Source organism: Arvicola amphibius, chromosome 7 (assembly GCF_903992535.2).
Source record: "Arvicola amphibius chromosome 7, mArvAmp1.2, whole genome shotgun sequence".
NCBI classification, from domain to species: domain Eukaryota; kingdom Metazoa; phylum Chordata; class Mammalia; order Rodentia; family Cricetidae; genus Arvicola; species Arvicola amphibius.
In genome coordinates, this window is record NC_052053.1 from 84,574,823 (window position 1) to 84,719,001 (window position 144,179).

Genomic DNA, 144,179 nt, shown 5'->3' on the forward strand with positions numbered 1-144,179 from the left:
TTCTTTTATCCATCCACAACAGACACTTGCCCTACACACCAGTAGTGTTGACGGCTACTTGCTTACAGGTTTCATGTAAAGTGATAAACAATTTCGCTTTGCTTCATTCAAAGGAGTGAGTGTTAGGTAAATTTTGCTTGTTTTTGCTCACCTGTTTGTTTATAGCATTATGGGAGTGCATTCTTGAAATTACAGTCATCAGAGAAAGGTGCAATACTCACCATACAACACAGGTTTACTATATACAGCTTTTACTATATGCTGCAAAATGTAGGCTTCCGGTGCTATCATTCAGTTATCACCGTTATCATTGAAATTCACAGAGCAAGAACAACCAGGAGAGGTTACAGCATGAAGTGCAATTTTATTTCACTTTTTGCAATAAAATAGGCAGTCCTTTGAGCTCAGGCATTCATCTTTATATAGCTGGCGGCTCTATCTCTGATTAGGTTAAGGACAGTTTTTGCAAAATCTTAATTGGCATGGCAGTTTGCATTCTCTGGGAAGCTGACTCAAGCCAAAATAAGCAGGCATGGTCATACCAGGCTGATCTTTTGAGACAGACACCATTCAAAGGCATGGTAAAGAGACAGGACTGCTTAGAGGAAGAAGTAATATCATGATGACATTTAAATGGAAGTCTGAGATAAGCCTGCCTCCCATCCAGAAATGCAGGGCACATTGGAGTTATTCTATTTAGAGGAAGATGCCCAGGTCCCCCTTCTCTACTTTCTTTCTGCAAGAGGATCTAACCTCTGTGAAATCTCTCTTCAGCTTGGAAGAGATCAATGGGAGCTGACAAAAGGAGGTTTTAAACTAATAATTCAATAAAAAAAAAGTATAGGGAAACCAAGCACACTTGCTTTCCTCGCCGCTCCTAAACTGAAGTCTTCCCTGGTGTCTGTCTATTCAAATGGGCTGTGTTCAAATTTCTTCCATTTGCCTTCATACAATCTCAGTTGTCTTATCTCACCGTGTTTCAGTTAACTGTTGTTAAGTTTTTGTGGGTTTTGGTGGTTTTTAAATAAAATCATGAAGAAGTTTTCTTCTCAGGGACTTGTAGAGAAGAGAAATTCATGGAAAAAGGATGGTCCCAGGTGAGCAGCAGGAAGCCAGGGCAGACACACTGAAGGATAGAGATGTAGGGCATGTGATCCTAGAGACGACTTATAATGCCTAGAAACAGTGTGGATCCTGGTTCATTGCTGGGGAGTGCCATTAGCCTGGTTTTTCATCACTGAGGTAGCAGAGGCTTCAGTAGTATTATAATTAAGACATTTATTTCCTGGCTCTGAAATTCTTCTTCTTATCCTTACAAATCATTGAGATTAGAGGGCGCTTCATACTCTAGCTTTTCCCTACAGAATACTTGTGAATCGGGATCCCCAGCAAGTCCTTGGAAGTCACATTGAAGTCTGGTGTGTGCAGTAGCCAGGGCAAAAGTGGCTCGAACTTTAGGGAGGTCAGAAGGAGCAGAACAGGAACAACCCTGGGAAGCACAGTCCTATGGCAGCATCTCAGATTGCAGTGAGAGAATGCACTCTTGGTGAGGGTCCCAAAGTGGCTATTCAAAGTATGACAGCAACTGACCAGCAAGACTGTCCGGTGGGTGTTAGTGCAGAATGTAGTCATAAAAAACGAAGTTTGCTAGGGCCTGGATGATTAGATGAGAGAAAGAGGTCCCGTGACACATTAGAGTAGTTTGGAAAAGAAGTGAAAAGAAAAGGGTCCAACGTCAGTCATTCTTCCAAGACTCAAGCAATGCAACACTGGCTTATTTCCACCACCATCCTGTTCCCTTTCAGGGAGTTATCCATAGCCCCATTTGGCCACCCTTGTATATGCATGTGTTGGGAGGATTTGGTGGGTCTTCACAGGCAGAGAGCTTCTTCAGTCACCCAAAGTAAGCTAGAAAGACTTTGAGGTTGAGAAACAATCCTTCTGAAGAGCTTGTTTCAAATATACAGTGCAAGTTAGTGATAGTATTAAGCATCTAATCCACAAATGCATATGTGTGATTTTTTTTCCTACCAATGATGGCTACTTTGCAAGGATATCTGAATTCACGAATTCAGAGAAATTTCTTTGAGTTCTGGATTCAGTTTCTTGATGTCTGCTCTGTAGTGGATTCTGGCCAGATGGTTCAAGATGACCAGCACCTCAATCACCAAAATTGCCAAAGTATACACACACACACACACACACACACACACACACACACATACAAAGAAAAAACCCTACCTTTTGTCCCCTCCTCAGAAAGGTTGTGCTGTGGCAATATAGAGCCAGATGATGTTGCTCTGGGTCACCTTATGAAACTCATATATTAAGAGGGAATTTAGCTTCTCATCCAGTCACTGACTTCTGCCAGAGTGTCTTCCATGACATATTCCTTCTCTTCATGTTCTATGTATTACATGAATAGGTAAGGAGTATGAGACTTCCAGAAATGTCCCATGGCACTGGGTTCTTGTGCCAGCATATTTAGCTGATGCCATAGTTTTTGTCTCCTAGTCTCAGTGGTCTTGAGCAGTGGGTGCTGATTTTATCCTGGTGCCTTGTAAAATCTAGATATGAATGGGCTGATGTGGCTCTCAAAATCTGGCCTTTCCCGAGTCATTCTACTCATTCCCTGACATTTTCAAATCCAGAAACTAAATTCCTAAATTAAGCTGGGAAAGAGACTAGACTATGTTTAAGCATCTGACTGATGGTGATTTAACTCAACAGTATAAAGATTATGACAGGTTGTTAAATCAAATGGAGGATTCCAGAGCAAAGAACAAGAATGGAAATTCAAGCTTTTTTACTGACATGCTATAGGTACATATAATTAGATCTTCTGTGATACCGGTATGAGATAAAAATGTGAAAAGTCTGGAGAAGCCTTTCTACAGGTGTACATATACATGTGCAAAGAGAATCAATTGTCATTTAAATATTATTTCAAGTCAAATGACAGACCCGCATTTAAGGTTATAACATTGCTGCTCATATGGGAGGACAGGGGATGGTGGAATATCAATAATAGTAGTCAGTTTTTTAGTTTTGGAAGTGAAGTATTTATAACAGCTTGTTGGCCCTTTTGGTAACTTCCTTGTCTAAATATGATTTTCCGTTGTTTTTTTTTAATTAGACTGATTTATATGTATACCAAAATCACAAGTGTTTTCTGGTTAATAAATGTTGATTCATCCTCAGGCTATATTGATTTTTTTATTTTTAGTGCCACAATTGATTTACATGTATTCTTGTTTTACTATGTCTTGTGAGAATGTGACCAATTTCATATGGCTACTTTATTTTTAAATTGACTACTTCCTTATATTAATTTGATGCATAATTTTGGAGGAAAACTGGCATCTGGAAACAGACTTTATAGTAATGAGTTGATTAATAACAACTATACTTAACAAAACAAATTCTTCCAAAAGTGTATTTCTTCAAAATGTAATTGTCACTGTAAAAAAATTAGGTGAGCTTAATAAGAATGTGGAATCTTTATACCCTTGTGATTTCACCTCTGATTTTCTGTTGTTAGGTAACAGTATTAATGTTTCTAAACTGCCAGACAAAATTTTAGCCTTTGCAATAAAAGTATTAATAAATACTTTTATTAAATCTCATTTATTAAATTCCTTTAAGAATATAATTTGATCCTACTTAAAGGAAGCATAATATTTAAGCACTTTGAAAAATGTTATTTTAATAATTTGGTTATCTTTTATCAAATTACCTTATAAAAGTAATGAAAGTTTTAAAATTTCATAACAAAGAGCTAGCTTATTAGAAATATGAATAACAGCTTATAAAAGAATAAGTAATGATACTTAAAAATTTTTGTCATTAGACAATTATAAATTATTGGAAAGTCTACACACTACATATCCTTATTAAAACAATGTTTAATTACTGTTCCAGGTGTGATGTGATCCAAAAATGTCTGTTTGTAGACAACTATTATAAAGTCTAAACTCTTTCAAATTAGCATCTCATTGTTATGTGTTCAACAGTAGTTTTTATCAATATACTGAAGATGCTGGAAGAATTACCTAATTATTCTGAGAAGTTGTTCTATGATTGTTTTTTTTTTTAAATGTATTGTTTCCAGATTTGGAGGATGGAGTGGGAGAGTTGATGAAAAACTCTGTTCTGTTTATTCTAAACTACATGCTTGTGATTGAATATTATCTTTTGTGTTATTCTCATAATTTTATGTCTCTAAATATGAAGTAATTTCCAGACTCAGACATCAAAGACTTTCAGAAATAGAAGACAAATTCGTCATTTCAAGGAACTCAAATGAGGTTTTAATTCAATGTACTTTATAAATTAGTCTCCTTAGTTATATAATTTTTAGTTGGAACTTCAAACAATGTTTTCGATTGCTTTTCTCCCTATTGATTTGCAGTGTTTCGGCTGCAATGCCTGGCATTGACCTTTTCACATCACTGACCCTATTAAACTTTCTGAAGTATTAGTATCTTATCTCACATGTGTGAATACCAAGTATTTAGGGTCCTGAAGAATCTCACGTGGATTCAAAGTCACAGTTATTTGAGATTGTATCACTCCTATTGATTGTGAATATGTATGTCATTCCACTAGCCTGCCTATTTTAAAGTTAGTCTTTATTTTTACATTTTATTTTATATGTATGTACATTTACCACTTGTATGTGGGTGCCCATGGAAGCCAGAAGAGGGAAACCAATTCCCTGGAAGCACAGTTCCAGATGGTTGTGAACCTCCTGATGTGAGTACTGAGAAATGTATCTGGGTTCTCTTTAAGAGCAGTAAGTACTCAATTGCTTAGGCACTGCTCTAGGATCACTGACAATGCATAACATGTCAGACATTATAATAAAATCAATGGAACAGACTGCATGGATATTCTCTGTACATATCCTTTATGGAACATTAGTGATTGCTGATGATTTTTCCAATGAAAGGCATGAGCACAGGACTTCTGAGACCACAACAAACTCTGGTTTTTGAGAGCAGGCATCCAACAAGAAAATACGTGACCATACCCATGGTCCAGTAAATAGTTGGCTTATGTTGAATAAATTCTGAAAACCAATTCCACATATTTTACAGTGGCTGGTATGATTATGTATTTGGTACACTCAGGCATTGTGCTGTGCTGTTATTGTTGAAGAGGGCAATTTAATTCCCCAATCCAGTTGAGAAAAGCAATGTATAAATGTGCTTTTGAATCACATTAGTATAAGCTGTGGCAGTGATCTGAATCTAGTTCTAGAGAGTCTTCAGCCAGAAATTAAAGATATCTGTCATGTTTGAATAGGTCAGCTTTCTGTGTGGTAGTCTGTGTGTCTTTAGATTCGTGCTCTCATTCTCATGGGAGTGAACTCCACTACAAAGCAATTCACTTCAGCTTCTCCTTATCTCAGAAAGACCAGGGAAATTGACAGTTATCCTAATAGCAGGGGCCAGTAAACAACAAAATACAAAGAACCAAGGGACAGCCAATCAACAAAGAGAGTAGAGATTGGTTCTATTGCAGTATATAATGCTATTTCCTTGGACAGGTGGCAAATGATTTTATTGTAATCAATTTTACAACAAAATTAAGGGTGGGAAGAAAAATGAATAATATCTGGCTTTCTAATTTTTTTGAAGAAAGAAAGAGAAAATATTGGGGAAAGGAATGTTGTTGCATACCGCAATGAGAAATTTATGTTCATATATATATATATATATATATATATATATATATATAAACTATAAAACAACATACAAATGAAAGACTAAAATGTTTTAAAAACTATATTAAAGCAGAAAGAATTGCATAACTATAAATTTCTACCAGAATGGAAAAGTAAGCATCTCAGTGATTGCAAAAAGTAACTGGCAAGTGGTAAAAATAGCACCTGCATTGCACAGCCATAAAAAGACTCTCTTTGGGTTGCTGACTTACTGGTCATTGCAATACAAGGGTAGATTTACATGTTATGGTGCCAGCATGGTAGCATAAATTACCATCAGGTCATATCAGAGTACAGCTTAATCGAAGGCCTTAGGTTTCATCCTAAGCATGGCAAATAAAAAATAAAAACCAAACTTACAGATTTTAAGACATGCATTTTAAATCATGTCATATTTCTTATTTATTTTTGTTGTTTTCCTAGTGCCTTCTGAGTGCCCCATTCAGGGATGCATGTTGTCTACATATGTTGAACCGACTTTCCAAAACTACCACACTTATTCACATTCTGCATGATGGATGTAATGGGCTATATTTACAAAGCAGTGTGTTCTCACTGCACTCAACAGTTGTTCAATGGTCCTCCTTACCAAGAAAGAAAGAGCCTGCTATTTCTGTGTGCTAGTCTGAGTCCAGTCAGTTCTTTCAATACAAATGCAATAAAAATAAAAGATAATAGAACAATGGAAAACTGTCTAACTGTGATACTGATAGTTGTACACAACTAAATTTTATTTGGAAAGCAGCTACTTTAAAAGTGATTAGATCTATGTAGAATTCTTTTAATTATTCTAACATTTATTTTTCATCAGAGAAAAATGGCTATGGATCATCTTGTATTGAAAAACAAAAAAATCCACAAAATATAGGGCTGAATGTCATTCACTTGGTGTTTCCTCAGAAGCAAATACTATGCCAGCTGATTCGTAAGTTGACACTTGCATGAAATAGCATTATCCACACTTACACAAATGGAAAGAAATAACTTCAAATGCAAAGCTATTGGTTAGGTGAGTTGGCTGGCTAGTAGTAGAGTCAACTTTCTCAAATTAATCAGACTGATTTCAAGTCTGACCTTTTAATTATCACTGACTGTATCTTTTCACAGGGAGAAAGGATTATATATATTCCCAATAGATGGAAATGAGACAATACAATGTGACCCTATTGGTGATATGTGTGTGTTTTCTTCTGGGCTGTGACAATGAATAACGAACAATGGTCTGTTATAATTTTACTGCTAAAAATGAAAGTAACATCTACCTATGCTTTTCAAAACTGATTTAAACACCCAAAACTGACAGAATGTTTGATTTAATGTGGACTGGTGCTTTGTGGACTTTTCGTATCTGTGCCATTGAATTGCAAGATAATAATTTTAAAAGATATTCTTTTATAGGCCTTTATTCCCCCAAACTACTTCAGAGTTTTAAATTTGCCTCTAACTTAAAAGGAAGTTCTTCAATTTGTGTAACTTGTTCACTCAGCTCACCCATGGGGCATAACATGATTCTATAGAAAAATTTCAAATCAAATACATGGCCACAAGTTTTTCCTATAAAATATATATTATTGGGTAGTCAAAATTTTTTTGAGGGTGATCATTTTTCTTCTACATATAAAGCAAATTTTCAGCTATATGAGCAAGGCTACCCCACATGTTTCAAGCCTCTATTTGTAGAAGGCATTATTGATTTAAGGCTTCACTCAGCAATGGACAGAATGAAGGAATTGATAGAACGTGTTCAACGTTTCCAGGAGCATAAGAATGAAACAACTCTGAAAATTTAAGGTGACAATAGCTAAAAAGTTGACTCAGTATGTAAAAGCATTTACAGCTATGCCTGGCAAACTGAGTTAGATCCCCAGGATCCAGATGTTAAAAAGAGAGATCGGATTTCAAATAATTGTTTTTAACCTCTACTTCACACGTGATCTCAATAGATTTTCAAAGAAAGACCACATCATATTCAGGCATTGTACACACACAGTTTCTCTGCAGTGCTTAGGAAAGACTGAAGACAGCCAGAGGACAGAAAGGAGGAACACAAATCAGAAGAGCTCCTGCAAATGCTGGAATAAGCAGCATCCATGAATGGTAAATTAAACATAAATATCAGAATCCTTGAAGGATGTGGAAACATGAGGAATCTGGGCCATGTGTCAAGTACTTGCTGTTTCTGGGAGAGAGTTTGACATATCATATAAATTCCCCTGGAATATTGTACTATTCAACACCCAAACTTTCAGCAAATATTCAATGGTAATAAAAAAGAAACAATAATGGCTGATATTGCCAATCCAAGGAGTTCAACAGAATCCAAGGCTGTGTTATATATCATTAAGGAAACATTACCCCAATATAGAGAATTATAAATCACTGAAATAATAAGAACCATCTTTCCCTGGAAAATATCAATATGCACATCTCTACACATGAATTAGTATTGGTGTCCACTGAAAGTCAGCAATAACTCTGTCATCAAAACATTTTAAAGACTGAATAATATTTTATCTTGCACATCAGCCTTCAGGTTAGTCAATTTACTGAAGATTCTATGTAATCCTACAAGAAGCTACATTCTATATAACACTTGGGGTTATGAACCAAACACTGAGATTCTCTTGAAGTTCAGATGTAAAATCTGAAAAAGTGGAGATGAAGGAAGGGAGTGAGAAGGGAGGGAGCAAGAGCACATTTATCTCCATGTGTTCTTTTCACTTCTCAGGTACGTTTATTACATTTGAATGATTCATTTTCTGGTTCTTAATAGAAATTTCATAGGTTGCATATGTAATTTGCAAATACAACTTCAATTTCTTGCTGTGAATTTGAAACTCTAACTCCAACCAAGCCCCTACTTGTCAATCTGCTATCACTTTGTGACAGTTTATGATATTTAATGAAAAATGCATCATCTCACTGCCTCACTGGTAGATGTACCTATTTTATTCCTGGGGGGGGTATACTGTTACTATAGAGAAATGATGTAGAGTACATCAGAATGTCTTTTTAAAAAGTATTGGGAAGTGATCTTTGAGATTCTAAATAGCAAGTTCATTTTTGTCTGAAAGTAACAGAAGAGACTGTAACATAGCCACGTAAAACGTAGATTAGGAGTAAATATTTTGGGTACACAGATTTTCAGTAGACTAGAAAATATAGGTGGTTTTTCTAAGATTTCATTGTCCTCCTCTAAAATCTCCGATGTCACTCTATTGCCCAGACAGACAATGAAGATCTTAATAAATTCTACTAAATGAATGGCTCTTGTTGGCTGAGAGCACAGTTACAGTAACCTCTATAACTTGTCAAATATAAACACGTAGCAATCAGTATTGTATGTAAAAGCTTCTCAATGTGATAAGGATCAACTACTAACTCCAGCTTTCATAGTTCATTACCCAGTTGAAATCCTACAACTAGAAATGCTAGTTAACTGAAAAGTCAACACTTTATTTCTGATTCATTAAGCCCATGCCAAATTCATCAGTGGTGAAATGGTCAAATATTAGAGAAAGGGGTTGGGGTTCTGTAAAATCATTTGAGACTTAATCTAGAATCAAATCTGAGTTATATGGGTAGATGCACTACCTGGAGCATCCATCGGAAAGTACAGATGAACAGTGAGCAATTCTTAAAAAAAGGGCGGGGGGGGGGGACAAGAATTCTCCAAGTTAACAATCAAAATCAATAGTGTGTATTGTGAAAATGAAAGACTTCTGTAATTGTGTACATACTATACGTATCGGTTTGTGTTTCTCAAACAGAGAAGGCTGTGCCTTCTGCTGTGGTGCACACATAAAACTATCTTCTGAAAACCTTTCAGTGGGGAAAAAAGGGAGGAACCACCACATTATCCTTTTACACAGAGAAATCACTGTCTTTAAAAATAGATGTTGCTTTTACAGTAGCAGGGTATGAACGCTTTCCAGTCTGCTTCATTTCTGCCGTCTTTGTTGTATATGAAGAATTTCTCATGTTTATCATTTACATTCCAGCAGAAGTACTGGTTACATTCCAGTGAATTTACTCAGATGAACACAATGGGTTTTCTTTTAAAATAAGCCTTTACTGAATATATCAACAAGGTACTGTATAGTGTAGAGTGAAGTTTGTAGTTAACAAAGTGTGCAACATGGTAGGTCTCAGAGGATGCATGACACAGAATCTTCCAGCCCCTTGAAGTCCCTTGTCAGAGAAACACACTAAACACAAACCAGAATCAAATCAACATATGCTTCAAATAGTAACAGATCATCAAACTTAACATTCAGTAAATATTATCCCATGAGGGCACACAATGGTGATGCCTCATTTTGTTGGAGCTGGCTACAAATCTCACATCCCACAGACACCTTTACAAACAGCCCATGTATTATGTATGCATTGAATTGTATGTTTTATGTTAATTTTAAAATGCCTGTCGCAATGGCCTTGGTTTGTGCTCTTCTGGCGGATGTGCAGCTATAAAACGAAATGCTGAAACAGAACAACCTGGTTTGCTAAAACAGCATCATACTGTGTACAAAATGTGTTCTCCACAATCAGTGAAAAGCATTGCAGTTGCCAACAATTGCTCCAATCCTGCTGAAGAAACTGGAGAAGGGTGTAGATACAGCTTCCTACCATTATTTACTTTAACTAAAAAAGAAGAAGCTAAGTTTGACAAGATTAAGAATTGAGACGTGTTGTTTTTCTTTTTTGTGTGTACTGTTTCCCTGTTGTTCACTCTTCCTTTTTGCTTTCCCATTTAGTTGGAGAAGCAAGTTTTGATTTTATGTGTTATTCTCAAGTTCTAAAGCAACATCTACTATCCCCTTTTGATAGGTCAGACATAAACCCTAGAAAAAAGACATTGATGAAAATTAATCACCTCACTGTCAAAAGCTGCAGGGATGCTGCAGCTGAAATTTGCTGATCCAGTGTAGCACCTGCCTCTGAAGAAAACAATGGTGCCTTGTATTTGAAATGGATGCTCTCCTCACATGAAGAGTTACGCTTTCTCCAGGGAAGAAGGATGTTCTGGCTGTGTGGCATGACTAAGACCATTATGACCTCCACTATTTAAAAAAACAGAGGTGTAATATCAGTTACACCGTTAATACACTTTTTTTTCCCAAAAAGATCACATTATAGTTTTTTCTTTTTTCTATTTTGCCCTTGAGAGAAAATGATTAATATTGTATCAACGAACATCTGGAAAATTAGAAATAGCATTATTTCTCACAAGGGAGGATTATTCCACTTATATTATTAATAAATAGGTAACACCCTTCTCATGTCTGTCTGTGATTGTCACAAGTGTTGTACTGCCTAGCCAAGGCATGTGACTGTGATTAAGTGAAACCCAGGGTTGCTCCAGGGTCATATGCATCTCTATAAACAAGGAGGTACTGGTGATTACCTTCTGTTTAACCACTGATAACATCTGCGTGATCTTGATTTACTTTTTTCTTTTGCAATGTCCTCTAGTAGTTACAGTTATTGTACTGACAGGGGGGTGAAACTATCTGAGATAACTCAACTTTGACTCTTAACTAATCACCTCAAAAGAAATAATGATAAGGCTAAGAGAGGACCAAACACAGAGGAGATATAACTGCAGGACAGTCTCCTAATTAAAGATGCCAGTCAAAATATCATCCAGTAAGGACTGGAGCTCATCTGCATTTGTAAAAGTGTCATAAGCTAGTACAGATTACATGATGTGATTTTGACTCTGATGTAGGAGTCCCTAAAAGCATACTACTACAGATGGTAGTCTGATTTTCATGGCAGATGTCTTTGCTATGCTGCTCAAAAGATCAAAATAAAGATCTTGTGTGGTTTTATTTGTTTGTTTGTCTGTTTTGAAACACCTCTACCAGAGCAGTTTTGCAAGCAACTTAACCATTGTACATGACTGGGTCTCTTCAGTTCCACTTCAACTCTTGACAGTGTTGTGGATACCAGACAACATTGTGGGAACCTTGCCATCTTTCTCCTGGGACAAAGAAAAGACATTTCCATAGTCCCAAATCCCACTGGAAGTTAAACATACAGTACGAACAGACAATATTGATTATCTTGTTTATAACAAAATAAAAATCTTGAAAAATCAAAGTACCATTATAGCTTTTCAGCACACAGTTTTATCTACAGTGAGATGCAAGAGGACAGTGAACGGAAACACTCAGCTAATACCCGGAGCCCCAGATCACTGTCCTGATTTTAGATGATGTAACGCTCCACTGATCACCATCCCAGATGGTCTTATTCCTTCCCTGTGTGAACCTACTTTTACAGGAACCAACAGCCCAAACCCTCTAGCTAATAGACGAAAGAGGAAACCCGAGTCACTTTAGAATTAATTAAATTAATTCATAACTATGTTCAGCTCTACTGACTGCACATTTCAATGCTTGTGTCTATAACATTATCGCTGCAGTTATATTTTCTGCTTATTCTGAGGGATGGGGGCGATTAAAACATATAAGCCAGGGTATATTATTAAAGAAAATAAAGCTCTTGCTATAAAGAAAAGCTTGCATAGCATTTTATACCTAAAATTTTACAAGAAGACACATCACAGTTTTATTTTGCTTTAGAGAGAAAGAGAAAGCAAGAAGAGGGTGACATTTACTTCATGAGTCTCTAAAGGGATGGATGGTTGTAAAGGAATACAGAATGAAATACCTAAAGGTGGCTTTGAGAAGAATTCCCCAAGGGTAAATTTCTTTAAACAATGTATGTGGTCTATAGCCCTTCTACACCTAAGGGATGACAAGAATTAGGGTAAATTATGCACGTTTTCTGAAAAGGAACTTGCTTCAAAAATATCTAGCATCAACAGTGGACATCCCTCGCTTCCCTATACCCTCTGCCACGACGAGAGAAATATTGCATTCTCTGACTTACTCGTTTACACTGATGGTCTTTTAGCATAAAGTTAATTATCACCCTCAGATGAACAAACTAGAGGGACATCCACAATCGAAGGGAACAAGTGGGAATTTCGAATGTGGAAAAGGATCAAAGCTAATTCCTAATGGAAACATAGTATTGCTTTTTAACAATACGCATTATTTTGGCCAGTTTGGTGTCTCCACAGAATCATTGGCAATGAATATTAATATGGATTTTAATACATAGAAATACACAGGGATTATTTGTGCAACCAAGATTCGCATCCACAATTTCTTTGAAATACTAAGCAGAGGTGGCGGAGGGGAAACAAAGGGGGAATATACAACTTAATTACAAAAAAATATATGCAAGATGATTGGAAGACAAGAATTTGAGAGGGGATATAGGTATTAACTCAAGCTATTTCAACATGATACTAACAAAGTCAGCTGATACAGTGTAAGAGAATCACTGATTTTTTTTCCTAAGTGGTATTAGTACTTTTTAAACAAACACATTACTGTTAATATATTCCAAACACTGTTCTTTGTTGGTCTACACACCATGTTGATATAGCCTCAGTGAATCTACCCAAATAATTTTCATTATCAAAAATAATTCCATTCAATATAATTCTTCCCATTATTTTTATTAGCCTCTTCTAAAAAATTATTCTAGAATATAACTCTATTGGATATACTTCCACCTGACATGTTATTTGAATAGTGACAGTTTTGAGGGGAATTTTCTTGCTAGAACTGATCATATTGGTCCCTGAAGATGACTAGAATCAGACTCAGGTTTCCAACTCTGTTATCACATAAGGCCAGGGAAGCATGAAGAGTGATTTTGAAGTTCACAGTCAGAAAGCCAACCCTGGGGTTTTAAGGACATTTCAAACCTCTCAGTTTCTTTGATTTGGTCAAGTAGGCCTAACTTATCTCATGGGAACTGGATTCCTCATGACGTTCCATTTCTTGTACTGGGTCAAATTGGAATAACTACCTCTATTATTATATTATGGATTTTTCAAACAGCGTTTCTTTCAGGCCAAGAGGTATAGAAAACAGAAATAACTAGGTCATTCTTTCTTTACTCAAACTATCCCTCTTACCCTGATGATGAGCCCATCTGAATCTATCCTTTCCTATGCCTATCAGCTATAGAGAAGGAATTTATTCTGACAGCTTCAACAGCAAAGTGGTTAATATGCATCTTAAGTATGAATCACTCATTCTTCCGCCTTGGCATTGGGTCCTCATTGTACAACCCAGTACAGTACTTCAGCAACATATTTTTTTTTTTAATTTTAAAAAGCAAAGAGTTACAAAACTGTTTGTAATTAACTTGAAATAGAAAAGATAGCACTTTTTTTTAAATCCCATTATATAGTACACCGTATAAATTACAGAGTATTCAAATGCACAAACGCATCTGGGTAACATTTATCAAATGTAATTTGCGTGTCTTTATGTGCACACTCATGTGTGTTCTTGAGAGTTTGGTTGTCCACTTCTCTGACGTTGGACCTCTGGCTGTTACGTATGGCAATGCTCCAGATCCGGCACACTGCTGTTGCAGTATCGCATGTTGTTGGGGATGTGGCAGTCTGTGTAATTAATGCCCCCATTTGGGGTATAGATGGGCTGCAGTCTGAAATCTCCTTTAAGGAGCTGATCGTTATTTAAGGAGACAATCTGAAAACTGGTTTCCGTCATCTCCAGGATGGAGTTGTCCTTTTTGGTGCCTGCTTCACAATAGTCATCTTTCCGTCGGCCCCTGTTGTATTTCCACTTCTGGGAGGTGTAGCGTCCCTTTTTGTGCATGTGCCAGCAAAACACGCTGAGCAAAACCACGAGCACAAAAATCACTGCACCCCCAATCAAGCCCGCCAGCAGAAAAGGGGAGCCCATGCTGTGGGAAGTGGTCTGCTCGTGGCTAGAAGCAGTATTACTGCCATTGTTCAAATAAGAGGCATGGGTAGTGGCCTCGGAACAGATGGTATCCTCCACCGTGCGGTAGTTGAATGCATCCAATGGCACTAAACAAATCCGATAGGTGGATCTGGGCTCCAAGTTAACCAGATTCAGGTGTTGCTTCTCACCACTGACAATCCGTTCCTGAACAATGCCCCCTACAAGGCTGTGGCCCATTTTCACCCACGTCAGTTTGTACGCCATCACAGTAAAGAGAGACAGCCAGCTGACTTGAATCGAAGTATCGTTAACAAAGTGGATGGAAAGTTGGATCCTTTCAGAAACAGGTGGGGTCACTCTGTCTCTGCCATCCCAGTCAGGGATGGTGGGGAGTTTCGAGGGGGTAGGAGCTAGAGGCACAGAGCCTTTGCTGGGACTTGGAACAGACGGAGTAGGAGACTGAGTTGTTGGAGAGACTGTAGTTGGAGCTGGGGTGAAGACAGGCAGTCCAGGGGTGGTGGTGGGACAAGATAAAAGATTCATATTCAGCTCCCTGACAGCCATTCCCCGCACTTGCTCAGGACCTTGGCACATGAAACCACGCACGTTAAGAGAAGAAGGGATGTATTTGAGCCATTCGGTGACCCATTTAATACTGCAGTCACAAAACCAAGGGTTATTACGAGCAGTGAGTTGTTTCAGGTTGGAGAGATGATCGAAGACGCCTTGAGTTAGCATTCGTAGCTGATTGTTGGATATATCTAGCCGTTCCAGCTTACGGAGGTTTGAGAAGGCTGTCAATGGGATGTGGTTTATCTGGTTATCCTGCAGGTAGAGCCTAATCAGGTGCGTACCTGGGAGGTCAGGAGGTGGGTGGGAGAGCGAGTTACGGACTATGGAAAATTCCTTGAGCTTGGTGAGATGGCTGAAGGTGCCCTCGGCAATGCCCTTATTGGTCAGGAGGTTCCCATCCACAATCAGACGCTCCAAGCTCGTGAGGTTCTGAAAGGCCATGTCTGATATGACTGCAATTCGGTTTTCATCCACTCTCAGCTCTTGCAAGTCTACAGGAAGCCCAACAGGCACGCTGCTCAGGTGATTCTTCGATAAGAACAACAGTCTGAGGCTAATGGCCTCTCGGAAAGCTCCGTCCTCCACCCCCACCGTAGAGATGGAGTTGTCATCCAGGTGCAGTTCCTCCAGCTTCAGGAGCTGAGCGAGGGCAGCACGCGAGATGGTCTGGATGTTGTTCTCCTGCAGGTGGAGGACTCTGACGTTCTTGGGAAGGTTCATGGGGAATTCATCCAGTTGGTTGCCGTACAGGTAGACCGTGTGCACTGACTGTACGTTGTGCAGCTCTGCAGGAAATCCAGCATTATTAATTTGGTTATTGTGGAGGTAGAGTACGGTCACGCCCTCCGGGATCCCAAGAGGCACTGAGGTCAAGCTTCGCTCATTACAGTAGACAAAGTTCCTGTCACAGCGGCATACACTAGGGCAGGCCAGGAGTTTTGACACTTGTGAGGAGAGCCCCAGGGAAATGATAAGCCAAAGTTTTAGAAAAAAAGCCCTATGGCTGGGCCACTTTGTAGTCTGCAAGCCCATTGCTGAAGGACAGAAATAAAATACAAAGTGATGGGGGGGATACTAAAAACAAAGGCAATGGCAAATAATAGTTTAAAAAAACGGAAAGCAAAATCAAAATGACTGAAGCAGATTCTGTCAAAGTCTAGAGCTTCTGTTCCAGGAAATGGCCTGAAGGCAGATGGTACAACTATCTTCCTGATGTGTTTAGTCTCATCTGTCTATGTGCCCCTGCCGTCCTCCATGGGCAAAACAACTCAACAGGAAGGATTCCCCGCACAAGAGACGATTGATGCCAAGTGGTAGGTACTGTCAACAGAAGTCCAGCCTGTCAGGCAAGTCTTGCTTCTTCTATAGGAAGTCACGCCAGTGCAGAGCAGCCTAGGAATTTCTTGGTTAAACAGAGTCTGCAACCTGTTGTAGAAAAGAAGACATGAGAGTCAGTTAAGTATAATACTGAAATAGGTAGTGCGACTAATCACTCCTGGAACACAATTCTGACCTGGGCTGTGTGCTGGGACTCAGGCTGGTGGCATCTTAAATGATAATAGTTCATTTCAAATGATGGTTAATTGAAATAAATGACTGAAGTATGTAATCTTCAAAAGGAGATGGGACTATTACAGTTTATTAACCTCAACCAGTACTTTTTCTTAAACATCCGTTTGCATATCCTGATAGGCAAGTGCAACTGACACCCTGTTGGATTTTTGGTGTCTTTTAATGAAGATTAGTTAAAAGCTCTGTTATTTTAAGATGGAGATGGGGAAATTCTAAGAGATATGACATGAAGTCCTATAGATCTATCAACTGTAAAAATGCAACGGAGGAACTAAGCCAATTGAAAAAGCATCCATCCTTCTTCAGATTTACTCCCCAAATGTGCTGCATTCCTAAACATAGACGACATATAATATTCTCAATATACTAAAAATAACCTGAAAATCTCTAAGTTCCCATTGCCTGCAAAATAATTTTTTTAATTCTAGTACAAAAATCTTGTTTGTGCTTACGGGAGAACCCTAGAGAATGCACTATAAAGGACAGGGGCAAAAGGTAATGAGAGAAGAAGGGAATCCTGAGACAAGTATTTACATACTTCCTCTTTTTGCTGTGAAAACACACACACACACACACACACACACACCAAAAGTGGAATAATTATTTACCATTGTGCTAGTTAACAGTACATCATGATTATAACCAGTATCATTAAAAATACCACAGATATTTTTCCTCTGATACCATAATGCAACATAATTCAAGTATGAAGTCAAAGATTTCTCTTTTCCACCTCTCTCTCTCTCTCTCCTTTCCTTACTGTAGAATAGCATAGACTCACTACCAAGGACACTGACCAAGCAACAATGCAATGCATGGCACATTTACACTTAACCCCTCTATTGAGGCCTCTAGGTATAACTGAAATAGTCCATTATGATCGCCCTAAGTGTTGTCAACTTCAAATTGAAATACAGTTTGTTTCAAGAGGATCATCTTTCAGTGTGAGAGAACGTTCTTGCCTTTACAGGATGACTTTTAGCAAGGTTTGGAAAGACAGAAGCCACAATTAAAGGCAGTCAAGGAAATCCAAGGATAGCACTCATGCCGTCTTGCTCCGCAATGTGTTCCATCTGCTTGAGATGGAGAGTGAAAGAAGTTAATTGAAAGGTGCCAGATTTGATTTCCTTACAAAATAAGCTAACATGACAGGACATGGCTGACTGCAAGCTCCTCAATTCTCACCAATAGGGAGACTGGAACAACTTGTACCCAAAGTAGATAGACTACGCTTGAAATTATTTCCTTAGCTATCTTTAGACTTACAGTTTGAAATTGAAAAAGGAGTACTGCAAATGTTATCGAAGTGTCAAAACCAGTATACATTTATTCTGTAATTTGAAGGTTAAAAAAAAGATCAATAAAGCTTTATTCCAATCAGTGCCATACTTAGCTTAACTTGCTAACGGTCCTCACGTTTTCTAATACCTTGCTACTCAAGTGCGGTGGTTATCTCTGCAGCATGAGTCTGACGTAAGCTATTGGTATGGACACGGAAACTCAGGACGAGATGGGCATGTGAGCAACAGCCTGAAGAAAAAAGTGTAACAACCAGCCTTACTTGTCTTCAATTCCCCATATAATAAGCTTTTAGAAACTAAGTTAATGCATAGCTTTTATCTGAAGTCATGTATTCCTCAATGCTCCTGCCCAGAAAAAAAAATGCATATGTATCGTTTGCTGAAAGCAACAAATACAGAGGTTGAAAGCAATTTTCTAAAATGAATAACTGTCACAAATATTGAATATAACATTTATGGGTAATGGTTGATAAATAATGATATTTATAGTGTCGTTTGTTGTCTGGGTCACTTGAGACCAGTTGCATCTAATGAGTCAATCTCTTATAAAAGTCCGTCAAAGGTATTTTGTAAAGTATCTTATTCCTTCCACACATGATGCGCTCCATGATGTTCAATAAAGACAGAGCAAAGCCCTTTATTTGGAACAGACACACATAGCCACAAAGTCACGCGGCAGACAGACACAAAAGGACAGATAGATACAGAGACAGGGACAGATTCACTAGACAGTTTTCAGGCATGCACATATTTAGATTCATATAACAGATAGATAGACAGACAGACAAATAGATAGACAGATAGACAGGACACAGGCAGGGAGCACGAAGTAAAAAAAAATTAAATCTGGTTAAATAACTCCAAAAGGAAGTACTTACATTTCCTTTCAACACCTATGAATTATTAGCAACTTCGAGTTAGTAACTAGTGTCCCTGATTCACACAGAAGAGACCATGTGATTTATGGCCTAGTGGGGCTTAGAAGTTTAGTGAGGGGAAAGAATATTTAAGCAGGGAGTTGGAAAACTATTTCAAGAGCTGTGAGGGTATAACACCCAGAGATCTGGCACTATGTTATGGTCTTTGAAACCCAACCCGTGACATATCAGAAAAAAAAAGGAACAAACAAAAAAACGCTAGAGATTGGAGTCATTGGAAACAAAGAGGGCTCAAAGCCCATCTGGAACTTTTGTTATGAATACAGTCCGCCTACAATCTGAATCAAGACATACAACACAGCTCAACTTAGAGGACTAAAATTTCTACTGCAGAACACTTTCTGCAACCCTTTATGGTCCTTTTAAAATGCAATAAACATTTTAAAATCATTCTATAGTCCATTTACAATTGTTTAAAAGTTGGTAATAAAAGCTTTATAAGATGAATTCAATATAAAGAGAGCAAACTTCTTTTTTTTTTCATTTTTTTTTCTGTACTCATATGGATACTATGTGGAATATGGCCCTTGCCCAACCCAGATTACAAAGAACGGCTAAATAGAGAACTTTCTGGATAAAAATGGAGAGTTGCACTGAGAGTGGAAACTGACAGCACCAAAGCCAAAATGTACAAATGCTGTGTGGAGACAGTAAGAATCCGGTCCATCCAATCTACCAAAGATGGCAGTGACAAGAGCAGTTATTCTAGGCTACTGGAAGCTAATTTAACCCTTTCCCCAGGAACTAAGACTCAAAGCACATAGATGGCGTGAAAGTTTTCTGCACATTCCTATGTCTAAGAAGTGTGCCTTTTTAATTAATTCCAGAAGGCAGAGTTCCAGGAGCACTTAATAAACTCCGACTATAAAAATCACAGAACAGAAAATAACATTTGTCAATAAGCACTGCCAACTGCATCACATAATGACAGCAGGATAAACCTAATAAAATCTTCATGGTTCCAGAGCTAGCTACAGTACCTGAACTGTAGCAGAACAACACTGAGTATGATGGGATGCCCGTAAGAAAGAAGGCCTGGGGATGCAGCTCAGTTGGGAGTGCGTACACACATGCACAAACATCTGGGTTCCATACCCATCACCATGTAAACTGACATGCTGGTGTACACCTCTGATTCTAGTAACCAGATCAGAAATTCAAGGTCTTCCTTGGATACACAGTGAATTCAAAGCCAACCTACTATACAAGAAACAATTGTGAGAGGGAGGGAGGAATGGTATAAGGGGGAGAGGGAGGAAGAGAGAGAGCGAGAGATATGAATAAGGAAAAGTTTTCTAGGATTGTGTTCTACTCAGACCATTTTTGGAGTGGAGCAATCCGAGTTTAAAACTGGACCCTTACAGGTGTGTTGTCCATACAGGCAGCGAGCCCGGAAATGACTTCCTTGCAATATAGAAACACCAAAGATATTTAGAGATCTTGCACACAGCTCTTATTCCTAAGCTCAAGCTATAGGTATTGTGATATAACAATGAACATGTCTTGTTAGATGACCAAGATGTGGGATTAGAAAGGGAATTTAAAAGACCAGAATAGCCTCTTCCCTATCTTAAATCACTCTGAGGCAGAAAAGTACATGAAGGGATGTCCGGGAGCAGAGAAAGATGAAGGGAAAAAAGAAGATAGTCTAAGCAGTGAACAGTTCCTGGTTCCAGTAATTCTAGATCTGAAAACATTAAAAGTAAAAATAAAACCTACTCTAGTCAAGCATAGACTCTAGGGGTTTAAAAAGTTTTTCTCAAATGGTTTCCAATTAGTTTGAATAGTAGACATAAACTTGAACTAAACAGCTACCATGGCAGAGTCAGACACTAAATAAACAGACAGACAAACAAACAAACAAACAAATCTGAATACATATTCACTACTGCCACGTGTCTGGCTCATTTACTGGGAGTTCGGAGTGATTGTTATGTGATTCCTGCAGTATAGGAGCTTCCAGACACGGACCACTTTCCACATTAAACTCCCTAAAAGTTAGTTTGAGCCAGCACTTAGCGTGACCGGTTGGTTGTCTTGATAGATGCCCCTAAAACAATTCCTGATGACCGCCGTCAGAGCTGTGGAATAGTAGCCATGCAAACTCAATTGCAGGAGGAAATGAAGAAAGAACAAAAAGCAGAAGTGCATGGTGCATCAAGGATGATCGTTGTAAAGCTTTTACCTATAAACATTTTAGTCCATTTCTTAAGGTGGCTAGGCTTTCATACTGTAGTGATGTTTCCTGGGTAACTGACTGATGGTCTATCGAGTTATTCTCATTAAGAACTGCTTTCATGGCATCTGAACAATATGTCCTTCTTTCTCCCGCAACAGCCACATAGCGGTTGGTTTGCCATTCTGAAAGATCAGTGGGTTTGGGGTCTATCCAAATTGGTTTTGTTTTCAGGTCAGCCACTTACTGAATAAGTGCAGGGTGGTTGTGTCCGGTTCCACTCTGGATCAGCTGTGTTTACAGGACATTGCAAAAATTAGATATCAAAGGATAACCAGGGAACAGCAGCAATTAAGCATAAAGTACATTGGTTTAAGAGAGATAGAGCATGGGAGTGTAGTGAGCAAGGGGTGGGCTCAGAGGACATATAACCTCAAACAACATCTATGTATTCTCAGGGTTAACTTGAGCAACTGGATTCACCTCAAACCACCTAGATAATCCAGGTAAAGTTGGAGGAAAGAGTACCACCATCTCTTAACATGAACATACAGAAAACGATGTGCACTTCGCTGATCTTCCCTACCGTTAGACAGCAATACTTCCTGCACCCAGGAACATCTGTTCCTCATTTGGTAGAGGTCCTTTTCTCAAACCCAGACAACTTCACTTTCCTTCTTCTATTCACTGATTACAGATATTAATAATGCCACTGGTGTTAGGCACATGCCTCTTTCCAGCCGCCAGCACTGTAAATGTATGGACACATGTAATGGCTGATCCATGAATAGGAGGCATGGTTGGAACCTGAGTCCAGACATGAGCTGCAGGGCCTTGTTCCTCCATGCAGTCTCCCTGAAGGCAGAAGCTTCTCAAGCTTTTGATCTGGACTATTGCCACAGAATGTACACCTGCACGTTGTAAGCATTTATGAATTTTTTATAAAACAAATGAATGAATCAAAGAAAGACCTCAAGATATTGATCTGTTTGAAGAGGCAATCTGTAAACCTCTTTCAGGTCTTCAATCTGAGATTCTATAATATAGATAATATAGATAATACAGATAATATTTTAAAATGGCTTTTAAAATTTTAGCTACCCCAACCTATGCTGAACTATGGAGTGATAGAGAGATGGATGAATAGTCTGGAACATTAAGAGACTAGGTGACCTAAGAGAGAGTTATAGAGCATGCATCTGGAAAAGAATTGCAAATTCCCGTAGCACTGTATTTGCTAAATTCTATGTCTTATTAACCTATACTTAGGGTCAGAGTGAAATTTTATTGAAAAGTAGGTTCTGTAAGAAGCATGCTTCAGTTCTATGAGATGAACCAGGAGCTAGAATCAAGAAACTTTTTCTAGTGTACTATAGAACACGTCTCTCTGATCACATAATATAAATATCTTCTAAATATTTACAGAAATTCATTGGGACGGTTCAAGTGACCTTTAATCACATAGCATTTTATCCTTCTACACAGTCAGTATCAATTAAAAAAAATAGGCCAGTATCATCAAGACCTAGAAAAAAGCCAATGGGAAAAAATAAACTGAATCCAAAAATATAAACATGGCCTACTTCTTCACCAAAATATTTTACCACACATAACATACATATCAGAACAGAAAATCTTGTGTCTCCTTCACAAGGAGAATGCAGATTTCAGTGGGTTATGCAATACTGATTATGCAAATGAAATGAAATTACATACTGTGTTGTTCCAGGTGAGTTATCTGGTTTTGAGTTTAAAAAATGAAAAATTCATCACATAAGTCCATTTTGGAATCCTAGGCATGCTTCTGAATGGAAATGGTGTAAGATTTTGTTCTGAATAAGTAGGCTTTACAATGCACATTCTCATCCCTCAAGAAATTGGTCACACTGAGGTGTCAAGGCTACATTCTGGAGGATGTTTCTGGATTTGTGAAATGAAAAGGGGAAAAATGCTCAACCCTTTCTGAATCTCTCAAGGACATTCTACCCCTCGAACATGATGGGATACAGGTTAGGATCAAGCCATTCTCATGCTTAAAATAAAACTGTAGATAAGTATAAACAGTATCATATCCAGGGTGGTTGTACAACACACAGAATAAAATATTAAAAGGAAAATACATTTTAAAAACAGCAGATTATAGAAGCCTCCATGTATGGGGATGAGAAAGAAAATGGAACAGACAGATTTTGGTGATTGTTTAAGAAATCACATAGATATGTAAACATACAAGCAGGTCCTTGTCCAGGTTATACACAGTCAGAACCCTGCTCTTGTACTTTATCCCAAATGTAAAAAGATTATTCACTCTGCACTCATATATACTGTCAATTGACTTAAGCTATTTAATTCTAGGAAAAGGGGGAAGGAGGAGAGAGGAGAGGAGGGAAGTAAGAGATAAGAGACCCTATATATCTTCCCACAGAAGTAAAAGAGAAGAGACCATATATCCTCCCACAAAATAAAGAAGGTATATCCTTATTTCTCTGCCTAAAACTCAGGCTGCATTTGGATTCAGTACACGTCCTCAGGCCTATGTGAACAATATTACCATCACAGAGGTAAAATCGGCCAAAGGTACCCAAATTACACACACATACACACACACACACACACACACACAAACACACAGACGCATGCATGCACGCACACACACTTAATTAATAGAAAAGATAGTTAAGATTCATCTTTCAATCTTTGTTTTAATCAGTTAATTCTTGGGCAGAACACCAGCCGTCTACACTGCTGAATATAAAGTAAAACAAAATGTAAGAGCGCAGTGGGAAGTGAGAGTGATAAAGTAGATTTGAAACAGACGGGTATGAGGGCATCATTAAATGTGTACATGAGAGTGGACTGCCCAGGCCTCCTTTAGACTGGCTGAAACACAGGCCCTGGTTCTGAAGGGTATTGGAATAAGTCCACAAAATAAAGATCGTTTAGTAAGTTACCTTGGGAACATGACTTCACCATTCTGCATCTCTTGTTGCTCATGTAAAGCACAGGAAATATCAATCTTTCCCGATCGCCTAAACATCAGAAACCAAATTTTCAGCCTGCTGGACCTGCTTGGCTTTAAACAGCAAAATCAACTCAAGCCCTAGCACTAAGCCCCTCATGTGATGGAACTGCTTCTGCTGATACATTCAATTTCACTTCCTTTCTTCCACCTCCGGGAGCTGTTTGATAGAGAGCTTTGGAAAAATGAGTGGAGATGTGGCCACCACAAATGGCCTTTTACAGAATGGAGCTCCACTGGGAACTTGATGAGAATGACATCCACAAGCAAATCTTGACTCAAAAATGATGACAGAGCGCAAGTCAAGGAGAAAGAGACACGCAGCAGGAGAAGGACTTATGACCTAGTGCTGTCATTTCCCAGTGGACTTTCTTCACTTTCTTAAGCACTGTTCATGCCAGCTCCCTGGTATCCACACTGACTCATTACTATCCAATCAAGTTAGACGACAATGCTCCCTCCAATACTCTTCTACTCCTGGTCCTCAACATTCAAAAAATGGGTTAATATAAAGCAATTAATTTGGACTAGAATGCTACTTTCTCTACAAGTGCACATTAACGGCAGGCAGTTTCAATCAAGAATCAAGTGGGGTGTTGCAGAAATTTGAGAGTGTGTGATTCCATGTGTGTCTAGAGACACGGGTGTCCTTTGATTATGGCTATGGGTAGAGTCGTGTGTGAATGGAACACACATGTGAAAGTTGGAAGACAACCTTGGGTATCATCTCAGGTGCCTTCCACATTTTTGTTTGAGACAGGATGTCTCACTCAGCTGGAATTTTGCCAAGTAGGCTAGAATTGCTGGCCAGTGAATATGGCACATTATTCTGTCTCTACCTCCCATCTTGCTGTCACTGAGCTTATAGGCATATGGCACTATGCCCAGTTATTTATATATATTCTAATGATCCAAACTCCATATTTGTGAAGCCAGTGCTTATACTTGCTGAGTCAAATTCCTAGGTCTAGGTCTTTGCTTAAAGCTGATGTTTCTGACTTACTCATGTTGATTGTTCAGTTTTCTTTTTCCCTCTGTACCTTCTTGACCATTTTTTTCAAAAAAAATCAAAGTATAGAAGTAATTTCAAAACTAGTAACAGTTCCAGAAGAAGTTCCAACTTCGCAGATCACCACCCTTAGGCAAGTGGTGCCCCGATTTTCAGAGCCTGGGATGCATAAAGTCACAGTGACATACCTTGATAAAGTCTATGCCCTACCAAGATAACATCCTAGGTACACAGATTCCATAACATCCTGTGTGAATCCTTTCTGGGCCTGGGTAACTCAGGTTATGTCCCTAGGCTTGTATATACATTGTAGGAGGAAGGAGGAGCCGGCTCAGCTGGCCCTGGAGTGCATGCAAAGCCAGCTGGAAGAATAAAAGCCCAGTCCTCCTTGCATTTCCAGCTTTCCAAGCAGAATTTGCTAGATTTTGAGAATGCTAAAGCATAAATTATTTCCCCTTCCAGGACATTGTAAGATACAGGTCAGCCACAGTACATAAACCACATACACATCAAAGTAAAGTGGCTAACAAGGTTCATAACATTTTTAATAATTACACCTATGGCATACTTCTCTATGCATCATTCATGAGAGCTTTGCAAATGTCTCAGAAAGGCTTTCTGATGGCAAAATCTCCTTACAAGATGTGATGGCTCTTTACCTTCTTAAATGAAGAGAAATTGTGCTCGGTTACTGAATAAATAGAAACATCACTGAGGAATTTATTTCTGAAGCATATTGGCAGGGTGAGCAAAGCAAAATCTTTAGAAAGAGGCATCTTAGTTAACTGTTAGAATTTCTAACTCCTAATGCATACTAAAATTAAATAAAAACCCATTATCCACTCATGCATGCAAATTCATTTGTTGAAGTCTTAATTTCCTATATTTTAGTAAAAGGCTATATTTAGAAATGGAGGCTAACATCTCTGTGTCTTATTAAAAAACAGGAGACTAGGACATATAGTCATACTGAAGATAGATCATGTCAAGGAACACAGGAAAAATGTGGTCTCATAAAATCAAAGAAATGATGCCTCATAAGAATCCAACTCTGTCCGTAGTTTTACTCTGAAATTTTAGTCAACAGAATGAGAGAAAATAATCTCTCAGTGCCCTAGGTACATAATAGGTGGTGCTCTATCAAGGCAGGGTAGCTAATGCAGAGAGCCACACTTACTTTCACAATACAGCAACATGTACATAAACATCACCATCAGAGGGGATGCTTAAGAAACAGCCAGTTTGAGCCAGGGATGGAGCTCAACGGCAGAGTTCTAACATGTGAAAGGCCATCCCGTTCTTCAACCCCCTGCCCTGCCATAAACAGAAACAACCCACTTGATCTAACTCCCATAGTAGGTCTGATACATATGTTCAACTAGAGGACAGCTTCTTCTATATGATGCCCGTTTTGAAACTAATTTTGGCTGCCAGGCATCCCCCAGAGTACTTCCTATTCTAGGAGCTGAAAACTATCATTTCCAAGGTGCTGTGGTCTTAGCAGTTCTAAGAATCCACCCAGCTCCTCCTGCCCAGCACAATGAGTTATGACTTCATATCTTCAATGATGATCCATTAACAAAAATGAAAACTGCTGCTAAGTGTTCATTAAGATAAGTGATATCACCTAACTCTAATTGCATTCTCAGACTATGGAAATCGCTGATGTACTTGGATATTTTACTCACCCTCTGCACCAGTAGCTTTCAAAACTAAATGCCTATCTCAGGAGCGAAATATGCCAGAAAGAAGGGAGCAGGACTTTCAAGCTGACATTTGATCAGCCCCCAATTCACATCATTCCCATGCTAATTTGGCTCCCTAATGCTTGATCTGTAGAAAGCACAATACTGGAATCAGACCTTTATGTCCTTAATGAATCCAGTAAGCACCAGAGGAGAAAAATTGGTTCTCGCTAAAAGGAGAAAAATCACGTAGCCAGGTTGTAGTGTTTGTATTCCTCCAACCACATGAAGTAAACAGAAAAAAAATGTGAGCCACCTTTTGAGATAACAGTAATGAAAAAATCTGAATGACAAGGTCGCAGACAACTAATCATGGAAGTAATTAACATTAGAGAGAAGCCAGCATCAAGTGAAGAGTAGTCTAACACATGACTGTGAGATCTGTCAACTGATTTCAGCTTCCAGGCCAGGCTGTGAAATAGCATTACTATGTTATCGTTTCTGTGATGTAATACTGAAGTCACTTTTCTAAGGTTATATAACAGAGCTCCCTGCTAGGATACATGCTTTGGAAATTTCCCTGCCAATACTGCACTGTACTCTGTTTATATGTTGGTTTTGAACTAGTGAAACTCATTATGCAGAGCAGGCTGATCTTAAGCATCAATCCTCCTGCTTCAGCCTCCTTGGTGCTAGGATTGCAAGTATCCAGGCCATCTATGGCTACTCTCAACAGCTGAGCACAAGAGTGCAAGACTATGTACCATCATCAATACTTCTTTTATTGTTCACTGTAATTATATAATTGAAATGCAATAATATATGGATACACAAAAGAGGTACTCATGAGTTATAATGTAGCTATTAGCTAAAAAAAATAAATAAAAAAACAAAACAAAAACAATACCAAAGAAAACTTCCCACATTTTCTTGTCCCAATCTTTTGTTGTTGATTTGAAGGGTGAGGCGGGGGTGGCAAAAGGGAGGGTTGGGAGAACAGGGAGAAATGTGGTGAACATAGAATGGAATTTGCATGAAACTTAAAAACAAAATAATAGGAAGAAATGTAATAATAAACAACAGCAATATTTTCAAAACCATTGATGATACACGGTTAAAAGTACTGGTGAATTGAGGTTGAAGGGAGACAAGGTGGAAAGAATCTTAAAAGTCTCATTTCAGTGGAAGAGAGAAAATGAGAAAGGAGAGATGACCCCGAGTGGAGAAAGCAAAGCTGCCTTAGTCAGTAGCTCTGCGAAAAGACTGAAACCTGGGCTCCACCACCTGGTGAGTTCATGTCAAACTACGTATGGTTTACCTCTATGCTGGCATTTAATGTTTGCTTCATTTTAATAAAGTAGCTACCAATTTTGTCTAATATTGGGTAACTTTATTACAGTGGCAATGTTCAAATGCACAGAATGCTACAGTGAGCCTTAAATATCAGCTTACTGAGGCAAAACACCCCAAGCATATGAGAGAGAGAGAGAGAGAGAGAGAGAGAGAGAGAGAGAGAGAGAGAGAGAGAGAGAGAGAGAGAGAGCGCAAAAGAAATTAACCTCAAAATGTCCATCTGTGAGTTACTGTAAGAAACGTAAATCTGAGCGCAACCTAAACTCCTGGTGCCTTTAGACCAGAGCAAGTGTTGGAAGGACACGAGTTTTAATGGAGTCAAACAGAAAGATGTGAGATAGTGATGTTAAGGGAGAAGAGGGCAATGCTGATTTCCAGGCCCATCTTCATTAGCAACCAGATTCACTGCAGTCATTCCCCCAAAGGGCTAGGATTAGCTAGGGGCACTTACTGTGCAACCCGGGAGAACCCTGTACTCTGCACAGAAGAGTCCTGTCTTGGTAACAGGACTGAGGACCAAGCACCTCTGGAAAGTACAGCCCAGTGTCCCCTTTTGTTCCCTAAAGTCTGCATCTCAGATCTTAACACACACCCAGGAAGGGAAGGCCAGTCCAGACCCTCACTCTGCAGTAAGTCCTTTTTGAAAATAGCTCCAAATTGCAGCTATTTAGAGAAATTCCATTTATCTGTACCTATTTATTGACTCTATAATTAGTCTAATTAAAACAATAATAAAATATATTGTTGAAAACATCCATAAGCTTCCTTTTATAACTTTTATGTGGGAATTTTCAAACAATCTCTCAATTTCTCCACTCGTATCAATTGGCAAAAATAAATGCAACCCACAGTAAAAATTCATCCTTGGTACGACCTACCAAAAATTGTATTGTCAAAGACATGGGATAGATAGTAATCATCTGTCCTTAAAGTGTGACCTACCAGGAATGATAACGTCCATGATGCGGGCTAGGTATAGTTAGAAGCCAAAAGACGTCAAATATAATATTTTTGAAATATTTTTTAAAGTCCTTGGAAAATGTAGTCTCAGTTGGTAAACAGAATCAGCGCAACAGAGATGATTCAAACATTTAGAAAACACAGGAAAAATATTAAAAGTAATTCAAGCTCTGGAGAAAAGTCGGAAGTTCGACTTTGAGTTCTGACTATTATAGGAATGTAAATGTGTCGCTCTGCTTTCATTGCCACTGCTCAGGGCGCCCTCACAGAAGTGGAGCCATCCGTTTGCCATCTTTGAAATGTGTGACAGTCTTCCAGCGCCTCCATATAACCAACTACACAACATTCCACAACAACAATTCTTAAACCTATTACACAAGTAAAATGGCTTCTTGAGATTATTTATCTCATCAAAATACTATAAAAAGCAATAGAAATAAACATTGAAAGACATATAGCTTAATACAATCAAAATATCCCCAAATTACAACACAAGAAAAGATATTTTGTTACTTAGAAATCTGTACTATTTCTACAATATTCCAAAGTATCTTATCTGTTCTTTTCACATCATCATAAGAAAGCTTCTATTGACAGTGAGCAATAATTTAGCAGCCTTCTGATGTGATTATCAGTTACCCGGCAAATCCTAGTGTTCTAGAAAGCACACATACACAGTCTACCCTGCCACTATACAAAACAATGCCCAGGACTTCAACTTGCCTTTTCCTTACAGCACAAAGGAACCTCCCTCTCCTCTCCTCTTCCATTGACTCCAGAAGAATATCTGTATTAGTTCATAAGAGAGCTTGTAAGTGGACAGTGCATACCAACCAGCTTCCAGGAACTCAGAAAACAAAACACTCCAATGTTCCACCTGCATTATTTACCAGAGAGAAAAACAGGGATGAACTAATAGATGACTCTTGGCAGAACATCAAAACAAGAGGCCTCAACAACGTTGTGCCCCGCTCATAAGAAAGAGAGGCTATTTGATTTGGGAAACCTGAAAAACTGGAGAGAAAGTTGCATGAGAGATAATATATGTTTGCCTATTTCTATATTCCAGTGAGCTGTAAGAAAACTATCTTCAGGCGTCCTCTCCCCCAAAACACAACCCAAGAACATCATTCATCCAGAATTAGGGCAGATTGTTCTGCCTTGTATCTTCCAATTGATTATTAGTCTCATTCTCCACAGCAATAAAAGATCCCCACACAGAATCCCATGCCCGAAAAGAATCATCATTTATCTCGGGCATTATAAACAACTTTTTCCCAGTAAGTTGCCATACCGTTGATGTGACAAAAGCCACTAATGTGAGAGTTCACTTGCTAAAGTATAATTGCTCTCTTTCCAATTCATTCATCGAAAATAATCAGAATGTTGGTCAAATTATACTTCTCTGCCCCGAGTGTAGGACATCATTCTATGACTCTCACTTTGAAGACATCAAAGTCTTGGATGAACTCTGATGCAGACAAAGGGAACAGAGAATGTAATCAGTCCTGATTTCTCCGATTTGTTCTTTAAGCTACAGGGTGCTTCTATGAGATCCGAAGTGCCATCTTCCATTTCAAATGACAAAAAGAAAAATTAGGGCAGGAGGTGGAGCCAGCGATACAGTAAAACCCCTTCCACAAAGAGAAATCTAATTACAGCAAAAGGATTGTCCCAAGGTTATATTAGCAACACTGTGACTCTGAGAAACTGGACCAATATTTGAGAAACACCTTGATCAGGCAAAAAACACAGAAAATCATCAAATATACATATCTGAGAAAAATTCATGCATACTTATCTTCATTTACAGTGTTTATTTATAACAACCATATATCTGAAGAGATAGAATATGACTATATACTATCGATGAATATTTAATGATACATTTTGTTCATATTTATACATGGTTCAAAAGGATTGATCTATAATGACTAAGAAGTATTGTTGCTTGAGACAAGGAACCCATCCCCCAGTCTCCAAAGATCACTTGCTTAGTGTTAAGTGTCTTCTGTGGTATTAAAGGAAAACTTTCTCATTCATGAGTATTCTTGTCTGGTACAGGGAAGTACTCTCCATAGTCATCCCAACCTCGGAAGTTTAACAATAATGATGATGATTAGTAAAGATCTAATATTTGTATTCAACTCATCCATTAAACAATATTCTGATATACCTCATTGAATATATCTCAGTATCTTGAAAGCAGTATCATCACAGATCTTCCTTTATAAATGACAAATCAGAACCTTGCCAAGGATTTGCTTAGTCTGTTCTAGGCAATAGGCACTAGAGCTTTGAGTCAAGCCATTGTATTCTGTTCTTTCTTTTGGGTTGGCAGGATCTTCAAGGTTTAGTTTTTGGGCCACTCATCTCTGGTACCTTGCCATTAACCACAACTGAACCATGATGGATCCTATTAATGAGAGAATGCCAGGTTTCACAGCTGATGAGTGATAATGGGTATAATTTTATGCATACAAGTCTGACTATATTTCAGAACCCTTTTATGAAGTTCTGCCCTCATTTAAAATTGAATGTGACGTTAAAGTGACTTTGTCTGGCAACAGTGAAATATCTTCCTCCTGAGTTGAGCTACAGCAAGTTCATTTGGTCCTGATGGTATGGAAAGCTCTTCACTGCCCCTCAGATGACAGATTCTGTTACAGGTTTCTTTCACAAAGTGCTTCCCCTGGATGTTACTTGCACATTGTGCATTCTATAACTCCTTCAGCACTGTCATGTATCCCCTATCAACCCAAACGTATTATGCTTAGTTCCTTTCTTTATGAACTTAACTGTGTCCCTCATACACCATCCTTTCTCACCTCCCTGTCTATACTAGGATCCTGCTGCCATTTGTGCCTTTGTATTCAAGCCTCAACAACACCTTCAGAATATAAAATGTGAAGAATATGAGCCATTCTATCTTGACAAAAGGCTAAAATTGTCACCTAAAACACATCCACTAAGAATTTACACCAGACAAGACACTGCAACATGAAGAATAAGCCAAAGAGGGGGCCTCAGGCTAAGTCAATCTCAAGGATAAAGGTGGTCAGGTTTCCACTGTTCCAAATCTCTTTCTAGCACTAGAAACTTACCAACTTCCCACCTGATCTTGCCTTTGTTTTCACGTAAATTGTAATGCCTTTACTTCTTATTTTGTAGTTACACATAGTTTAGCTCAGATCAACTGAATTAGCTATGGATATGCAGAGTCTCATGGTCTAATTAAGTCTGTGTTTTCATGGACTCCTACTCATGATCATCTCTCCTTTCCCTGTCCTTACCTACCTATAAGCTTCTTCTATCTTTCAATTTTTTTTGCATCTGTCTACTTCCCAACCCCTGAATGCACCACCATCAAAGGAAAAGAAGACACACACACACACAAAGGAAAGAAGACACACACACGCAAAAACATACACAAACACACAGAGAAAACTATTAGATCAACTTAATATCTATTCATCCAGTCTAATATGTTACAAGAGCAAACAAACATGTTTTAAGGTAAAGGGAGTAGTATTCTATTCCTAAACATTTTTAATAGGTGTGTGCTACTGAGAAGAAACTGAAGTTTACAATGTTTTTTTTCTCTCTCAATATAAGGTAATAACAATACCTAACTCCTGGAATTACTTTGTCAGTTGAGAATACCAATATGTTTTACTTTTGGTCACTACCCACCCCACTATCTTTGCTAAGTACTGTGTGTGTGTGTGTGTGTGTGTGTGTGTGTGTGTGTGTGTAAGTGCATTTGTATAGCTTATATTCTTTTAAGACAAGTCTCATTGTATCTGGAACCTTAGATTTATGTTTTGGGGGAAATAGGCTGATATTCAAGAAGCCGTGTCTCTGCTTCCTTCAGTACTAGGGTTATGCATATGGTCATGTCCAGCTTTTGAGCAAAATGCTGGAGCTTTTCAGCTCCATTCCTCATGGTTGGTAAGAAAGTACTTTTAGTCTCAGAGCCATTTCCCCAGCCCTAATAAAACATTTCTTGAAACTTGTTTAAGGAACATACCCATGGGTAGCAACAAAAAAGACTGTTTCTGAATCTGGGCAAAATGTTTAGTCTCTTAATTCAAAAAGGTCACCTGAATTCCAACTGCCACCTTAATATAAAGAATAACTGTATCCCTCTTATTCCAGCCCAAGGCATAGGTGCACTGAAAAGATTGGACATGGTTAAGTCAATTATACAGCATGTATAATAGAAAGAGGAGACCCTGGGTTCTAGGCTTTAAAACTTTATTTTGAATCTGTCATTAACTAAATATCTTAGTTGTTTGGAATTGTGTATTTTGAAACTGCATCAGGAAGGAGTCTTCATAATAAGTAAGGTCTCATTCAATTTGAGATCCAGAGTTCATTGATGGATGGACGGCTCAGTATACCATCAAGTCCGACTGATAAGAAGCCCTAGGACCTAGAGAATGTCTCAGAGCATCTGAATGTCACCAGCAGAAGCCAGAGATTATGGTGAATTCACTGATCATGAAGCATTTATGAAGATGACAAAAAAGGCAATTCCTTGCACATCTTTTGAGATTCTGGGATTCCTTATGAATTGTGCCCAAGACTTAACTTGAAAATCTAAGAGAGTTTTAAGATTCCAGAGTAATCTGTTTACTCAGCTAAGAAGCCTACTTAATACCAGGATGATTGAACATAGTCAGTCAGATTGTAGATCCAAACACTGCTCTGCCATTAATGAGCTGAGAGCAAATATTTAACAAGTCATTTAACATCTGTAATGCAACATTTCCTTGCAGCATAGTCTTAGAGATTAAATGAACAAAGTTTTTACTGAGTAAATAGCCTAAATGGAGTAAGTGTTCAATAAAAGACAACTATTATTTTTATAATAATACATAGGTTATGTCTCTATGGAGTGACCATCTTAACACTTTTGAGTGGAGCACCTTAATTAAAATAATGCTAAATGTACACAAGGCATCAGAGACAGGTTGACAATGGGTCAAACAAAAATGAACATATATATTGTAACTGTAAGTATAGAAATGTTGCTGGTATAAAATCAGTATGAACAATATCTAACTTCTCTCCAGTTCCACTCAGCTATAACATCTAATATTGTATAATTTTAAGCCAAATATTACTAAATAAAACTCAGTATCTATATTTATTTGCAAGAGTAGAAATCACTGAAAAGAAATGCATAACAGCTCGATGAGCAGATTGAGATTCTTTTGTTTGTTCTAACCCATTAAATATAAAGACAGCTGCACGCTGATATTTCTTGAATTAACCTTTCAAATGAGAAAAGAGAATTTTTTTAAATTAACTTAGAGACTTTTGCTATCTTACTGAGATTACCACCAACAGAATTTAGAAAACAAATAAAGAAATTAAAGTTCTAGTGACATTTATGCATAATATCTCTCTCCATAATTCAGCCAAACAACTCCAAATGACTGCATTTCAGATAAATTCAGGTCTGGTGTGTGAGTTCTGGTGCCTTGAGACTTAAGAAAGAGGAAATTGTTCTAGAATTCCAAAATTTATAGAACATTTCAAAACTAAACTTTATCTTCATAGAACTTGGCATCAAGACAGGCAGAATTTAGCTGCCCCAAGCAAGCTGAAGGAACTCATATTGCATTACAGTACATATGGATTATGGCTAGCTATACTGTTCCTGAGCTTTCTCTCATTCATGGTCTAATGTCCTGGAAAATAGTCAGGCCATCGGATGATGGTACATAATTCTTGGGTATCTGATTTAGTGACTTTGCTTGTCCTATAGCGCTTGTGATGTATACTAAAATCATTTGTCAAGCAAGATAGTAGCTATGACCAAGAAGCCTCTCGTTCTGACAAATTCCATCCTTACAATCTTATTTTAACACAACCACAAATTTCTCTAGATTGGGAGAAGAATGTATTGAACAATATGTATAATATCCTTATAATAAAGTTTCCTTCTTACATTTTAATTTACATTTGCATATTAAATTTTATTTGATGATTTTTGATTTCAAAAACCCTGAGGTAGTCATGTTATTATAGTGGCGTTTTATGTCATATCTGATTTGACGTCAGCTTGGATAGCTAGTTCTGGTTTTCCTAATTATATTTTCATAACAGCAGAATGAGCCATTTCTAAAAATAAGGAAGGAGAAAATCACTTCTGCCATTAAAACATCCTGACTTCACCTTGATTTTCGCTATCAGGAAAGACTATCATTTTTAAATGTTTGCTTGCATTCTGAGAAACAAATCATTAAAGCCATATGCTGTATCCCTACTCAACATTCTCATTACCATTTAAAGTGTGCTTAAAATCAACTGAAAGTCAACACATCATATAATAAGGTACAACTAGCACGTTTGGATCCGTGCAATTTCGAGGAAACACCCAAATTCTCCTAGGGATCATGATGACAGGCAGAAAGAACTAAAATGGGAAAAAAAAGTCCAAAAACATAATCAATTCTCAGGAAAGATGATGGGTAATTGTACAAAAATTTCTAAACTTGAAGTTCTTTTATCTGCTCATTGAACAAATCTAGAAAATATCCTTTCCCCTAACATTTTCACATTAAAAATTACTTCCCAGGCTGAAGAAATCAGGTAGTAGAACTAGTACTTGCTGTAACAAGCAAAAGTACCTGAGTTCTGATTTCCAGGACTCATATAAAAAGCTGGGCACTGCAGCAGTGCCCATAATGCTAGGTACTGGGCAACAGAGACAGGTAGACCCCAGAGTTCTCTCATGGGCCATTCTGTCTTCATCCATCAGCTAGTTCAGTGGGTGACCTTATCTCAAAAACCAAAGTGGAGACTGGTTGAGGAAGACCCCTAGGATCAGTCAGGTCTAGACACATATAATCATACAAACCCACATCTATAATGTATACATGCATGCCTTTGACACACACAAACACACTACTTCAAAATCAGTTTATCTTATGCTACTGTCTAATTCTGGCTTCATCGACAATTCCAAAAAGCAAAGATGACAAATCGTTGAAAAATATGCTTCAGCTTCAAAAATTAAAAAAAAAAGAAACAAAAGAAAGGACAAACACACATAGAATGTGTGTGTTTAGCTGTGTTAGATTTATATGATTCATTTTAATTTTTGTGTATGTGTGTGTGTGGAGATAAGAGTAGTCAGTTATCTTTCTGACTCCACCCAAACCTGCAAGTACAGTTTCTGCATCCGGCTCCAGATCTGCAAGAAGTAATAACCAGTGAAAACAGAGACAGCAGTTCAGACGTGCCTGCTTCCTGCACCCTGGGTGAGAGGCAGCTCCCTGCCTTGTACAGCGAGATGCTGTTTGTCTTAGGGGCAGCAACATTTTTAAAAAGACTCTTCCTGACGATGGAAAAAATGTTAATTTCCTGAGACATGTAGTCACAGGTCTTTCCTAATATGACTGAACATAAGTCTAATGCCAACTGCAGAATCCTCAGAGGTATTGACCTTCCCCTCCCCAGGGATTTGTACAGACACCCTAAAGGCATACCAAAGAACAAAATCATCACACGCCAATCAAATGACGATCTCAAATTTTCATGAAACCAGGAAAACATGTAAATTCATAGGTAAAGTCAAGAAAACATAATTGACTAAAAATAGCTGAGATTTCCTACTGTAAGTGATTCTTATATATTCCCTTATAGGAATAACTATAGATTTTACTTCTAGGCTCTTCTGTATTAGGACTTCAAAGAAAATTTTAATATTAATCCTATTGGTAGATACCCTTTGAACATGGCCTGCATTTAGAACTTGGATAAAAGCAGAGTATTAATTTCTGAGCTCTTTTCATAGACTTCAAAAGGCTCTTTATTTTTTGCCATTGAAAGAAATCCATAATTTCTTAGGGTCATGTCCAAATACATACACATAAATAAATAAATATTAAGACATCCTTGAAATGTGTTCACATCAACTTCTGAGAACATTCCCCACATCAGGCATCTTGTTGAGCATTTTTTATTATTACATTTTCTTAAGAATCTTCAGAAATATTCCTGGAAGTCCTGATTACTCATGCATTTATGGGGCTTTTAAGACAAAAGAAAATTAAAAGTCATTCAACATGATGGAATTTATTTGAAAAATCAGCACTTGGTTTTATGCATACGAGACTCCCAAAACCAGGTTCATAATAACAATTTATAACACTCATTTAATGTGAGCTAATTACTAGGAACATTCATAGAACTGCTAAGAAAACTTTAGCTCTTAACAGGATTGTAGGAAAAAATCAATGTGATGTCTGAGATTCAAAGGTTTTTAAAACATAATTGTATATGTGAAATGTGAATCAACTTCAAATGAGCAAGACAGAGACAATCCCAAAGGCTCTGCTTCTTGCAGAGTTTAGGAAGATATTTCCCATGTGTTTTCTACAAATAAACATAGGTTAAAGAAGTTTAAGATGTGTAGTAACAGGGTGTGTGGGGATAATTTTACACAGTTTTGGTCAAGTTAAACCACACCAGGGATGTTTAACATAAGGGACCTGGGTCAAAGATGTCTGTGGGAATCTCTGCCAGTTCACACACACCTACAGGCAAAGACACACGTGCATATGCATTCTACACTATACACGTGCAAGGTTTCTTAGCTCTCAGAATCACGACCCATATTTCTCCTTGTCTCCCTTCGCTAAGAGCAAACTTGGAAAGCAATCAGAACCCGAGCAAAATCCTTGTGCTCTGCTAGTAACCATATTCTATAATTTCCAACTTTCTGCTTCTTTTGACAAGCTTTTAGCCCAGGACTTAACTTGAACCGTGTCTGTAAAATTTCTTCTGTTACTGCTTTGTGGACCCATCTTGACTTAGCTGCCTGGTTGCATCTCCCTTTTCTTTCCTCAGACATCTTTCACAGTCATATATCTGTCCTCCATTAGTAGCATTCATTACTAGACCTGTTACGGTGATAAAACACGCGCGCACATGCGCGCACGCACACACACACATAAGCAACTTAAAGAAGGAATTTTTCACTCCCCAATCAAAAGTACAATCTGAGAAACCACAGCAGCAGGAGCTTGTCAAAGCTGGTCTAATTGCATCTGTAGTCAGGACCCACAGAGATAAGAGTCCTATCTCTCTCAGTTCACTATCTCATTTTATTCCATCCAGGACCCAGGCTCATTGACTGGTGTCACCAATGTTCTAGGCATCAGTCAATCTAATCTAGATAATTCCTCACAGGCACGCCCAGATGTGTATCCTAGGTGATTCTCCAGACTGTCATACTGAAAATCAATATTAACCACCACACCAGACATGACATCCCAAAGACTGCCTACAGTCTTTATGAGTTACTTTTAGTCTATTTTTGGGTGAAAAAAAAAAAAAAACCCAGAGCATTTCCAAGGAAGCTGATCTTGTTGTTGAGTAAGATACACCTGGGCAAAGGTTTGAGGCAGCCAGCCAGACTCATGTACCTCTGAGTACAGCATGGTGTCAGAATCCTCCTCCCACACAGGTCATATCATGTCCTCAATCAGAGAAAGGCACATATTTTGGTCCTGTCTTCATTCTCATTGTAAGTAAATTGCATGTGTCTACCAACTCAATGCTTATTTGAATTTCTTGCAGAAACTTGATTCTGAAGCCGAAATCAGCTCCTGGAAAAACTATAACATGAGCAGACTTAAGAAACCCAGACAATGATGAGGACCCTAAGAGAGATATACATAGATCTAATCTATATGGGAAGTAGAAAAAGACAAGATATCCTGAGTAAATTGGGGGCATGGGGACCTTGGGAGAGGGTTGAAGGGGAGGAGAGAGGTAGGGAGGGGAGCAAAGAAAAATGTACAGCTCAATAAAAAAATAAAGAAACTCATATATACATACATACATATATATAAATTTTAGCTTAGGTAAAAGCTAATTACTTACTATGAAAATCTCACTAGTTGATTTATCTGAGATTGTTTAAATAATCCTATTTCAATCCTTATGTACACCATGTATGTGTTCAGTAGTAATTTTAATATAATTTATATTATATATTTATATTATATATATAATTATATATAATTATAATACCTGAATATTCTTAGAAAAACAGAAAGTTGATGAGATCATAGTCTAAGGTGACTAGTGACTTAGATACCTAACTTTCTGGGTATTAATAAAAATATTATTTATTATTTTCATAGAACTCTCCCACAAACATTTTTTTGCCAACAATATTTCTTTTTTTCCCTTTTTTATTTTAAATTTAACTTATTTTTAAATTTTATTTTATATTCCATCCACAGTTCTCCCCTCCACCCTTCCTACTGCTCTGCCCCAACCTCCATCACATCTCATCCCCCACCTACTCCTCCCAATCGGTAAAGACTCCCAAGGGAAGTCAACAAAGTCTGACACATTAAGTTGGGAAATAACTTTATAAGAAACAGGTAGTAACTATCTTTAGTATTCGGAGCCAGATGCAAAATTATTTCAAGAAAAGGGAGAAATACGTAGGCAATTAAGAATCATCTAAACATTGCTAAACAACCAAAAGAAATAGTTGAGAGTTGATAATGTTGTAGAATTGTTGACAGGCTACAAAATGTTACTCATTAGCTTTCAGAAATACAAAATACTAGACGATACTTCATGGTACTGACCCTTAGAAACCACACACGACCCAAGTAATATCCTACTAGCATGGGCTAATTTTTGCTCCACATTTTCCATCTTATAAAGGTACCCAACTTTAGGGCTAAAAGAGGGACCTTATGAAAAATATGGCAAGACTTAGACTAACTCTAACGCCTAATGGTCAAAAGATGTGGAATGGAAGAGAGGTTGGACATAGATGAAAGAGGGGATAAGTGGCTCGCTCCATGGACTTTCCAAAGCAACACGAGTGCATATTAACTAGGAATACATGTAATGCAAAACCAAAATTTAAAAAATTAGAGGGTGAAAAACAAACTGATTAATCATCAAAAGTCATATGTGCAAAAGGAAACAAAAAACAAAACAAAATAATTAAATATTGTATAAGCAACACTATGTAGACGCCTTCTAAAATACCACTTACAGCTTTTCTTATGCACCTAACCACAACATTCTCAAAGAAACATAATATAACCCACTGTCAATCATCTATCTGAGAAAAGAAGAAAATATTACCTATATCCAGATCAGAAATGAAACAGCAGATAGTAAGGGAAAGAATATTTTCTGTATTCCCATCCATTCACTGATCTGAAAATTATGAATAAAATATTTAGGTAATTTGGGCATATATTATATTTACTCTAAAATCCCCGGTGTTCATGAGACTAACATGGTAGCTTATTTTTTACACGTAAATTCCCTAGAACAGCATATAATATCCCACATGAACCAAGGCAGAATTCACAGACATAATTTTTGATGGATCAGATATCTCCACATTATGAGTATATTTATTCTTACAGAAAATCCTATAATTTACTACAGACAGGAAGAAAGGCGGATCCCTTCATTTATAGGCTGCTTCACTATTTGCAGATAGATTGCTACTAGACTTGGAGGTAAAAAAAAAAAAAAAACCCTGGATGTATGTGTTAAACAAACTGTGGGGCACTAAAGGGGAGTGTTTGTTTTTCTCTGTACTCACTTTTATACCTTGCTGTTTTACTTATTCCTATAATATATACTGATGAGTATTAAGATATTAGAATGGAAATTTTTAAATATAAAAATAAACCATATATAAAAAAAGATATTAGAATGTCATCTTTATCCTGTTGCCCCCACCCCCAAATAGTCTAACAACAAAATGTTTCTATTGGATAAGCAGTTGGTGTGTGCTTTCCTGGTAAAGACTATTTCTCCCACTCTCAGTATTCCTTAGTTGCCTGTAGGGTTCTTTTGGGGGAAGGGGTATGCCTGTGTTTTCCCTCATCTACACCAGCATGACTATCTTTGTTGTCCTTGTTTGGCCCATGATTAGGAGTCATGTTGGTGAGACTTCACGGGTGTAACTTCTGATATTCTTAGAAGACACAATCTTAGAGCAAATCCCTGCTCTTCTGGCTCATAAAATACCCCCTTCCCCTCTTTTGCAATGGTCTCTCATCCCTGGAAACATACATATAATGTATCATTATGCAGACAGAGCATGTTTTACTTACGTCTTTGTGAAAAATATGTATATTATAACATTTAATGGGTAAAAGAGGGCATGAATTTGAAAAAGAGCAAGGAAGGACATATGGGACAATTTAAAGGTAACAAACTGAATGTGATAAGGATACAAATATAGTTTTTAAAAATTAAAAAAAATATTTAAAAACAATAAAAACATCAATAATATTGTTGTCTTACAATGCTGATATTTTGGAATATTATGTTAAATAAAACTTATTCCTCATTTCAAAACATATTTCATATTGTCACATTTATTTTAATGACCAATTTCAAGTACTGCCAAATCTATTATTGTGATGTAAAGAAATTGTTCATTTGACAATTCTTAAATCACTTGGTAATTTACTTTGTGATTTTTCAATTAGTGTAATAAATTATTCATTTCTTGACTGTTATGAATGATTTAAACAATAAGATGAATGTGCCCTAAAATTATATAACAGTCTGTGTGAGGATAAGGTCCTCCTATCCTACATGTCTGTAAGAGACAAGGTTTACCTGGCAAAATATTTATTAAACAATGAGAGTACAATACATTCACCAGTCAAAGCAATGTCTGAATTATAAATTAGGAGCCATACTCACCTGTCTGTCAATAAATCAAAGATAATTGAGGAGAAAAATGTAGTTGCCTATAACCCTAGATGTATAATGATTTATCTTATTCTCCGATAGCATGTTGTATTAATTGGCCAAAGCAACTTGATAGTTATTTTGTAGGCTATAAGTAATGGCTCTCTCCACCTCCCAAGTGGTCCCCTAAATTTCAAGTGCATAATAAGAAACTGTTCTGACAGGTGTCAAACAAGGGACAGTGAATGCTGTGTTGTATGCTTAGCCTGTTTATCTTCAGAATACAAATTCCTACACACTGCAGACTTTCTAGTCAGGAGAAGACTTTACTTCAGCTCAGTGCATTTCCAACACACCTACACTGCATGGAGTCTTGTTAACTTCTGTGACCATCAGCTGGCTCTAACACCAAGTCACCACCTTCTAGCAGTTTTCCTTATGGTTGTATTCTTATTGTTCAAGATTGGCTTGTTGATTTCAGTTTACTTATGAAAAGTTTGAATGATAGTCTTTCAAATATGCAGTGGTGAATGTGGATTCAAGGAATGGAAATAATTCCAAATGGTCATTAGTAAAAAATGCATGGGAATGAGAGAAATAGCAGGATATGCTTGGGCTGGTATGTCAGTGGAGCTGCTGGGCTATGCTTGGAGTGTGAGGAGTATGTGTGTGGGCCTGGCCCTTATGTACTTACTGGTAAGGACAGCATAAATGCTGTCGTATAGAGGCTAGGCATGAGAGTTGAGGATGGCACACACAGGCAAATTTCTAAGCAGTCAACAGGCTGGGACAGTTCAAATGTAAGATCCAGACTAAGCCTAGAGATATGAAATGGTTTTGTTAGAGTCACAACAGGCTAGAGTCAGGAAGGCTCTGCAGCTTGGTATGTCACAAGGATGCTAATCATGGAGGGTGGGAACGGAATAAGAGTTCTATGGTCCACAGCACTCACTAGACTCAACAGGCACAGAGAAAGTGTTACCTGGGTGAGGTCTAGAGGTCAGTCTTCAAGGATTCCAACTCCTAAGAAAATGTCTACACTGAGAAAACAGATGCCAAATGGTAGCTTGCAAGTCTTTGAAACTTCCCTTTTCTAAAAAAGATGACTCTTTCACACCAAGATTTAAAGTCAAAACATTTGATGCTTTCTTTCTCAAGCATGATATTAACTGACTTGGAATTTCTTTCAAACTACCTTGCTGTTAGCCCTTTGCAACTTACACAAAGACAAAGGTAAAAGAAATATATAAAAAACAAAATTCATTTCCTCTACATAAAAAAAGAAGGAAATGCAAGCAATTCAGTGACCTACTCAACGCCGCTCGGCATTCAGAAGAAACAGTGATTTAACGTCTGACTCAGCGAGCTTATAACAGCCACAAATGCCAAGAGCACTCTCGGTGTGAATAATCATTTGGCACTTCACACATGCCTCTTCATATGACAGTACCTGTAGATGCCATGACCTTCAGGTACCCAAACCTCTATACTATTTTTAACTGAATATATTGACAAAGACATGAGGGGAAGTGAGTTTATCCATGTGCTGAACCTATCACCTTGATGAACAAGTTGATACTAGTGATTTGGTTTATTTATTTATTTATTATTTATTTATTTTTAATTAAAAATTTCCACCTTCTCCCATCCTCCCATTTTCCTCCCCCTCCCCCCATTCCTCTTCTCCCTCCCTTTCTAATCCAAAGAGCAGTCAGGGTTCCCTGCCCTGTAAGAAGTCCAAGGTCCTCCTCCCTCCCTCCAGGTCTAGGAAGGTGAGCATCCAAACAGACTAGGCTCCCACAAAGCCAGTACATGCAGTAGGATCAAAACCCAGTGCCATTGTCCTTGGCTTCTCAGTCATCCCTCCTTGTCAGCGACGTTCAAGTTCAGAGAGACTGGTTTGATCACATGATCCATCGGTAGAGCATGAGACTCTTAATCTCAGGGTCGTGGGTTCGAGCCCCACGTTGGGCGCCAAAATGATGTGGGAGATTTGAAATAACCAAAAATAGTCCTTTTAGAATAAATCAGTTTTAATAAAAGGAGAAAGAGGGACACTTACAAAGCCAAGGCTCCAGCGAAGCAGAGGGTCAAGCAGAGAAAAAACAGGGCGTCTCTCCCCAACCCGGTTCCTTTTAAAGGTACCTCTCTCCCCTGGGGCAGCCATGCCCCTGAACACAGGGATTGGGCCAGCTGCCCCAACACAGCTGGCCTTGGTGAGCTCCCATTAAATCAGAAAAGCAATATACAGCAAGCCGACAGCTAACATTAAATTAAACGGAGAGAAACTCAAAGCCATCCCACTGAAACCAGGAACAAGACAAGGCTGTATACTCTCTCCATACCTCTTCAATATAGTGCTTGAAGTTCTAGCAATAGCAATAAGATAGCATAAGGAGATCAAGGGGATTTGAAATGGAAAGGAAGAAGTCAAACTTTTGTTATTTGCAGATGATATGATAGTGTACATATGCGACCCCAAAAACTCTACCAAAGAACTCCTACAGCTGATAAACACCTTTAGTAACATGGCAGGATACAAGATCAACTCTAAACAATCAGTTGCCCTTCTATACACAAAGGATAAAGAAGCAGAGAGGGAAATCAGAGAAGCATCACCTTTCATGATAGCCACAAATAGCATAAAATATCTTGGGGTATCTCTAACAAAGAAAGTGAAAGATCCATTTGACAAGAACTTTAAGTCTTTGAAGAAAGAAATTGAAGAGGATACCAGAAAATGGAAGGATTTCCCTTGCTCTTTGATTGGGAAGATCAACATAGTAAAAATGGCAATTCTACCAAAAGCAATATAGATTCAATGCAATCCCCATCAAAATCCCAACAAAATTCTTCACAGACCTTGAAAGAACAACTTTATATGGAAAAACAAAAAACCTAGGATAGTGATTTGGTTTTTAGAGGATAAAATGTCATGCTTAGAATTCAAAATTAAAAAAAGCAAAAAGCAAGGGGGGGGGGGTGAGAAGACACAAGCTGGTACTATTATTACCCACGAATTAAAGAGAGAAGCAATTTTACTCATGAATTAAGAAAAAAAAATAAATTAGTCTACAACGTTACCCAGGCTCTACCACATAACATAACTATCATAATCGCTGTCTGTTAAAACTATTTTACCTCTCAGCCTCCACTCTCTGAGCCTGGGCCCAGGGGAGGAACTTTTGACAGTCACAGCCTTGGGTATGATTAGCATTGGGTGGGCAGAGAAAGAAGAGATGGCTAACTCTCCTACAATGCTCAGCACAGCATGACATTTTGAAACAAAGATGTCAATGTTTGGGAGTGTCACCTTGGAGGAGTACTGAACTGAGGTCAGGAATTGGACTAGGTTATTTATTTTCTGGAACCTTTGTATTTCCATCTACATAATATTACTAATACAACAGCAGATTTGACCATGAATGCTACATGTTGGTGTGGCTAGAAAAAAACCCAATCCAAATACTTCATTCAATTACTCAAATCTCCTAAAAAATTTAACACTAATACTACTGAAAATGTTAAAACATATATAAAAAAAAGAGAAGAAAATCTAACTCCACAAAAATAAACACTAGTCTTAAATTCATAACACTGAGAAAAATGTCAAGTATTGAAAAAAAAATACTTGATATGTTTTAGAAGACCTTTGTCTAATTCAATCACCACCAATAAGAAAGGATGCTAAAACAAACAACCCTAGAATAGTCCCTCAATAATTTCTCATGCCACAATTCTGAGTATTTTGCTGAATGTAAATGGTAATTAAAAATTATGGCCAGAATTTAAGCTGGCAACATTCACACCAAAAAAGGATGCAAAAATTGTAATTATATTTGTATCATCTTTGAAACACGAGTTCCTCTGCCAAGGCTAAAATTTTTATTTAGTCTTCAGGGATCCGATATGGTTTGTTTGAACTGTCAACGGTGACCACATCTGAAGAGGCAGTTTTCATTTGTCTATTGAACTTGTGGTGAGTTTTGAATAACAGGGATGTCTTCACTTGGGCATCAGGGGAGATGGGGGGTGGGCTTCCTCCATGGTCAAGTTATTTAATTTGTTGAAACAGTTGGCACTTGAAAAGCAAGTTCCTATTAAAATGACCTGAAAACCCAATATGTTTTTCCACTTTAAGAGGTGTAGAGAGCCATCAACCACAAGATTATACAGTCAACGAACAAACAAAACAAGTCAAGAGGACCCGAACAGCAGAAGGAGCTCATCAGCAGAAATTCACTGAAACTATTAGCGCATTGGTGTTTGCTGTCAATGCCAATTAGAGGGTCCAAGACGATCTCTGCTATTAAATTTTCTTTCATTCCTCAGCCAGTACAAACTAGATGACAAAGCATTTGCAGTGCAAAAACGCACTTGTGCCCACTTCCTGAAATGCAGAAAGCCTGTGTGTGAGCCAGCATCCATGTGCATAAGCATCGCTTTTGGAAACAAGGCTAAAATGAGCTTCCTCCTTCGATGGTAAGAGACAATCATAACACCTTTGTCCACAATACTTTAAAGTTGCAAATGCCGTGTGAGACGCTGATTATAAAAAAACAGCTCAGGTTTTGCTGCAGTTAAAGGGGAGACTATTGATCTGGAAAGGAAAATCAGTGAAAATAAACACATAAACATAGCAAGCATTTTCAAGCTCCCTGAGAACTTCCTTCTCCCACCAAAACTCCTTAACAACCCTTCTGTGTGTGTCAAACATTTCGTTGTGGATTTCTTTCTTATTACTTTGAGGCCACATTGGACAAGATGCTAAGTTCATATCCAAACTGAATATTTCTATATTGACCATTACCAAGAAAATGTGCATTTTATATATAAAAGTTATTCACCTATTTCCATGCATTGTATGTATTACATATGCTTATATATGCTATATTTGAAGATTTATTTTACTTTGAAATTTATGTGTTTGGTTGTTTTCTTTTATGCGTATAGGTTACAAATGTTTATGAGCAGCCATGTTGGTGCTGGGAATCAGGCTAGAGTCCTCTGCAAGACCAAGAAGTGCTCTTAACCACTGAGCAATCTCTCCAGCTCCACTAAATACCATATTTTAAAAAAACTGCACAGCTTAAATTATTACATAAACATTGGTTTTAACACCACTCCTCATTTTAGAAATTTTACTGTACTATAGCAATCACATCTAACATGTTATCTACCCACTTATCAAACTTTTAACTGTTCAGTATGGCATTTTAACTACAGGGCAAAGCTGTACTGTAGACTTCTATAGTTTGTTCTTGTTTCATCCCTGAACTTTATGATTGCTGATGGAAGATGATAATTTGCACCGACTGGCCAACTGAGATTAGAGAAAAGCTCGGGATCTACCAGTACAAGTACAGTACCTCACACTAACTGTGTGACTTAGGGAAAAGTTATTTAAGTTCATGGTGACTTATTTCCATCATTTGACAAACAGAGATGAAATACTTATAACACAGTTATTTAAAGAATTATCCTGGGCTAAAGATATACATTAGTAGCAAAGCACTTGGCTAGGATGTACAAGGTCTTAGCTTCAATTCTTAGTAAGATTTAATACTATATTGAATATTTAATGCATACATAAATACATGCATAACATATATATGTCTATACATTATGTAAAAGTTGATTACATTAAATACATGTTAGTTGTAGAAAGTATTTAATGAAAACATTCATTTACTCATTAAAAGCACGTAGAACTGATGCCAAGGAGGAAAATATATCAAAATATTTACTGCAATTGTCAGCAAAACTAAAGCACTTTTGCTCTTCTACAGCATCAGAAAAGGACACAGAGCCACTCATCTCTGGTCTGACATCCTCTAGACCTAATAGCAAGTTTCAGGAAGAAATACAAGGGACCTTGTGGATTTATTTCTCTTTGACTTCGATTTAGGTAATGGGGGAAAAATCTACCCTCCTTGCCTGAAGCCTAAACAATACACTAAGAAATACAATACCTAATAGATTATTCTATATCTACAATGGCATGTAGATATAAAAATAAACACACATATACACACCTAAGCACGCACACAATGATTCTTTCTGCATGCTAAGTTTACAGTTGCTGCCTAGTTTACTCTTTAGCTTCGTATTTGGAAAAGACATCAATCATACAGTTCTGTTTAACATCTAAAATTAAGAGGCTTCCATTTTTGAAATGTGGATGGATTTAGTGTTTCCATTACACTGAACACTAAGCTTCCCTTTGAATGGGGAAGTCAGGGTAAGTCTAGTAGAATTTATATCCTGTCCTGAAAAATGACAGTCAGGAATCACACAATCCTGAAAGAGATTAGGAGGGGAAATTGAATGTCTCAGCAAACAACTTCTCTTTCTCAACTCAGAGGTAGACAGTCAACTCAGTAAAACCTGATCAGAGATGGTTTGCAAAGGGCAGGGCTCCCAGAGAGCTGATGAGAGAAAAGGCGGCCTGCATTACCTCCCTTAATCACAGCCCTTGTAGGTATCACTAGAGTACTTCATGAGGAAGGCAATCAGAGCTCAAAAACACACAATGGGTCACAAGAAGACTTTTAAATGCCTCCATATTCCTTGGAAGTAAGTCAAACAGCCATTCACTATGTCACAGAGACCTAGGCTGTCTCTCGTCTTTTTCTGGTCCATCTATATCTGTATTTATTCCTTTGCCAACCTCCCAACTCATTCTCTCCAAACTTTTTGGATGTTCGCCCTTTTCAATGAAAAGTAAGCAAGTATACCAAACCCTCCGCTGGCTCCCACACAGAAGGCCTGCCTAAGGTGGGGCCAGTGACGCCTGGACCCACGAGCGTCCTCACAGAATTGCAGCTGCAGACAGGCACACCCACTCTGCACGGCTCAGAAGGCAGCTCTCAGCAGTACTTAGCACCCCGTGTGAGTGTGCATCTGCAACAGCAGCCAGCCACTGCACAGTGAGGTATTCTCTGCCAAAGCCAGGCAGGCCTGCGTGTTAGCAGAGCAAGGGGCCCGGGAGGCAGAGAAGGACGTCCATTCTCTGTGGTTCTGGAGGCTGTACTGTCACATCCTGAAAGACAGGGAGGGGAAAGCCTGCCAAAGGCTGTCCATGGACGAACCTCAGCTCCACTGTGGCTCCCAGCCTAGGCACTCACTATCTGATGCTTTACAGATACACAGAATGAAGATGCGGAGTAAGAAAGCTTTCTGCAGCTTGCATCGGCCCCTCCATTTTTCTCACTTATAACTTTCTGTGGTTTGGTCACGAAATATCTTTCCTAATTATTTAAACAAGGAAATAAGTATCATGTCCTGAATCAATATTCTACAACCTGGGAAGCGCACAACCCACTCAGAACAGACACCTCAAGTCTTATGCAAACATTAATCAACTCACTCATTCATGTTATGAGGTAAGTAGCTCAGAAGCCCTAGTTCAGCAGTGCTTAGAAAGGTTAAGACAACAGAGCAATTTAATTGAAGAGCCTTCCAGAGCCTTCGAGCTGACTACCAAAGGAACGCGGCTGTCCACATTCCCGGAAAAACAAATAAATCTGACTGCAATGCTAAAGACAGTTCATACCGTAGAGCTCAGTCGATAACAAGAAACCAATGCCAGTCACGAGCTGTTCTTATGCCATTCTTAAGCTCATGGTCAGATTCTGATTAGTTTAAGAAAGGTCCCTGTTCTCCTAACTGATCCCTAGGAGGCTCTTGCTCTCTGTTTCTTACATTATGGCAGACAACTTTCTGCACTCCCTGACAATAAACCGAACCGTATTTCCTTCTTTTAACAATGCCTTGAGGCAACCTTCCTAAATGGTGCCAGGGGGTGTGGTTCTGCCTTTACTATCTAGGAGTTCAGGAATAGGCTCCAAGGAACTCTCAGAGGCATCAAGGGCTGATTCTGGAAGTACTTGCGGCTTTAAGCACCTGCTGCCAAAATAGAACTAAACTCCTAAAATTCGTTGTACGAACCCACATTTGAATTCTGCTCAGGAAGGAGGGCCCATCCATTGCTCAATGGATTAACTCCTTAATAACTACTATCTGAAAAAATGTGGCTCCCAGCACCAAGAAACTGGGAGGGTTTAAGAATATGCGCAAAAATAAAAGACACACACTGACATTTTTTAATTTCCACATTTCTGAAAATGTTATGATACACTTCACAAAAGTAAGACAGACACCATAAATGGATACATATCTCTAAATATTGTTGGTAGAAGTCCTAGGGGAAACAGTCTGATCCTCAAAGGGGAACCTTGCCTGCTATGTTCATTACACACAGAGATTATCTTCCATTGACATTTCTTCACACAGATCTTAGAATCCTTGACGTCAACTAGAAATTCCATTCCTCAAAAAAAGGGAATTTTTTCTAGGTTCTTTCCGATTTTAAATCTTATTATTATTTTATTGTCCATGTGTGCCTCTACTTAACAAGTTATCAAAATGAGGGGGTTTCCTACTGAATTGATAATAAAAAGCCTGAATTTACTGGACACTTCTTTAAGTTGAAAGGGTCTCTCCATGAATTTCTCATGCTGTCCCCTGAATGGCCACTTGAGATCAGCCTAATTACCATTGCTTTTATACGCTCACAGTAGCGACTACATTAGTAAGATCTGAGGGAACTTAGCTGGATCTAAATGAATGTGCCTTCATTGAGCTCATGCAATAGTACTGAAGTTGGTTCTTCAGTTGTTTCCAATGTACAACTCAGAAAGTGACATCACAGAACATAAATGACTCCGTGCCTCTGGAAATATGTGCCAGGATTTTAACTCACAGTGCCTGGATCCTAGAATTCATAACCTTTGTGCAATGCTACCTCAAAGAAATGCTAGGTACAAATGAAACTTAGTGAGTAGAATTCAAAAGGATGTCTAAATTTATTGAGTAAATAATTGCCCAGGCTTCTATTTTGAACTTTTTGGCTATTTCCATTATTCTTAAATCATAATAAACCATAGCTACATTTCACTCAGAGAAAAACATTCATGCAAATCAATGAATGCTAGAATATTTCTTATAACAAAAATAATGCTCATATATTATAGCCAAATTCCACTTGTTTTACCTTACTGCAAGCCTGTAGTATCTAATAGCAGGACCTGCACATGCATTTTAGTCTGTATATCACAAAGGCTATAGATTAGGAGTCATTGTTAAAGACAGATTTCTCAATACCAGAGGTACCTTACATGTCTCTAATAGCATGTTTATATTGAATAACATTTGCATTTGCCTGTACATGTGCCTATCATAGCCAAGATTGCATCCTTTCAAAGGCCATAATCTTGGTAGAATATAAATGACACACAATTTTGTGTATGATACTTCCAATATGTGAGCAGAATAAAATGAAGGAACAAAGGAAGGAAGGAAAGAAGGAAGGAAGAAAAGAAGGAAAAAAGGAAGGAAAGAAGGAAGGAAGGAAGGAAGGAAGGAAAGAAAGAAAGAAAGAAAGAAGGAAGGAAAAAAACAATGTAAAAATAGGTTTTAAAATTTTTATCACATTTTTCTTTAAATGAAATATGGAAAATAAATATTGGCTTAGCATTCTCATAAGTTCTGTAAACATGTGCACTGTTTTCTTAAAACCAAGCAATATAATTTCATCATTTAAAATTCACTGCTATAAATTAAAACATAAAAGTGTCTAAAAAGCAAACCTTTAGGAATTTTTGCAATGTCACGTCACCATTTTCTAGAGAGAATTTTTCCTCTCGTTTCTCTTTTCATTCCAGCAGAAAATGAACACCTGCATCCTGGACTAAACCTTTAATGCTAAGATTACTGTAAAGACAAGCACGCATGCCTAGGAAGACCGGGGTTGTGAACTCTGAGGAAGGAAACAAGTTCTACCACCACCACCACAGGCTTCCAAGAAGTTGAGAAGTGGTAGAGTTCCCTGAACAGTTGCAACCAGAACTCCGTGACACTACCCAGCTACTGTTTTCTTTCTTGACCACTAAAGCAGGCCTTTTCTGAGCAGAGCGGCTTTCTTCAATGAGCCACCAAGACCACAGGCATCCCATTCAACACACGGTTTGTTCTCTTCTGGAATGCGGGATACTGGCTGCCCTTGCTGCCGCCTCCAGACCATCACTGAACAAATAAGAAACGAATTTGCATCGGTTTCATTTCCATTGTATTCTGCTTTTTGTCCACATCTAGATCAGGATGGTTAGAAACACCCCAATGTAGAGGTCACGATATTCAAGGGTATACGGGGTGAGTAACTAAAAGGAAAAGGTTCAAGAACTACTGGAAGCTAATAGCAGAACAGAAAGGAAGCCTATCGCAAGAAAGGAATAAAAAGACCCAGGTGACAGGGAAACATGTCAAAATGGAAGAAACTGGAATTACTCTATGCTGTCCTATTTCTGATTAGGCAGCATTTATAGAGTGTTTATGAGGTATCCCAGGTACTTCATTTCCATTTCTGCACTTAATATGCAAAAGGGTCTAGAATTATGAGGATATGCAAAATACTGTAAGAGAAGAAATAAGATACAAATGCAGTAATGATTGAATTTAGACCCATTTTCTTAACTCGCAGTCACGGTTTCTGATCAGTCATTTTTTTAAGAATCCTTTCCCGTGATAGGAATTGTGTTGCTATATGCAACTAAGCCCTTCAGCAAATCACTCAGTTTTCCAGTGATCTGCTACCATGAATATTAACTAGCACTGAACTATGACTTTAAATTAAATCCTACTAAGGTTATGTGTAATAAGCGGGTCAAAGCCATAGTAAAGGTACATTGATAGTAGCATATGCATACATGAATAGATATTATCCGTGTAAACATACTCATCAGGGGCAAAAAAACACATTTCCTCTGAAAGTCTGTAAAAGTCCAGCAATACCAACAGCACCTCCCCTGGATCATTAATTCTGACCCCATTTGTTATTGTCAGAAAAGCAGTCACACTGTCCAGTCAGACACACAACTGCTATTAGGCAGAATGTGCCTGCCATCTTGACATTCTATTGATTCTCGTCCAAAGCTTATTCAAAAGAGGGGGGGGGGGGGGACAGCTCATAGTTAAAAAGGAATCTCATCAACAAATACTTTGGAGGAAATCCAAGCAACTAAAATCAGGAAGAAGAGAGAGAGAGAGAGAGAGAGAGAGAGAGAGAGAGAGAGGAAGAAAGAAAGAAAGAAAGAAAGAAAGAAAGAAAGAAAGAAAAAAGAAAATATGCAAATCTGAGTTACAGAACTGAAGCAAGTCAAAACAGACTAGTGCATGTTCAAGGGCAAAAATGCAAAGATGCAGACATCTACTTCTGGCAACCACACATTCAGCAAACTCCAGCACTGTACATATGGGATGGCCGCCCTCGGCCATCCCATCTGCAGTATTGTTTGCATATTCACTAGAAAGTGTTCTCATTGACCCCAGTGGCATTGCCTTAAACCCTTTCACATCTTGCTATTTCAGCCTCTGTGCATATCCAGTAGCACCTGCCTTGCCATGAACACAGCCCTGCTTACGACAAATGATTGAAGTCATTGAGCAGTTAGAATAAATGAGAAATTATATAAAGTGCCTCAGCACATCACAACTTTTAGTCCTCAAAACTACAGTAGGAGCAATAGGGTTTTTGTTTGTTTGTATGTTTCTTTCTGTTTTACAGATAAAGAAAACTGAGTTGGGGGTAATTTGATCCATATGTAAATTAATGAGGAAATAGCAAGGAGAGGGAAATAGAGCCTTTTATGTGTTTTTGTGACACTTTCCTATCTCTCCCATTCTCAATAACCTACGTCCAAGTTCCAAATCCTGGCACCAGTGGCTTTAGATAGGGGTGCTCATCACATCCAACTCTTCACAATCAAACTAAATACCAAGGGTTACTGAAATCCTGATGTCTTTTTCTTTTATGTTAGCAAAGAGAAATTACACATTTCACATCAAAGATAAACAACTGAAAAGGGGGAAGAGGAGGAAGCTGCAGTTCCATGGAGCAATATGGACTTCTGCTGGCTCTTATTTTACTTTTCAGTGTTTTACTTCCCCCAGCCCACTAAACAACTCCCACTGCCTTCCAAACCAGCCCCTGGGGAAAAAGAAAAAAGAGCAGTGAGGTCTAGCAGGGTCAGTGGGAGGAGGCGCTGATCTGGAAGGAAGGCAGGGAGAAACAGAGATTCATTGCAGATGCCAGTCACCTCAAATCGTGCGTTCAAAGAATCCTCCCAGTGCTGATTTCTATCAGGGATCTGGGTTGGCTCAAAAAGTAAGAGTTTCCATCTGGGAGGGATGTGCTTCTGCTGTGCAGATACTTCCCAGGTTTCTAAGACCGTTCCAGGTTCCTGTGGGCCAGTCTGAATTTGACGAAGAAGGAAAGGCATCCATATGTCAATTGGTCTTAATTTACCCCTACCATGACAAGGCAGCCTTAACTGTGCTTCCCACAGAGCTGACCTGTCTCTATTTGCACATTTCTGTAATTTCAAGAAATCCTATTTTTTTCATAGAGGGAAAAATTGACACTAGATTGAGCTAATACATAAAAGAAACTTGTGATATCACTAGAACACTACTTACAAGAGGTTTCCTGTGTTTCCAAGCTCCAGCCTCTCTACATTGCCTGGGTTTCTGTTTCTTCTGCTGTATCAGGGATTGGAGTTTGCCTGGAAGTCACATCAATGCCTCCCTCCCTCCACTCTGCCACTGATTTACAAGCTGACTTCTTTGAAACAGCCGAGTAGGCTTTTATTCTTATTTTATCATCATTGTTACTTTTGCGTCATTATTCAAAATCATTACAGACTTAAAATGATGTGCGTTCTGATAATAATGTTTGCAATAAGCTTCCTCGGTGCTTAGCTAATACAGCATGCCATTAATTTCTGTTCTGCCACAAAAGGGTTTCCTGTTCGGCAGCTTTCTGCATGGTTACATGGAGAGTTGAGGGGAACAAAGAAAACAACTCCATGGCCTCTTTGAAAAAAATAGAATGAGTGACCTTTCATGTAGCGATGTCAAGAAAAAGGAATACAGATTCCCAACACTAAAATCCACTGGCCCATTTGTTCTCAACTCACTTTTTGAGAAACTCTCCAAGGATGTTGATGCCATCTGCTGAATGAAGGCCCAAGTCAGTCTTTCACCTTCTCATACATGTTCTACTGAGAGTCCAGGAAGTAAAACACATTCTGGAGGGAAGGTATGCTCCTCAGAGTCTAATAAACACACCAAAAGACAGTATACCGCCTAGAAAGTAAACGTGGATAGAGCGTGGCTGCAGGGAATTAGTAAAAAACCCATGCATCTCCTTTGAATCGTAGCAGCAGTGAGCTTGTGACTAGACTCCTGTCTATAAATGCACTCCCTTCCAATGACAACAGGAGGTTTGTTACAGCACTGTAGAGAGAAATGGATTCATACGTCATTCACAATGATTCATTTTGCTTCCTCGGCTGCATTTTTATACATATTGACAAAATATAAAAATACATTCTTAAAAAAATCAATTTTGTGTTATAGTAGCCTCCTGAAACATTGAAAGTAGCCCTGAGAATGAAAAGGCTTGACGGCCTGTGGGGTGACCCGCAATGGAATCCCACGGGCCTGAGACAACCAGCTCACAAAGAAAAGTGCCGGTGCTTAAGCAATGCAGATTGCTCTTGATTTATTTTGAGATTTGAATTTCCATTTTATTTTTAACAAGAGCTTTACAGTTCGCTGACAAATGTCCTGCACTATATTTAGAGGAATAATAATGTTTAAGATCGGGAGCGCACACTGACAGAGCTGGCTTCCCATTTTTCCTCCGCAGACAGAGAAAGCAAAGGCACCGAGCAAAAACATTCACGTCCGCACTACACATCTTCCCGCAGAATTGTCAGTTCGACTCTGACCTCTGTAGTAAATTGCCTTGTAGGTGTGTCGAGGATGCTTTCAGAGTTCCTCTATGGTGTCTTTTCCCCTATGGACCAAAAATTTCCCACCATTAAACAGGCAATTACTTTTATCCAAGGAGAGCTGCAAAGCTGACAGTGAGTTTGAAAACAAAAATAAAAAGGACAAATAGCTTGTTAACCTAGCCCTAAATAACATAAACAGGGTGTACTGCCTTTGCGTTTAAAGTTAGATTTTTCAGCAAAAGGAAAAACACTGTTTTTGGCTTTCCTTGAAAGAAAGCTAGAGGCAAGCAATATGCTGATTAGTCTTCAAAGAAGAAAGGGTGTTGAAAGCTTCTAATAACATGCAAAAATCTCAAGTTTGCCAGCCACACACAGCAAAGGACGATAATGTTTTATCACATTATAAATGTAAGTCACTCTGTCTACTGTTTGGAGACTGCACATACTTTCAAACAAACGAGAATGCCTTTACTTCTATGCTCAAACGGGAGCAAACAGTCAGACACTTTGAGGTATTCAAAGATAACTGTCATGATAAAAGTATATAATATTCATCCTAAAGAAGACATAATAAAGACACCCTAATAAAAAGAACACCGAATAAAAACAAAACTGAATAACAAAGATTGGTCATAAGTTTCTGGGGCTCCTTCTGTCAGTCAGAGTTTCAAGTATAGCACAGATTGTCATTGTTTTCCTCGGGACGGTCCCTGTGAGTTCCACAGTACACCATTAATTGGAGGAAATACAGCACATAAATAAATAGGCCCATGGGTTCATGCACCAAGCATCCACTCCAAGTCTAGAATGTGCTCTTCCAAGTAGCAAGAAAGCATTATGATTTCCTGAATCCTTAAGGGCTATAGCCCTGTCCGGTAATGTGCTATGCTCTGAACTGATACTATTTCCTTTAATTGTTCCCATGGCTCAGCTTAGTAAGAGAAGACACCGTTTCTCTTGTTATGAACACTAAACACTCAGAAGTGAAGGCTCTCTGTGCCTGTGCTCCACTAGTAAGAAGGTGAATAAAAGGTTCTTTACCTTCCCTCCTAAGCATCTTCAGTATGTAGGTCCTCCATTGACCCTTGGAACTGTGAAGAAAGTTCTTCCTCTACTAATCCCCTGTACCCATGGGAAGGAGCACAGAAGGAAGAATTTTCTACACAGACCATAAAACATGCTAGTGTGGGGCATGAGAGATTCTACTTTTCAGTTTGTTTATATGGTGGATTGCATTGACAGAGTCTCATATGCTGAACCATCCCTGCATCTCTGGGATGAAGCCAACTTGATCATGTGGATGATGGTTCTGATGTGTTCTTGGATTTGGTTTGCCAGTATTTTATTTAGTATTTTTGCATCAATGTTCCTGAGCGAGATTGGTCTGTAATTTTCTTTCTTAGTAAAGTCTTTATGTGGTTTGGGTATCACAATAACTGTAGTCTCATAAAAAGAGTATGGCAATATTCCTTCTGTTTCTATTGTGTGAAACAATTTGAGGAGTATTAGTATTAGTTCTTCTTTGAAAATCTTGTAGAATTCTAAGCTGAAACTATCTGAAGATTCTAACTGTTCATCTCCCACTGCTCCATGGAGCTCTGGTAAGCATGGGTTGATATGCCATGCCAAAAGCAGAAACATATTTTCTTTCCCTACTTCCAACCTAACTTATCATTCCTAAAAAGGTAAAGTCAGTTAATGCTTGGAGATTCCAAGTTCCTTGATTTTTTTTTTCTTTTAATAAAACTACTTTTAAGGTGATAATATATATGTCGATGCATTAGAGTTGAAAGAAACATTTCAATAAAAAATGATCAAACTATTAATCTTTGAAAGAGGACATAGGGTTTGCTTCTACTTGTCTCTGCATCTATAATACATCCTCAAGAAGCCAAATGCAACAGATACATGCACTCAAAGTTTTTCTGCAATATAACACAATTCGTGCTTTAGATATAATATTGGTGTGCAGGTTCATCTGGTTCTGAGTTTCTCTGTCTCGGATTGCAAATGTTTGAGGACAAGCACTGGAGATAAACAAAGATGATGGTAAGTCTGAGTCTGGCTAGAACAACTGTTTTCCCTGGCCATCCTAACTAGCCATTCCAAGTTCAATATTAGAATCTGATACAAGCACAAGGCAGGTATACTCATAGATGAGTATAGAAAACCACATGTGATCATGTATTGAAGGCCACAGAGAAAGCATTTACTTATCCAGGTCACAGGACTTTTCTGTTGGGTGAACCTGTAACATGTGTGGGTGGTACCCAGAGTTCTGAGTGGAAATGAATCCTGGTATTGTTGCTATTGACCTAGTTTACTCTTGAAAGGTGGCCAAAGTCTTTGTTTTGTGCATTGCCTAAAAATCATCTGGATACTTTTTTTTTCCTCAAAGGGAGACTGAAAAAGCATAGATCAATTACTGTGAAAAATATTCCATTTGAAATAATGACTTGAGAAGACAAATCAGTCTATAGGGGCATTGTGAACTCCTCATAAACCTCTGACCAAAATAAAGTCCTGCAGTTTATAACGGATTGCACCGAAATGAGAAAACCTGGGGCAAACTACCATGCGCAGTGAGGACTTAGTAAGAGCCATGGGGCTAGGCACCTTTGTACTCAGTAAGACAACCTTCAGTTTATTTAAGGAACAAAAGTATATGTGAAATTGCCACTGAGTGGTAAAATCAGAGGAAAAGGAATGAAATATAAATAAGATATCTCTAAATTTCTAATATAATGATTCTATAAAAGTTATCTTGACAAGAGTCCATTACAGGACCAATGCCTTTACAATGCCCTTGCCCTATCCTCTGCAATCTTTCTGCATTACCATTTGAGAAAAAATGGAAATTTTCTTGACTTTATATCTCACAAAGAGCAAGCATAATAAACAAGCTATAGTTCTCACACGAGACATATGGGTACAAAACACACTCACTGCCAGAAATTCCAATGTAATCTAGTGTAACAAAATTTACTTATTAACACCAATATTGTATTAACAGGAAAACCTGGCAGTCATGAGTCAAATACTAACGGGTGTGTTCTAGGTTAGGGATAGAAGCCAGAGGTCCTTATCTAAGAGAGCACTTCCCAGTTTCCTGGGACATATTTTGAAAACACCCGCTGTTGGGATCAGGATTCTTGTGAATCAAGCACCATTATGTTTATATGATGTTTATAGTCCCTCTGCACATTCATCCAGGAATGAATGTTATAATCCAGACCAATAAAAAGAAAAAAAAAATAAAGAAGAAAAAATACACTAAGGTCCTACAGTGGCTCGGATTGCTTCACCAGGAATATAGAATTACTTTAGAAGTCCCAAGCCTTCCGACAGCATCACCCTGGGAATGATTAAAGAGAACGAGCCAATGCAAATGACAGTCTGCTTCTTTAGCTCCCAGATGAGGACACTACAGACAGTCAGCCTCACCTAAAGTAGGAAGCCAGAAGCACCAGAATAGAAGCCGTGGGACCTGACGTCGGAGCTTCCACATGCTGTCCCTGCTGAACAAGCCCCTCTCGTGTCCTGTTTCTGCAACAGCTGAAAGAACTGGCACGCCCAGGAGGAGTGGAGGCATTTTTCTCTGCTTAGGTAATGTGCGAACTCCTTCATCGCACGGTGACTGTCCGGTCATAATACGGCATAACAAAATCCACATTGGAATTAGGAATTATCTCAACAGATGTAAACTGTTTCTTCATTTTATCAGCAAAGGGGCATGCAGCACTAAAAGTGAGGACAGCAAAATATAATTGCAATTCAATAAAAAGAAAACAAATCCTTTTCTGCTATGGACATGTATTGTATTTGTCCATGTGTGGAAAGAGATGCGTTGTGGTGTAGCAGGGTAGAGAAGGGAATAGCCTTTCTTTGTTTCTCTTCATAATATCATTTTGCGACTAACATCATTAACTTTTTACATTTATTTTACTTTTAAATTAAGTATAATTACATCATGCTCCCATCTCCTATCCTTTCTCCAATACTTCCCAGGCCCTGCCTCAAATTCCTGGTCTCTTTGCCATTAACAATTATTGTTACATATGTGTGCCCATATTGACGAGTAAATATATAAATACAACTTGCTGGATCCATTTACTGTTGCTCATATGTGTATGTTTTCCAGGCTGATCACCTACTATTTGATAGCCATTTAAATTGCTCATCTCTGGGGAACACTGATTCTCTCCCTCTCAGAACACATTAGCTGCCTGTAGCTCTTCATCTAAGGGTGGAGTCCCGTGAGATTTCTCTCATCTGTGTTGGCATGTCAGCTGGTGTCATCGAGCAGGTCTTGTTTAGGCAGCCATACTGTTGAGATTACATGGGTGTAGCTTCCCTATCATATCTAGAAGACACAATGTCAGACTCACCCTTTTGATATGGTCTCCAAGCCATGGGTAAAGGATTCCAATATAAATGAAATGTATCAACTGGATCTGAGCAACTCACTGCCCATTGTTTATCTCTGCATTTGTACCAGCTGTGGCTTCCTGCAACTATCTGCCGCTGCTACAAAAATAAGCTATTTTGAAGAGGAGTGAAAGCTACAACTAGCATCTTTGTGATTAACATACTAGGCTTTTAGCACAGCCCATTATATACATGGTCCTTTATAATTGATGGGAACTTTCCTGTGTAAGGGTATGGATGACAATTCTGTTGTGCTGGGAATTCCAAACTTTTAAAATGACGACTCAGCCAGTGAAAGCTATGTAAAGGAAATTCCTTGCAAATCAAGGCAAAGAGTGGCCAAGGGCTGGAAAGCTAAAGCTGAAGTGTAGATGCCCATGAATTCAAAACTGCATACAAAAAGCAGTGAGTCACACAAGTTTCCTCTTGAAAGTTATGCAGACCCATCCTACAAATCAAGTTCCCCCTTCCCTGGCTAATATACAGAATATTCAAACCCAAACCCTCTAAGCATCTTAGCCATCAATGAAGAGTAAATAATTTGATATATGCTAAGTACCCACTGCACAGAATAACATGTGTCAGTAAATGATCTCTAAATGACAAGAATGGAAAGCAACAGAGTATATTTCTGTGCATCCAAAGGATTTTCCAAATACTATACATTTACCAATCCTCAGGCACAAATTTACTTAGTGCTTAGCTATGAATGTAAGATTGTTCCTAGCTATTAACAGGACAAAGGAGCAACAGGATAGAATCAAAATCTATCACTTCTCTTGCCCATCACTGTCTTATAACCAAGCAAATCAATGCATGCTTAAAACAAACCCATGCCATGATCTTGGCATAGGAGTATTCAGATAGTACACACATCTTAAGACTGTTTCGCTGAACCTCCATATCATGCATGAGAAAATAATGTATGACTGGCTTGAAACATTAACGGGAATAATTAAAATAACAAGTACAAAAAAAAAAAGAGTAGCCACTTAGCATTAGCCAAAATCAGTACAATTAGATATAACAAAAAGTTATGAGCTCAGAGGAGAAAGGAGCTACCTTCACTGAGAGAAGTCTGGGAATTCTTCATGGAAGATAAGCCACTGAAGGCAGGCTTGGCAAGAGAAGTAGAGTTCAGATACGCAGAGAAGAGGAAATCCTTTCCTTATGACAAAAGTGAAGCCACAGAAATGAGAAAATACAGAGTCAAAGGATGGCGGGGAGACACTGCAACCCATGATGGATGTTGTTCTTATCTTCAAAAGCAAATGCCAGTGCTGAGCCACTGATGTTTACGGGCTTCCAAGAGTTTGGTGTCTCCCCAATATATTGCTATTATATAATAGTCTCCGTATTGTCCATTTTCAAACTAAATGAAAAAGCCAATGAATTAGAATTATATCCTCTCAACAATTTAAGCATTCACTCATGCTCTTGTTCTATGGAATGCAAAGTACAAGAGTTTCTGGACACATGGCTTACATCACCACCCTGGGAAACAGGAGCCACTGGATGCTTTGACAAGGCATATCATAAAACACTCGATAAAGAAAGAAGGTGCTGATGTTGCTCTTCAGGCATCACTTACACAAGAAGTCAGGCAAACACAACTTTCTACAGCTCTTCCCCCATCATCCTAAGCAATTCCATTTGCTAGAATTGCTGCCTCAGAACCACTGTGACAACATCATAGAAATAATACCAGATGAATATTGGTTATCCTACCTATTTTAAGGAACTAATTATTGATATAGCCCTGGGACATGTCAATCAGTGAAAGGAGAGATCTCAGAAATGAGATGAGCAATTTTTTCCCTACTCCTTTACCAAGCTCTATCAACAGGACTGGATTGTATTTATACATTGTCAACTTTTGTAGGGCATAGGGATGTCATAACGCACAGTATTCAGACATCTGATAGTTCACTATTCCCCCTACCCTCTACAACTTTTGGTTAATAGATTTTGAGCATTTCTGAAGTGTGTGTGTGTGTGTGTGTGTATAAAAATGTAGTCATTTTAATTTTGAAAAACATGCTAGAGGGTTTATATTCTATAGACAAGATAGCTGACCCCACGTTAACATCACGGTACTCTTAAAGTGACATGTTTACCTACAGAGACACATCAGTCTTCTGTGTAGAAGGAAAGCTTTGCTTTTTAAAACCATTTCAACCCTGCTAAAAATATATGAAGCAAAGCACGGCTCCAAATCTTTAGCATGTGGCCAGGACCAAAGATCCACTGTTAGTAATTTACGTCACTCTAATAAAGACTGAGAAACTTAAACAGGCATCGTGTGAAGAGAGGTTCTTGGCAGTGGCTAATAGAAGCAACAAGTTTGATGTCTGAACTCCTGCTGTAGCACAGATTTGAGAGAAAAGCCTAATGAGTCTATTTTATAGAGTATTCCTGTTTCCAAGAAATAATGAAAATTGAAGGGAATATACAAAATGTGTTTCAAAACCCTGAACACTGACACCATGGTATTGCATGACTATTATTTGGCATTTGGTAGGTAGAGGAAGGAATATCAAGAGCTCAAGGCCTATCCAGAACACATAGGAAGTTGGAATCTTGCCTAGGATACGTGAGACCTTGCCTCAATAAGACATAACATAACAAACCAATAAGAACAAGAATAGAAAAGCATGTACTTCATTCTTTGCTTCCTCATTTAATTGTGTAAATTAAAGCATGCCAATCCAAACTTTTAAATAAGCAATGAATCCCTAAATGTGAAGTCATTTAGCTGCTTACAATACCATGCTCACATTGAGATGAGAAGGCACAGCCAAGGATTCTAATGTCTAAAACAAACAAACAAAAAGCTGAATTACCACTCTTTCAGTTCCCATATGTGTTTTGAATTATTTACACTATCCTCACACAGACTCTAATCTGAAGTTGAGTTTCGAAACCTATAAAAACCAAGGTCTTTCATCTTTAGTGCTCAATGGAAACTTGACACAGAAGTCAGAAAACATCTTTGAAAGGGCAGCGATATTACTCTTGTGTTAAAATGACGATTCTGCACTCCTGGGTGATGGCCATCAGTACCAGAAGCCAGAGAGAATGGTAGAAACGCCTATCTTACTTGGTGTGAAAGCTTGTCACTTTCAGCTCTTGATTTTCTCTAAGGTTGAAAGATGATATGCCCATTTGGAGAAAGACAGCTTAAAGAGTGTGGCAGTAAACAAAATGAGCATAGCAACAACTTATAAATACCACCGAGACTCACTGTCACATTTAATTAACCTGATACCAAAGGTCAATCTTCCAAAAATATTTAAAAGAAAACAGCCTGGTCACCACAACTCCGGTGATGTTTTTCAGTATTAATGCAAATACCCTCTAAAAGCACAGGGAGAAAGAATAAAGCCTTAATAACATTATCCCAGGATTGGCATCCTGTCGTTGGCTCACCACGCTTCACCAAGATACATATATATTTTTAGTATATGTAATGAAATCCTAACAAGCCATAGTTACAGACAACCAGGGACAAAATAAACCTCACCTGGAAGTCTCCAAATCATTCCTTACCATGACTGTCTACAGTCTTATACTAGGACTCTCCAGTACACTTAACGCTATCCTGGCCCTGAATGGTCCCTTGCTGTAAACTTTTGCCTGCACAGCTGAAATGAATGCATCCAGTGAGGGTTCATGCAACATGAAATGACATCTTGTCCCTGTTGTCCTTGCCCTGCTCTGGCCCCACCGTCCCAGGATAGAAGATTCCATTTCTGACTCTGCCCTCCTCCTTATTTCGAATGCCATTTCCTGGTCAGCCAAGGGAACCAGAGGAGATCAAATTTCCCCTTCGCTCCAGGTCAGGCTGGAAAAAGAAAACCTGCATTGACAATGGTAGCCTTGACGGTAGCTCTTCAGCTGCCAAGGATGTGGGGGAAACGGCAGAGCTGCTCTGGGCAGACACATTTTCTTCTTTCTTTCTAGGAGAAACCCAAGAGTGGCACTCAAAGACAAAATGGTGGGCACCTGTGGCTGTTTCAGTGCCCTTATTTCCTTCCCACGGGTCCCTCACAGCTGTGCCACATGCCTGCCTATGCAACACACCAGTTGAAATCTACACCACTGTGTGGACCTTCCTGCTAGCAAGAAGCTGCAGTTGCTAGGAAATTGCAATTAAACTGTCGTATCATGAAAGAAATTGCTGATCAAACTTATACTATTTCTAAAATGACAAATCCATTGACCTGTATATCATTTAAGAGAACATAGTATCAAAATCAAGCAAAAACGTGGTTAATAAAAGTCAGGGATAAGGAGTAAAAAAAAAAAAATTGAGGCAGACATTATGCTGAACACTTTAAAACACACTTGGCTTTCAACATCTGAGGGTTACTGGTGTCAAGACATCATTCTCCCCTGGGAAGGGGAAATAGACAATATCTCCTGACAAAATTTGGAGCATGAGGGTGGGGGGGGGGGGACAGGGAAGAAGGGAGGGTGGAAACAGAAGGAGGAGGGGAAAATGGAAATGGAGTGGAAAACTTAAAAGGACAGGATCGTAGAGATGGAGCAAGGACAGAGATGAGAACAAGGAAAGAGATATTTAGATTGAGGGAGCCACTATGGGGGTAGCAAGAAACCTGACACTAAAGAAATTCCCAGGAATCCACAAGGATGACCCCAGCTAAGACCCTAAGCGAAAGTGGAGAGGGTGCGCAAACTGCCTAGCCCTGTAGTCAGATGGACGACTATCTTAAAAGTCACTATAGAACCTTCATCCAGCAACTGATGGAGATGGGGCAGAGACCCGCAGTGGAGCACAGGGCTGAACACCCAGAGTCCAGTTGAAGAGTGGGAGGACTGAATATGAGCAAAGAGGTCAAGGACATGATGGGGACACCCACTGAAACAGCTGACCTGAGCTAATGGGAGCCCACCAACTCTAGCCGGATAAGGAAGGAACCAGCATAGGCTTAAGCTAGACTCTCTTAATATGGACGACAGCTGCATGCCTGGGGCGGACTGAGGGGCCACTGGAAGGGGTACCGGGATTTGTCCCTGTTGCTTGTACTGGCTTTTTGGAAACCTACTCTCTGAATGGATACCTTGCTCAGCCTAGATATATTAGGGAGGGCACTGGAGAATTGCGCCTTTCCCTCTCTGGAGAGTGGATGGGAGGTGGGGTCAGGGAATAGGTGTAGGGATCTGGAGGAGGGAAGGGAGTGAGAACTGGGATTGGTATGTAAAAGGAAAAAGGATAGCTTGTTTTCTTTTTAAGAAAGCATAAAATTAAAAACAAAAGTGAGAAAAAAAGACATCATTCCAGCTCCAAAGACTCCAACACTTCATTCCCTTTTTTTAAGTTGATAATACTTAAATAAAATTTATGCCCATCCATCTTCATATTTAAATTATCTCTTAATGCCTCGTAATACTGAATACAACATAAGTGCTATATGAATAGTTATTGATTATGTTTGGGGGGAATGACAAGTAAACTTTCCAGGTTCAGCACATTGAGATACATTTCTTTTAATCCAGAATCAGTTAAATGTATGAATGCAGAACACACAAAATTGCCATGCCTGCACCTCACATCCATTACCTCCCAAATCCAGAAATGTCTGTTTCACTGCACGAACTGTGGAACTGGAACTCAAACTGGTAAGTAACTAAGGGCTGGTGGTGTGGCTCAGCAGTGGAGTGAAAGTCTATCTTTGTGGTGTTTGCATGTGCATGCACACGTGCATGCATTATATCTAATATTCAGTACTTACTCTCATTCCTAAATTTAAGCAGAGATTAGGTTAAAGGAGAGTAAGAATAAATGGAAGGCATTCTCTTAATGGTAGTGTACCAAACACATATTGATCAGCAATTCCTTTTTTGGCTTATAATACAGGGACAGAAGACATTGGAGAGGTAAGAGAGGGCAACCAAACAGAGGTTGGGTCCAACTGTAAGTAACTGAATGGGAAAGGGGACAGGATCTGAACTTCTACCCTAAGAAACTTCATAAAAATTAAACATAAAAATGGCAAAAAAAAACCTCTCTGTAGGTAAATTGAATGTCTTATGATTAGTCAAGAGCTAGTCAAGGCCACTTGCATGAAATATTTGACATTGTGATCCCCAAAGATATTGTGCAACATAAGGAAGATTCACTTAAAATGAAGACCAAGTTATCTAGGTATGACTGTTGTGTTGGTATTAATACTTAACATGTAATTTAAAAGGCCAATTATTTCATTACAGATTAGCACAATATGTCTCTAATGTACAAGTAATAAAGGAATACTTTGCCTAAAACGCAAGTGTTCTGTGCTTCAAAGCCCCCACTCTGCACTGAGCTATTTCTGCCTACACAGAGATCAACAGGGTTTTTATAAGAATGGCTTTAATTAGTCTTTATTTGTCCCATTATGAACAGGAGAGCTGAAAAATTCTCAAGGAACCCAAGTCAAGAACAGAGATGGTTAATTAGCCTATCAGCTGCCACACTCCATGCTCATGGCGTCATATAGGCAGAGCAGAACATCTGTGATGAGCAAACGATGAGGTTTTACAGGTGTGTCAAGCCTTCCCCTACTGTATACACCCCACTCTAAACCATTTAAAGATACTTATGAATTCAGGCATTACTGCACATGAAGTCAGTGAGATCTTCACCCACTTTACAAGGAGAAAAAGGTGAGATGGAAGGCAAACACCTGAACTTTCAAGAAAAGCAAGTGGACAATTTTAACCAAAACAATAAGCAAACACCCATTGTATTCACAGAGAGCAGTCTTTCTTCCCCCCCCCCTCTCTCTCTCTCTCTCTCTCTCTCTCTCTCTCTCTCTCTCTCTCTCTCTCTCTCTCTCTCTCTCTCTCTCTGTGTGTGTGTGTCTCATGTCTGCATTAAATGCAGAAGGAAATGTAGGCTTTAAACCCACTAAGATCATCTTGCAGATTCAGGACAGAAAACACAGAGATCAATACTATGTCTCAGGGTTCAGGGCAAACATGTCAAGTAGAGCAGCTACATTTGGATCGTACCAAATTTAAAATGTTAAATCTGTAATTCTCCTACTAGTTTATGGATATGTGCATACATATATGATATATATATATATATTTCCTCAGCTCTAGTCTCTTTCAAATAAATAAAAATTCAAAACAAATATTAGCATAATATATATTTAAACAAGTTTTAAAAGATAGTTCCCTCCCTCAAATTTCAGTGATGTTGTAGGATGAGAAATTTTGTATAACTAAACTAAGCTTAGTCACCCTTTAATCCCAATACAAATATTATTAGTGTCTGAAATGTCATAGTATATTATCCTTCATCTGGCAGAAATGGACTGCTCTTTAATTGTGACTAATTCACAAATTACTACACCATGAAGTATTTATGATTTTTTCATTTCTTGGAAGCTGATTCATGGACAGGATAAGTTCCTTTTTCATGCCAAAGATTTAATAGGAATGAACACTGACATTATTTTTCAGCCAGTGGATAACATTTCCTTTTCCTGCAAAGTAGGCTAGGAATTATAAACCCTGTAAACACCACCATGCACAATTCTAGCAAATAACTAACAATGCCAATTATTGCATTTTCTAGAAGTCTTTCTCCAAAGTAGCAGAAATGTCCTTCTTGTTCTTGTTCTTGCACCACACACATACACACACACACACACACACACACACACACACACACGGGATAGAGGAGAGAGATAGAAAGACAGAGAGGCAAAGTAGATGTAGGCACACATAGAACGAAAGCGAGATAGAGACATATACACACATACACACACAGGACTATAAAACTGTTTAAAACCAGCTTGTCTAGGATTAGGTTTGAGAATTCTGTCAGTTTTTTATTATGCTCTGAAAAATCAGGATGGATACTTCACTTAAAAAAAAAAAAAAGGTTTCATCCCAAGAGAAAAATCTCTGATTTTTCAAAAATGTAAAAAAAACACTTTGTTATGTTTGCATTTTTCTCTATGAAGCCTTCCATTGCGCATTTCTCGAGTCAGACTCCTCTACTATCTAGTTGCAGGATTCTAGTGAATGCCACGGTCCCAGGCCAGGTACATGGAGCACATCAGGTTATTTGGGCCTTTCCCCATCTACTATATCGAGATGTCACTGTCTGTTTGGCTTGAGCATTTTTTTAAGGACCCAGTACCGAATAAATAGGCGAGTACCATTACAAGCACCAACCCTAATCGAGGTCTAACTCTTCTGTCCCCTAGTCATCCCCAGTGTGTGTATCATCAGATTAGACCAGGAGAACACTACTACTGACAGAATAAAATTTATAAATTTCTCCAACTTGTTCATTTTTCTAAACGTTTTTATTTGTTATCATGGTATATATTTAGCAGAAGATAAATACGTTTCTTTCGTAGTCTAAAAGTTCGCAGGAGGATCCTATAAAATTAAGTATGTGCGTTTATTCAGGCTCAATGGCAATCTCTCCTTAAATAGAGCATTTTCAGTATAGGATGCTAATAGAAACATCTTTTCTCCCTGAACATAAAGCTTGGTGGTATTTGTAATAAATTCCATTACAGATTCCGTGGCCCTATGGATTCAACCTGTGTGAATACATTACTGTCACACCAAGCACATTTTCCTCCGTGTCATGTAGCAGCTTTCAATCTGGGAATCCTTTTATGCTATTTCAAAATGTCTTTCAAGCCAGACATCCCAAAATAGCACCATTTATTTTAAGACTTAACAACCTATATTTTAAAACCTGTAACCAGATTTCAAGGACTCTCTCTCTCTCTTTCTCACACACACACACACACACACACACACACACATGCCAATACATGTCTTTGTACTTGGTTCCTGATATCATGTGGAAGGTTAAGAGGTAAATTAGTAAATAAGGAAATAAATTACCAAGCATGCAATAGAGATGATGATATTCTTATTAGTAAGATTAAGAAAGTGTCAGGATTTCAGATAGTATATAACACTCTGAACCATTACTGTCAGATACTTTTCTACCCACAGACAATTTTCAAAACCTGCATGTTCTCCTTGTCTCACAGACACGTTTTAGCTTAAAATGAATGTGACAGATTTCTTATGAGAAAAGTAATAGCACACCATTGATGTTATGACAAAAGATATTTTTATTATCCTATATAGTCTGATTAGTTTATCATCAATCTATGCAAAAAGATACACATCATTCACATCACACACACACACACACACATACACATACACACAACACTCCTGACTGCTCATCACTTGAGTCAGAGAGACTTTCATTATCCCCATTCACTCAATCAGGAAAAGAACAAGAAACAAGCCCAAAAAAACAAAGAGTTCCAGGACAGGCTCTAAAAAAGCTGCAGAGAAACCCTGTCTCGAAAAACAAAACAAAACAAAACAAAACAAAACAAAAAAAAAAAAAAAAAAAAGAGCAAAAGAAACCAGTAGCCAGGATTTCAGGATTTTTTTTGTTTTGTTTTGTTGTTTTGCTTTTTTAAAAGAAGTCATTTCATTCCTGTTCCTGATACTCTTGAAAAGAAAAGCAGTGGCAATGAAACTGAAAGTGTAGCTTGAACTAGAATGCCGGGATGTCTAGGGCTTTGTGTTTGACGCTACTACGTATCACCTTAGACTCCCTACGTGAGACTGGTGCAATTCCAAGACTCACTGCTTATTTCTTGCTGTCACCGACAGTAAGAAAAGACAGGATAAAATTATTATTCGTGTGGTAATGACATCTCTCCTCTGCAATAAGAAATCACCAGTATGCATTCAATAGCTCTCTTTATTATATCATCGAAGTTAGGTGACTCCATCAAATCACTAGGTAGAATTCCCTTTTAATGTTGAAAAATAAAATTGGAAAAAAAATCCCAAAGACCAGTCTAAGTCCTACATTTATTTCCTTCTCAAGGAAGCCAGGAATGTACTGAAGAACTGATCTATAGCTATACAAGCTAGACGGTAACTGGAAGAGACATCGGTGAAACAAAAAGAAATCAAATTGTTATTACTACTTGAAATTAAGAAACAAAACATCACGAGAGACTGAGAGTTTGAATCACTTTAAAGACTCACAATAATTATCAAACATGGGGTTCACATGTGAACAGGACTTTTTTACTTCAAAGTCACTTCTACAGTTTCACAAAAAAATATCCCTTGAGTTGGACACTGATACTGACCTGGTGGAGTGGATGAAACAGCTGGTCCCCAGAGGATAAAAAGCTTCAGTTCAAGAACTACTGTATTAAGTTACATAGTGTTTATTTCAGTAAGAACAGGAATGATAGTATACAGATAATAAGGTTACCAAGATGTAGAAGAGACCTAGAAAATGGTCTAATAGAATCTTGCTTTCAAGTGCTTTCTTTTAATGTTATTTGAGAGCATTATCTATATGTGAAAACAAGTTTTTCTTGATGACATTAAAATATCTCCAAATAGACCTCTATAAAAACATGTTAAATGGTACTGGTTGGTCCAATAATGATACAGTGACTTAGTTTTATAATCACATAAATAACACTCTCAGGTTTCTAGTGGTTATTTTTGTCCATTTTTTAAAAATTAAACTCTACCTTTCTATAACAAATATTTTTTTACCAAAATGAGATAAACCAGTGCCTATTTTATTGTTTTTAAATTCCTGCTTGACACAGGGTTTAAAGAGTGATAGTGTTTCTAAACTAGCAGTCCATCCAATGAGTATTCAATCCATTAACAGATGCTGGCCAAATCAATTCATGAGGAATGAAGAAAAGATTTTGGCTTTAATAATATTCTTATATTAGACAAAAGGAGGGGGTAGTCAGTGAAATGTATTTTTGCCATATGACTAGCAAGCAAAACCTATGAGAAAGGACACTACTGTGAGCAGCCATCCTCAAATGCAAGTCACCCTATATATGACAAGGGCCATTACCCTGCCTCCCCAACTAAGGATCATACTCATAACTACCCTTTTGAGGATCTTTCCGTGTAAAGCCTTAAGAAGAATCCATCATCATCTTCCCCTACCTCCAGAATATTAATTGGGATTGACAGTCAATCATCCTCCATGGACTTATAAAAATGTAAGAGACATTCCCATGACTTCTGCCTATGAGGCAATGTTTGTACTGCTTTTACATCTTTGGGGAGAAGCTCCATGTTACTTTTTTGTTTGTTTGTTTAGCTGATTTGTGCCTATTTGTCTGTATGACATAAATGACCAGGGCTTGATATTAACATAAGATCTGATTTAAAAGCCAGAGCCAGGATTCAATAAGCCTTTGGTGTCTTGTTACAAAGCATAATCTATTCAATCAGTTGAATTGTTCTTATTCCAATATCCCTTCTTTTTGACTATGCAGCCCTGACAATTGAGTAATTGTTAGGATATTACCCCCCAAAAAATACCTGTGATAATTTATACTACATTTCTTCCCATAATGACTAACCTGAGAAGGAAGAATTGTCCATGCAACCTTAATTTCCTAAAAATACAGTTCTTTAAGTAGTAGGTACATTGCAGCATGTATTCATGAATTTTAATAAAAGACTTAAAGACACATTTTTCTATTAATTATTTAACATTATAGAAAGTCATAGAAATGTAGAGAACAGGACCAGGGCATGTCCTATGATGCTTCACAACCCCTCTCTCTTTCTATGTGACCAGAGAGCATCTCTTCATAGAGAGTTCTGTTACCATCTATTGATTTCCACTCTCAGTATAAAATTTCCTTTGCCTAATTTCATTGGGCTACTTCCCCTGGGTCGTTCTGACCAATTATGTTCTTTGCTGTTTACACTGTTGAATCATCAATAGATTTTGTTCTTGAGACTAGTGGAGCAATCATGTGATTGTATTGTTTCCTGGCAGTGAGCTGTTACAACCTGATGAATGCCCCAAAGAGAAGAAACATGAACTGTGCTCGTAAGCATCAGACTCTTTGGAAAAAAAAAAAAAAAACAAATTATGGAACTTAAAAGGAATGTGACAAAGACCCAAGCAAATCTTTGGTAAAAAAGCACCACATATCAGACAGTTTCTAGTGATCTATTTTCTATGATGATATACAGACAGTAGCTCATCACGTCCTTGCAATTCATCTATGTGTCCATATCATTAAAATAAATGCACAATGGAGACTCGATAATTGGAAAATTTAACAACTTTCGGTAGACCCCGGACTCAAAATGTAGTAGATAATACCCTAGACACTAACCAGGAGTGTGACGAAGTCTTTCAGAAGCCAATGGCTGTTTTGTGCCCATGAATATTTTTCCCAATTCATCAGTCATCTTACAAAGTCTTTCAGAAGATATTATAGCTATAAAATGTAGTACAAGCATCCTGATTTTGAAGGTTAAATACTTTGGGGAAGCTCTGTTATAACGTGCGTTTTGGGTCGAAGTCACTATCATGAGAACGAGTCTCCTTCTCAATGAGACTGGCTTCCATCATCAGAAAATATTAGGACACATGTAACACTATATATGTAATCCAAGTGCCTCAAAGGTGCAAGGAGGAGGCTCCCTGTAAGTTTAGGAATAGCACAGCTGAGCAATAACAATAAAAAACAAATACAATAACACAAAATAATTCATTATATGTCCTAAACTCAGATGCCTGAAGAACTGATTATTTTTTATTATTTTGCCTGTAAGAGTGTTTTGACTACATACATGTCCATGTACTACATGCGTGTGATGTCTGTAGAGACCAGAAGCTGGTAACAGATCCCATGGATCTGGAGTTGTAGGCAGTTGTGAGCTACCTTGTAGGTGCTGGAAATTAAACCCATGTCTTCTGCAAGAACAGTAAGTGTTCTTAATTAGTAAGCCATCTATCCAGCATTGGGACTAGTGATTTTGAGGGCTCCATTATAATACATTTAAAATTAGGGCAATTTCTAATAGCATATAGAAAGTGATTATATTTTATGGCATTTCCAATTATCACTGTCTTGGGGGCGCTGTTCTGTAACTTTTTTGGTTGTCAGTGGTATCATGAGATGTAACAATGGAGGGAGAGCTTCCACCAGGGCAGGAGCCATGCATCAGGGTGCCTTGTCATCCACCTGCCAAGGTTCAGGGAGGGTTCTAGTATATTTCCTCGGCTCATTCCGTACAATTTATAATCTAACAGATGGCGTCATTAAAGAGTGTCCCTGATAGTCAGTCTCATTGAAAATGAGGTCAAAGAAATGAATGAAATATAGTTGACTAGAATAGTCCGTATTCTTTTTTCTTATACTATGTCGACAATGGCTGACAAATTTTTAGGGGATGTAATCTCCCCGAGCATGCACAGTAATGTTTTATAACAACATAAGCTTGTAAGATACCTTGATAAACAGCACCTTTCTCACCCCAGGCTGTATTTACTTCCCTCCATTACACGTACCGTTCCCATTACCATCAAAAAGCCAGAGAGAATTACATAGTGCTCAGGAGACGGCTTCAGACACTGTGGAGATGTTCAAAAAGCTATATTCAGATCATGAGGTAGTGGAACACAAACACACTGAATATATTACCATTTTCTGAGGCAAAGAAATATGTGCTGTGTAAGAGAAATGTAATGGAGAAAAATTTTAGCATCCTAAGACTTGACAGTGAGCCATTCACACAGTAATACAACCAATATTGGTGTGATTTGGAGCTTGTGTTTTCTGTTTGGAGAATTATGAGAATAGGACAAGGCTATCATTATAATTAAGAGAGCAATTATCATATGTGGGTAGCTGCTCTTCTGTCTGAAGTTTTATCCATCAAAAAGATCTAATGTTAGGAGAAAATAAGAGAAATGGATAATCATATAATCTTTTAAATTTTCCTATAACTGGCCCAAGAGCTCAAGGATGCATGACTAGCCTTATGGGCACAGACACATTCCTTCTGTTTGCTCTTTGTGGATACCTTTTTTTAAAAAATTTTTAAATTTTTTTTAGCAGTTACAAATTCCTAGGCATGTGTTGGGTATGTAAGGAATCAGTCTTCACTTGAGTGATACCATGTCTAATTCTGTTACATCTGTTTCTAAATACAATCATTCCAGTTAACTGAGGGACTACACCCTTTTATCTACAGAATCAGGCAAGGTGAAGCAATTTTCTTACATTATGTATGTCCATGTAGAAAAGAATGAGAATTTTAATAAAGATTCAGAGGTGGTTCAGGCAATGTATGTCTGGTAGGAAATTTTTGAGGTATGGAAATGAGGAAATGGCCAATGAGAGATTTATTGAAATTCCTGGTGATTTGGCAGAGTTGACAGAGAGTCAACACTTTAGATTTCATAAGATGTCTGAAATAGTCCAAATGGCAATCCTAGGAATGTCACTAGCTAGATGTTGATAACGACCAGAGGACCAAGGTCAGAACTGCCTTCTGCAATCTATAGTTCAACTTGAGGGTCATAGTAAGGAAGATGAACCCCTAAATTTCATGGGAAGAAATAATCCCTATAAAATTGCAAAAGTAACACTGTCTCCATTCCTCCATATCCCGCTCTGGAAGATAATTGTGCCATTAATATGATTCATTGGTAGTGAGGTTGAAAAAAAGGAAAAGGGGGAGGAGAAAAGTAGAATGTATAAAAGTTTTATAAGCAGCACATGCACACACATATGCACACATGCTACACATTTAAATAAATATGGACACGGATGTGTGTGAATGGTTTTTACACACTACACATCCAACTTAGCCTTTAGTCCAGTCACCATGGCATAAGCCAGTTCCCTGACTCATTTTCCTCAAGACATGAACCCAAAAGACCAAAATAACAATGGATTTACTTGAACATGGAAGACTATTTGCTCCTGAGTAAATTTAATCCCAACCTCTATCAAGAATCAGCTCAGAGGCCACTACTTCCTAGAAACTGCCAAGGCTCCCAGGAAAAAATGCCTCACTTTGCTCTGTTCCCACCTATGTGTTTATATCCTCGATCATCAAATAATGATCTGTGCTCCCATCATTGTTCACTGCAGAAGCAAGCAAGCTGAGAAAAGAAACTGTGTCCTCTAGACACAGAGTTCCTTACACTAAGGGCACATGTAATCTGTGTGTGTTCGCATGTACATATGCATGCCTCCATGTGCATTTCTAGCTCTGTAAACACATTTTAAACTCAAAGTCTCCTGATTAAGAAGCTAAAGCCCCAGGAAGCCACTAGCCACCTTGCACAAATTATCCTATCTAGAAAATGCTATGCAAATAATGAGCTCTTTTATTTCGGGATACACTATTTCTCAAAAGTTGCAACCTGCACAGGTGATGGCGGTGTCACAACAAACACTGCAAAGCAACATTGTGTCAGATACGCAAGACACAAACGCATCCCCCAAAACACAATGTTGATCTAGACAGGAATCATGTAGCAGGGACTCCCAGATGAATGAACACCTCCATGCCGAGATGGTGCTCTGCAGACAGGCAATCACACTCTCTGCGAGAGGATTTGAAACCTTAAGCATTAGGCAGCAAGAAGTCCTGTAATTAGAGCTTCCCAGAGACTGAAGGAGCACTGTGAGAAACTTCTCCTTTGAAACCACATTTCAATTTTTCTCATGTCTGAAAGGAAAAAAAAAGCTCTGACAGTCCATATTTTATCTGTTTCATTTAATAATGCATGTCGACATTTATCCAGGAATATTGGCTCCTGATATACTTTTTTCAAATCAACTGAGCATGTGCCCATTCCAAAAATTTTGAGTCTTCTCGCTGCCACCCGTCTATTTTATCTTTTTCATTTCTTCATATTTGATTATTTTTCCAAATTAAGTTTAGAAACAAGGTTAACTATTGCAAGGCAGAGTGAAAAAAATTTCTCTCAAAAACTTCAGTATGATTCGTGGGTGCAATAAACACTTCAATTCTCATTCTGCTTACAAAATAAAATGTTCACTAAACCTAGAGAAAGGGGCACAAATACATTTGTGCACACACACACACACACACACGAACACATATACTCCAAGGGCAACACGCAACACCTGGAGGATTCATTATCATAATAACTGTCCCTAGATATTGTGAAAGAGAAGCTTTCTGTGGAAACCCATTCTGTGCTTTATTTTCCTGAAAATGCTCCCAGGCAGACCAGTTCAATTGGTCACTACTCCTTTCCTTTTAGTATGAACAAGTAGAAAGGAAGGGAGGAAGGGAGGGAGGGAGGGAGGGAGGGAGGGAGGGAGGGAGGGAGGGAGGGAAGGAAGGAAGGAAGGAAGGAAGGAAGGAAGGAAGGAAGGAAGGAAGGAAGGAAGGAAATGAGAAGAATCATTTTGGGTTTTGGTATCATATATTTTCTAGGCCTATGCATGACATCGTCATTAACATTACTCATATTTATAATATAAAGTTAGGGAAAAGGACATTAAGGAAGAGATTTGGTCATCATTTAAATGCTCAGATAGGTACTGCAGAGGTATCATGAGATGCATAAAGCATCATCCTTGGTTTTGCAATATTTTAAAACTAGCATTTCAGTTTTCTCATTAAAAATGCTTTAAGAAAGAACACTGGAAATCAGTGATTTTTTTTAGCTTCCATATCAGTAGGAATATGTTTTATACTGGCATTTAATACGCAAACTAAGAGTGGTATAGAAATTGTGCTGAGAGCATCATTTATAACTACAAGTAAAAGCTAATACTTACCATGCAGAAACCATGTTCTGAAGTCATCTGAATGCTAACTGATGTCATCTTCTCCACTACCACATAAGATAGGCATCCCATTAACACCCACATGCTCTAATAGGAACTTTACGAGATTCAGGGACAAGAGGCTTGTCCAAAGTGACACCTTGCTTGCAAGAGATGTGAACTCAAACTAGGGAGTCTGATTCCCCAGCCTGCTTGACATTTTCTTCAGCTTAAGTGATCTCCCAGAGGATATTTAATATTGAGGATGAATGTGCCTTTCTCCCAAGAACATGCTCCAACCCTAAGCTACATTCCATTTCAAATGAACATATTTTACAAATACAATTTTATTGATGCTTTCCTTTTAATCAACAGCATTATTTAAATATGAAACTTATGTCTTTTTACCATTACTTACTTACCATGATATAAGTATGCCTATACACATACCCATGAGCACCCACACCCAAACTTATTGTACAAATATATACTACACACATGAGCATAACAGGAACTTCCATGATTTAAAAACAACGGATTGCATACTAAATAATTCATGCCACACTTTAACATCACACAATGGCAGACATGTTGCTGAGGCTAAATTTTAATTTTTACTATATGCATTAAGATTTATTTACTCAAATGTCAATTTTCACCGAAGAAATAAAGATACCTAGTGATGTACATTACTCTTTAATGTATAGAATAATTAAGACATACTTTGTTTATTTTTCTATTTGTTCTATTTTATCTATTGTTATGTATCTGTTTGTCTGAAAGAAGGTTGTGTGTGCTTGAGGCAGCCATAAAAGCTTTTTGATCACCTACATCTAGAGTTATTGGTAGTTAAGAGTCACCTGACGTGGTGCTAGTAACCCACCTCAGGCCTTCTGGAAGAGTAAAGAGTGTTTGAAAACACTGAGGATCTCTTGAATTTTTAACATTGAGTATAATTGCACATAAAATTACCTTGCAAGCAACCATGGGATAAAAGGAATTAAACAATCCTACCTAGCTGCAGTATCCATGAGCCATGATAATCATCAACATGGCAAAACATGCATAAAGGTGAAGTAAGTCACACTTATCAGTAACAGCCAAGAACTATATAATTGGACTTAAGGACCACTCAACAGAAAGGAAATCCTGCCAGGTCCTTACTAGCATAACTAGGTCATAGACCTTAGAAAAGAATCTACTACTGCCACTTTGTTAGACCAGTATAATTCCTTATTACATTCTAAATCTCATCCATTCTTGTACATTAAGTAGAAGAAAGTTGAAGTTGACGGGGAATCCTTTACTGATGGAGAACTTTAGCCAATCACATTCCATTTAGGATGTGTCCCCTTGGGACACAGAAAAACAGATAAAACATCCAGGTGCTCTTGCCTCTGCCCTTTTGTTTCCTGTGCTCCTGGATTGCTGGAACCCTGGTTTTGCAAGTTTTCTCTTCTTCCATTTATTAAAGCTAAATATTTTATATTTAAAAAAAGAAACTCAGAGAAATGAAACAAGGATATTTGGGGAGTAAGTGGGAACTTTGAAAGGAAAGTTTTTTGTTGTTTTTGTTTTTCTTGGGGGGGGGTTCTTGTTGTTTGTTAATTGCTTGTTGCAAAAATCGTTGTGTAACAGATGATCCTATCCAAGCTGCTTCCCAAAGACCCAGGTGGCATTCTTTCTGCATCGTGGTTACTATATACAGAATCGACAGACTGTCTAGGAAAGGATGCCTGGTCATTTTAGATGTCCAGACAGCAGGAATTACTTCTGATGCTTTGATTTTCATTTTAAAAGAGTCATCTAAATATTCCATTTAGTTCTATGCAAATAGATAACTCCATGACTAAGTTATGCATGCTTCCATTAAACAGATGCTCTTAGATGAGGCCACAGTTTCAATCCACACCAGGGCACTCTTCAGCATATAACAGATACCCAAGGCAAATGGTAGGTTCTGTGCACTGGCGAAATGGCTTAGGGTGTAATGGCATTTCACACCAAATCTGCTAACTTCAGTTTGATCTCACAATTCCCCATAATGGAGAGAGGAAAATCAATTTCTCTAAGCTCTCTTCTGATGTCTACATGTGCACCATGCCACATGCCAAGCACGTGCATACACACACACACACACACACACACACACACACACACACACACAGTACAGTAAACAAATATTTTTAAATTACAAAAGAATTTGAGATTTGCAAGGTAAGATGATCTGCCAGTTTAATGGGATGCCCTAATTCTACTCACAGTGAACCAACATCTTACCGCTAGAAATCAGAAAACTAGATATCCTTTTGTGTGTCATGTTCATGGTCAGGAACGCCACAGCGTACATATGTTGAGGTCAGAGAACAACTTCAAGCACCAGTCCTCACCTTCTGCTTTATTCTAGTTAGTGTGGTTTGCTGTTCACCACTGTGTATGCCAAATTAGCTTGACTGTGAGCTTCCAGATATTTCCCTGGAGGAAATCACAGTATGTGCTACCGAGTCTGACTTCTTAGAGCGATTCAGGGGTCCAGACTGCAGTCATGCTTGTCTGGCCAGTGTTTCCCCTACAGAGTTGTCTCCTCCTATCATGTGCTGTTGCTGTTTTTCTTCTTGTGTTCTTTTTACTTCTCCTTCTAATTTGTAAAACTGTTCTCAAGATTTTTAGTTGCCTGTCTTCATTTTTCCCAAATCCTCAGCTGATGAATTTTGTCATTTCAGTGGCAACACACTGAACTACAAGGCCCCCAGGTTCAATTCAGAGCAACAGCAAACAATAGCAAAAGAACATCCTTTATTCTGTTCCTAAGTCAGGCTTTCTTTTCTCCCCCTCTATTAGAAGAACTTTTAAACATAGAGCAAAATACAATTTCTAATCACTTATCAAAGCTCTAAGGAACAAAGCTGCACTTCCAAAGTCCTGTCTGTTCTCAGTAGACGGACACTATTAGAGGATACACTGGGTTTTTTTTTTTTTCTGTTTCTTTTGTTTTGTTTTTCACCTGCATCACAGCATTTTGCAGAGCATGACACATATTCAAGGGGTGAGGGGATGTGGTCCAAGCACAAAGTAAAGGCTAATCCCAACCCTATAGGACACCAAACTATCACTTTCAGCCATAGAGACAAGAAACCATATAGTCAGAGGGTGGCTTTTCATGCTGTAATGGTGCTCCACCAGGCTAAATTCATTAAAATTCAAAGCAAAAGCTCTTCTTTTTTTTTTGACCTTACATCCAGAAAGAAATTACTAGAGGGATAAACATTGTTTGGACTAGGTTAAAAGCTACACTAATATTCATAATGCTAATTGCTCAGGTCAACGAATTGAACTGTACAAATGGTTCAAATGGAAATCATATAGCTTAAAGAAGCCTCTTTTTATTTGATATGTTGGATTCATAGTCATGTTTTCATGCAGCACTCAAATTGAACATATATATGTGTGTGTGTGTGTACATATACTCTCTTTTACCCTACAGATCATTTGCATATGTATTATGGCTTTCAGATTAGTGCTTTTATGGGATTCCTGAGTTTTTGATGACTGGTTCCCTCTTTCTTGTGCCGTCTCTTGGACTCTCTTCCTTTTGCTTGTTTTGTCCAAATGTGATGTTAGTTTTTGTTCTATCATATTTTTATTATCATCCCATAGAAGTTTGTTTTCTAATGAAAGGCAGAAAGTGGGTGGATCTGGCTGAGTGGCTAGGTGGGAAGGAACCTGGAGGAATAGAGGGAAATGGAATCATAGTCATCAGAATGTATTTGTGAGAAAAAAAAATCTCTTTTCAATAAAATGACAAAAATAAAAATCAAGAAGTCAAATGAGTGCACAACCACCTAAGACCTGAAAGTCATCTGTCATCCACTGGTACTTTTCAAAAACAAATGAAAATTATGGGCATTCTGGACCATAATTCATAGATATACTACTATGCTGCAAATGAAGCATATACCGGTAATTGTTAAAAAGGGCATCACAGCCGTGACAATGCCTTGATTAATGTTCATCTTTAATAGTTTATTCTTTTGTTAACTAAATGACAGACAGTGTGGTGAATCACTCAGGAAGACCACTGAAGTAGCTTTAGAACTTTCTGGTATTTGGAACTTCAATAAATACTTGATGATAACTGTCTCTGGCAAGAAAAGATTTTTTTTTTTTTTTATTTTTGCTTAAACATATATGGTGTCCTGCAGAGTGTCATAAAACCTTCTACTAAGTAAAGCTCTTAAAAGAGAATAAAATAAGAAGTTTTCCCTTTCTTCTCTCCATGAATGAAAAGGAAGGCTTTGCTTTGTGTTTCTGATAAGATTTTCTTTCCAATTTAAATCCTCAAAGCACACTTGACAAGTATCTACCCAACCCTGTAAGTCAACGAACATAGAATCTATTGTGTTTCTTTGGGCAGAATTGCATTTTATAATACGCCTTGAAAATTCCCACTTAATTCTATTTCTTTCACAGCCCTCACAAAGTCTCTATCATTCTCAAAAAAAAAAAGGTGGAGAATAAAAATAAAAACAATTTACAATGACTTGTTGGAGGAAAGCTTCACTTATCCCTAAAATCTTTCCCTTCTCCTTTATATCCCCCCAATCCCTGCCTTCCACAAGTATTTGCTGAATCTCCATTACTGTCAGGATCTGAGGGAAAAAGCATGGATTTCACATCTATAGGCCCCAGGTGTTTCAAGAACAGGTAGCCTTCAATGTTACCAGTGACATCACAGCAACAGTTCCAAGAGACAGAGAGAACTCATGGGTCACAAGGAAAACGCAGTTAAGAAAAAAAAAAGCAAGCTTCCATTTCAGTCTTTCAAATATGTAATCAACTACCTTACCTATGAGCAATGGTTAGATACAACCTATATATCGTGTCAGACATCTACTAATCATAAACAAATATATAATAATTTATACTCTCTTTAAAATTAAGTATAAAGAATGAGATCACTCTAATTTACATCATAGTGTCTCCTAATCTAGTAGCGTTTCCTGGCAATCATTTGTATCCACATATATTAGAGCTACCTCATTTCTTTTCAGCGGTGTACAAAATTCAATCATAAGAAGGAATTTTAATTTCTCTAAACACTGCATCACTAAAAGCCATTTAATTTTGCTTTCTGATTCTGTTCTTTTGCCATTGATTGAGATAGGGTCTCCTGTAGCATTGTAAGTGAGGACGATCTTGAACTCTTGACCTTTTGGTCTGTACCTTCCAAATTAAAGGGATAATTAGTAGGTACCACCACATCTGACCCTTTCTATTGATTCTTTTATTGTTCTACTGTATTTTTGAGACAGGTTCTCTGTAAGTAGTTTGACTGTCTACTAGTAAATACCCTGTATTAAGCACCATATCTTGTCTTCACTCACGTTTCTTGGCCCATCAAATTTCGTAAATGCAATATTCATTGAATCCTTTGGCCTTCCTGAATATTGCAAAGGATAGTCAGGAACACATTGCATAGCAATCTCTAACAATGATACTCACACTCTCTTACCTGAATCAAAAAGATAAGAACCAATATGCAAAAAAGCAGCTGCTCTTGACAGTTCTATCTGATCAACCTTATCTGCTTTGAATGAATATCTTTAATAAAAAAAATCCCATCATTGAAATTCAGTGAAGGATTCACATGCCAAACACTGCATGAGAAAAGATCATTGCTCCTATAGTCTTCGGAACTCTATCCTAGTAATTAGGCTGTAAATTTCCAGATACTTAACACAATGGCAGACAATCAGATGTATCATTAGGACAGCAGCTTAGGTGTCTTAGGATTTCAGAAATAGCTAAGTTCCTTCCAAAATACATAGGTGTCCCTCACAACCTGCCATAATCCTACAGGTCTCCAGAATGTACCTGTCATCACCTGGGAGCCTCATGCTTCACAAAAGCATCTCAAATTCTCAAATCCTCAGTGCCTGGAAAGACTTACTTTCCCTTTGTGGAGGCCCGTGAGACATGTTAGGATTAGTCATGATGGCCCAGCCCTTGCGGTGCTTCATTGAGCATGGTTTAGGCTCCTGGGTGAATAACACAAGAATATACCAGTACCAAAGCTTTCTGAAACTATCAGAGATACTTGTCTAAATATATTTTCAGGAAAAGCTTGGTGGTATTTATTCACTTCTCACCTGTACCGGGTACTCTGGCAAAGGTTTCCTACTCAATTGCCATTTAATCCTCAGGCAACTCATTAAGACGTTTGTAATCAATGCTTCCCACACTGCCCACATAGGAAAAATGAGGGTCACACATAGGTTAAGCATCCTGTCAACGACAAAACCATGAAACAATGAAGGCAATTATGAATCCAGGATGACTAAGTGAGGAGCCACGTCTTCATCTGCCATTGTTGGCAACCTAGACTGAAAATCAGAGATTAGTTCTAACATATAAACTGAAGCCCGAGCTTAAGTCATTTCACGTAACACAAAGAATTTTTTAGAAGCAGTATAAAAATTAGGAGGCAGTATTACCTATAATAAATATTATTGGTCTGTTGAGAATCCCACATAACTTGTAGGGCTCCATTCACAGTATCAGTTGTTAACAAAATGCCTATTGAAACAGATATAGTTGGAGAGATAGATAGACAGACAGATGGATAGATAGATAGATAGATAGATAGATAGATAGATAGATAGATAGATAGATAATCACCTTCAACATTCCCCAACAGGGGATCCACATGGAGGAGAAAGTAAAATGTTATAAGCCCAATGGACACCAGTCAAAGAAACACAAATTACAGGGGAAAAAAAGGATTAGTCTCCCCTCCTAGTTTCTCACTGCATGGTTATATGGATATACTTTCTTTTTGGTAATAATTGAGTTGAATCTTCAGTCATCCCTTTGAACCCCTTGTAATCTGAAACAAAATAAACCTTTATAGACTTTGAGGGCCAAAATCTCACACAAATACATTCAGTCTCTGCATGCAGGTCTTTTTCAGTAAATTTATGAAACAATTAGGATATAGTACTCAACAGTGAAGCATACATAATACCAACAACAATATGCTATATCCCTATACAGAGCGCCGTGCTCAGCCTATTTCTCTTCATTTGTCTATGAACTGCAATAAAATATTCTCACATTATAGGAGTGGCTCAGATAAAAATAACAATATTCTCATGTTTTCAGGACTATTAAATTCTAAGTTCATGTGGCACCTGTAATTCCACCCGCATAGTCATGCCAGTGCCTCTTCAGTCTTTTCTTACTGAACAAGACACACAGGGAAGACCCGGAGTCTCTATTGTTATCACAAGGGCTTCCAAGAGATAACAAGATGAAAGCATGAGTTTCACCTTCTTTTAAATTTTTCAACAAATTAACAGTTAATGCCTCTTGGAGAAGTATAAGGTCCATTCTTTAAAAATGAAGGATCTTTTTTTGTATCCCTAACATACCTGGACCTTTCTTGAGTATTCTCCTCTTCATCCCTCCACTCATTTTCAAATCTCTATGCTCAATCTTATTTTTCATATTACTGCAACTATCATAAAGTGCTCCCATTCATCACCTTCCTTCCAATACAGTGCAGTATTCTTAATTTCAAAGAGAAAAAGAAATGGAATTTGAAGATTAAATTCCCTTCATCTTTCCATTAGGAGTTCTGATATAAAATTGTAGTCAGTGCTGTATCCAATCGACCAGTCAAAAGAATCTAAAGGCATCACTATAGTTAATTATTTAGAAGTCTCTCCTGGGCACAAGGAAGAGTTATTTGAATAACAATTTATTTCAGGAATTTATATGGCTATATTCAGAGAAATTCCATTAATGATTTAGCAATTTCAAAGCAGAGAGCTGGATAGGACAATAATGGTCAACTTGTTTGCACACTTGTCACAAGACCACTGAAATGATACTAAATTATTTAAACGACACCTCATGTTCTTAAAATCTCTGATATGGTGAATGCTTGATGTTTCTCAGGATGCCACTTCCAGATCTCCAAAGTGTGTTATGGGAGATCAATCCTCCCACACAAGAAATATCCAGCATTCTTTTCCCTTGGGTCACAAACATGTTCTATAAATCACTGTATTTATATCTGACATTGATATTGCAGATCATGGGTAAACCTTTAAGTTCTGGTAAAAAAGAAAAAAAGGAAAGAAAAGAACATTGGGCTAGAGCAACAGCTCAGTGGCTAAGAGCACTTGCTGATATTAGAAAAGACCCTGGTTATGGTCCAGCATCTACACAAGAACTCGTTCCTATGCATAACTCCACTTCCAGGAAATGCCAGGTCCTCTTTTGGCCTCTATGGGAAATGCACACATGTGATGTCCATACATACATACATACATACATACATGGAGGTAATAACGCATACATACATGCAGGTAAACCCACACGTACATTAAAAAGCAATAAATCATTTTCAAGAAGAAAGGAATACAGACCACATTTTTTTCCAACCAGTGAAAAGGACAAAAACCTAACATAATTTTGCATTACTAAGGAATTTGGAAACAAAAATTTCATATAGTTTCAGATGATATTAACATCATGCAGAAAAGCAAAAGCACGCATAGGCAAACTATAAATTCACATTTATCCTACATACTATGCAAAATGAAACATATCCCATGTCATAATGTGATAGAGAATGTATTCAAATGATTTACCTATTTATTATTTATTGTTTCTTTCTGCCTTTCCCTTTGCAACCACTCTCTCTCGTTTGTTCTTCTGTCTGTCTCCTAACAGTCACTCCCTCCCTGGGGTTCTCTAAAATACATGCTCACCTCAGACACTCTTATGGGAGAACTGCACCTAGTGGAAACATTCACAGCATTATCCCCATAGAATACATCAGGAATCCTTTCCTGGCTCATTTATAGTGACAAGATGAAATTTAGTAGAAAAACTCCCTTTTCTCCTGTTATCAGCAGCCTTCCTCTACAGCCAGTTACTTTGAAGAACGCTTTGTTTGGGGAATTCCTTTCTATCAAACCCCATTATCCCCTGTCTGTGAGATGATGAGACCACTGGAAAAAAATTCTCTTTCTTTTATCTTTCTTTCTCTTTCTTTCCTTTCTTCTTTCTTTTATTTTTTTTTTCATTTTGTTCTCAGAAAGAGAATTGATTTTACGAGCCAAAAGGATCCTCATTGAGAGAGAGCAGTAACTATTTCCAGAGTATCTCACCTTCCTCTGGACCTCAGAAATAAATATTGTTATAGAGAAATGCATGGTGGCCAGACAGAGGGTTCCTTGGGGGGCACAGTAACCACCTGGCAGAATGTTCTTATCTACGCAGGAGAAAACAGTGACTAAAAGCCAAATATCCTGTGTCAAGTTGGTTGCTAGATGAGAAAGGCTTTTGTTCCTGGTAGTCATGATATGTGCCAGTACCACATAAGCTGTCAATCCAAATGGTCGTATGAGTATTATATATCCTCTAATTAAAAAAGTGAGAAAACAGATATAAAGAGAAAGAAGCATGCTAACAGGCTGAGGCCGAACCAGGGTTCAAATCTATTCTATGTAAATCTAAGCCCTCTGGCCTTCCTCCTTCTCCACCCTAAGACGGGTTCCCTGTATACTATGGAGATAATCAAAATATGATTAAAAAACATATGGTTATTGTATTTTGCAAAATACCATTTTGAATTCTGGTAAGGATTCTGGCAAGCTGGCGTCTATGGTTTTGCAATATCACAAGTATTTCTTTCACAATAAACTACCACGCCACTAATTTTGGCTATCAAGCTCCAGTGTTAAGAATCCAATTCAACATAATCAAGTTCTAATGTCTCTGATTACTCCCATTTGCCTTTGCCTGGAGGCCTGGAAAGAGTACAGGTTCGCCAGATATAAACAGAGGACTCATGATGCTGTTGGAATGCTCTACCTTCCTGTTTTCACAGCAAGAGGCCACACTGCTTTGAAAAGTACTCCACGGAGAGAACAAAGGAAGCTTCTTCTCTTAGGTCATTTAAAACCTTTGTACATCAGCGTTGTTTGTACAAGCTCCATAAATACTAGTATGCTCAGCAATGAAAACCTCATTGGAGCAAGTATCGCTAAAGATGGGTTCAGCCTGTAGCAACACTTAAGTTTCAGAGGTAGAGAGACAGACACCTGAGTGTTCAGCTCCTCATTTATGCAAGTAACATTTGCTCTGAGTGAGTTCACCATCAGAGAGTAGAAACAGAGCACTTGGGATCACTTTATACCCACATTGAGACTAGCAGAAAAATAAGTAAAAGCCTGTACTTAATTTAGTTCAGAAAAGAAGAAGAATAAGTGTCCTTGAAAGACCAGGGAAGACTTTGGGAATAAAAAAATTTAGTTTCAGACCCTGGAAATCAACCTGAACTCCACAATTAATGCGAACGAAGTGTAATTATCAGGAAGAGTAGAAGTCACGTAACTGCCCTTGCGGTCAGTGAAGAATGCATGAAAGGAGGGATTAAGTGGAATTCACTACCCTGGTCATAATTTTAAGTCTGGTAAGGGCACGAAGGAAAGAATTCCCTCATAATGCAAGAAACTAAAGATGGGAGGAGTAGAGATGAATAAGGAAGAATGGTAACAGTTTCTCAACGTCGGCCATCCACTGTAGAGAACACTTGTACTTCCAGCACTTTGGAAGCTAACACATAGGCTCAAGAGTTTGAGGCATACCTGAGCTGCAGACTGAAACTGGACTCAAAAAAAACAACAAGAACAGCTGACGCAAAGTCATGGTCCTATATAGGCAGCATCTATTGTTCATAAGATATCTGCGAATCGATGAGAGGTGGCACATGCCTTTAATCCCAGCTCCCAGGAGGCAGAGGTGAGTTCGAGGACAGCTTGGCCTACAAGAGCTAGTTTCAGGTTAGGCTCCAAAACTACAGAGAAACCTGCCTTGAAAAAAAAAGAAAGAAAGAAAGAAAGTAAAAAGAAAAAAAAAATATCTGTGACTCGATCATGAGTGGAACTATCCCAATAATGATTAGCTAACCTAAAACAGACTGACGCTGAAATCTGAAAAGTTTAGAGAAGTTCAGCAATAAGAGGGAAGAGAGTCCCCATGCCCTAGGCCAACCTACGGACGCTTGTGGTGCAGAGAAGGGAGCTGGCCAGCCATTCTCAGAAGAAATGACAGAAGTCAGTGATGGGTCGTGTTAAATGGGCTTGGTCCTTTCTAATTATAAAACCTAGGTAACCAAAGTTTATATCCCCTTCAGTGCAGCGTCCGAGATAAGAAACACTAAAACATTTACAGAGCTCTAAAATGAGCTGTTGTTTCCAAGGAGTCACAGAGTTGGGTGGCTGTAAGGATGCTCTCCAAACTTTTCCCACACCTGGGTATCGAATTCTGTCAGACAAGCCCATAAGTGAGCTCATCTAGACTGACCCAGGTCAGAAATAATCTGCAGTGGCCTCATGACTCACTGCAGCTAATGGGGTAGGGTGACAAATGTGTGCAGGAAGAACAGAAACTGCAGCCTACTGCCTTAAGGGAAGGGAAAGGAATGGTAAACAGATCCCTTGGTTTCAACCGTCTTAAAAGTATGTACGTGCAAATATAATGAAGACGTAACTGGGAGATCTCAATTCTAACTCTGGATTTTTTTTAAAAAAATTAAAAATTTTACTTATGCAGAAATAAACTCCACTGCAAGCAAGTCAAGAAGAAGGGAGGATGGCCAAAAGAATTTAACAGGCAGGAGATTTGAAAGCTTAGACTTTGCTTATTTTCAAGTCACCAACAGAGAATAAGTCTTTCCCAGCCCATCTCTGGGTCATTTTTTCACTCAATAAAAGTCTACCACCCGAGCAATTACATAGATTGATAAAAAGGAGCAGACCTGCCCTATTTATAACACAGTCAATTCGCCATTATTCCAGGCTCTCTCAAGCTATACACTTTATGTTGTTATCTGCCCTCTCGTCTCTTCATTGCCCATTATCACCTCCACAGGGAAAAGAGGTGAATCTCAAATCAATTCATTTAACTATTTATTAGCAATGCTGGTAAGCAGGCAAGGGAAAAAAGAAATGAGAGCCTCCTCTACGTTTAAACCTAGCCCTCCACCTCTGGTTTTTATCTGCAGACTCGCACTCCTATCAAAAATGTTGCTAAACATTGTTGTGCTTTATTTACAAATAAATGACACTTCTGCTATTCCCACTTCACTGAATTATATTAAATGATTCAAAAATCATTTTCTTCACTGAAAACAATGGCAAGGATTCTATCACAATGTCTTAGATGGTTCCACTGTATAAACAAAAATATTAATAATTATAAGGTAAGGTAAGGAAACTAAACAACCCTACCCTTTGCTCTAGGTGCAAAGCAGAGCCTTTACAGTGTCAATCATAATAAGGTACTTCACACATGCTTTGTAAAGAAGTTAATGTGTTATCATGTATGAATTGAATAAGCAGCCTTCTAAAAGAATAACTCACTCTATGATGGATAGCATTACCACTAACCTTTAATGGTGGTGTTGTGATTATTGATCCTCTGGATGAGACTGTGGCCTCTCTAACACCCTTTGCAACTCAACAATAGGAAGACATTACTGCTTCATAGCATCTAAGAGATTAGAATTAAAAACGTGAAATGCCATTAGTCTGGGGTGTGAAAGGCCTTGACCTTGTGGAAAACAATCTTAGGGTGTGAAAGAAAGGACAATATATATGCAACACTAAGGGAACCTTAAAAGGTGCATATCAAAATATATGCCTCATTTTCCCATACTTTTTGCCTCTGCTTTGTTTGTTTTTCTGAAAAACAGGTGCAACCATAGACACAGCACTTACAAGCAAGCCGTCCCTAACCACCTATTCATCACCCACCATGAAATCAGAAGAGTACAGTTAGAATTGTCTTTTGGCCAACAACAACAACAACAAAAAGATCTATGATTTACCCACTGTTGTTGTCATGGTTAGCTGGTCAATCAACTTATGCTACACATGTTTGGAACTCATGATAACCTTCACATGCCCTTTGCTGCACTCAACATGCAAATCCAATAGACTAAGCAGACCCTGTTGTATGGAGAAAGAGTGATAAAGAAGTTGTGATTCCTAGTCTTCTTTTGCCCTCTCTGGAAAGCCCCTACCTCTCAGAGAACGCTGTCAAAAAAGACTATGCCTCAGACAGAATACATAAAATCAAAGAACAAAAATTATAAAAGGAGAGCAAATGTACAAACCCTCACGTGCGCTTTGCTTTATTCTCTTTAATGCTGCCAAGACAGGTCCATAAAGCTAATTTCAGTGAACTATTAACTTTATCCCATGTGAAAATACACATCTAATATGAGCACCCATTCAACAGTTTCATTTGGCATTGGGAAAGACATATCATGAGACAAAATTATCTCTTTAAACAGATATGTGCTATGTGGCATCTGAATTACCTCACGTGTGGGTTGGAAAGCCTGATGCTGATCAGGGTTTGGTTAACCAGCAGGCGTTTGCTTGTAAAACCTGCTCAGAGCAAGTCAAAAAGGTGGAGGCTCTATTTCTTTCCATTAGGCAATCCGTGTAGGGGAGTGAAATGTGCTTCTGACAAACAGCCCTTCTCTGCTACCCTATGAAGAGCTTGTCATTCATGATCAGCTCAGAAGGTTACAAACGAACTCGTTTAATGACATGGATGCAGAATTTGCTGCACCAGGCATTTTCATTATCACTAGGAAGGAAGAATGACTTAGTCAAAGATCTGGAATACAGTGAGGGACACCAACACGAGCGAAAACACATTAAAATAGAACATGAACCAGCAGGCAAGGAAGTTTTAAACGATACTTGGAAAAAACAAGCTTACATCCCAGTGACTTTTACAGGAAAGGTTAGCTAAAAGAAGAAGAATTGGTTAATACTCTGCATGAAAGATAAATACCATGAAAAAGGTTGATTTTTCTTAACTTACTTAAGTACATGGGATGGGTGTTTGAGAACAAATGAGAGCATGGTTTGAGATCTGGATAATCAGAGATCTTGCAAGACAGACCAACATATTTGGACAGACTTTGTCTAGAAGGACAGAGAACCCAGGAAACTCGTGAGGTGATGAAGACTACGATGCAACTATATCTTTTGGCTTCCTTGATGTTTTAGTAAATTAATTCTGAGAATAATATAAACAGGATGAGAATTCCAGGGGGTGGGGAGAGCAGGTACTGATAGAAAGAAAGAAAACATAGGACACTATTGCTTCCAAGAGTGAAGTCAACCCAGATATCCGAAAAATAAAAGACTATGGAATAGTATTCTTAAGTGGGAAATGCACACACACACACACACACACACACACACACAGAAATTCCTGTGGTTCTCAACTAGACTATCATATATCAACAGAACACTGAGGTTAGAAGAATGAAATCTCACAGTTACAATTAAGGAGTTCTTAAGAGCCCATACGTAATCCCAGGTTCTACTAAAACACAACGTCCAATGCATTTTTATCCAGTGTCTTCACTTAATTCAGCTGTGTGTTAATCTATTACCATTGTGTGGGCAAGGACGATATCCTGCATGAACTTTTATCCCAAACGCCCTGAACAAAACCTAGCATGGTGCATAGCACATGGGTAAGGTTCAGTCTTTGTCCGTTCCTCACTTATAAGCTCCTGACTCCAGCGGAAGTCTGCCTGGCATTCCTTGGAGCCTGAGATTATTAGACTGAAGTTTTAAATTCCATTGCTGTCAGCACTACTGGACTTGTTCCTTACCTATTTGGGTAAAAAGAAAAATATTTTTCAAAAAAAAACTCACTTTCCAAAGAATTTTAATCTCTCCTTCATGTTCTAAAGTAGCAAAACAGGCTCTTATTGTTTTATGTTGGGTTGAATTGTAGCTAAGAAGCTACTTAAAAGTACATCAACAGCTTACAAAGGGAACTCTGGTGCCTGCTTCTCACTGCACCAATTTGATTAATTACATGTATTTGTGCTACATTATATATTATGTGATCTTAAAATGAAAAGTTACTGTTTCCCTACTTGGTGGCTTGGGCCTACCTAACATTCTGTTAAAGATCACTATTAGAAATCAATAAATTTACACACTCTTAATGTTAAAAATAAGCAATTTTAATATATATATTATAAGAATTTATACTAATTTCTACATTATGGTCTGTTACTTTATATATATATACATATATATATATACATAACAATATATAATGTTTTCTGCATATATATGTGAGCATAATGATAAATTAAAATTAATTTTTAACAGTGTATCTGAGGACTATATTTGCTGAGAAGCCTGTTGTGGAAGCCATGCAAAGCCCTACTTTTAAATTAACTGAAACTGCTTTTGAGAGAAATGGTTTCACCCTGAAATGATAGCCCAACAGCACCATGCCACACCCAATGTCCATCATTACATAAGGGTTCTAGTTTGTTTTCTGTTGACCAAAAGCAACTTAGGGGGAAAAAGGGGGATTTATTTCAGTTGCTTACACTTCCAGATCACATTCCAACACTGAGGGAAGCCAAGGAAGGAGCTGATGCACTTGGGGAAATTCTTACACAGCTTAATTTGCTTCTCTGATGATGGTACAGTCTACAGTGAGATATCCCTTCACACATAAATTATCAATCATGACAGTCTCTCGCAGAGGTGGTCACAGATTCATCTGAATGAGGTGATTCTTTGGTTGATGTTCCCTCTTCGCAGCTAACTCTAGATTGCACTGAGCTAACAATAAAAATGAACCATGAAAACTATGGTAATAATCATTACACATGGACAGAACAAGTATTAAGAAATTACAACAATTATTATACTGTTAATTTTCTACAGTAGAATGGAGCATTCCATGACTCTGTCAAGGGTCATGGGTAAAGTGAATTGGTCAAGGCAAATGCTTAAAATTCATTTTGATAAAAGTCGCTGTACCTTGGCAAAGACATCATCACCATAGCTCATTGTGCTCTGTGTCCCAGTCTAGAACCTGGGTTTCTCTCAAACATTGGCAAAGGGTGTAAGGGTATACTTCTAGGTGTGAGAACACATTATACAAAACTGTTAATCAAAAATTGGTGCTTTCAATGAACTCATTAGTGTAACTGTCTGATTTCCCAACTTGATAGAAATTCTTCATTTTCTCTCTCTTTCCCAGCCCCATCTCAACCCACTTTCTTACTCCACTCTGCACTAGCTGAACTTTTGTTACCGTATAAGATTTTATTTCCTTTCTTGTTTCACTGCATGCATCTCCATCCTTCTTTCCCAGTCCTTCTTCAGCTGGAAATAGACAGCACAACCTTATAAATACTAAGCAGTTTCTAGACCACAGAGATACATGCCCAGCCCTCCCATTTTCGACTTAGAGACTGAGAAACATTTTAAAAATTGATACATTTCACCAAATTAACACGCAGAAGAGCCAACATTAGGACCTAAGGTTATCCCTGTCGGAAAGCAGAGTTCCTTTCATTGCATATTCCTGGCTCACTTACTCCGGCTGACAGCAAGATCTTCAGTCATGCATAAACTACTGATGCAACAAGGCTTTGCACCACCCTCTCCTGCCATGAGCTTGGAGTCTCAGCATAGGACTCATTCACTACTTAAATCTTGGCTTTCCCGTCATACTGGTTGTTTATGCCTGCGTTGAGGGCCTGGCCCATGGCAAGCACTAAAGATCATCTTCTGAATGAATAAATAAGATTTCTTCACAATCTGTAGTATACCTTCTGCTTCTAAAGAATCACAGTCTACTTCAAAAGAGACAGATATGCCTGTGGCAGTTGGTATTTTTCTTCACAAACTGTTTCCTTCACCCTACATGGAAAAGAAAAATCTCCAATTAAAGAACTACAGGCACCTAAGGAATGCTAAGTGGGCCTAAGAGTCTTCTCCAGAGATGATCACACCAGTTGGCTGTCTGATATAAATATTCAGTCCTGAGAACATATTTATGAGTATGCAAATTGTTCATTGTTCATACTGAGCAGGTTATGTTTGAGACTATATGGGTGTATACATAAACAATACATATATGCATGCAGCGGTAATATAAGGCCTGAATTTGAAAGAAAGCAAGGTGGGGTGTATGAGAGGGTTCAGAGTTCAGAAAGGGAAGGGAAGAAGTGTAAATTAAAAAAGAAAGAAAAAAAACATGGGACAAAATAAAACTTTTAGTGAGTTTTTTTATCTTATTTTTATTTTATTATCTCAAGGAGACAATGGTTAAATTAACAACAGCTTAGTACTTCCTCTCCAGTCTCTAAGATTTAAGATCATATTTATACATAGCAAGGTTACACACTAACATACTAACTCCCCACACTGATACATATAAGGTTTTTTCATTTGATTATTTTTAAGTAGTAGAAAACATCTTCTTTCTTAAAATCTTATTATTAAAGTATTTAACAAGTCCATAACCAAAATTACTTTGATCCATTTTGCCGAACTAGCTATGATCATGATCTTTATGAGGTACTATAAAATACAAAAATTCAGGAAGACTTAGTAGTAGTGATACAAACGTTAACCTCAGCACTTGGAAGCAAGGACAGGCAGATCTCCGTGAGTCCAAGGCCAACTTGGTCTACAGAGTGAGTTCTCGGACAGCCATGGTTAAACAGTGAGAACCCCTACTTCAGTAATCTCAAAATAAATAAATTAATTAATTAAAACAAAGAAATAAATAAAACAAAAAGACGAAGTTTTAAAACTTGGAAAGCTAACAAATCAGAAATTAGAAAGAATTTAGAATCATTGGTTAAAATATTAATTCTGACCAAGAATCACCATCTCAAGAGAGTTTTGTATATTTCATAAATGCATTATGCTTGTAAAACATTGCGTCATGGGTCATAAAACCAATCAGAATTAACCTTCACAATGGCCTGCATGCGAACAAATTAGCAAAGAGCAATAAAGGTGGAAACAACTGTTTAACATAGGACAACTGCCCAGATATAAACCGTAAAACACTGGGTCACTAAAAGTCAGTGACACTAACACCATAAAGTTTTGTAATATTTGTTTCCTTCATATCAAATCTGACTCATTAATAATGAACGAATTGTTTTTCAACCAAAGAACTACAATGACAGTCTTATTTTACAAGATAAATGTTTTACTAACAATGTGTCATAAATTTTTGTTACTGCTGTTGCTTTCACATGAAGTAACTCTCACACACACACAGTTTAAGCTTGGTCAGAAACAGAAGCAATTTAATTTCAAGGGAATGTGCAGCTTCTTCCAATAAAGATCTGTAACAGAATGCATCCATGATTAGTTCAGCCTCAGTCAGTCCTTCAGTAGCTCAAGGGAAGGAAAGGCTAGTCCTTGAACTCATCTCACCCTTTCTACGGCTTGCAAGGAACTTCATCAAAACAATGAAGCTCACCAAAGGAATCACCAAAAGAATTGAAGAAGAAAAAAAGAGACACATGGATATATATATAAAAAAAAAAAATCATAAGTTAGGTGAAACCACACACAGAAGAGCCAAGGCTCATTAAAGAGCAGAGGAACCTCTTGGTTAACCTGTTAATTAGACAGAACCCAGCCTATCCCAACATAAGACAGACATGCAGTGATAAATGTTATCCACGTGAATAATGCCTCTTTATGAGAATATAACACTGTATTGTTATCAAGGCATTCCACATACATTAATCTTATTTGACCTCTCAACAACTCTGTTGAACTCTGCAAAGAGGAAATTAAGTCTCCAGGAGATTAAGCAAATCCTACAAGGTCAAATAGAGGAAGGAATATACTGACAAAAGAATATTCACTGTATTTCTCTTTTCTCAAAAAAAAAAATATCATTTCTCATGCCCTGTCGTGGTTGAAAAGCCAAATGCCTACACCACAAAAATATTCGGCATAGAAAAACTCCTAATCTTGTACAATAGTAGAAAAATGCTAATGTTTAAAAATGCAAACATATCAAAGACTGCCATGAAGATTTTGTATTTAAAAAAACAAATTCTGATCAAGTCTGATGGTTCTATAAAGAATGAAATTTTTGATCTATATTTGGAGAGTTCTGCATCTGCTTACTTAAGATTTAAAATGAATTAAATGAATCCATACCGAGCCCAGTATCCCTTAGCTTCAGAATATCACTTACATAGAAGTTGGATCACGAGGGAAGAAGAAAAAAAGCTGAAATTTCTAATACAGTCTTAGACAGCAATGTTTATCTAAGCATTCCTCCTTAGCTCCCCTTTGCTCTACATGCCATTGAGTACTAGAACCCCTTCACAATTTCTTTACCCAAGGATCTGTGTCCACGTTGAGGAGCAAAGTAGGATAGGAATCTCTCACAAAGGCTGTCTTGACACTAGAGTCTCATGAAAGTGACACCCACAACCTGCTGCGGATGAGTGACACCAACACGTGAACCTATTTCAGGACTAATATGTACCCAGTGTTTCCCACTTGGCCATGTGACCTGCGTGGACTCTGGAGAGCAGTGTATTCGTAAGTCTACACAGGAGCTCCTGTTGTTTCACTCCCCGAAAAGGTGGTCTCAGTGACCACCGGCATCTATAAACTTCGAGACCTCCTATTTTTCAGGAGGCTTAACTCCAAAACCTTGTAGGTTCCCAACAGTTCACATGGGGAGTTCTTTTATCTTTAGGAAAGCCTGGATAGAAAGAACTGAAATATAACGATATGATTGAAATGAGCAATAGGACCTATAAACTTATATAAACTAAGGGCAACAGAAGGCCGCTTTCAAATTTCTTGCACATTCTTCTAAAATCAACATGAGAAGAAAATGAGAAGCATCAAGGAAATGTTTGCAGCTCCAAAGTCTTATTTTGTGAATGCTTCCAAAAATGGCTGAAGTCTTTAACCGCTAAGCTGCTGGAGGGAAATAAATGTATGTCCTTATTAAATATCAGCAGAGTAACTGACCAGCGTTTGAGAATTGTGAATGAGGCCTTCTGACTTCCTCAATTATACCAGAGGATTTTCGGTGACCTTCCCTTATTGCAGTTTGGTAACAATGATACAGCTTTGTTGAAGGGACTCGGGACACACAAGGCAATGCACACGTCTGCAGAAACACATCCCACATTAAATTAAGTTAGAGGTGGTATTTGAAAAATAAATAACGGAGTTCCAATTCACTGCAAATGGTACAGGAGGCCAGTAAGTAGGAAGCCTTCGAGAGAAGGACTTCTTTTACAAAGATGTTTTACAGGACTTTTTCTGCGTCATTAACTCTCCTGGAATCCAGAACATACCATGATGAATTTCCCTAAAAAGTAGCTACTGTTTAATTTTGAAGCACTTCAAAGAGCCACAGTAGAAAGAAACAAAGAAAACCAAAAAAGACCAGTAGACATGAAATTTGCCAAAGGGTAGGGAGAAAGAAAGAAAGAAAGAAAGAAAGAAAGAAAGAAAGAAAGAAAGAAAGAAAGAAAAGGGAAATAAACATGAAGGTTCTAACAGATTTTGACCATGCACTCAAAATACCACTGATTATTTTGCTAATACAGTATTTTACTGTTTCACGAGACTGAAAAAAGCCTCTGTATTCATCAGAACACAGGGTATTCCTATTAACAATATTAGTGTCATAACCCTTAAAAAAGAAGCATACTTAGACCCTTGAAAATAATGTCTGAAAATAGCTATTGAGGTGTGTATGTGTATGTACTTTATTATAAACTTGAAGATTAGTTTTTATTAAAGAAGTTCACAGCATTACTGATAATACCGCTCTTACCCTCGACATGTAGTTGTAGAGGAAAAAAATATGATTTCACAAAAGCAAATAAAGGAGCTCAGGAACAATAAGAAAGGAAGCCCGTGCAGATACTATAATGGGCTTAACTTCAGTAATAACAATAATTGGTCTTTAAAAATGTCTCTTGTATAAAAACTTGAAAAAATCCTAAAAGCTCCAAATCCCAAACACCACTACATGAAGAACATGTGGAAAATGTCAAATAACGATATCCACCAAAGTTAAGAAGTACAGCAAACTTGACTTCAATTAACATTTTGCATAATCAACTAAAATTGGACTTCTATTCGAAAATCCCCAGAAGATACAGCTGGATTAGGAGTCAGGCTTTTCGAGTCTCTTTAAAAGACCACTTGTTTATAGATATCCTTTTTGTATTCCACCTAGTCCCTCATCTGCACCTAAGTTCACAGCAGAAGCCAAGCTGAATTTAAAGATGCATGCATATTGCAACTAAGAAGTCCAGTTACCACATATATGTTATGGGCCTGTCTCAAGTTTCCCTTGTTATGTAAGCACTTAGGGGCAATAAAATTTCACAGACATTCAGCAGCATTGTGAGTCTCAACATAACAGTCGCCTCGAGTGTGCAATTCTTTCAGACAGTATACGTTGCTGGGATTTAATTTATGTTGATCATATTGTCTATGCTTTATGGAAAAACCATTTAGTAGTACTGTTCCCTGATACCATTTTATTACTGTTATTAAATATCATTATCTGCACTGAACTCTGTATTAGAAAAATCAAATTAGAAAAAAAAAATATGAAATATTCAGAAAGATCTATGGAGTTGGTAGGTCCCCAGACACACATCATCTGTCTGCAGATGCTGATGAGAAGAAAGAAAAACAATGAGTATTCACTTCTCACAGATAGAGGTCACTAATGGACTGAATTTGAATCAGTGTGGCAGAAACCACAAAGTTATTAAAGCAATCCAGTGTGTGCGGGGGAGAAGGGGAACTTGAATTAAAATTAAATATACCAAAAGATGATTATCCAGAAAAGCATGAACCAAACATAATCAATGTTCATCACCTTCACCTTACTGGAATATTCTAAACAGACGGCAAAATCTCTGAGCACCCTCACTCTTTCTGTTTATTTCTTTTGAACCTAAGGTGCTGCTGATCTCAGGAGGAGCCATTCTTCCTTGCAAAAGTATAGAGCTGAAGAGTCAAACCAGATTAGGTGCTCCAGCAGAGCCTCTACAGAGTACTCTGGTTGTGGATGTACTTGAAACCACAGCTTCAAACGGGGAAACTTAATCGCTGCTTTAGGAAAATTGGTCCAAATCCTAAGTCAAGCTATTATATGCATCGGAAAAGGTTCAAATGAGATCCAGCAGTTCAAACTCAGACACGATCACATCATCCCAAATCTTGCATACAGGGAAAGAACACGACTGCTCTAGGAACCCCAGAGTAGGCCAACATGGCATAATTTTATTTCCTTTAAAGCATCTTCTAGAATGTAAAACTATAGTGAAACTGGTACCAAAAACAGACAGACAAAAAGGAATGGAAAGGAAGAACACAAAAAGTCTAGCATTCCTTCTGTGCTAAGTCTATAATAGGTCTACAATAGCATTGTTGGGCCAACTCTTTTTACAGTTCTGTGTTTCAACTATCCAACACATGGAATAATGTTTGAAATCACATTTCCCAACTTTCTCCAGTCAAAGATATTTGCAACTTGACATGACAATGTGGTGCTGTATCATCAGCAGTCATTAGTAAAGATCCTTAAGGGTTTTGCTCTAGCCTGTTTTGATTTCCTCAGGCTTCTGAAAAAAAAATGAGGAGACAAGGGAAAAAATTGTACACATTCAGGGGCAATAAAATAGATAAAACAGGCAAATGGGCAAATTTCCTTGGTGCACATATTCCCCAAAGATTGATTCTCCTCTAATATGGTGGTCAGCCAAACCACATGTATCTGGTAAATATCCTTGATGATTTAAAAGACATAATCCAGTTCTAGTATTTCAGATTCTGACCTGAAAATGCATATCCATACGGCAACAATCAAATAAAGCACTGGATAAATGCCAACCTGGCATCCTATTTATTTCCCAATTTTGGGGTAGATGCTTCTTGGCTTATTTAATAAGGTCATACCAGGTAGGACTAGAGAGGATCCCGCTCTGATATGGAAGCCATCCTTCATATTAGCTTTGGACTGGGGGAAGTTAGGCATAATAAATTTAGCAATAATCCTGTAAGCGAGTGGACATGCTCTGAAGCTCACTGGAGCCCTGTGTGATTTAAGTAGCCTCCCAGCTGAATAGGGAGCAAAGGCTCCCATTTACAAGAGGCAATACACAGCAGACACAGCATGCAAAGAAATCTGATAGGCACCTTGCACCCCTGGAGAAGCATTTGCCTGCATTTACAGGGATTTTCGCCTTGCATTTACTTGATTAGTTTACTGTTAGCTTAACGGGAGAGTCCCTCTATTAGAACTAATCACAAGCTCTCAGAGAGATGATTTTCATTCAGAGAATGTCCTAGGAGGTTCCAGCAGAATTAATAGTGATCATCATAATAAAAATGATACCAGGGCCCCCAAGAGTTGCTTCAAAACTCTATAGTGTCTTAAGGGGTGGTGCTGCTGAATCTTTTCTGCCCTGGGAGCAAGCAGAAGCTGTTTTATTAGCTGAAGTGCCCGAAGCTGCTGTTCAGAACTGTGTCTTCCCTCTGGTACCCTAGCCTCCTCGCCCACATGAAGCCATTCTCAGTTCACCCACACCACTGAGCATCAGACCAAAGAAGTGGGGGTGGGGGCTCTCTGCAACATCACTAACCCCAGGCAGTGGAACTTACCAGGCACATCCATATCCATTCCTCTTCTCTTTCCCCTACTATACACACATTGATCAAATTTAGATCTCCAAAGGCTAACGTATTAGCCAATTTTCATATTGTCCTTCAATGAAAATGTGACTTTTATAGTTCATATTTTATGAGACCTGAAGATGAATGAAATTAGGGAAGACTCCGAGGATGTCAAAGGGTCGGGGGGGAGATATTTTTTCCACTTTGCTTCAATATTCATATCCCTCTCTAAATCTAAGATTCAGAGAAGGCTGCGAGAAGCAGGCAAGCAAAAGTAAGCTTTTTATATGAAACAGGGCAGAGAGAATGAGAGAATGGGGTGAATGAAATCCATCAATCATTTCTGTGGATTCAGGCACACTTAAAAGTCCTTGAATACACTTTCTAAATTTCCAAACTATACAGAATCAGACACCAGCTGGGGCCCAGGGTTTTCCTCCACTGAGAGTGGGGGGTCGATTTACACAGCTGCCTATCTGGCAGGAAGAAACACCAAGACACCTCCCACCCCCGCCGCCACAGGCTCCCATTCCCACCCCCAGCTAACACGACTGTAGAACTGCCAGCGCTGGAAACCCATTTCTGGGACCTTGAACTTGGCCCCCAGTCTTACTTTGAGTCAAACCTAAAGGATCCAAAGCCTGGGGGGGGGGAGGGGACACGGTAAAGGGTGCTCATTTACCTGCTAAGGTTTTCCAGGTCTCTCTCCAGCCCTGCTGGTAATCCCGCTCAGCGCAACGCCCTCCCCCAGATCCAAACTTTTGCTGGGTCCTCCAGGTGGCGGCGGTGGCTGCTGCAATCCAGCTATGTCTCTGGCTGTGTCGGAGCTCCGGGAAGCTGAGGCCAGAGCCTCCGAGCGGTGTGCGCCTCCCGGCAGCTTGCCGGCGCCCAAGCGCCCTGTTCGCCTTGCCTGTAGTCGCCTACGTCCCCTACGGAGCCGCGGCATCGTCTTCCCCCGTCCTCCGCCACCTCCGCCTCCAGGGGTCCAGCATGCCACTTTATCTAGGCTCCGGCTGCCACAGCTCCGGGTCTCCTCTCTTACTCCGTCTCCCCCCTCTTCGCCTCGTACCCCGAATAAAGTAGGGCGATCTAGGAGGGCGGTTGAGAGCGTCCCGGTCGAGTTCGGGACTTCTCCGAGACCGAGGACCACGGGAGTCGGCGGGAGAACTGGGCGGGCGGCGGGCGTTCGGTCGCAGCGAATTTGCGGACCACGCGCAGCAAGGCGTGCAGTTCGGGCTGCGCGGGGGCGGGCGCGGGGCTGACTCCAAGTGCAGCGTCTGCGGGGCGCGAGTCTGGAGGCTGCTCCAGCCACACTGCTGCCTTGATCGGACCGGGTCCACTAATGTAGAGGCCGAGGTCCCCACCCCCACCCCTCCTGACACCCCAGAGAGATGTTTACTGTAATGAATTCGCGGGGTCGGCTTTGCAGCTTGCACGCCCCTCCTCTCCCTCGGTCCCTCGTGCTCTGGCGCGCTCCCCTCTTCTAGCCCTCTTTCTTGGCCTCCCTCTTCTCCTCCCTCCCAAGCAGAGTCCCTCCCACTTCTCTGGTTTAAAGAATGCTTGGGAGGAGCCGCAGCAACCCTAAGCTTTCCAAGAGGCAAAGTCAGATGGGGCTTTTAACCCTGTCCTCCCTGGAGAGAATTACGTGCACCCGGCTAACCAGGGAATGCCAACTTGACCTAGCATCGCGCCTTTCCCCCCCCCCCCCTCTAAGCCTCAGGCATCCTCCCTACCCTCAGTTTCTCAGAACGGTGAATAAACCAACCGGTAGTTCGACCGATGTACGTCCACGCAAGAGGAGCTGTTACTTAGACTCAGAAATGATCGAAAATGTAACATTAGAGGGTAAAAATACAGCAAGTCTCTCAACCAAAATGGCGTTATTTTACTGGCAGGGAACCTTGGGGATGTGTCGCACCCCCAGCCCATCAAAGGTCTACTCATCAAGCTTTCTTCCAGAAAGTTTAATTGGAGGAATTAGAGTTTGGCATCGTATTTAAACAAACACATCCATTTTCCCCTGTCACCCTGTCTACTCCTGGAAAGAGTGATGATCAGTAGGTGAGCTGTCTCTAGAAATTACAATGGACACCCGACAAGGTCCGCTTCAAAGACTGAAAACAGGCTGCGTGGTTAAAATGTCCAATTGGCACACCTTTCCCACTTGGAATTCTCTTTGCAAAGGTTAAAAAGTAATCTAAGAAATCTGAGACATATCTCTTTCATTTTATTTTATGTTTTTCCGTCTCTTTTTGGCAAAGGGGATGGTCGCCTGGTTTGCTCTTCCATTCATTGTTGCCCATAAGTCTCCAGCAAGTTGTGATCGTGTTTTAACTAGTCTGTAGACTCGGAGAAAACTAACAGAAAGGGGAGAACAAGCACGCACCGAGCTGTAGGCTGCAGTGAGGCGCGCTGTGGGTAGGGCCCCGGGAAAGGCAATTTGCAAGTTGAAAGCTCGCCCTGGACCAACTCCCTCGGGATCCTCTCAGCGTTCAGGGCTGACGACTTTGGCAAGGGCGTTGCCTGTAACACGCTGGAGATGATTTCCGGACGAACCCCAGGCGCGACCGCACTCCTTGTCCTCAGTTCAAAGTCTGAGTCACTTGGCACCACTCCCCCAATTGTTTTTATTTCCTTGCTTCGCTGTTGTGTCTGCTACCTTCATGGATTTGAGTGCTTAAATCCTGGTAAGACGACTTGGAGATACGCCCGAATGGTCTCCCAGGCCACACAAGGATCCACCCAAACGCACCGCGACTCATACATTCACACACATTGACACACACCGCTGAGGTACAAGAGAGCTTGCCACTCTTGTCCTTTATAGATACCAAGGCGACTAGAAAACACATATGCGTAGCCAGTCTTTTTTCCAAACTCGAAATGTTAACTGACAAATATCCAGGAGAGAATGGGGCACGAATGGAGACTTTAATCGGAAAAGAACAAATAGTGAGAGTCATCTTGGAAGCTTCTGAAGAGAAGCGCCAAAATGACAGCGGCGATTGCTGTAGCCTTCAGCAGCAACTGCCCCTGCCCAAGCCCTCCACCCCCCCCCCCCCCCGGTAGGCAAGATGATTTATCCAAACAGCAAGTTTAGGACCAGTCCTTTCAAGACAGGCTCTTTTTCTAAATGTTCCCTTCCCTCATTAATGCAGAGACCTTAACTAGCTTGGACCCTTCATCGTGGAGGATTAGCGAAACAGAAGTGATTCGAGGCAGCGCCGAAAGCTCCAGGAAGAGCCGTGGACTGGTAGCTTAGCAGAGGAATCTTTCCAGGAGGTCCTAGTCTGGTGGGGACTCCAAGGGCAGCTAGATGGGTCCTTGCCCTTACTACTCTGGGCATCTGTTCGGCCTTGCGTTCAGCGCCGCGGCGGGGGGGGGGGGGCGTAGAAGGACCCAGATCTATGTCCCAGGCACGCGCAGGGAAAGTGATTACAGAGTTCCGGGGGACTTCTCTATCCCCCGCCGGTGAGTCAGGAAAGCACAATTACACCAACCCTGGAACTGCCAGTCCCCAGTGCAAGAGCAGAGCAGAAAGGGTCCTTGGTTTGGAAAAATCGCACTGGATCGGAAAGAAAACAAACTAGCATCCTCGGTTTAGTAGCTAATTAATCCTGGATTTGGGGCACAGGGCGGGTAGAGGCTTCAGACACTTCTGGGATTCAATTCGGACGGGTAGGGGAGGTTGCTACTCACCGGACTTAAGAGAATCATTCTAGTGGAAATGAGAGGCTGGAGTTCGAAAAGCATGCGGGATTTGGAAAACTCCATTTAGGATTGATGTTTCTGGCAGGCAGCAAAGGAGCGTTTTTACCCCACAACTCAGTCACAAAACTCCCTAGAAGACGTGGATTCGACTTGAGAGTATCCCCCAAGTCGGGATAGAGAGAGGAAAAAAGCCTATATTCTTTGGGAATGTAAAGAGACAGTACTTAGAACTCCCACCCGATGACTATCCACCACTTGTACAAAAAAAGGAAATACAATCAATTTTCCCAGATAGCGTGGTGCCCACCTAAGAAAGCTAGGGCTACCACTAGAAACTTCACCTGGCTTTGCAACCCCTTTACCTGGTGGCCTTGTCTCCTTAGTTCATCCGAATTCGACTGGGTCGGGGAGGTGGAAAGGGAAGAAGCTGGCACAGCGGCAGCAGAGGGACTCCCCGGGCATGGTATTGTTTTAGGGGTCGCCGCCGAGGTCCCTCCTGCCCATCGTTGAGAACTTCCACCCTGGTCCTGAGGCTCCGTGGACGCCGTGACGGTTTTAGACGTGCTGTCTCCAGCGACTGGAAACTCGAGACGGAGGACCAGAAAGGAGCGCACCTGGGAGCAGAGCAAGCTCTGCGTGTTTGAGAGGCCCTGCGCTTGGTGTTATCTCTCAGCGCACATTCCTCGGTTGTGACAATGGATGACGCCAAACTCACAAGTGCTGGCTACCGCTTTCAAATGTACTGCTAACTGCACGGTACCCTGCGAGGCAGAACGCTTCGTTTCCCCTCCCCCTCCTTTCCCTCCTGCCAAGGAGGGAACTAGCTTAACCCTGTGTTCACCCTACACTCCAGATAGAAGCTAGATTGCACTGAGAAACCGCAGGCGGTGGCTGTCCGGGCAAAAGCTTTGTTCACGTGCAGTTCCAGTGGGCGTGTGGCTGTCTAGGGGCACTTGCGTGGCAAGATGCCAGTGGCGCTCTTTCTGAGCCAGACTCGGGAATTGGGAAGGAGCCTAGCGTTTCATCCGGACCAGACCCAGCCCTCACAATCTATTTTTTACCTCCAGTTACCGGATTTATTGAAGTTGCCAGAAAAGTTGGTTTTTATTCCTCTACTTCTGCCCCCCCCCTCCGCCCCTGGTATCATTTCCTTTACCAGCTGCGCTTTGAAGACGTGGAAATCTCTGATCTAGTTCTAACTCTTAGCAGAATTCCAAGTGCACTGCGAGAGGAATGGAGGAGGGTACACACCCACTCCAGGCAAATGTAAAAGAAACCACAAGGACAGCCGCCTCCCAACTATCCTTCTGAGGCCAGTGTAAACTCAATGACATCACTTAAGTAAGAAAGATTAAGACACCTGAAGACCCAGTGGAGAAAAAAAAGGAGATTGATATGTGATTGGGGAAATGGGAAGAAAGGGAAAGGCTGGAGTGTAACTACTCGGGGGAGGGGGGGGGCGGCAAGAATAAAAATGCAAAATATAAAATAGGCAAGAAAAGGGAAATAAAAAGCGGGGCGGACTTGAAACAGCAGGTCAGTTTTAAGGGCGATTTGACCCCTGGAACAGGTTAAATAGATAATAAACTCCTGCTTGGATTTAATAAACAGCTTTGTAGATGCACTGCATTCAGAACTTCCAGGAAGTTAAAGGATATATAGCAGAGAACCATCTCGCTGACCCTGGAAAGAAACTTAGTCCCGAGAAAATCGTTCTGAGGCGCCTCTACTGCAGCCTTCACACTAAAATGAGCCAAGACTGATCTGAGCGCAAACCCAGATCAGTGGAAGGACAGCATCGCTTTTTCAGGCTCTGTTCTGCACTAAAGAAGCAGGAAGCTGTTAGAGAGCTCTGAGAGTTACAAGTAAATCTTGCTGGAGCCGGATTGTTTCTAAAAGGAAAGCAAAGCATGCTTTTCCACAGAATAGATGCCAACGTCCCCCCATTCCTCCGCCCGGCAACACATTCAAGCCAATGTGAACAGCAGTCACTCCAAATGCCTGTCTGAGCCCTGCAGTCCTGAGAGGCCGAGCAAGCAGCTTCCAGACCTCCGCGTGAAGAATTCCGTTGTAAATCCTTCTGATTTGCCAAGGTGGCAGTAGAACACAGGGATAGCTCCTTGGGCTCTTCAGTCCATTCGCGAAGAAAACCACACTTTTAGGACAAATGAGCTTCCAACTGCCTTTAAATAGCCATTCTCCTATGTAAATGTGTCTATGTGCCTGCGGAAGAGCTCTTAGCCTGCATCCTTCTTCTGACGAGGACGCTTTATTGAGTTTCACCCTTAAGTACATATTTAGGTTAACTGGCAAGATGGAAGCCTAAACAGGCTTTACTTTCAAATTTATGCTGTTGGGAAGAGATGAACAGTGAAAAGGAAGAGAGAATGGTTATCAATATTTAAAATTTTATCTTCAAGTATTGGTGATTCTTAATTAAAATAAAACAGAGAGATGGGCATGCTCTTCTTTTTTAAAAAGTCACTGGTACAGTTATTACGGTTATATTTTTTAAAAAATATAAATACAAATAACAGTACAACAAATGTATGAAGAGAGGCGATGTAGTAAGTTTCTTGTCCACATGACTTAAGCATGAGCTTTAGAGGAGTATGAGGGTGGGGCCAGACAGAGCAAAAGGAATGGATATGGTCCAAGGGCTCCTAAGAACAATAGTTTTGTAAATTCACAATCTATGATAGTTACACTATTTTACTTCTATGGAGGACCAATCATTAATAAATCAGAGTGTTAACGGTTGTCTAAAGAAAGGAAAAGAAGCAGAAAACTAGCTCAGTAGTAATCTTTAAGGCGTTAGCCCTTAATGGAGCCTTTATTGCAACTAAACTCAGATTATTCTCCATTAATAAGAAGCATGTGCACATGCATACAGGAGCAATGGGGGGGGGGGAGGCTGACCTTTCTAATTCTAGGTAACAGTTAAAATAACACAATACCCGGGCCACCGACCACAGACCACAGTTCACACCTCAAGTGTTGAAAATTCCAATGTTGTGTAAATTCAAGTCTACACTGAGCCCGTGTTACTTGATTTAGAAAACGGACATGTAATATTACCGCACCACCGGAAAATCAGCATAGGCAAGGTGTACTAGACATGAGTTTGCTTATTATTGTTGATGGGGTTATCCTTACATCACATACTCCTAACTTTCACTGCATAGGCAAAGTCCTTCAATTCTGGTATAGGCGTCATCTATTAACGTTCTCGCCTTGCTTCCACATGTTTATCAAAACTGAGAAATCAATATGCCTACATACTGTAATAAACTAAGTTCAGATGTCAGCATTTTCCCATTTTCCCCTTGCAGTCTATTCCCATCTCAGGAGCCCTTAAGGTTGACTCCTCCTGTGCATTCACTCTGACAATTTATCAGTTTCTCCTTTTTTTATGAGGGAGGAAGAGAGAGAGAGAGAGAGAGAGAGAGAGAGAGAGAGAGAGAGAGAGAGAGAGGGAGGGAGGGAGGGAGGGAGGGAGGGAGGGAGGGAGGGAGGGAGGGAGGGAGGGAGGGAGGGAGGGAGAGAGGGAGGGAGGGAAAGAGAGCACATACATGGGGAGGCCAAAGGTCTACTTTGGCTTCTTCCCCAATTACTCTCCTCCTTATTTTTCAAGATAGTCTTTCTCAGTTGAACTTACAGCTTACCAGTGTGGCTAGACTGGCTAGCCTGCAAGCCTTGGGGATACTCCTGTCTCCTTGCCAGCCCCAGGATTGCAGGCACACATGCTCCTGGCTTGTTATACAGTACTTTAGGATGCAAACTCACATTCCCATGAATGCATGAGAAGCACATTAGCATGAGAAGCCACCTTTCTAGCCCTTGATCCTAGGAGTTTTTAAAGTGAGGATTAGAGATTTTGTGGAATTTATCATTTTGGGTTTTTAATATTTTTCATGCTCTGGATTTCATTGTAGGCCTTGTGAATAATCATTAATCATTCTCATGGGGGTCAGGTATCACTTATTACATAGAAATTCTAATATTCTTCACCAGTTTTTCTGCCATGAGAAGTAAAATACCTGTTTTACTTCTGGTATTCTCTTCTTGGGAAATAAATTACTAAATCCAGCCTTCACTAATAAATTAAAGATAGTCAAAACAGAAAAAAAAAAGTATCCAGCGTGATGGGTAATAACCCCAAATACAAAGAAGACTGCCTATGAGATATTTATAAAAATCTTATATTCTTCTCCTTTATTTTTTAACACTTTGGGGCATTTTATTTTTTTATTTTTGAGAAATAAATACATGAGTACTACTATCTACATCATCCCCATCCAGCTCTTTTCCTTAAGTCCATGGGCCCCTCAATCAGTAGACTCATTAAACATTATTACACACTACACACACACACACACACACACACACACACACACAGGGCGGGGAGAGAAACCATTTAACATTGCTTGCAACTCCACGTGTCCAGGATTACCTACATGGGATTGGAGATCCTGGGAAGATCACCTTGCAAAAAACGGATTCTACCTCTCTCACCTGTCATTGAGAAACCACTTGTAGTTCTTCTTCTAGGTGTGGGTTGATGTGGTATTTCTGCTGTGCGCAATATTATGTCAACTCACAATGTCATTAAACCACATTAGGAAATTTCAGGTGTACATTTTCCATGTTATGTTTGGGATAGTATCAGGCATCCTGGGATTCTGGATCTTACACCTTTTTCAGACCCCTTTTCCATAAAGTCCTTTGAGCTTTTCTTTTTTTTTTTCTGAGAAACCTTTTTCTTGTTTTTTTTTCCAGTTTATTTATTTTTTATTAAAAATTGCCATCTCCTCCCCTCCTCCTCCCCCTTCCCTCCCCTCCCCTCCACCCACACCCCACTCCCTCCCTCTTGAGGCCAAACAGCCATCAGGGTTCTCTACACTATGTTGAGTCCAAGGTCCTCCCAACTCCCCCCAGGTCCAGGAAGGTGAGCAACCAAACTGACAAGGCTCACACAGAGCCCGTCCATGTCGTAGAGACCAAGCCCATCGCCATTGTCCTTGGCTCCTCGGTCAGCCTCCACCATCAGCCACCCTCAGAGAGTCCGATTTGGTCGCATGTTCCATCAGTCCCATTCCAAGTGGACTTGGTGGTCTCCCATTAGTTCTGTCCTGCCGTCTCAGTGGGTGAACGCATCCCTCATGGTTCTGACTTTCTTTCTCATGATCTCTCTCCATCCTCTCCTCATCAGAACTTTGGGAGCTCAGTCCGGTGTTCCAATGTGGGGCTCTGTCTCTATCTCCATCCATCGCCAGGTGAAGGTTATATACATGCTAGAATACTACTCAGCGGTAAAAAACAATGACATCTTGAATTTTGCATGCAAATGGAGGGAAATAGAAAACACCATCCTGAGTGAGGTAACCCAGGCCCCAAAAGATGAACATGGGATGTACTCACTCATAATTGGGTTCTAGCCATAAATAAAGGACATCGAGCCTATAATTCGTAAAAATCCTAGAGAAGCTATATAAGAAGGTGAACCCAAAGAAAAACATATAGTTATCCTCCTGGATACTGGAAGTAGACAAGATTGCCGGACAAAAAATGGGAACATAGGGGTGGGGTGGGATGGGGGGAGGGGGGATGGGGCAAGAAAAGTGTGAAGTGGAGGATGGGAAGAGCTTGGGGGAATAGGATGGTTGGGATATAGGAAGGGTGGATATGGGAACAAGGAATTATATGTCCTTTGAGCTTTTCATGTGTAGGGCTGTCATTACCAATGTTACAGTTGGGATTAACAACCAGCAGACCATATTCTCTATATTTTGACAAGTTGTAGATCTTTATAAGAGTCTTCATCTGCTGCAAATGAAGCTTCTTGGATGAAAGGTTACAGTTACATTCCTCTGTGGATTTAAAGACAACTATTTATAATAGGTTTAGGATTTATATTAGTTTAGAAAAATGACAGTACTAGGCTCTCTTTCATGCTCTATGTCATCTCCAGGCATAGATAGCTAGCTAGGTTTATAGTACTAGGCATTAATTGCTTACTGTTGAGCATGCCTTTAGTCCAATTGCACCATTAGGTGATGTGGGGTTGCCCTCCCTTTGCTATGAATATGTTTTATTACCATTGGTTAACAAAGAAGCTATTTTGGCCTATGGCAGGGCAGAATATAGGTAGGCCAGAAAAGTAAATTGAATGCAGGGAGAATAAAGGTGGAGTCAGGGGAACGTTATATAGCTGCCAAAGGAGAATGACACCAGGACCTTACTGGTAAGCCACAAGCCTGTAGCAATACACAGATTAGTAGAAATGGGTTAATTTAAGATGTAAGGGATAGCTAGAAATATCCCTGAGCTATCAGTGAAGTAGTGTTGTAATTAATATAGTTTCCATATTAATATATTATGTGATTATCTGGATCTGGGCAGCTGGAAAACAAAGTGCAGTCTCTGTCTACAAATGGTGGCTAATGTGAGGCTAAAGACCACAACCCTGAGATTAAGAGTTTTATGCTGTACTGAAGGAACTAACCAGGCCTTCTCAGTCATCCCAGAGCTATTTGTGGTGGTGCATTCTAGTAGGATTTGCTGAAGGAGGATGAGGCTGGAGGATCCTGAGTTTGAAACCAGTTTGGGCGATACAGCTGTTTCAGCACAGGCTCCAAAGTTACAGAGAAACCCAATAACACATATTAATAGCATACAGAGGGGAATCTCATATCAACTGGAGATATCTTGCAAGTACAGGCATTGGTGTGGTTGATGTGGATTATATTTGGATAGGATTATCTATTCATCCCTTCTCTTGGCAGTGGGCATTGCATAGCACTGTCTGATATTAAGAGAGCCTCCAGTATTTATCTGGAAGAGTGTTCTACCTCCTCTTTTTCTACTCACATTGAAGCAATTTTCAACTAATCTGTGCTAAAAAAAAAAAGTGCTTCTTCAATCTTGTTAGTGCTTTTTTCTGGGTATTCTGCATTTTCCTCTGTATTCCTACATCATATCCCTCATTTATTTTCAAAATTTCAAATTCTTTATGCAGAGATGATAGTTTTTATGCCCACTGATTTCTATCTTTCCCTCTCACATTTTCCCACTACTGTGCTGCTTCCATGAAATGAATTTATCTACATGCCTATCTGTCAACTAGATCTTAGCATCTCGAAGAATTACATTGGTTACACTTTTCTATTTCAGTCATACCCAGACCATCACACTTCTCCAAGCAGATGCTCAAAGATGGTTTGACTGCACAAATAAGCCTTCTTTGACATGAATAGAAATGCATCCCTTCTTCTAAGGTGGGTATCATTAGAAGGAAATCCATGCCTGGAACACAGTGGTTAGATTGATTTTCTTCTCTTTCAGGAGCAGAAAATACAACTAATTTATGAAATTATTTTGTGAGTGGGGTTGTTGTCCTGCCATCTTCAGCTCCAGGATATATTCCCTTCTGATTAATGTCACACTATAGAGTGTAGAGTATACCCACAAATATCTAAAGAAAATATACGACGTGTAGCAGACCTTTGATGAATAGATTTTGTGTCTACCCTGTCAAATTCTCAGCCTAGTGGAGACCCAGAGACACATAATTATATGTTCATTATAGAAATAAAACAACTTTAGTATGTGGAAAGTGCTTTAGTGATTTGCAAGACATTTCTCTAGAGAGAAGGCCTCATTGAAATGATGATGAAGTTCTCTTGACAGTGTACTGATGTTATAGGGGCCTCTGTGGCATTATTTTATATCTACCCTTTTGCATGTTGCAACCCTGGCTACTGGAGTCTCTGGTCCCATGAAAAGCCCCTTTGACCAAAATTGGAAAGCCAGCCTATAAGTAATTGCTTGAACATCCATTTTCCTAGCTCTGATTTTTTTTTCATTTCTGTGTAGGTTACAAGATGATTATGCGTGAACAAAAACAGAAGGTACACACTGACAGGAAACAAAAGCACATTAAACCATGGAGATTTCCTCTTACATAAACCTGCCATTTGTTCTGCAGTTGCTCTGTTCCAAAGGAAGGCTAGCAAAAACTTGATGTATATTCCCCAACTGCTCTAGTGGGAATAACTGAGAGACACACCTCTTTTAAAGGGGGTATAAAAAGAAATGCAAATCTACCAAGGGACTTATTTAATCTTAGATGTTGCCGTAACCGAGTTTCATATGTCTAACTGTAATTCTTATGAGCAGAAGCAAAGACTTACAATCTAAGAAAGCACATTTAATTGAATGTGTCTACCTAAGATTCTGAATTAAAACTGATATATGTTTTCTCAGTTTCTGTGTATTGACATGCTAGAAAAATAAACTTAATTTCTTAGGAAGGCAGAGACAGCATTCAAGGTTGATTTTTATTAGGAAAACTAACACATCTTCACTCTGGCTTGTTCGATTACAGATATTCCAAACTTGGACTTAGAAGATCTTATTTCAAGTCTCCATCAATTTATCAGGTAATCTTTAAATGGCTTTCAGCCCCAAGCTACTTCCTATCAAGTAAGAAAAGTTAAAGCAAGTCTGCCATCCAGAATGCATGTGTAAAAATCAGCTCCAGTGAGGCAGCTCAAACCTCAACATAGGAAGAAATTGTAATGATGTATTCTTCAAAGCATAACTCAACATCTGATATATTTCAGTCCAGATAATCCAATGTTTTTTCACTGGATTTTACTTGTGTGTTGTTTCTCTCTTTGCTGGTCAGTTAGTTCTATACAACCTCTCTGAAACTTCCCATGCATACAACCATGACATTCTTGCAAAGTTACTTTCCACAATGCCTTCAGGTATTACATTTGGTATTAAAGCTCACTCATGAAATAAAGAACCTGACCTCAGAGACATTAACCTGTCACCATGTTATTAAAATCTTCATATTATTTGCTGAGGAAATGTTATTTCATGATTCCTCCTTTTACTAGTAGAGGTTTTAAAGCAGATCCTCCACTTGTTATCTTTTTCAGGTTCTTATATTATTTTAGTGACTGAATTTCAAAAATGTAGTTTTCTCCTTTACTTACCAAGTTGGAACTACTTGGGTTCCATGTTTCCTCCTTTTTCTACTTAAAACACATTCTGAAAATTAAAATTATCACTAGAACATGGTACTAAAAACCTTAAATAGTTTCTCATAGATAGTGTTTCTCAATCTTCATAACTTTATTTTGAAGTTTTCCATTATGCCTTAAAGAGCCACTCTGGAGCTGGGCGGTAGTGGCACATGCCTTTAATTCCGGCTCTTGGGAGGAAGAGGCAGGTGGATCTCTATGAATTTGAGGCTAGCCTGGTCTATAAGAGCTAGTTCCAGGAAAGGCTCCAAAAAAAACTACAGAGAAACCCTGTCTCAAAAAACAAAAACAAAACAAAACAAAACAAAAAAACAAACAAAAAATATATATAGAGAGAGCCACTCTTGATTTCTAGTTTGTTTTTTTCAGGTTGACAAAATATTTTATTATGAAATAGTTGTGTCACTTGATATTTTTGCTGAAACAAAATACCAGAGATATGCACACTTTATTTGGGCTCATAATCTGAAAGGACAGTTCTTCATGGTAGAGAAGGCATGGAGACAGGAGCAGGAGGCAGTTGGCCACAATAACCCAAAACCAGGAAAAAGAGAAAGAAGAACACTCACCTCATTCTCTATTTCTACTTCAGCCTGAAACCCCAGCCCACAGGTTCATTAGAGTCACATTCTGGGTAGGTCTTCCTCCTTCAGTTAAAACTTCTGGAAACACATTCTGAGCCTTAGAAGTCTATTTCCATGGTGATTCTAAATCTTGCCAAGTTGAGAAGGAGCAATCATCACACCTCCGTACCTTGTCAACCTGACACCCAAACACATCAATTTTATAATAAAGCAATCCGCCTCTGGTTCCTGATGCTTCATTTTCATGTTATAATGTAAAGTATATTTAGATTGTCTCTGAATGTCCTCTTATCCATTGCTGTTCCCTACATTGCTCAATATGCTCAAAATCTTTTGAGACTCAAGACTATAAGGCACTAAAAACTAAGTTGTATTCATCATATATATATAAGGGAATAAACATTCCTCGAATAACAAAGAAATACTAAACCAAAGGCAGAAATAGAGCAAATGCCAAAATTTTCACCTTCATATACAGCATATGGAACTTTGGATTACATCTCTGAGCAGCCCTGGTACTCCAACTCCAATGAAGGCAGCATACACACTCTTTCTTGGGAAGGCTCCAATCCATGCTTGCAATTTTATGTGGTGACTATGTCACAGTTAGAGCATATCTATCATCCTGAGATATTCACTGTCACTTGAACCTTATACTCTTAGTTTCATGGTCTTGCCCCTCAAGACTTCCTTAGAGGGAATCCAATACTGCAACACATTGGCTGACCTCAATGGCTTTCTGAAAACCTTGTAGCAAGCCTCTATAATATACTTATTTCTGCATTTCTTATGCCTATGAAACCAGAATTATGTGGGCAACACTGTCAAGTTGTGCTGTCAGCTCAGTATATAACCTGCATTCCTCTGAATTCTATCTTGTTCATAGTCTCAGGACATGGCCAGATAAAGTCAGGTTCTTGTCAGAACTGTAACCTAGTTCCTGATATACTAGGTTATAACTCTAAAAACTAAAATAACTAGGCTTTTTACTGCCCACATATCTGACTACATTTTCATTTTCAAAACTCCTCATAATTATGGTCTGCAAAGCTCTCATTAACAGTATCTAGAGCTTCTCTAGTCTGCCGCTCTGAAATCTTCCACATTTTTTCTTGCAAACCAGATCCAAAGGCTCATGAACACAATCACCGTTGTTTTCAACACTACAAGGCCTTCATTTTCCCCAGAAATTTCATGGAATCATTGAAATATTGTATCTTGCAGGCAGGACTCTATTGTCAATCAGACTGTGTGTGGCCTGGTTCATTTTTTACATTTGTCTTTAGGTAACATGCTAACATGCAGAATATCTTCCTAAACCAAAGATGCTAAAAAATAGGATTGAAGGAGTAAGCAACAACAACAACAACAAAAAAGCTTTGACCTAAGGCCAACTCCCTGAGATGGAAAGATGGAATCCATACTCAATGTTGTCTTGGATACCAGGAAAATAAGACTAGACAGTCTAGGGATAAATCAAATACTACTGTTCTTAAAAAGTCCATAGAATGAGTGCTAATGCCATTATGCTATACACATTGATCACCTGTTCAGTCATTGTAATAGTCTCTTCCTCTCCTGCCAGCCAGCTCCCAAAATATGACATGGAGATTTTTTTATTAATTATAAAAGTTTGGCTTATATTTTAGGCTTGTTTTTAACTAACTCTTAGAACTTAAATTAATCCATTCATCTTAATCTACATTCTGCCACATTACCTCCCATCATGCTTCTCCTGTGTCTTCCCTTGTCAAACAAGATAGGCTAACCGATGCAATCATGGCACGACACTTGTTGAAATAACCAACCATTTTTTTAAGCTTTGAGACCTGATCTACAAGAGGGAATAACTGAAACTTATAAACCTCTTCAAAACTCATGGCTGGGCACATCATAGAACTTATCAGGGAACTTCCTGTTATTACTTTGTCAAATGGTCAGATTTTCTTATTACCTTCTAGTATTTATACTCATACACATAGAACCAGACTTTTCTCAACTCTTCAGAGCAGCTTCCTTTTACAGTAGGCAGCCGTCAGTGCCAAGACGTAGGACTGTTCTAAGGGCTCCCAAAAAATGACAGTTGAGTGCTTACACCTAAATGGGTCACCTGCATTAATTATCACCCAGTGCTTTCCTTTGCCAACCATGAGTCATGAAACAGCATAAAAGAAGGAGCAGAAGAGAATAAAACACTAAGAATGGGAAGGATTGTTGTTAAATGCTCTCTTCTGTACATGAGGTGACTGCTAGACTCATGAACTGGCTATCTTCACATAATCTGCATAAGACCCAAACAATAGAACTTACTAAAATGGATGGGGGAGAGCTCAGGAGGTCTTTCCTTAGATGAGAAGCTAATGACAGGTAATGACTGCCTTAGAGAGAGTCCTTTTTCTTTGGGAGTGTGTTCCATTGGATGGCCGCATGCCCATAAACATATGGGCAGCACTAATTGGACTCATTAGAACACCAAACCATATTAAGTCAAGCAAAAAAAAAAAATAAGAGAGCATGAAATTGGATGGATGAAGTTTTGAGGGTGCAGTTCTAAGAGCTGCAGGCTAGACTGAGGGTTGGTAAGATCAAAAAAACATGTTACACATGCATGATATCCTCAAGCAACAAATGAAGGTAGTATGAAAAGTATATGCATGGTCACAATATTATGGTGATGATGTTCTAAAAAGATTCTAGGTGAATCTTTATCTTAAACATCACTAGTTAAGCTTTTTAGAAAATCATTAGCTGTTACACTCAATAATAGTGAGTTGTATGATAAAAAATATGCCGAATGTAATTATTTTCTAAACCACTAACAAGAAAAATGCCAGTATCTATGATTATTTAATCTTGGAAGATTGTTAAATTGTCTTTCAGTACCAATGTATAAAATTGAATCTTAAGAGTATTAAACGAGGGTTTGGGTGTATACTACAAATAGCAAACTAATGAGAAAAGTAATACAGCCTGTGATTCTCAAGTTCCTTTTGTTTTGGTTTGGTTTGGTTTGGTTTTGGTTTTTTGAGACAGGTTTTCTCTGTAGCTTTGGAGCCTGTCCTGGAACTAGCTCTTGTAGACCAGGATGGTCTCGCACTCACAGAGATCCACCTAACTATGCTTCTCAACTACTGTTATTAAAGGCATGCACCACTGCTGCCTAGCTAATTCTCAATTTCTCTTGAGCAGCAGGTGATCAGAAATTTTATTGAGTCCATCCATGTGATTTGCGAATATCAGAAGAAACATAAGCAAAGTTCAAAGTGACTTATCCTTCCCACTATATTTTCTTTAAAAGCTACAATATTTTTAAAAGGTATGTGAGCCCACATGCAAAGGAAATTTCCTGGTTTTGTGTTGCCATCAGCACCCACATACAATGGCAAGATTTCTTCTGCTAGTACATCCTTAGGGATCTCTGTTTACTAGGCTTTAAGTACAATGATGCAGGAGAGTTATCTGTCTATGTTACTTTCATTGGTTAATTAATAAAGAAAACTGCCTTGGCCCTTTAAGAGACAGAAAATTAGGTAGGTGGAGTAGACCGAACAGAATTCTGGGAAAGAGAGGGGAGACGCTTCAGGAAGTCACCATGATTCTCCTCTCTGAGATGGATGCAGGTTAAGATCTCTCCTGGTAAGCCACACCTCGTGGTGCTACACGGATTACTAAATATGGGTTAAAGGAAGATGTGAGAATTAACCAATAAGAGGCATACAGATAATGGGCCAGGCAGTGTTTAAAAGAATACAGTTTCCGTGTAATTATTTCGGGTGTAAAGCTAGCCAGCGGCCGGGTGGCGGGACACAGCCCCGCTGCTTCCTTCTACAGTACAATGGATGGTTGTTTCTTATGAAAATTCTATCTTTGAACACAAAATTATGAATTACTTGCACACAAAGAAGTTTAATTCTTTTATATATTCAAGCACTGAGCATCAATCTTTGCCCCTGTCCAGTTACAGAAAACGTTAACTCTCAATTTCTGAGAATGTCAAAATTTTCTTTTTCTCTTCTGGCAAAATAAGAAACAAAAGACAGATGGTTTAAGAAGAAAATCAGACGTAGTATCTGTTGCCAAAGGGGAAAAGCAAGGACAACATCTTGTCCATCAAGGACCTTAGATCAAGGGCCTTTCTTCACTCAAATGGTGACAGCTACAGATCTATGAGCAACCACAAAATAAATAACCAATGCCACCAAAGGTACTGCTTCTTCCTGTTTTCCGCTGAGAAAGTTAGGTCTGTTATTTTACCAGGAAAACAACCTGAAAATTTTAACTACAAAAAAAGGGAAGAAAATCCAACAAGGGTGTGTCATGTCTTTTATATTTGGGTAGCTGTCATCATGCTTTTCGGGGGCACTGTTGAAGAAAATCTGCAGGAAAAGTAACCCCCATCTACCTTCAATGGTACAAAATGATTCACTACATAGATCAGGTTTGTCACACCAGGAGTATCAAAACACTAGACTCGGGGCCAGTCAGTGAGGACAGCTCCTGGTTGCTTTTCTCTGTTCACTTTTCTCCAACCAAATATGCGGTAAAATCAAGTTGGCAGGCCCTTTAGTGGCTTTCTACAGCTAAAAAAGACTTTGATTTTCAAGTCTGAAGCTTACTAGGATGAAAGATGTGAGAACTGGATCTCCTGGGCCTGTGAGTCACCTATCAGTTGTTCTGCAGGAAGCAGTCTCAGTGAGAGGAGGGGAGCACATTTTAAAAGGTTTGAGGCTTTGTTGGACAGAGAAAACACAATTAGGAACATTTAGAGAATGCCTAATTTTATTGAAACAGTAAACTGTTTCCTTACAAATATACATCATATTGCTTTTATGTTTCTTTTTTTTCATGGTTTATTTTTTATATTTAAAATTTCCATCTCCTCCCCTCCTCCTCCCCCTTCCCTCCCCTCTCCTTCACCCATACCCCCCCCTCCCTGCCTCTCCAGGCCAAGGAGCCATCAGGGTTCCCTACTCTATGTTAAGACCAAGGTCCTTCCAACTCCCCCAGGTCCAGGAAGGTGATTGACCAAGCTGAGAAGGCTCCCACAGAGCCCATCCATGCAGAAGAATCAGAGCCCAGCGCCATTGTCCTTTGCTTCTCAGTCAGCCCCCACTGTCGGCCACATTCAGAGAGACGGGTTTGGTCGATGTTCCATCAGTCCCATTCCAACTGAGTTGGTGATCTCCCATCATATTTCTGTTCCCACCGGTCTCCATGGGTGAACGCACCCCTCACGGTCCTGACTTTCTTTCTCATGTTCTCTCTCCTTCTGTTCCTCATCAGGACCTTGGGAACTCTGGAGGTATTACCATCCCTGACTTCAAACTCTATTACAGAGCTACAGTATTGAAAACAGCTTGGTATTGGCATAAAAACAGAGAAGTTGACCAATGGAATCGTATAGAAGACCCGGAGCTTTTATGTTTCATATTACTTTGGGTAAGAAGGTTAGAATTCAGTTTTGGACGAGGTTAGGAAAACTTACTAATTAGCCAGGTTCTTTAGCTAGGGCCTTATAGGATGTACATAGGTGAAAGAATGTGTCAATATATTTTAATAATATATAGATATATATGCTTGTATATTTATGCTTATTATGAATTAGGAAGGGAATAAACAAGAGTGGAAACGGGAGGAAAAAGATAAGACAAAACAGGGTTGAGCGGGAACAAATAAAAGAGTATAGAGGCATAACTGGCATAAGAAAACCTATTATTTTGCATAATAATTAAAAGCAAAAATGAAATTGAGCCAAACTGAATTCTAGCATCAAACACGTTCCGAACTATAATAATTCAAGAAAGTCACTTAATGGCCTGTGCCTCAGATACCTCAGCCACCGTGAGAGGACAGTGATTTCTCGCAATCTCTCTTTCCACCACTCTGCATATGTAGAAGAACATGAATGATGTGAAAATGTTCGAGGGTAAAGTCTCTTACAATGCAAAGGTGTCTAACTCATTTAGAAAATGAGACTGCTTCCTTTTGAACCCTGTAGCTTACCGGAGGATGGAAGCCAGGCTTACCACTCTGGAAACGACTAAGTTCTGGTTTACATTTCTGTCGTTATTGGGGTGATAAAGGTTGATCTGTCGTCATGACAAGTGCGGTCTTATGCTGGGGTTAGAGCTGGAAGAGCCTCATTAATCATGCTCCATTGTGTTAGAGGTTCTGTAAACACGGCAGAAGCATGAAGTACAACCCTACTCTTAGTAACATCTTTCCAGCCTAACCCCAGGAAGCCTTTGAGAGTTCCTTAAATGACTGGATTTCATTTCAGTCATTAGTTAACCCTGCCTGGTGGGTGACTCTGAATCCCACCAGGCAGAAGTAAGGGGATATGCATTCAAACAGTTCAAACAAGGTTTGTCCTGCCACATAACCGTTGAGATCCGTAGGAGGCCTTTCCTTTCTCAGGATCAGTCAAGTTGTTTATGGGAATCACAGAATATCTCACATTTATTTGCTTTTAGATACTTAATAATCTGAAGCTATAGTTGGGAAAAGAGTGCTAGCAGCCCTTCCTGTGAATATTCTGAGGGAGACTGAAAGGAAAGCATTATTTCTACCTGACTGCTGAAGGCATTGGTAAAAGCTGCTTCTGGAGGAACCGGGTTAGGTACACAACCAAGAGTTCAGGTCGCCCTTGTTGGCCAAAGGACATTTGAAATTTAGTACGAGTCTTCATCCAGTACTTCAGAACCCTCTCTTTTGCCAATGTTTTATTTTTTTCTTATTTACAAATACTTGCGAATACTTTTCTTACTAGAAATGTCTGAAAACACATCTAGTTGGCACCAAGCGACTTTTCAAAAAGCTGTCGCAAGAAGTATCTCAATAAAATTAATGCTAACAAGAATACTGACATGATTCTTTGAACAGAATTTGAGTAGAACATATAAGTATTTATTACAGTATTAATAATTTAATGACGACTGGAGTTTCAATATCAACATTGCTTTTGAAGTTTTGACCGTTAGGTAATATTGAATAAGATTAAGCACTAATGTTCGGGCAGTATTTCATTTCATTGAGCATCTTACTGAGCTGTTGTCCAGGTGACCTTATAGCTACCGTAGTTCAGAGACTGGTCTAATAAAACAAATGTTTCAGTCATTTAACTTTTATACTAATTAATACTTTTTGTTTTTTACAAATCGGGGTCTAGGTAAGCAGTGATGAAAATAATACTAATAAAAATATATATCTAAACAATAACAATGGGTAATTAATAATCATTATAATAAGTATGACACAAGTAAGGAAATGCTAATATATGCAGCTATATACTAAGTATATGAATAATCAGCATAAAAGACACAGCTATGAACTTGTTCGCTAAGTTCTACATGTGATGAACCAACACATATGTATTGTCACTACACCATTATCTCTTACAGCTTTACCGTATTTATTTCTAAAACTTAACAAATGTCCAATAAACTTATGTATCCTTTTAACCACTCTTGAGGCTTTTTCTGATTCCCTTCAGCTTTTTTTCCAATTGTATTGTTTCAGAAAAATCTTCATATAGAAATGGATTTTTTACTTTTCTTTAACGTAATAAAGCTGTCTCTGTCTCTCTCTCTCTCTCTCTCTCTCTCTCTCTCTCTCTCTCTCTCTCTCTGTGTGTGTGTGTGTGTGTGTGTGTGTGTGTGTGTGTAGGTATGTCTGACCTTAGTGTATCTATGTGTACCAAATGAGTGCAGTTCACCAATAAATGCCAGAAGAGGATGTCATTGTGAGTGACCAGATGTGACTACTGAGAGCCAAACTTAGAACATCTGTAAAAGTAGCAAGTGCTCTCAACTACTGAACTATCTCTGTAGCCCCTTTCCTTTTTTTGAGTATGTAAAGAGTATATAGATTCTATTGCATATTATTATTTGCATCAATGTTTATTTCTTAAATCTTTCATATACATGGAAGTGTAATGTTGCTCGTGAATGGGGAAGTAATTTGGACAATGAGTGAAGCAATAGAGAAACTCCAGAAAGTCTTAGAAATTTAATGTTTTATGGCATAACAGTGGGAGGCCCCTTATGCACTCTATCAAAATTAGCCGCATTTTCTAACATGATGTGGGATACTATGGAAACGTATTCAAAGTTGTTCATGCCTAGAATCTCTATTGTGCAGGAAGGAAAAAATAGCACAGAAGTAACAACAAGCCATACAAATTGAGGCTAGGTAGGGAGTCCCTGGGTATTTCGAAAGGATAACAATAAGTTCCCTTTTGTGCTGCAGCTACACATTCTACCATAGCCAGTCTGAAAGTGAGAGAGCACGACTATAGTCCAATAAAACTTCATTGTCAAAAAGCAGTTACCGGAATTTGAATCTCAGGTCAAAGATTGCAAGAATTAGCAAACTACTTATGATATAAAATTGCAAGGGATAGGATGGGTAAAAGTAAGGAAGAGGAAGATTTGTGCAGATTCTGACCTCATCAGCGTGTAATGATAAATACCAATGAGTAATCTTAAAGTTCACATAATAATATACAGAGTTTTTTGAAAAATTTGATATATTAATAATATGTAATTATCAGTTGGAGGATACCTTGAAATAATACTGCCAAAACCTGGAGTAGAATTGTAGAATCAAAGCCCAAAACATCCATTCTACCGCTTGTGTATATTATGATGCAACTCTACAACCTGCTAAACAAATAAACACTTTTAATGCTGCACTGAGGAAGCTGGCACTTGTTTGAACATACTAAATCCCCAAAATAAAAAAAAGGTGTTAGGTACAGGGAAACTATTACGTTATGTGTAATATTTTGAAATGCTCTGCTCAACAAAGAGTCACACATAAGCTGTAAAGAAAGGGAAATATGGAAGCATTTAAAGAAAGGATGTGACTCACCGGAAGAAAGCCAATGTGAAAACTGAGAGAAACAGAGGGAGGAGGCCACGCAGAAATCCAACTTGATAGGAAATAGCGGCTTGGAGAGCAGATGGTGTACTATCTCATCTGAAGAGATAAGATGAGGGAAGGAGCAGAGTGTAGCCTAAAAACGTTACGTGCTTTCTAGTCCACTTCTTTTATTTAAGGAATGCCTCTGCCGGTAATCTGTCTTTATTAAAGATTTCAAATCCATCATTGTTTTTTGTTTAAAGATAACATCGCTGCTATCACCTTAGAGACAGAGTTTTCTCAGGCTATTTCCTCTCTCTCTCTCCCTCTCCCTCTCCCTCTCTCTCTCTCTCTCTCTCTCTCTCTCTCTCTCTCTCTCTCTCTCTCTCTTTCTCTTTTTCTCTTCCTCCCTCTCCCTCTCCTTCTCCACTTTTGGCTCCCTTCATTCATACTTTACAGATGAATGCAGAGACAGGGTGGTATTGTTGCAATTAATGTTAAAATGTGTGGCAACTCCTAATTATTGTTTCCTCAAGAAATTGGCAGATGCTCTTCTCCACTGTAAGTAACTGAGATCTCTGTACATCTCCTTTCTAGCAAGCTTCTTTCTTGGGTCATCACAGACAATCAGTGACAGATGTTGCTTTATAATTCTCAGAGAATGTAACTTCGAACTTCAAGTTTTCATTGTTTTTAGCATCTAAAGTCCAAATACCCTCTCGTACCCAAGTTTGCTCTGACTCCAGCAATCTTTGTTCTCTGCACACTTGGCATCATTACCTTTAAAGTCTGAATCTTTTGGCATGTAAACCACCAGCAAACAATGAAACATTTCCTTTTCATGTACACTGAGCTGTGTCAGTGTGCGTTAGATCTCAAACACCACTCCACAAACTGTTTTCAAATGCTCTCCATCTCAAGCAATGGCACAGATACAAATGTCAAAAGCCAGTGACAGCAGAGCAGATTCCACCCGCAGCTCTCAGCTCCAACATGACGAGCCCTGAGTACGTCCAGATGTATGCGGGCAAGGTTGCATGGAGCTTGCCAGAATGAATGTGCAGGCACACAGAGGATGATTAGGTATTCAAAGACTATGTATCTTTGTACATGTGTGTATGTATATGTATGTCTATTATCTATACTTTCAAGGAAAAAAAGGTAGAATAGAGAAATTAAATTCAGTTATTTGCATTTCTAATTGTAGATCCCAGATCATGTTATTGTTATTATTACTATTTTGCATGAACTTCAAAAGCTCCTTCTAGCTTTACTGTCTATCAAATGATAGCAAACACACAGACATAGCAACTGATGATTAAGTATTTTGAAGACATAGTTAACTTTTTAAAAAAGTATGACTACAGTTAAAAAACAAAAAAGTGCCAGCGTTTGATCAAGTATATTGTTAAAGCATGGAGTTACTTGTTAATGTTTAATCCTAAATACACTTTGTATGTGGACCATTACAGAAAAAAAATGTAAAGTATAGACTGGATATATTGCCCATTAGTTAAGAACACTTATTAACAACTTGCATTTACATTCCAAAGCCCATGTCACAGGGGTCCACCTTCTCATACATGTCTGTAACCTCAGTGCTCAGCAGGACAAAGACTGGAGGATCTCTGGAGTTTGTTGCATGCTGACTACCCACAAAACACAAGCTTCAGGTTCAGGAGAGATCCTTCCTCAGAATAAACTGTGGAGAATGATAGGAGACAAGATTTGATGCTGTCCCCTAGCTTCACATACATGTGCATATATACCATACGTACTCCCACAACACACATTTGTAATGTAAAAAATGTCGTCAGTCAAATATAAATGCAAACAATACTGAGCGTTCATTTATAATATTTCAAACACTCATATTTATGATATATTATTGTTTTAATGTGTCTTAGCCCTAACTTAATTTACCCAGTGCTACACAAAGTGGATAATTTTCCAAATCTCTTCTTAGTTTCATTAAAACTGCTAAAAGACAATATTCACAAATAGTTGTAAAACATCATTGTTTTGTCTGGAATAGATCTAGAGTAAATAAGATTGTAATTTAAAATTTTATAACTGCAGAACATCAAATGCATTTCAGACAATATAAAACACAAAATCAGGTATTGCTTTACAAAGTCTTACCCTGTCCAAAAATTACTTGAATCATCTGGAGAACACTCAGAAATCCACTTTTTAGGATCTGCTTATTTAGTCCATATTATTCCAGGGTGATGTTTGTAATACAGACCAAATCATCTTATCCATATCAGTTTTACAAATTATGTCAATCAATCGATAGCCATGTATTTCTAGTGACTAACTTTACTGTTAGAGCCCTCTTAGAAAGGACATGGTTTTAGCACACATGTATTTCCAGGTACAGAAAGGAGAATAAAGATTCAAGAATAACTTTGTGTACATTGTTATTTTGATGCCTGCCTACCCTTTTACACATACACACACACACATGCACACACACACACATACAAAAACAAAACAATATAAACAAACAAAATACAATGTGAGGAAGAATAAGAGAAGCTATTGGGGCAAATATCAAAATAAATTACATATATTTTAAAATTTATTCTTATATATAAAAGAATAAATTTAAAACATTTAAAAGAAAAAAAACTAAAGAAAAATCAACAAACTGAAATCAAAAGCAAAACCAAGTCAAAAAACCTGTCAGAACATCCATTTTGTTTATGGTCTACCCAACCTTCAATTTTATCTTTCTAAAGTTCTATAGGAGCTATCCCAAAAAAAGAATGTCATTTTTCAACCTCCTTTCATTCCCAAGTTTCTCAGAGGCAATAACTGTTGGTATTGCACTTGGCCAACTTGGGAAATAGTGACTTCTAAAATACTGAGAATTTTCTATACACATCCTGAACAACCAGACCAGGTAGTAAGAGCAGAAATTTGACTAGGAAGCACATCTAGCCATGCTCCTTTAGCATTTCTTCTTTTGAAACAAGAAGATAGAATATTAAGTTGCTTAAGTTGGCTATCATGATCTACATATATTTGATAAGGCCATCAATTATTATAATCTATAAATAGCCAATTTTCTTTTGTTCTAGAGCCTGTCTAGAAAAGGACTTGCTAATTTTATTAGCAAGCTGAAGTTTGGCAGAATGACAAATAATTCTTGCAGAACTTTCCAGTGGGTGCTAGAATTTTAAGATTCTTGTTACTCTGTTTAGGTAACCACTGAAGATGCAAAGAATTCTTTACTGAGTAATTTAATAAATTATAGAAGCAAGACTCAAAAAGGTCAACAACCAATAAGAGAAAATACAGCCGATTTTATCATTGATATCTATATATGTTTATACCTACACACACACACACACACACACACACACACATATACATATATAATATATCCCTCATAGGGTTTTCTCACTTCCTCTGACTTTACACAGCCCATCTTCAAGCATTCAATTACTCTCTAAATGGGTAAACAATATTTTTAATTTTTGATTTATTTTTATTTTATGGATATGGTTATTTGCTTTACGTACGCACAGGGAGTTTATGTTCCACATCCACTCCCTGTGCGTACAGAGGTTAGTAAAGGACTTTGAACTCCCTGGCAGGAGATACAGATAGTTAGAATCATCATGTGGGTACCAGGAATTGAACCAGTCTCTGCTGAAAGAGTAACCAGTGCTCTTAACCACTAAACCATCACACGAGCCAAGCATTAATCTTTTATATCAACACATTTATATGAATCAAAATCTACCCAACTTGATAGCCTACTGATAAAACTCATTTTGGCTGGAAATTTCCCAAATATTTACTGACTACTAATAAAGAATAAATGAGAACCAAATGTAGATAACAAAAGAGAGATGCATTTTATCTGACAAAGTAGAAATGTTGGTATTCGTCAAATCTAGGGGTTTTTTTTTTTTGCATCTTTGAGTTTTATCTTTTTCAATTAGCTAATTAACTCCAGACCCCATCATAAGAAGTGATGTCAGAGGGTAAGGAGATATGACAGAATAGTGGAATGGGTTGGGTTTCTGAGTTAGTTGCTTTTTAAACAATTTTTTTCTTCTATTTGCTCTGCATGCTTAGAAATTAATAGGCTATAATATTTCCTTTTAAGAAAGAAAATTGAATCCACTAAATAAGTTCTCTGATCTATGTCCTTCTAGTATGTGTGTGGCAAATACATTACATGGACACTACTTAGTATTTTCCTTGCTTCCATGAAAGCTATTCCTAGATTCAAGTAATTACTTGCTGTTCCTCAATATATTACCATAATCCATAAGAACAAATGCTTTTATACAACTGAAATCCCAAGGAATATTGGAACAGAAGTTTTATTATCCTACTTCTGGTATTTTCTTAGAGTTTTTTTTTTCTATTTCCTCTTGGAAGTATGTGCACAAGATCCTTAGCTAGGCACAGAAATATCTCTGTCCCTGTTAGATTCCTTAGTCACAGGCTTATGCTTAGCATATCAGGTGCAAGTCTAAGTAGAATGGTATGGTCGAAGGGAGAGAGGGACAGAGTGGGCAAGCAATTAATTTTAATAAAAGATCTTGGATTAATCTGCTGTCATCATTTTTTAAATATATTTTTTATCCCTGTTGAGTAAGTTTTGAAATATTTCCTTAGGTGAATATATTTGGAAAATGCTACAACTTGCAGCCCGCAAAAGCAATCAGATTGTAAAAGTCAGAGGTGATGGATGACTTCAATTGTGCTCTCCGGACACAACAGGATTGATATACATATAAACTGACCTGACAGAGACTGTGGCAGTATACACAGACCCTTTCCAGACTCAAGCCATAAAGGCTTCCAGTACTGAAAGCGAGAAATGGACATGGGTTCCCATCCCTAACCAAGAAGCTCTCTGCAGTAGGTACTTGCATGCAAGGAAAAATAGTCCTCCTCAATGGAGCAGCACTGGATTTGCTAATCAATATTCAGGGTTGGTCTCATGTTCAAGAGTAGATGGCCAACACACACACACACACACACACACACACACACACACACATACACACACACACACACACACACTAAAATAACAACAAAAAACAAAGCAAAACAAAACAAAAAAACCCTCAATGGTAAGACTGTAGACACTTTCTGTCTTATAAAGCTTTATGTGGATACTTTTTTGTTTCATTGGTCTTTTATATATTTTTGTTTCTCTGTTTTTGTGTGTGTGTGTTTGAATTTTTTATTTCTGTTTGCTTTTTCGGTTTTTTTCTGTTTTTAATGAGGAGAGAAAGACAGAACATAGAGTGGTTGTGTATGGAAGCTGAAAGAGTCTGAGAGGAGATGGGGAAGGGAAAATAGTGATCAGTTTTGAGATAAAAAATTAACAATAAGAAAAAAGAAGCAAACCTACGCAATTATTGCAGGATTTGTCCAAATATATTTTATTATAGAAAATGATCTAGTTACTTTTCTAATTTTTTTCACTTTCACATAGCTTTATGTTTAAATGTTTATTTAATTGATTGATTATTAAATTTTTGGTTTTTCAAGATGAAGATTCTCTGTGTAGCAACTCTGGCCTTCCTGGAACTCTCTTTATAGATCATACTGGCTTTGTACTCACTAAGTTCTGCCTGCCTCTGCCTTCTAAGTGCTGGGATTAAAGGTGTGCACTACCAAGCCTGACTTGATTATTTTAATGTATGTGTATATTTATATGTCTGTTGAGTTTATGTGCAAGAGACTGAGGAGGCCCAAAGAGAGCAATGTATTCCTGGCAAGTGGAGTTATAGGTGGTCATGGCTGCCACACCAGTGCTGGGAACCAAGTCTAGACCCTTTACCATTACAAGCAAGTGCTCCTACTCACTGATCTATCTCTTGAGCTCCACATTCACATATATGTATTAATATTTTGAATTGCTATCTCTACTTATATAAACCAAAAAATTCATCTAAGTGAACTGAAAGATAACTATAGTTTCAAAAACATGTCCAAATCCTTAAAGGAACAAATCCCTTCAGATACATTCCCATTATCCTTTGATTAGACCTCTCTACTTGAACACTACTTCTTCATAGCTGGATACCTTCTTTTTTTTCCTTTGGAGGTTTGTCAGCCTCTTTTCCACTGAAATTTGGGATGAGATGCTACAATAGAGAAACTGCCCCAGAACATTGTAGACTTATCTATTCAAAAAAAAAAGAGAAGCTCATATTTTTTTTCTTTAAAAGTGATGTCTTGTGGATGATGTCTCAATAAAATCATAGTTACATTTCTTTTATCCTCATAGAGCTTTCTGACAACTCTAAGTATTTGAATTGAATTTGTTGATATCTTACCTACCTAAGGATTTCTTACAGACTAGAAGCACATCTAGTTTCTACTCACAAGATGTCGGTTATACTTCTACCAGTTGTGACAATAATTCGGAAAAGTCTCTAGATAGTCCTAAGGACTTGGTGGCTTTGAGCCTTTTTTTGTGGTGATGGAGGAGGTTCTTCTTCTTGGTCTATATTTTATGGCTACTAAATATTCTTTGAATCTGCGAATTGTTCTTATTTACCCTCTTAAATGTTTGATTGCAGTTGACAAGATAAGAGAGAGAGGGAGATAAAAAATGACATACTTTAAAATACTTTTATCTGGCAAATGTTGTGAGCTCCATTTTCTGCATTCAGATGTATCAAAGCCAAACTTGAGAAAATCCAGGACAAATCTTCCCCATCCAAACACTGGGCAGAGCTTCCAAGGCTTTTACTAATGGATTATGCATTTAAAAGTCATCTTCTTAAATTCAGATATATGCTTCCCTGCTCTCATATCCACCCTTCCTATATCCCAAGCACCCCATTCCTCCGAGCTCCCCCCGCTCTCCCCTTCACACTTTTCTCTCCCCATCTTCCCTTGGCCCAGTCTTGCCCAACCCTCAAGTTCCCAATTTTGCCTGGCGATCGTGTCTACTTCCAATATCCAGGAGGATTACTATATCTTTTTTGGGAGTTCACCTTCTTATTATCTTCTCAAGGATCCCAAACTTATAGGCTCGATGTCCTATAATCATGGCTAGAAACCGAATATGAGTGAGTACATCCCATGTTCATCTTTATGGGTCTGGGTTACCTCACTCAGAATAGTGTTTTCTATTTCCATCCATTTGCCTGCAAAATTCAAGATGTCATTGTTTTTTACCGCTGAGTAGTATTCTAGCATGAGGGTTGTCAAGAGACTTGACCCTAGAGGGGTTCCCAGGTTTCCAGGGAGACGCCCCCAGTTGGTTCCTTGGGCAGCTGAGGAGAGGGAGCCTGAAAAGGCCAGTTCCTATAGCCATACTGATGAATTTCTTGCATATCACCATAGAACCTCCACCTGACAATAGATGAAGAAAATGACAGAGCCCCACCTTGGAGCACCGGACTGAGCTCCCAAGGTCCTGATGAGGAGCAGAAGGAGAGAGAACATGAGAAAGAAAGTCAGGACCGTGAGGGAACCTCCAGCTGGCGACAGATGGGGAAGGTGACTGAGCCCCACATTGGAGCACTGGACTGAGCTCCCAAGGTCCCGATGAGGAGCAGAAGGAGCGAGAACATGAGGGAGAAAGTCAGGAACGAGAGGGGTGCGTTCACTCATGGAGACGGTGGGACAGAACTAATGGGAGATCACCAACTCCAGTTGGAATGGGACTGATGGATCATGCGACCAAACCCGTCTCTCTGAGTGTGGCCAACAGCGGGGGCTGACTGAGAAGCAAAGGACAATGGCTCTGGGCTCTGATTGTTCTTCATGGACGGGCTCTGTGGGAGCCTTCTCAGCTTGGTCGATCACCTTCCTGGACCTGGGGGGAGTTGGGAGGACCTTGGTCTTAGCATAGAGTGGGGAACCCTGATGGCTCCTTGGCCTTGAGAGGGAGGGAGGGGAGGTATGGGTGGAGGGGAGGGGAGGGAAGGGGGAGAAGGAGGGGAGAGAAAGGGGAGAAGGAGGGGAGGGAGGGGGGAGGAGGAGGGAAGGAGATGGAAATTTTTAAATATAAAAAAAATAAACCATGAGAAAAAAAAAAAAAAGAATATAAATAAAAAAGAAAAAAAAAAAAAAAAAAAAAAAAAAAAAAAAAAAAGTCATCTTCTGCTTTTGGCTTTCTCAGATGCTCAGGGTTTGCTGAACTGAACACACAATTGAGCCATTAAGACTGGCTAACTGCAGTGGTTTGTCTTTTTGCTTTGTTTCTGTTTCATTAATGATGCTTAGCAATTTGTCTCCAGAGATGTTTTCTTTTCATATATTCAGAAAGAAGAGAAACTCATAGTTTTCTTTAAAAGTGATGTTTTGTGGATGAAGTCTCAACAAAATTATAATTACATTTCTTTTATCCTCATCAAACTTTCTGACAACTCTAAGTATTTGAATTGAATTTATTTATTTCTTACCTATCTAAAAATTTCTTACAGACTAGGGACACATTTGGCACTCTTTAATTTTTCTGGATACATAAAAGGGTAATTTATAATCAAATAGCTGACATATGTATACATGTGTGCATGCAAGTGTGCATTCAAGTATTAAATTTGCATAAGTGGGATGGTAATATCCATATTTTCCCACTTCTCATTTCTCCCAATGCATTGCATCCTCTAGGTCTGTGTATTTGTTTCTGCACATGCCATATTTCATAGCATAAAATAATCACTATTTTACATTTTTGTCTTTAAAAATTACTAAAATATTTAATTTTCTCTTAATCTTCATATATACCCAAGAACTTTGTCTATAACAATGATCACTATGGTTTATTCTCAGTATCTGTCTCCCACTTTAGAGTAACAGGATGAATTTACAAGACACAAAATGTTGGGATTTTCACCCAAACCTTATCTGAACATCCAGTGTTTTAAATTTCACATCACAAACACTGAGCAATACCTTTCTCTCCTCAGCTCCTTGATTTTATGAAAATCAGTTAATTTTGGGGGAATTTTTTTATTTAAAGTACATGTTAGCCACTAATACGTAATTAAAATTACAATCAGAATGTTCTTAATTATCATTATTTAGTAAAACAGATGTTGAACTCAATCTAGGGTCCATTCAATCAATAACTTTTGAAATCCTACACAAATTTGCTACTTGTAAAGAAAGTAAGTAGTCAACATACAAAGAAAAAGTCTTAGTAATATCTTTTCTCCATGTTTGACTCTTCAAGGTCAGACTGTGAGCTTTTAAATCAAGTCGAGAGACAATCAGTGGCAGACACTTTTCATCTTATTTTTTGAAATATTTTTTGTGTGTTAACCTAAGCACAAAATAGTGAAAAATAAATTGGCATAGATTTGGTATCCTCTACAACTTAACTTTTGCTTCTTTTTACAGTTGTTTTATACTAATTCCGTGTAATAAGACAATCAAATACTCAGTCATGCCTGGGTTTACTTTCATTGAAAGAAGACTTGCCTATATTCAATCCCCCCTGCAGCTCCACATTTATCACCTTTAAACATCATAGTATCAGATGTCGATTTCCTGCCTCAATACTGAAATGAATTCTTCATCTAGAGATTTTCATAAACACACTTTTCCATAGTTTAATTTTATTTCTTCCCCAAATGCCCAGATTTTTTAAAGTGAGCACATACAGCTTCTATTACTGTTTTGGGGAGAACAGTTGCACAGGACAACCAGAATTATCAAGCAACCTATCAAGAGAAACCAATTCCTTTAAGTGCCCATTTCATAGTTAGTGAATGAAGCTATCTTCACATAGATGCCAGTTCTATGTACTTTAGTAGGTGCCTTTTAGGGGCTCTGGTGTAATGTCACATTTGAGGCAACTGTCTTTAAAGTGGTTCTGGGATTCTAAGTGTTTCCCAATGTGGTTACGCTATGCAGTTTAGTCTAGCAATGTCTTCAGAGTCCGTGCCCAAATCTGTCACCTGTTTGAAGCAGACCCAGAAAGGACTCTAAGATTTGCTGTATAAGCGTGTTCAAGCCACCACTGCCTTTTTCCAGGGTCACAGCTTCTTAGTCCTTTCTTCTTTCTCTGCTTGTTATAGTTTGGTCTATATCAGTACAGAAAGGTCTTTAATGTAAGTGCAGTCCTAACCCTCCTTTGCTCAAATCCTTTCAGTAGCTTCTTGCTCAGAGTGGAGGTCAAAGTCATTGCAACGCCCCACTCAGTCCTTGTGATGGGAACCATGAGTGATCCCCCTTTCTCATGGCTCTGCAACCCACTGCTCCCTTGTTCTTCTTCCACATGGCACACAAACTTCTACCTTTGGCTGCCAAGGTTCCAAGTTTTACTTCTAATTATCTGTCCAGATTACCCATTTACTGTTTCTAAGTCTTTGTTTAAAACTCCTAGCAAGGCTTTTTCTAAACAACCCTACTTAAAGTGAAATTCTCCAGCACCTGCGGACTTTCTTTCTATGTTTCCCAGATTCCTTTTGTCTATATCAAAATCTCATCACCTATGATTTCCTACCTTTTCTTTAGTTTATATATTCTCTCTTCTTTCAGCTGTGAGCCATAAAAGCTAGACACTTTAGTAAAAAAAATTAATTCAATTTCTTCACTTCCATATCACAACCCTAAGGAATGGGAAGATATGATACCCAATAAATATTTATTGTATTGAATGGATAAAGTATCTCTTTGTAACTATCCTACAAAGCACTGTTATCTCCACTAACAGATAAGGAAACCAAGACTTATAAAACAGAAATAAATAGCCTCCTGAAAGTCCCGGAGCCCATAAAAACTGAGCAGAGTTTTTCTCTGAGCCAAAGAAGCTGTCCTTGTCACATTTTCATAATGTTTTCAGGATTCTCTTCATTCAGTTTCTACAGTGCTAAATAAGAAAGTGGTTTCTGCTTAACCTAGCACCTCATCAAAATGAAAGAACAATGCAGACTGCAGCTATTTTGAATAAACAACTGCCCCTGTCATTTTCCAGCCCCTTTCTGACATGACCATGAGTTCCCAAAGCCACTTTTAAGGGTCTTCTTGTTAGAACACAAGGCAAGACATTGCCACTTAAATTCAGCTACACATTTTTTTCTCTTTATGATTATTAGGTGCAGGGAATTGATAAAAAGCATTTATTATTTCTGTGAAATTAGTATTGTGAGACATCTTAAACTCAGTTTTTCTTTTCTTCAGAACTTCATTGTCATTATTTCCATGCTCTGGTCATTTATCACCACACACATGTATATATTTGAGCATAGATGTTTTCAGGTGAAGAAAGGTAAAATTGGTACTCCTGGGGTGTATATGTATGTATGTATGTATGTATGCATGTATGTATGTATGTATATATAATACATATATGTATGTATGTATATGTATACAAGTGTGCATTCAAGTGTTACATTTGCATAAGTGCAAAGGTAATATCCATATTTTCCCACTTCTCATTTCCCCCAATGCATTGCCTCCTCTAGGTATGTGCATTTGTTTCTGCACATGCAGAATTTCATAGCATATTTTCTTAGGAATTGACCTAGTTCTAGGTCTCAATTCATGCTATATTTTCTATTATTGTCATGATTAAAGAAAACTTCAGATTTTATGTGATTTGTTGAAGTTCAGGAAACTGTTGCATGGTAAATTTAGATCTGCTCATCAGAAGGAACTCTCCTTTTAATGTTCTATGAAAGCAAACACATGGATGGAAAAAATCTTGAGAAGGTGTTATTATATGATATTTTAGAGAACCTATTAAGATCAACAACGTAAATTCCATAATATTCACAAGAAATCAGACATGGTATGCCCACTGTAGCCCTTATACATTTTATAAAAGAAATGATGTTTGTAGACCCAAGTTTGGATAAAACACCATAAAGATAAAATTGTTCTTTTCTGACAAGTAAAGGTTATGTGACAGAGGTCATCTGATGAAAGCCTTTGAAGTACATCATCGTGCATTACACTGTGAAGAAGCACTAATGGAACACTCTAAAACAAAGAAAAGACTTCACTTGTAATTTTTTCAGTTGGGGAAACTTAAGACCTGATTAATAGTAGTAAAGGATTCTATAATGTAGTTTATTTACCTTCAACATAGCCATGCCATTAAATACCAGGCAGTATTGGAGCTAGTTACTGAAGGAAAACTAGCTAGCACCAACATCAACTAACTATAAAATAAGAGTTCTATTTTTCAGATTTAAGGAGTATAAAAGTTCTCGGATTTTCTATGAGTATAGAAATTATCGATAGAATTCACTTCTCTTTTACTTTTATCATGCCCCACATTTAGTCATAAATGAGTTCCTGAATTGAGAGATTAGCAGAAGGGATTTTACCTTTTATGTAAACACCACAATGTGTCTAATTCTCAATCTTTTTCCCTCAAGTTCATTTCTTGTGTATTATACCTGATGTTTACTGAAGACAAGGTCCTGCAGGCAGGAAGTGAGTCTTAACAATATTGGATCCACCAGAAGGCTCCACACTGATTAAGCTCCCAGGATGAGTATACAATAAAAACACAGTGGCTTAGGCCACAGAGAAATGAAATGATTTTTGCCCAGTGAGAAATGACTAATATTTTAATTGAAAAGACTTCATTTATCCTGAGATCCAGAACACACCCAGGTCTTGCTTCTTAGTGGGAGTTAAAGAGCTTGTAAGAAAGTGATAACTTACACTGATTCTCAGGAGTGCCTGCTAACAATTGTCACTAGGTTGAACACTTGAAAAGCATGAGCAGAAAGTCCCCAGCTGCCCCCCTTTTGAGCCATTCACACTCCATCTCTGAGCTACCTTCATGTATGTTAACCCCTCTTTTGTTCTGCTAAAACATTGATAGGAACAAAGGAAGTTTTTGAAAGTGTGAATGGCTTTCTCTGAACAGAGCAGCACAGATTCATACACAAAAGCTATTGCCCTTAACTTCCCCCTGGGCCTGATTGTATGACCTCTATTCTTGGGTAATAACTCTAATTTGGTTAATAACTGGAATACGAAGAAAAAGAAAAGGAAAAGGAAAACAATTCATATAAACACTACCCGCTGCCCTAAGACCGATCTTTGGATAGACTTAAAATCTGAAAGCCAAGGACAGCTTTTTCATTCCATTCTTTTCCATACTTCCTTTCAAAAACTCTCAACAGGAAATTTAAAACATATGTACACAAAAAACCTATGCCTTTTTGACATTTACATAAAACTTGTCCCTGTTGGTTTGATATTTATTTCAATTTTAATACACAGTAACAATACATGTTCAAAAACTCCAAAGGGGCATATCATGCTGTTTCTAAGAAAAATGGCATAAATATTATTGATAATATTCATTTTTCTTTCAAGTTTAATTTTTAAACTTTTAAGTATTTTAATGACCATACTTTTAAATCATTCATTTCAAATATTAATCTGACAAAATAAAAATTTGAAGAAATGAACATAGTCCAATTCGTAAATGTCTTTGTTACGAAGGGAGAAAATAGACCCTTTGTCTTCCTTGACTCCAGTATGTAGCAGTTTGCATCTAATTAAATTGGTTATCAGGGATGGAATCACGGAGTAAAGCATCTCCCTTTTCTCCTGATTGTGGATTCCTGTTTGATGGTAAAATTGTTGGCTGTATCCCTATATCTTGACAGATTTTGTGTAATTAATGTCTTTGGTATCATTTTTTCTGTCACCTTCACACAATAGATGCCACAGAATCGCATCACCAAGCAAAATGTACCCCCACCCCCTTGCAAAGGATTGTTTTCTCTCTTCCCTAGCTGTGGTGGATCTTTAACTTTATGCATCAGAAAATTCAGGACAAAGTGACAGATCACAGGGTCACTGGGGTTGATATGTTAAGTTTAGTTTAAAATATGGTTTGTACTTCTGAGCTTCCCTGTTTTTCTTAAATACAGACAGAACCAATTACAATTAATACATTAGGCATACTTACTTAATAAACTGTTATTCAGCAAAATACTGTTGTCTGTGGTTGACCTAAGAACTTAGTTATTGAACTGGGATTCTGTGTAGGGTTTTTTTTTTTTTTTTTTTTTCTTTTTTTGGCGTCCTCAAACAAACACACCCGACTTCTCAAACATTTGCTCAAATGTATGAGTATGATGCATCTCTTACATAGTGGATGCAAACATAACCCCATAGTACACTCAGCCTGTGGATTTGTTTACAATAGCCGTAAGGAAAAGAGATCTTTCAAGTTACCTTAAAAGCAGTGATTTATAGACACAGACACGCGGAGGAAGCAAGGCTTCTCCAGAGACGTCGTTTACTCCCAGACGTTGTGCTCTTCTGTGTCCCGGTTTCATTCCCCCGTAAGCCGATTTCCTGTATTTTCATATGGCATTTCATGCAACTTTCTCTTATCTTAACTGTCCACATGGATTTCCATTGCTGTGCCTGGCTCTTTGTCTGCTCAAACTCTTTAAAATTGTTTAGTCTCTTAGCGTCTCATAATCTAGGTCTTTTGAATGCAGATAGGTGTGTTTACAATGACTGTGGATGCAGGTTAGTTTACAAGACTGTGATTTCACCGCTCAGGATTATAGCCCATTCTTTGTCTAATCAGTTAGATTTAGGAACAGCGTCATCACATAGATTAACACAAACTCTTTCTATTGTATGACTTTATCTTCAGAGGCATGGTCAAACATCTGTTTACCCTGGGTCAGGCACTGATGACAAATCCAAGAAACAATTCTACCCATGCCTTTCACTGAAGGGGTGAGATTTCTAGCCACTGATATGGTTACAGATGAGGACTTCCGTACAGGAGTGTGGATGGTTCAAACCATCTGTGTCACTCTGAAGTCTACCTCAGCATTGACAAAGACTCATGAGAGCTTCGTCCCTAGGATTCCCTATACCACACGTGGACAGCTCTGCCAGGAAAAGTTACTTACCACAAATGTTTATGCCCACAACCATGGGAAGGGGTGTTGCAAATTTTGTACCTTTTATAAGCTTCCTGAAACTTGGACATTTTGTTTACTCCCTGGTCCTTATGAATTTCCATCCTCTGAAGAGGGTGCAGTTTACTTGGGAGGAAATAGATACACATGTGTTCTAAGTCAAGTCTAGTAAGTTGTACAAGTAGAAAATATACTTTCAGAAGAAAAGGGATCTTATATCTTAGTCCATATAAGCGATATTTCATCCATTATATGTTGTCACAACAATACTGAACACCTCACAAGAACAGAATTTCTTCATAGGTCTTAAGGCTGGGAAGTCCAAGATAAAGTGCCAACATTTGCTGAGAATGTCCTTGCCACATCATTCCATGTCGGATGGGAAAGGAGAGGAAAAGAGAGAGCGAGATATTCTGAATTTAGTTTGTAATCAATCAGCATAAATTCAGTCAGAGGAGAAAATTCTTCACAACCAGAAACACCTTCCACAGTGCTATGCCTTCCATGATTATCTGCACCGCCAATCACTCTCTACTATAGAAACTTGAAATTTCTTGAACTACCCAACTTGTTGTGAGACTTTCTAAGCTAAGGAGAAAAGAGGCAAAAAGGAAAGAGACTTGTATTACGTACTTACTGCTCTAGCATTTGCCTCTGTTTTCTCTAACAGTAAAGTTCTTTTTTTGTTTTGTTATTTATTTATTTTTAATTAAAAATTTCTACCTCCTCCCCTCCTTCCATTTCCCTCTCCCTCCCCCTTCCTCTCCAGTCCAAAGAGCAGTCAGGGTTCTCTGCCCTGTGGGAAATCCAAGGTCTTCCTCACTCCATCCAGGTCTAGGAAGGTAAGCATCCAAACAGTAAAGTTCTTTAGAACCATGATGTGTGAAGGACACCAAATTTGGAATCACAGAACATAGCTGCACATTATTAACCTTGTAATTCTGATAACTTTACAAATTTCTAGCCTTTGAGATTTGCAGCTAGGCAGTAGAGAAAAATGTTACATATTATTGTAACTACTATCTGAAATATCATTGTCTGGCACATGTTGTAACATTTTCTTCAGTGAAACCAAAGGCTGTGTGTGAGTCTTGGTACTTTAGAACCATGTGTTAATAGATTGGTCCTGACTTTTCTGTGAAATACTGGTCATTTTAGTAAAAGAAATCAGAAGTCTCGGGAGAGAAGGTGCCATTGCAAAGAAAAAGAAGAATCTAAAACCTCAATGTTACTTTAGAAGTAGGGGCATAATAGGGTCAGGAACTGTTGCTATTGAGTGCCAATAAAGAAATACAGACGTGGAAAGGAAAGTACTGAAATTTATGGTTCATCTACAGAGATATAGTAGACCAGAGTATTTGACTAATTCTGCCACTGTTTCTTCCAAACTGGGATGGGTTTGCCCTTGGCTTTCTGGTCTTATAAAACAATAGCTGCAGGTTTAGAACAAATTGAATGGAATCAATTTTACTCTTGACTTTATGGACAAAGGAGAAAACAGCAGTGGGAGGGGATCTGGAAAAATGATCCATGACAAAGCGAACTCCAGCACTGTGATTTATTTTGCTGTTGAATATAGAAAACAATAACTATAGAAAAAAGCAGAACATGAATGAACATTCTTTAGGACAATGAAAGTATGCTTTCCTTTTATTATATCACTGTTTTCAGCTAGCCTCAATGCATCAGGTTTCCTTATAATTTAAGGAACTCTAATGTATACTTTATTCTCATTTACAGAATAAATGCCTTCAGACAAATAACAGGGAAAGCTAATTAACAACTTATCAGCCCTATTTTGGCCAGAAGCCACCTCTACAGAGTTTACTACCCTGTGAATGAACCTTAGCTCTAGGAGTATTAATTAAGCTGCTCTTTCAATAGTCATACATTTTTAAAAGGTGAGGTTATTATATTGTCCCGGTTTAAAGCAGCTGATGTCCCTTTTCTTAAATTGTGTGTGTGAGGGAGGCATTGTATTGAAAATTTCATAGGATGTTCTAAAGAAAAACAAGAGCCTGAGAGATTTTAAATGACTTTCAAAATTATAAATCATCTAGATAAGTCCGGCTAGTATACAAATTTATAATGAATTTCAGTGTGTCTACATATTTACATTGTGGGATAGTAGAAATGAGCAATGAGTAAGAACAAAGAGTTAGAAAGGGGAGGTTGAGGAAGTAGTACAAGAATATTACAGCAGAGACTCAAGCAAGAAGACATTATGTACTATATTCTACAAAATAATCAAATCTACCCAATAGTGAGAGTGTGTCGTGATAATGGAAAAGGGGGGGGGCACAAAGCCACACACAAAATTGAGTTTTTCTTGTGAATTTTAAAATTTGATAGTTTACTTTTTCAGAAATTGGGTATAACTGCCTTGAAAGATGGAACTTTCTTTTTTTTTTTTAAATTTTAGAATGCAAGCCTGATTCATATTATTCAAAGTAGAAGACAGTGGGTCTCCATAGTGTAGTTAACAGCCTTTCCATGCATCTGGGACAGTGTGAAAGCCACCACTGGCCTTATGTCACAAATAAGCCTGGCAGTCTTCCAAACAAACTTCATACACTGCATTTTGAATAGCATATCATTTTCACATGTAGTGATATCATGGAATGTGCAACTATGTTATTCTTTTATACTAGTCCTTTGATAGTGTGGAAAGGCATTCTGACTTACATAGTTGTCTATAAAAGACCACTCTCAGGCTTTATTCATAATTTGCCCATCTGAGTATCTCAAACATTTTGTCTTCTTGTAACTCAAATTCTGGCCTATGTTCACGACAGAGTTTTAAGAAATGAGCTTTTCCTATTCCTTCCTTACACCCAAAATTACATGCAAACTCAGTGCATGGATTTGCTTTGCGGATTGAAAGCAGTGAAGCTCATTTATTGGCTGGTGTTTCTGCAGAAGAAACTGACAACTCTGAAACCTTTCTTTGTTTAAGCACGTCAGTCCGCCCAGAGGATCATTCTTAATCACAATCTTGCTTCACTGAAGATCTGGCCACCTTACTTTTCCAAATCCCCCCCTCTAGTGACATAATAATAATTCTGAAGAACCAGGGACTTCGAGGTCATAGCCTGAATTTGATTTTGTTCACAGCACTGGGTCTTAGTTTCCCTGTGGGTGGTGATGGATGTGTCATAAATAACATTTCTTGGTTTGGTTATTGTGAGAATTATGATGAATGGTGCAAAATGCTAAGCATGGGGAATTCTTTAAATACTTGTTATATGTCCATTATTAAAATTAACAAAATTTTATGTACATTTTAATTTTATAATCTTATTTTTAATCTGTAGATGGACCTAGATAAATGACAACAGGTTTCAAAAAAAAGCGTTCTACTTTTTTATTTTGTTTGTTGGTTGTGTTTGCTCATGTTTATGCATGCATGTAGTAGCCTTAGGTTGAAGTTCAGTGTTTTTCATCACTCCTCTTCATCAATATCTTCATCATGTATTATTACTGTTATTATTTTTATTATAGCAAAATCTGTCACTGAGGCTCCCTTACTGTCTAGATTGACTGTCTATGGTGCTCTGGGAATCCGTCTGTCTTTTCTCCCCGAGAGTTTAGGTTACAGTTATATGTGCTTGTTCCTGAACATACAAAGTAGAATACAAATGATGCATTGAGGACATGCTGGCCATTCAAAATAGATCCTTAGGCTTTCTCAACAAGCAGCTTAACACCTGCACCCCTCTTGGCACTTGCACACAGATTTTTGATTCATATCTACAAGGTCTTTTATCAAGCTACCTAAAAATTACTAGAAATCATTACTGTGTGCAAAGAGGAAAGCTGTGTTTTCTGCAGTGGAGTCTTTCCTGACTAGGGAGAGCATCAAACTGTCAGAATTCCTGGACAGTTTTCAGTGTGCTGTCAAGCCCCTTAATTTTCCAATCTCTGTTACCTCTCATTTCCCACAATTGCAGCTTTTTTAAAAAATATCTCCCTTGTTAAGTTGGTCTTTTTTTAAATTCTGTGATCAGTATATACTAGAACTTGACTGAGTTTGAAGAAATTCCCAAGCAACTTTTTGGTTAATGGCCTCAAGCATCCCTAATGATAGTCTTTAACCATTTTTTGACTCTGAGGACTTTGTTCAACTGTGTCACTTCTGATGTCTACCTCACTGCTGCTCCGTATTTATTTTCTAGTCACTTCTCTAAGTGATCCTTGGAATTAAGGTCTTGATTATTTCTTGAAATTTCCTGTCCTGAACATTTCTGTCTTACTCGTAAATTATATAATTTCACTCAGATTCTGTCATTGACTAATGAAATTATTTTTCCTTCTACCAATTATTAGCCTTCACTTCTCCTCATTTACTTTCACAAATTTCTCCGTGGCTGTGTTTCGACTCTTGGCTGTCTTATTCCACTGACTGCTGTTCTTGGTGATGCCCTATCCTACTGGATGTTTGCATATTTGTGTGCGCACACACACAAGGCAGTATTCACTGTGTAGGATAGTCATGACACTAAGGGTAATACAGGTGTGGCGTGTCAAGGTCTAAAAAAAGAAGGGATTGAATGATAGGGTAGAGGAAGAGAGTATGAGATGATTCAACAGAACTAAGGATGTAAGAGAAAAGCACTGGAGACTTGTGACTTTATAAGAAAATTAAATATTTTTTTTTTAAAAAAGTTTAAAAGAGAGAACTCTAATTGTTAGATAATGCCAACCCCAGAAGCCATGGATGATCAAATAAAAAATTCTCTTGCCAAGTGTATGATAGTTCACTAATGAACTGTTGCTCAAGAAATCCCAAACAATATATGCTTTTGATGTTGTTCTAGCATTCCCACTCAAACAAAATGGTAAAAACTTATGGCTACAGGCATCACACACATTAGATATAGTACATAAAGAAATCAAACTAGAGCTGACCTGGAATCTCCTTCTTTGCTGGAACATAGTTCTAGAGGTCAATATGAAGGCTACTGGGGAATAAATCATAATTGATTTCATAAAACTATAATACCATATGCCTGACAAGAGAGGCCCATTGGTTCTATTGTGGCCTGTCTGTTATGGGGGTAACCAACTGCTAGCTCAGTGATTGTGTTTGAAGTCTATTCCACAGGAGAAAATTCATGCAAGTTTCTGTAAACCTGCTCAAAAATCTGTGACTGAGGAGGTCATAGGTCCTATAAGGGGACCGACTACTGTCATTTTGCTACCTGGACATGTCAAACTGCATTCTAAGTATTTATGTTTCCATGCTTAAATGAATGGTACTCTCAGCTTGATCATAGAAATTTCTCTTCAGTGAATGCATGATGAATGATGAAGAGACTCATTGTTGTTTAAGATCTGATAATAAATGGCTGTTGAGTATATTCCTGTGAGGGATACTTATACCTTTCTGATGCTCAAGAAACATTGTGAAAGATGGAGAAGAGTTGATACAAAAAGTAATAATGAATGACTTCTAAATACTGTCCTCTGAATGGGACAGAATCACTGCAATTCTGAACACACAACATCTGTGTTTGCCAGCACTGGTTTTCACTAGACAAGTCTATCAACTGTCAGTGATATGGATGGGAGGGAAGAGACTTTATAGGGCCACTAATTCTTTCTAGAACATGAGTTTTAATAGTAACAAAGCCAGGATCAACAGTTGTGGATTCACCGATGATCCCACCTGACTTCAAAGGATAGGTTTGTATTCATGGTCATGAGGATAGCTTTGGTTAAACTGGAAACAACACAGAGAAGTATAAATGTGGGGAAGAGTCTTTTAGAGAGGAGGACCGAAAAGGTGGAAGGGAGAAGAGAGAGTGTAGAATAATCATAATCCATTAAATGCATGTATGAAATTATCAAAGAATAAATTTAATTGATAAAACTTGCCAAACATGTCTGAGAAACAAAGATAAAACTACTAGCAGAAAATATAAAAGATGAGAGGAATTGTTACTAAAATCAGACTAAGATGATCAAACATTATCTGGGTACAGGCACAGGATGGAAAACTGATTTGATAAATAAGTTCATCAGACAAAATAAGTACATAGATGGGCTTTAGGAATGGTTCAAGAGACTAACATAATTTTGTTTATGCAAAGATTCTTCGTCAGGTCTCATTTATATGTAGTGAGATAGCAGCTGAGGGTAAAGTCAGTGGAAGTGCAAATGGCCAGATGGATTCAGGTGACCATTGCCTTCTCTGGTAGTTGATTCTGGCTGTGGTTGCGAGCTCAGCTTGGTCAGTCTGAAGAGCAGGTGCACATGCCCTGTCCATCTGGCTTCTGCTTGTCTCAGCATGGCGGTAATGTTCTTAGGGAGAGTGTCCAAGAACAAAGATTCTACAAAACTCAGGCAGGGGTTTCTATTGCTCCTTAAAACCCTGGCACAAGTCTCAGCATGTTGCTATTGTCTGTGGTCATAGCAGTCACAGACCCACAAAGACGTAACAGTGATACAGTGATATAGATCTCCAGTGTGGTGGAACACATGAGAAGGCCGATGCATTGACTGTCTTAGGGGAAACTGATTGCCACAATGCAGCTCTGAGAGTGACGTCTAGCTCCGAAGAGGCAAAACTTCCCTGACACTCAATGAACCCTGCTAGCTGTCTAGACAGAGTAACATGCTTGTTACAGGTATGGCGTTTAAAGCCAGAGCTACCAAAGTTGGTGCTGCAGCTATAATGTTCTCGCTGCTCTAAGAGCTGCTGTGAGGTGTGCCTTACTTACCACAGAGGTGGCACAAAGATTGCGCTGATGGTGTAGTGTGTGTGCCCGAGGACTGTCCATTATGGACAAGATAGAGGA

The 144,179-nt window shown here is 38.7% G+C and overlaps 1 protein-coding gene across 2 annotated transcripts; it reads right to left on the reverse strand.

Moving 5' to 3' along the window:
- Nucleotides 1-9,840: 9,840 nt before the first annotated feature.
- Flrt2 (fibronectin leucine rich transmembrane protein 2) lies at nt 9,841-104,710 on the reverse strand. Of its 2 annotated transcripts, none has more exons than XM_038338255.1 (2): nt 104,385-104,710; nt 9,841-16,530 (listed from the first exon to the last, which is right to left on the reverse strand). In XM_038338255.1, exon 2 carries the CDS (start codon nt 16,135-16,137, stop codon nt 14,155-14,157), a length of 1,983 nt encoding a protein of 660 aa, XP_038194183.1. In that variant the 5' UTR covers nt 16,138-16,530; nt 104,385-104,710; the 3' UTR covers nt 9,841-14,154. The 2 variants fall into 2 exon arrangements, with proteins under 2 accessions (XP_038194183.1, XP_038194184.1); XM_038338256.1 differs by lacking the exon at nt 104,385-104,710 and adding an exon at nt 100,994-101,226.
- Between the last annotated feature and the right edge of the window lie 39,469 nt (nt 104,711-144,179).

Bases quoted from the DNA above. Each gene is read 5' to 3' on its own strand.
- Flrt2 (XM_038338255.1), bottom strand. From the start codon at position 16,137: ATGGGCTTGCAGACTACAAAGTGGCCCAGCCATAGGGCTTTTTTTCTA.